Source organism: Rhinoraja longicauda, chromosome 8, assembly GCF_053455715.1.
Source record: "Rhinoraja longicauda isolate Sanriku21f chromosome 8, sRhiLon1.1, whole genome shotgun sequence".
Classification (NCBI taxonomy): Eukaryota; Metazoa; Chordata; class Chondrichthyes; order Rajiformes; family Arhynchobatidae; genus Rhinoraja; species Rhinoraja longicauda.
Window position 1 is genome coordinate 4405772 of NC_135960.1, and position 144179 is coordinate 4549950.

At 48.3% G+C, this 144179-nt stretch overlaps 3 protein-coding genes across 3 annotated transcripts; 1 reads left to right on the top strand and 2 right to left on the bottom strand.

The window, feature by feature from the left end:
• Positions 1-18711: 18711 nt before the first annotated feature.
• On the top strand, positions 18712-50994 carry cyp27c1 (cytochrome P450, family 27, subfamily C, polypeptide 1). Its single transcript, XM_078404368.1, has 9 exons — positions 18712-18993; positions 29299-29489; positions 32907-33100; positions 33843-34052; positions 36280-36443; positions 39623-39789; positions 43937-44015; positions 47731-47934; positions 50878-50994. Exons 1-9 carry the CDS (start codon positions 18712-18714, stop codon positions 50992-50994), a joined length of 1608 nt encoding a protein of 535 aa, XP_078260494.1.
• A 6330-nt stretch (positions 50995-57324) lies between these two features.
• On the bottom strand, positions 57325-95786 carry cyp27a3 (cytochrome P450 family 27 subfamily A member 3). The gene is made up of 9 exons (XM_078403281.1): positions 95302-95786; positions 81072-81262; positions 77213-77412; positions 70813-71010; positions 68857-69020; positions 67681-67847; positions 63578-63659; positions 61572-61772; positions 57325-58264 (listed from the first exon to the last, which is right to left on the bottom strand). The coding sequence occupies exons 1-9, from the start codon at positions 95557-95559 to the stop codon at positions 58148-58150; spliced, it is 1578 nt and encodes a 525-aa protein (XP_078259407.1). The 5' UTR covers positions 95560-95786; the 3' UTR covers positions 57325-58147.
• Positions 95787-112883: 17097 nt separating this feature from the next.
• On the bottom strand, positions 112884-139683 carry eaf2 (ELL associated factor 2). The gene is made up of 6 exons (XM_078404369.1): positions 139312-139683; positions 133529-133623; positions 131041-131177; positions 121547-121704; positions 117649-117888; positions 112884-113858 (listed from the first exon to the last, which is right to left on the bottom strand). Exons 1-6 carry the CDS (start codon positions 139412-139414, stop codon positions 113815-113817), a joined length of 777 nt encoding a protein of 258 aa, XP_078260495.1. The 5' UTR covers positions 139415-139683; the 3' UTR covers positions 112884-113814.
• Positions 139684-144179: the final 4496 nt, after the last annotated feature.

The following is a 144179-nucleotide window of genomic DNA, read 5'->3' on the forward strand; positions in this document are numbered from 1 at the left end:
TCTCTTTGCCATGTATTAATGGAGTCTATCACGGCAAGAACACGTTGTACTGTTTTTGAGAGAGGAACACTCCCAAGAGCGGACTTAACTGGGTACACATTGGAGAGAAAAGAAAAATTAATTTGGTTAGAAATTTATATCGCACTTTTCCCAGCTGAATTTCAACCCGAGCCACCACTCTCTCCTCTTCTCCCCTCTCCCACCAGGCAGTATGAAAACGTACACCTCCAGATTCAGGTTCAGGTTCAGTTTAGACAATAGACAATAGACAATAGGTGCAGGAGGAGGCCATTCGGCCCTTCGAGCCAGGACCGCCATTCAATGTGATCATGGCTGATCATTCTCAATCAGTACCCCGTTCCTGCCTTCTCCCCATACCCCCTGACTCCGCTATCCTTAAGAGCTCTATCTAGCTCTCTCTTGAATGCATTCAGAGAATTGCCCTCCACTGCCTTCTGAGGCAGAGAATTCCACAGATTCACAACTCTCTGACTGAAAAAGTTTTTCCTCATCTCCGTTCTAAATGGCCTACCCCTTATTCTTAAACTGTGGCCCCTTGTTCTGGACTCCCCCAAACATTGGGAACATGTTTCCTGCCTCTAACGTGTCCGACCCCTTAATAATCTTATACGTTTCGATTAGATCTCCTCTCATCCTTCTAAATTCCAGTGTATACAAGCCTAGTCGCTCCAGTCTTTCAACATATGGCAGTCCCGCCATTCCGGGAATTAACCTAGTATTCCGGGAATTAACCTAGTTTAGTTTTATTGTCACGTGTACCTAGGTACAGTGAAAAGCTTGGGAACAAACGGCAGATGCTGGGTTAAATCGAAGGTAGACACAAAAAGCTGGAGTAACTCAGCGGGTCAGGCAGCATCTCGGGAGAGAAGGAATGGGTGACATTTCGGGTTTGAAGAAGGGTCTCGAGCCGAAACGTCACCCATTCCTTCTCTCCTGAGATGCTGGCTGACCCGCTGAGTTATTCCAGCATTTTGTGTCTACAGTGAAAAGCTTTTTGTTGCGTCCTATCCAGTCAGCGGAAAGACCACTCAAGATTACAATCGAGCCGTCCACAGTGTACAGATACATGATAAGGGAAATAACGTTTAGTGCAAGGTAAAGCCAGCAAACTCCGATCAAAGATAGTCCGGGGGTCGCCAATGAGATAGATAGTAGCTCAACACTGCTCTCTGGTTGTGGTAGGATGGTTCAGTTGCCCGAAAACAGCTGGGAAGAAACTGTCCCTGTATCAGGAGCTGTTCGTTTTCACACCTTTCTGTACCTTTTGCCCGTGCGTAAACTCAGAGTGTGTAGGATGGAACTGCAGATGTTAGTTCATTGTCACGTGTACTGAGGTACAGTGAGAAGCTTTTGTTGCGTGCTAAGCAGTCAACATGATTACAATCGAGCCGTCCACAGTGTACGGGTACATGATAAAGGGAATAACGCTGAGTGCAAGATAAAGATAGTCCGAGGGTCTCCGATGAGGCAGATGGTAGTTCAGCACTGCTCTCTGGTTGTTGATGGGATGGTTCAGTTGCCTGATAACAACTGGGAATAGACAATAGACAATAGACAATAGACAATAGGTGCCATTCGGCCCTTCGAGCCAACACCGCCATTCAATGTGATCATGGCTGATCATTCTCAATCAGTACCCCGTTCCTGCCTTCTCCCCATACCCCCTGACTCCGCTATCCTTAAGAGCTCTATCTAGCTCTCTCTTGAATGCATTCAGAGAATTGGCCTCCACTGCCTTCTGAGGCAGTGAATTCCACAGATTCACAACTCTCTGACTGAAAAGGTTTTTCCTCATCTCTGTTCTAAATGGCCTACCCCTTATTCTTAAACTGTGGCCCCTGGTTCTGGACTCCCCCAACATTGGGAACATGTTTCCTGCCTCGAACGTGTCCGACCCCTTAATAATCTTATTCGTTTCGATAAGATCCCCTCTCATCCTTCTAAATTCCAGTGTATACAAGCCTAGTCGCTCCAGTCTTTCAACATAAGACAGTCCCGCCATTTTGGAAATTAACCCAGTAAACCTACGCTGCACGCCCTCAATAGCAAGAATATCCTTCCTCAAATTTGGAGACCAAAACTGCACACAGTACTCCAGGTGCGGTCTTACTAGGGCCCTGTACAACTGCAGAAGGGCTAGATGAGGAACCTTGGTGGGCATGGACAAGTTGGGCCGAAGGGCCTGATACCCTGCTGCATGGCTCCCAACAAAGTGTTACGTATCCATGCTCTCCAGCGTTGCTGCCTGACCTGTTGAGTTACTCCAGAGTTTTGTGTCTTTTGTTAATTCCTTGCACTTTTCCTCATCTACCTGTGCTGCCACCTTCAGGATTGAAATGGGATTTTATTGACAAACCAGCTTTGTGTCAAGTCAAGTTTATTTGTCACATACACATACAATAGACAATAGACAATAGGTGCAGGAGGAGGCCATTCGGCCCTTCGAGCCAGCACCACCATTCAATGTGATTATGGCTGATCATTCTCAATCAGTACCCCGTTCCTGCCTTCTCCCCATACCCCCTGACTCCGCTATCCTTAAGAGCTCTATCCAGCTCTCTCTTGAATGCATTCAGAGAATTGGCCTCCACTGCCTTCTGAGGCAGAGAATTCCACAGATTCACAACTCTCTGACTGAAAAAGTTTTTCCTCATCTCAGTTCTAAATGGCCTACCCCTTATTCTTAAACTGTGGCCCCTCGTTCTGGACTCCCCCAACATTGGGAACATGTTTCCTGCCTCTACACGATGTGCAGTGAAATGAAAGTGGCAACACCTGCGGATTGTGCTAAAAGAATTACAATTACAGCACATACATTAAAATTAATACAGAAAGAAAATTTAGTCTCTGGAGTTATAATAGTTAACAGACCTGATGGCCTGTGGGAAGAAACTCCGTCTCATCCTCTCCGTTTTCACAGCGTGACAGCGGAGGCGTTTGCCTGACGGTAGCAGCTGGAACAGTCCATTGCTGGGGTGGTAGGGGTCCCCCATAATGTTGCTTGCTCTGGATCTGCACCTCCTGATGTATAGGTCCTGCAGGGGGGCGAGTGTAGTTCCCATGGTGCGTTCTGCCGAACGCACTACTCTCTGCAAGGCCATCCTGTCCTGGGCAGAGCTGTTCCCAAACCAGACTGTGATGTTGCCGGACAGGATGCTCTCTACAGCCCCAGAGTAAAAGCAATGAAGGATCCTCAGAGACACTCTGAATTTCCTCAGCTGTCTGAGGTGGTAAAGGCGCTGCCTTGCCTTACTCACCAGTGCGGCAATGTGTGTTGTCCATGTCAGATCCTCTTTGATGTGGACTCCCAGGTATTTAAAGCTGCTCACCCTATCCACAGTAGACCCATCTCCACAGGTGGTAGAGTTACTTTAATTCGAGATTTAGTCATGGAGTTATTCCGCACGGAAACAAGGCCCTTCGGCCCAACCCTGACCGACATACAAATAAAATTGACTTGACTTGACCAAGATGCCCATTGAAGCTAGTCCCATTTGCCCGCATTTGGTCAGATTTTAGATTAGAGATGCAGCGCGGATACAGGCCCTTCGGCCCATCGAGTCCGCACCGACCAGCGAGTCCCGCACATTAACACGAGTCTCCTACACACACTAAGGGACAATTTACACTTATCCCGAGTAAACACACCCAAGCCAATTAACCTACAAACCTGCACGTCTTCGGAGTGTGGGAGGAAACGAAGATCCCAGAGAAAACACACGCAGGTCACGGGGAGAACGTACAAACTCCGTACAGACGGCGCCCCTAGGCGGGATCGAACCTGAGTCTCCGACGCTGCATTCGGTGTAAGGCAGCAACTCTACCGCTGCGCCACCGTGCCGCCGGTCCATAATCCACTAAAACTTTCCTATCCATGTAACAATCAAATTTTTTTTCATGCTTTAAATTTTTTTTTAATATGACCCCCTCAACTACCTCCTCTGGCAGCTCATTCCATACACCCACCACCGTTTGTGTTAAAAAAAAATGCCCCTCACATTCGTATTAAATCTTTCCCCTCTCACCGTAAACCTATGTCCTCTGGTTCTTGATTTCCCCCACCCTGGGTAAAAGACATAGACATTTAAACATAGTGTTCCGGCTTCCCCCCACACTCCAAAGACGTGCAGGTTATAAACTCAGAAAACATAGAAAACAAGTGCAAGAGGAGACCATTTGGCCCTTCGAGCCAGCACCGCCATTGATTGTGATCATGGCTGATCATCCACAATCAGTAACCTGTGCCTGCCTTCTCCCCATATCCCTTGGTTCCACTAGCCCCTAGAGCTCTATCTAACTCTCTTTTAAATTCATCCAGTGAATTGGCCTCCACTGCCTTCTGTGGCAAAGAATCCCACAAATTCACAACCCTCTGGGTGAAAAAGTTTTTGTCACCTCAGTTTTAAAAAGACTGCGTTCACCCTTTCTATTCCCCTCCTGGTTTTATAAGAGGCGACGAGCTCTATGAGACCACACTTCACCCTCCTGCATTCCAAGGAGTAAAGTCTAGTGTCACCAACCTCTCCCTATTGCTCAAGTCCTCGATTCGATACGTACATTTTAACTCACTTAAGTGCAAGTATTGGGCTTTCAATTGATAACTCCTATTTTCTATGTTTCTATCAAGAGAGGGTTAGTTTTAGCTCTTAGGGCTAAGGGAACCAAGAGATATGGGGGAAAAAGCAGGAACGGGGTACAGATTTTAGATGATCAGCCGTGATCATAATGAATGGCAGTGCTGGCTCGAAAGGCTGAAAGGCCTAGCCCTGCACCTATTTTCTATGTTTCTATGTTTCTATGTTTCTATCGAACTCAGAATCAACAAATTTTAGCTTTGGGGCGGCACGGTGGCGCAGCGGTAGAGTTGCTGCCTTACATCGCCAGAGACCCGGGTTCGATCCTGACGATGGGCGCTGTCTGTACCGGGTTTGTACATTCTCCTTGTGACCGCGTTGGTTTTCTCCGGGAACTCCAGTTTCCTTGCACTCTCGAAAGGCGTGCAGGTTTGTAGATCAATTGGCTTCTGTGAATTTTCCCTAATGCGTGTAGGATAGAACTAGTCTATGGGAGATCAACGGACAGCACAGACTCAGTGGCCCGAAGGGTGCGTTCTTCACGTGACCGAGTGGGTTTTCTCCAGGTGCTCTGATTTCCCCCCACACTCCAACGATGTACAGGTTTGTAGGTCAATTGGATTTGGTTAAATTATAAATTGTCCCTAGTGTGTAGGATAGTGTTAGTATACGGGGTGATTGCTGGTCGGCATGGACTCGGTGGGCCGAAAGGCCTGTTTCTGCACTGAATCTCTAAATTCTACAGTAAAAGGATGACTCTTTGACTCGATGACCCACTGAGTTTCACCAGCACCTTGGTGTTTAGGTCAAGATTCCAGTATCGGCAGTCTTTTGTGGCTTCAGCTATTTCCCCAGTGGCAATTTTTGTATGGTAACAATGCTGTGTCAAGTCGCGGGTTGATTTTATACGTTAAAGACGCCACATAAACACAAATAATGTGATGTGTTTTGGAACTGGGTCCTTTATTCTGTTAACGTGCCCATCTGGCTCCCCCTTGTGGAGTATACAAGAATCCTGAGTCCGGTGCAAATGATCACTAAATGATCCGTAGAAGGACCTCGACCCGAAACGTCACCGATTCCTTTTCTCCAGATATGCTGCCAGACCCGCTGAGTTACTCCTGCTTTTTGGTGTCAGTCTTCAGCTTAAACCAGCATCTGCAGTTCTTCCCGACACTTCACTCCTCCTGTCTCGAGGTACAGCTAAGAGCTTTTTTTTGCATGGTATCCAAACAGATCTAACCTCATCTATTGCATCCGCTGCTCTAGATGTCAACTTCTTTACATCGGCGAAACCAAACACAGGCTCGGCGATCGTTTCGCTCAACACCTTCGCTCAGTCCGCCTTAACCAACCTGATCTCCCGGTGGCTGAGCACTTCATCTCCCCCTCCCACTCCCAGTCTGACCTTTCTGTCATGGGCCTCCTCCAGTGCCATAGTGAGTGAGGCCCACCGGAAATTGGAGGAACAGCACCTCTTATTTCGCCTGGGCAGCTTGCAGCCCAGCGGTATGAACATTGACTTCTCCAACTTTAGATAGTTCCTCTGTCCCTCTCTTCCCCAATCCCTTCCCAGTTCTCCCTCTATCTTCCTGTCTCCACCTTTATCCTTCCTTTGTCCCGCCCCCCTGACATCAGTCTGAAGAAGGGTCTCGACCCGAAACGTCACCCTTTCCTTCTCTCCTGAGATGCTGCCTGACCTGCTGAGTTACTCCAGCATTTTGTGAATAAATATACCATACATAGATACAATCTGTTCAACTCAAGTACAATAGGTGGAGCAAAGGAGAAGATACAGAGTGCAGAATGTAGTTCTCAGCGTTGTGGCGCACCGTTTCCAGAGGCCACAATGTCCGCAATGGGGTAGAGGTGAATCGGACAGTACCCTGGCTTATGGAAGGACCGTTCAGAAGCCTGATAACAGAGGAGAAGAAGCTGTTCCTGAGTCTGGCCGTGCGCGGTCTCACACTTTAGTACCTTCTGCCAAACAGGAGCAGGGAGAAGGAGGAATGACCAGGGTGGGACAAGACTTAGTTTAGTTTAGTTTAGAGATATAGCGTGGAAACAGGCCCTTCGGCCCACCGGGACCCTGCCGACCAGTGATCCCCGCATATCAACACTATCCTACACCCACTAGGGACAATTTTTACATTTACCCAGCCAATTAACCTACAAAACCTGTACGTCTTTGGAGTGTGGGAGGAAGCCGAAGATCTCGGAGAAAACCCAGGCAGGTCACGGGGAGAACGTACAAACTCCGTACAGACGGCGCCATTAGTCCTTTATTCCTTGGAGCACAGGAGGCTGAGGGTTGATCTTATAGAGGTGTATAAAATCATGAGAGGAATAGATGGGGATGATGCACAGAGTCTTTTACTCAGGGCAGGGGAATGAAAAAAAACAGAGGTTTAAGGTGAGAGGGGAAAGATTTAATAGGAATCTGAGGGGCAACCTTTCCACACAGAGGGTGGTGGGCATTTGGAACGAACTGCCAAAGGAGGTAGTTGAGGCAGATACTATAACAACATTTGATAAATTTGGACATTTTCAAAGTCCAGTCTGCGCTCTAGGCGCAGCGGTAGAGTTGCTGCTTTACAGCGAATGCAGCGCCGGAGACTCAGGTTCGATCCTGACTACGGGTGCTGCACTGTAAGGAGTTTGTACGTTCTCCCCGTGACCTGCGTGGGTTTTCTCCGAGATCTTCGGTTTCCTCCCACACTCCAAAGACGTACAGGTATGTAGGTTAATTGGCTGGGTAAATGTAAAAATTGTCCCTAGTGGGTGTAGGATTGTGTTAATGTGCGGGGATCGCTGGGCGGCACGGACTTGGTGGGCCGAAAAGGCCTGTTTCCGGCTGTATATATATGATATGATATGATATGATAAGATGAGCATTGAGCGATCCAGGCAGGCCCCAGGCTGCTGCAGGTGTCCAGATATCGTCTTCCCTCGGATGAAGACATTCAGATAGATACATGGTTCAGATGGATATAGGCCAAATGTGGGCAGGTGGGACTAGTGTAGGTGGGTCATCTTTGCTGGCGAGGGCAAGTTAGGCTGAAGGGCCTGTTTCTATGCTGTATGACACACTGATTCTATGGAAATAGGCCAAACACGGGCAGCTGGGGCCAGCGTAGATAAATCTCTTGGTCAGTGTGAACGTGATGGGACAAAGGCTCTGTCTCCAGGACTCTATGACTCTGAGATGCAATATTTTTTTCACTCAGAGGGTCATGAGCCCGTTGGAACTCTCTTCCTCAAAGGGCATGCAATGTCTTTTCCAATAAATTCCTTTCTGTTTGCCATTACTACACAGGGAGTCGGGCTGATCTTTGACGCAAACCCGACAGAGAGATTTTCCAGACGTTTTTCCAGCTTAATTAGTTGTTTATTGAAGTAGTTATACAAACAAGACGGCGAACATACCAGGCTGTATTTATTTTGCATGCAAGTCGTAGCTCGCTGCTCTATTCATCCCCCACCCCCCACCCACCCCCACCCCCCCCCCCCCCCCCCCCCCCCCCACTGTCTGCTCACAGCTCTCGTTGCAGGTCCGGTAAGAACTGTATCCTCTGGCTGTTACCCCATGTCTAACTCCTCCCAGCCCCTGTGTCTCCAAATATACCACCTTGTGATGGCTCCTCCCAGCCCGTTAGGCCCATATCAATAGTCAATAGTCAATTTATTTGTCACATACACATAAATGTGCAGTGAAATGAAAGATTACCCACAGTCCAACAATAAGACCAAAAAAAGCAATAAAAATATGCAATATGCAAAAAGAAACATCCATCACAGTGAGTCTCCTCCAGTCCCCTCCTCACTGTGATGGAAGGCCAGAATGTCTTTTCTCTTCCCCTGCCGTTTTCTCCCGCGGTCAGGCTGTTGAACTTGCCACGTCGGGGCGGTCGGGGCTCCCGACATTGAAGGCCCCGCCGGGCGGAGAAAACCCCGCGGCCTATTATACGCCACGCCGGACGGTGAAAGGTCCGCGGCTGGCCGACCCAAGCCCCACGATTCGCCTAACGACAGCCCCCCAAGTGTCCAAAATGAAACGGCAAGATATATCTGGACAAAATAATATAATACGCTAAAGCCGCCAGCACAAACACAAATGGCTCATACTGGGCAGTCGGGGAAGTTGAGGGGTGAAGAGGAAGTGTCCGGGGTGAGACTCGTCCTTGATTATGCTGCTGGCCTTGCCGAGGCAGCGTGAGGTGTGGAAGTCAATGGAAGGGAGGTTGGTTTGTGCGACGGTCTGGGCTGTGTCCGCAATTCGCTGCAGTTTCTTGCGGTCTCGGACGGAGCTGTTCCCCAACCACGCTGTGATGCATCCCGATAAAATGCTTCCTCCGGCGCATCTGTGGAGGCCAGTGAGCATTAGTGGGGACGTGCCGAACGTCCTAAACCTTCTAAGGAAGTAGAGGCATTGGTGTGCTTGCTTAGTCGTTGCATCAATACGGGTGGTCCAGGAGAAGTTATCAGGTGTACCGAGGTACAGTGAAAGTGATCAGTCTGAAAAAGGGTCTCGACCCGGAACGTCACCCATTCCTTCTCTCCAGAGATGCTGCCTGACCCGCTGAGTTACTCCAGCATTTTGTGTCTACCTTCGAGGTACAGTGAAATACCTTCTTAGCGTACAGCTCAGCAAGACTATCACCATACATAAGCACCATAGATTACACAGATTACAATAGACAATAGACAATAGACAATAGGTGCAGGAGGAGGCCATTCGGCCCTTCGAGCCAGCACCGCCATTCAATGTGATCATGGCTGATTATTCTCAATCAGTACCCCGTTCCTGCCTTCTCCCCATACCCCCTTACTCCGCTATCCTTAAGAGCTCTATCTAGCTCTCTCTTGAATGCATTCAGAGAATTGGCCTCCACTGCCTTCTGAGGCAGAGAATTCCACAGATTCACAACTCTCTGACTGAAAAAGTTTTTCCTCATCTCAGTTCTAAATGGCCTACCCCTTATTCTTAAACTGTGGCCCCTGGTTCTGCAGGTACAGAGAAAGTGATCAGTCTGAAGAAGGGTCTCGACCCAAAATGTCACCCATTCCTTCTCTCCAGAGATACTGCCTGACCCGCTGAGTTACTCCAGCATTTTGTGAATAAATACCTTCGATTTGTACCAGCATCTGCAGTTATTTTCTTACACTATAATCTGCTCCTATGTCTTCTGGCCAACTATCTGGAGGTGTTCTCAGGCATTTGCAGTTTCTTGTGTTTCCAGGGTCTGTCATAGCAGTGATCACCAAGTGGAGAGAAAAGAGCAGTGGTAGAGTTGCTGCCTTACAGCTCCAGAGATCCGTGCTCAATTCTGACCACGGGTGCTTTTTGTATGGATCTCTAGGATGTTTCCACTAGTGGAAGAGTCTAGGGCCAGAGGTCATAGCCTCAGAATTAAAGGACGTTCGTTTCGGTAGGAGCTAAGAAGGAATTTCTTCAGTCAGAGGGTGGTGAATCTGTGGAATTCTTTGCCACCGAAGGCTGTGGAGGCCAAGTCAATGGATATAATTTTCAAGTAGAGGTAGATAGATTCTTAGTGTACGAAAATAACTGCAGATGCTGGTACAAATCGAAGGTATTTAGTCACAAAATGCTGGAGTAACTCAGCAGGTTAGTCTGAAGAAGGGTCTTGACCCGAAACGTCTCCCATTCCTTCTCTCCTGAGATGCTGCCTGATCTGCTGAGTTACTCCAGCATTTTGTGGATAGATAGATTCTTGATTAGTACGGGTGTCAGGGGTTACGGGGAGAAGGCAGGAGAACGGGTTCAGGAGGGAGAGATAGATCAGCCATGATTGAACGGCGGAGTAGACTTGATGGAGCACCTGGAGCACCTGTTCAGCCTACGCTGCCTCAGTAGAGCAGGCAAAATAATAAAAGATCCATCCCACCCCGGCCACCGTCTGTTTGTTCATCTGCCCTCTGGTCGACGTTTCAGGTCGATCAAATCCCGAACAAACAGACTTAAGAACAGTTTTTACCCCAGGGCCATACGAGAACTGAACACTACCTTGCACTAGGCAACACCGTTAAAAAATCGGTCATATAATTGTATTTAATTGTATTTATGTATTTATTTGTTTTTGCATTTATTGCATATATGTTTGTACGCACCGTCAGGATTGGCTATTTTTTAATTTCGTTGTACTCGTTGCAATGACAATAAATGAATATTATTATTATTATTATTACATTATTATTATTATTATTATTATTATATTATTATTATGGGCCGAATAGCCTAATTCTGCTCCTATCGCTTATGACCTTATGAGTTTGTACGTTCTCCCTGTGACCGCACGGGTTTTCTCCGGGTGCTCCGGTTTCCTCCCACACTCCAAAGACGTACAGATTTGTAGGTTAATTGGCTTCGGTAGGAATTGTAACTTGTCCGTGGTGTGCAGGGATAGTTCTGGTGTACGGGGTGATCACTGGTCGGCACGGACTCGGCGGAACAAAGGACCTGCTTTCCCACTGTATCTCTAAACTAAACTAAAGTACCCTCTTGCGTATGGACTCAGTGCTCTGTATAATGTACATTCATGCATGACCAGGGTGATGGACCAGTTAGATAGAGCTCTGGGGGCTGGTGGAATCAAGGGAATGGGGAGAAGTCGAGCACGGGTTACTGATTGTGGATGATCAGCCATGATCATAATGAATGGCGGTGCTGGCTAGAGGGGCCGAATGGCCTCCTCCTGCACCTATTTGCTATGTAATCTGTGTAATCTATGGTGCTTATGTATGGTGATAGTCTTGTTAACTGTACGCTAAGAAGGTATTTCACTGTACCTCGAAGGTAACTCCGCAGGTCAGGCAGCATCTCAGGAGAGAAGAAATGGGTGACGTTTCGGGTCGAGACCCTTCTTCAGACTGATGTCAGGGGGGCGGGGGGGGCGGGACAAAGGAAGGATATAGGTGGAGACAGGAAGATAGAGGGAGAGCTGGGAAGGGGGAGGGGAAGAGAGGGACAGAGGAACTATCTAAAGTTGGAGAAGTCGACGTTCATACCGCTGGGCTGCAAGCTGCCCAAGCGAAATATGAGGTGCTGTTCCTCCAATTTCCGATGGGCCTCACTATGGCACTGGAGGAGGCCCATGACAGAAAGGTCAGACTGGGAGTGGGAGGGGGAGTTGAAGTGCTCAGCCACCGGGAGATCAGGTTGGTTAAGGCGGACTGAGCGAAGGTGTTGAGCGAAATGATCGCCGAGCCTTCCATTCAGCCCATTGAGTCCACCCCGCCATTCAATCCTCAATGATCTATTTATCCCTCTCAACACCATTCCCCTTCCTTCTACCTGTAACCTTTGAGCCCAACCAAATCAGGAATGCAAACTCAATGCTAGTATTTATTTCAAGGGGGCTTGCAAACAAAAACAGGGATGTAATGCTGAGGGTCTATAAGGCACTGGTCAGGCCACATTTGGAATATTGTGAGCAATTCTGAGCACCGTATCTGAGGAAGGATGTGCTGACTCTGGAGAGGGTCCAGAGGAGGTTTACAGGAATGATCCCAGGAATGGGTAGGTTAACCTATGATGAGTGTTTGTCAGCACTGGGCCTGTACTCGCTGGAGTTTAGAAGAATGAGGGGGGGACCTCATTGAAACATACAGAATAATGAAAGGCCTGGTTCGAGAGGATGTGGAGAGGATGTTTCCACTGGTGGGAGAGTCTAGGACTAGAGGTCATAACCTCAGAATTAAAGGACGATCTTTTCGGAAGGAGATGAGGACTAAATTTATTTAGCCAGAGGGTGATGAACCTGTGCAAATCTTTGGCACAGTAGGCTGTGGAGGCCAAGTCAGTGGATGTTTTTAAGGCAGAGATAGATTCTTGATTAGTACAGAGGTTAAGAGAAGAAGGCAGGAGAATGGGGTTAGGAAAGAGAGATAAAGCATGATTGAATGGCGGAGTAGATTTGATGGGCCGAATGGCCTAATTCTGCTCCAAGAACCTATGACCGTACAAACCTATCAATCTCCACTTTGCTATCAACCATCAGGCACGTGTACCACACTGCACAACCCTAAACACAAGCCAACGATAGCACCAAACTTCGATGGACTTTAGACACAAAGTGCTGGAGTAACTCAGCGGGGCAGGCAGCATCTCTGGAGAACACGGACAGGTACAAAGTGCTGGAGTAACTCAGCGGGTCATGCAGCATCTCTGGAGAACACGGACAGGTACAAAGTGCTGGAGTAACTCAGCGGGTCAGGCAGCATCTCTGGAGAACACGGACAGGTACAAAGTGCTGGAGTAACTCAGCGGGTCATGCAGCATCTCTGGAGAACACGGACAGGTACAAAGTGCTGGAGTAACTCAGCGGGTCATGCAGCATCTCTGGAGAAAAAGGATGGGTGACGTTTTGGGTCGGGACCCTTCTTCAGACTGACTGAACAGACTATATCTTCGGTAAACAACACCTGTTTCGTTTAGTTTCGTTTAAAGATACAGATTGCCTGGAGCAGAGAAGGCTGAGAGGGGACATGATCGAGGTGTACAAGATCATGAGGGGCATAGATAAGGTAGATGGCGGGGAACTTCTTCCACTGGTGGAAGGTTCAACAACGAGGGGACATAGATACAGGGTAAGGGGAGGGAGGTTTCGGGGGGATGTGAGAAAGAACTTTTTCACCCAGAGGGTGGTTGGAGTCTGGAACTCACTGCCTGGGGTGGTGGTGGAGGCGGGAACACACACAACGTTTAAGAGGCATTTGGATGGGCACTTGAAATGCTACAACATTCAGGGCTGCGGTCCAAATGCGGGAAAATGGGATTAAAATTAGACTGTGTTTGGTAATGGGCGGCGCGGACACGATGGGCCAAAGGGCCTCTTTCTGTGCTGTAGGACTCTATGACTCTATGACTCTATGAGCGTGGAAACAGGCCCTTCGGCCCACTGGGTCCGCGCCGACCAGCGACCCCCGCACATTAATACTGTCCTACACCCACTGGGGACATTTGTTTTACATTTACCAAGCCAATTAACCTACAAACCTGCACGTCTTTGGAGTGTGGGAGGAAACCGAAGATCTCGGAGAAAACCCACGCAGGTCACGGGGAGAACGTACAAACTCCGTACAGACAGCACCCGTAGTCGGGATCGAACCCGGGTCTCTGGCGCTGTAAGGCAGCAACTCTACCGCTGCGCCACCGTGCCGCCCTTTCGCTTGGGCAGCTTACAACCAGCGGTATGAACGTTGATTTCTCTAACTTCAAATAGCCACTACATTCCCGATATCCCCCACCCCCCCTCTGGTCGTACTCTTGTACACCTTCGTAATCACCACTTCCTCAGCCAACAATGGACCATCATGGGCTCTACCCTTGCTTGGTTGTCTGTTGCCACCCCTGCTTTGATCTGGGCCTTTTCTTACCTCCAGTTCTCTCCCCTCTACTTTCAGTCCGAAAAAGGTTCCCCACCCGAAACGTCACCCACTCAGAGATGCTGCCTGACCCGCTGAGTTACTCCAGCATTTTGTGTTCCCTGCTTTCTTAGAAGGCTTAGGAGGTTTGGCCTGTTCCCAACAACTCTCACCAACAGAAGCGCCGGAGAAACGTTGAAATATAGAAGCATAGAAAATAGATGCAGGAGTGGGTCATTCGGCCCTTCGAGCCAGCACCGCCATTCAATGTGATCATGGCTGATCATCCAAAATCGGTACCCCGTTCCTGCTTTCTCCCCACATCCCTTGATTCCCTTAGCCCGAAGAGCTAAATCTAACTCTCCCTTGAAAACATCCAGTGAATTGGCCTCCACTGCATTCTGTGGCAGAGAACTCCACAGATTCACAACTCTCTGGGTGAAAATGTTTTACCGCATCTCAGTCCTAAATGGCCTCTGCTTTATTCTTAAATTGTGGCCCCTGGTTCTGGAGTTTATCAGGATGTATCACTACCCAGTTTGGGGTCAGCTCTATCCAAGACCACAAGACATTGCTGAGAATTACAACCCAGACCATCTCACAGACCAACCTCCCTTCCATTGACTCCGTCTACACCTCACGCTGCCTCGGCAAGGCCAGCAGCATAATCAAGGACAAGTCGCACCCCGGCCACTCCCTCTTCTACCCTCTCCCATCATGGCAAGAGGTACAGAAGTGTGAAAACGCACACCTCCAGATTCAGGGACAGTTTCTTCCCAGCTGTTATCAGGCAAAAAGAACCATCCTACCACAACCAGAGAGCAGTGCTGAACTACTATCAAGCTCATCGGTGACCCTCGGACTATCCTTGATCGGTCTTTACTGACTTTATCTTGCACTAAACTTTATTCCCTTATCATTAGAACAGAGATGAGGAAAAACAACCCAGGGAGTTGTGAATCTGTGGAATTCTCTGCCTCAGAAGGCAGTGGAGGCCAATTCTCTGGATGCTTTCAAGAGAGAGTTAGATAGCGCTCTTAATGATAGTGGAGTCAGGGGGTATGGGGAGAAGGCAGGAACGGGGTACTGATTGTGGGTGATCAGTCATGATCACATTGACAATAGATAATAGACAATAGGTGCAGGAGTAGGCCATTCGGCCCTTCGAGCCAGCACCACCATTCAATGTGATCATGGCTGATCATTCTCAATCAGTACCCGTTCCTGCCTTCTCCCCATACCCCCTGACTCCGCTATCCTTGGTGCTGGCCCGAAGGGCCGAATGGCCTACTCCTGCACCTATTGTCTATTGTTTATTGTCAATAGTCTATTGTATCTGTGCACTGTGGACGGCTCGATTGTAATCATGTATTGTCTTTCCACTGACTGAGTTGGCAAGCAGCGAAAGCTTTTCACTGTACCTCGGTACACTTGACAGTAAACCAAACTGAACTAAACTTCTGTCTTCTTCTTTCATGTCCATCATCCAAATGTTTCAAATGTTTCATCACTGTCATCGTCAGTCCTGAAAAGGTCGCATCTTCCGGCGACAATCAGTGGGAGCCATCACTTGTACGATAGACAATGGTGGTAGCAGAATTAGCTCAGGACACTTGCAGTTTCCAGCCCCGCGATGTGGACACTTCTGCTACGGGGCCACCGAACTTGTGTAGGAAGGAACTGCAGATGTTGGTTTTAAATGCAGAAGGCACGCAGCATCATCAAGGACCACAGGCACCCAGCACGCAGGCTGTTCTCCTTGTTACCGTCAGGCAGACGATACAGGAATATGGCTGCACGTACCACCAGACTCAAGAACAGTTTCTACCATCAGGCCATCAGGCTTCTGAACTCATAAACACATTTCAAATCACATAGTATAAGAAAATAACTGCAGATGCTGGTACAAATCGAAGGTATTTATTCACAAAATGCTGGAGTAACTCAGCAGGTCAGGCAGCATCTCGGGAGAGAAGGAATGGGTGACGTTTCGGGTCGAGACCCTTCTTCAGACTGATGTCAGGCGGGGCGGGACAAAGGAAGGATATAGGTGGAGACAGGAAGATAGAGGGAGATCTGGGAAGGAGGAGGGGAAGAGAGGGACAGAGGAACTATCTAAAGTTGGAGAAGTCGATGTTCATACCACTGGGCTGCAAGCTGCCCAGGCGAAATATGAGGTGCTGTTCCTCCAATTTCCGGTGGGCCTCACTCACTATGGCACTGGAGGAGGCCCATGACAGAAAGGTCAGACTGGGAGTGGGAGGGGGAGTTGAAGTGCTCGGCCACCGGGAGATCAGTTTGGCCAACGCGGACCGAGCGCAGGTGTTGAGCGAAGCGATCGCCGAGCCTGCGCTTGGTTTCGCCGATGTAAATAAATCATGTAAATTTCAAATCATATATATATATGTTGATTATTTTTAATATCGTCTTTTTACCTATTTTTAATATTGTCTTTTTACCTTATTAATGTCATTTTTTAAAATCTTATTTATCCTTGGAATATTACTGCTGAGGTGACCCATTGTCTTGTCAAATACATTTCATTGTACCGTTAACCCTGTGCCAACCCTACATATGACAAATAACATTTATTATTATTATATTATTATTATTATTAAACCGAAGATGGACACAAAAAGCTGGAGTAACTCAGCGGGTCAGGCAGCATCTCTGGAGAGGGGGAATAGCTCATGTTTCGGGTTGAGACCCTTCTTCAGACTGAGAGTCAGGGGAAAGGGAAATGGTAATATCAAGAGATGTGGAATAAATGAAAGAAGATATGCTGAACAGTAATGATGATGAAGGAAACAGGCCATTGTTAGTTGTGGTCTGGGTGAAAATGAGTTACAGACAATGAGACTCACCAGTACCACATTGGACAATAGACAATAGGTGCAGGAGGAGGCCATTCGGCCCTTCGAGCCAGCACCGCCATTCAATGTGATCATGGCTGATCATTCTCAATCAGTACCCCGTTCCCGCCTTCTCCCCATACCCCCTGACTCCGCTATCCTTAAGAGCTCTATCCAGCTCTCTCCTGAATGCATTCAGAGAATTGGCCTCCACTGCCTTCTGAGGCAGAGAATTCCACAGATTCACAACTCTCTGACTGAAAAGGTTTTTCCTCATCTCAGTTCTAAATGGCCTACCCCTTATTGCAGGGGTAGGCCATTTCACGAGATTGATCCCTGGGATGGCGGGACTGTCATATGAGGAAAGATTGGAAAGACTGGGCTTGTCTTCACTGGAGTTTAGAAGGGTGAGAGGGGATCTCTTATAGAGACATATAAAATTATAAAAGGACTGGACAAGCTAGATGCAGGAAAAATGTTCCCAATGTTGGGGGAGTCCAGAACCAGGGGCCACACAGTCTAAGAATAAAGGGGAGGCCATTTAAAACTGAGGTGAGAAGGAACTTTTTCACCCAGAGAGTTGTGAATTTTGTGGAATTCTCTGCCACGGAGGGCAGTGGAGGCCAAATCACTGGATGGATTTAAGAGAGAGTTAAATAGTGCTCTGGGGGCTAGTGGAATCAAGGGATGTGGGGAGAAGGCAGGCACGGGTTACTGATTGTGGATGATCAGCCATGATCACAATGAATGGCGGTGCTGGCTCGAAGGGCCGAATGGCCTCCTCCTGCACCTATTTTCTACGTTTCTATTGATACGAAGAGAGGCACAAGATGCTGGAGTAACTCAGCGGGTCAGGCAGCACCTCTGGTGAGAAGGAATGGGTGACGTTTCAAGTCGAGACCCTTGATCAGACTCAGAGCGCTGGGTGGGTGGGTTGTGAGCTCAGCTGCCCAAGAGAGACGTGTTCTCGCTACAAGGTTGTGCTCCGGGCTTGATCCCACGAACGACCAGGAGAGTGACCGGTTCCCAACACGTGGGCCCCGCTCTCTCTCTCTCTCTCTCCCTTTCTCTCTCTCCCTTTCTCTCTCTCTTTCTCTCTTTTTTCTCTCTATCCCTTTCTTTCTCCCTCTCTTTCTCTCTCTCTCTCTCTCCCTTTCTCTCTCTCTCTCTTTCTCTCTCTCCCTCTTTCTCTCTCTCACTATCTCTCTCTCTCTCTATCTCTCTTTCTTCTCTCTCCATCTCTCTCCCTCTCTTTCTTCCTCTCTCTCCCCTCATTTTTCTCTCTTTCTCTATTTCTCTCTCCCTCTTTCTCTCTCTCTCTCTCTCTCTATTTCTCTCTCTCTCCCTCCCTTTCTCCCTCTTTCTCTCTCTATTTCTCTCTCTCCCACTCTTTCTCTCTCTCTCTTTCGTTCCATCTTTTCCTCTCTCTCTCTCTATCTCTCTCTCTTTCTCTCTCTCTCTTTCTCTCCCTCTCCCTCCCTCTTTCCCACTCTCTCTTTCTCTATCTCTCTCTCTTTCTCTCTCTCTTTCTCTATCTCTCTCTCTTTCTCTCCCTCTCTTTCTGTCTCTGTCTCTCTTTCTCTCTCTCCCTCCCTCTCTCTTTCTTTCCCTCTTTCCCTCTCTCTCCCTCTCTCCCCCTCTTTCTCCTTCTCTCCCCCTTTCTCTCTCTCTCTCTCTCTCTCTCTCTCTCTCTCTCTCTCTCTTTCTCTCTCTCTCTTTCTCTCTTTCTCTCTCTATCTCTTTCTCCCTCCCTCTCTTTCTTTCTCTCTCCCCCCATTTTTCTCTCTATTTCTCTCTCTCTCTCTCTCTTTCTCTTTCTCTCTCTCTTTCAGAAAATAAAAGTAGGTAGGAGGGGTGGTTGCATTGAGAAGGGGGAGGTGATGTCTGGGGTGGGTGCGTGGTTGAGAGTGGGAGCAATGAAGGCGCTGGTTCGTGTCCCAGGAGCGGTGCCAATGCCCAGCAGGGACACAGCGGCCAGGCTGAGATGGACAAAGGACACAGAGATGTCCCGGGACAGGTCGCCACCGACCGCACCAACACCAACACCAACACCAACACCACGGGCGGCCAAGAGCCTGTCCGATATGCCCGGACCCAGCACGCTGAGTAACTTCGTGGAGTTCTTCTGGAGAGACGGGTTCAGCAGAATACACGACATACAAGTAAGTCTCAAAGTCACTGACCAAACGCGCGTGTGTGTGAGAGAGAGTGTAAGAGAGTGTGTGTGAGAGACAGTGTGTGTGAGAGCGTGTGTAACAGTGTGTGTAAGAGAGTGTGTGTGAGAGAGAGAGTGAGACAGTGTGTGTGAGAGAGTAAGAGTGTGTGTAAGAGAGAGTAACAGAGTGTGTGTGTGAGAGAGTGTGTGTGTGAGAGTGTGTGTGAGAGAGAGAGTAACAGTGTGTGTGAGTGTGTGTGAGAGAGAGTAGCAGTGTGTGTGACAGTGTGTGAGTAAGAGAGTGGGTGAGAGTGTGTGTGAGAGTGCAAGAGAGAGTGTGTGTGAGAGAGAGTAACAGAGTGTGAGAGTGCAAGAGATTGTGTGTGTGAGTGAGAGTGTAAGAGAGTGTGAGAGTGTGAGAGAGAGTGTAACAGAGTGTGTGTGAGAGACAGTGTGTGTGAGAGAGTGTAACAGAGTGTGTGTGAGAGACAGTGTGTGTGAATGTGTGATTGTGGGTGAGAGTGTGTGTGAGTGAGAGAGTGTGAGAGTGCAAGAGAGTGAGTGTGTGTGAGTGAGAGTGCAAGAGAGTGTGTGTCTGAGTGATTGTGAGAGAGTGAGCATGATTGTGTGTGTGAGAGTATGATTGTGTTTGAGTGAGTGATTGTGTGTGTGAGCGTGATAGTGATTGTGTGGGTGAGTGTGTGTGTGAGTGAGTGGTTGTGTGTGGTGTCAACTTTAGTTTAGTTTAGTTTTCTGTTTTACTTTAGTACTTGTGCACGCAAATGTGTTATTTAATCTGCTCAGTAGTCCAGAGAATTCAGTGGGAGAAGAAAATAACCGTCACCAACTTTAGTTTAATGTTAGTTTTGTACTTGTGTGTGCAAATGTGTTATTTAATCCACCGAGTTGTCTAGAAAATTCACCGGAGGGAAATATATTTGTGCGTACGTAGTATCTCCAATTTTGTACTGGCACACACACAATGTGATATTTCTAATTAGTCTAGAAAATTAACTGGGGAAAATATTTGTGTGTGTGTGGTGTTGTGAATTTTGCATTAGTCCACAGAATGTATAATTTAATCTACTAATCAGTCTAGAAAATTAACTGGGAGAAATCAATATTCTCGTGTGTGTGTGTGTGTGTGTGGTATCGCCAATTTTGTACTAGTGCACACACAATGTGTTATTTAATGTACTAACTTGTCTAGAAAATTAACTGGGAGAAATCAATATTCTCGCGTGTGTGTGTGTGTGTGTGTGTGTGTGTGTGTGTGTGTGATATCGCCAATTTTGTACTAATGCACAAAATTCTGTACTAATGCACTAAACAGTGTGTTTAATGTACTAACTTGTCTAGAAAATTAACTGGGAGAAAACAATATTCGCGTGCTTGGTATCGCCAATGTTGTACAAAGCCCACACATGGTATGTAATTTAATCTAGTAACTGGAAGAAAAATATATATTAGTGTGTGTGTGTGGTGTCACTAATGTTGCACTAGTACACGCACGCACAATGCGTTAGTTAATCTACTGAATGGTCTAGAAAATTAACTAGCAGGGGAACAAAAATGTGTGTGTGTGTGTGTGTTTTGAGTGATCCCTAACTGAGACAAAGACTCCATTGACTACATCAGTGTTTCCATATGTTCTGCGATGACTTATCCGTTCCCTCACATTGACTTGGGTTTTTTTTAGTACATAGGAAAAAGTTTAAGATTCATTTAAACTTTGTAAGACTGCCTCTTCACTTTCCGAGTGGGTGCGGAGGAGGCCATTTGGCCCTTCGAGCCAGCACCGCCATTCATTGTGATCTTGGCTGATCATCCACAATCAGTAACCCGTGCCTGTCTTCTCCCCGTATCCATTGATTCCGCTAGCCCCTAGAGCTCTATCTAACTCTCTTTTAAATTCATCCAGTGGATTGGCCTCTGCTGCCTTCTGTGGCAGAGAATTCCACAAATTCACAACTCTGGGTGTAAAAGTTCTTTCTCATCTCAGTTTTAAATGGTCTCGCCTTTATTCTTAGACTGTGGCACCTGGTTCTGGATTCCCCCCCAACATTGGGAACATTTTTCCTGCATCTAGCTTGTCCAGTCCTTTTATAATTTTACACGTTTCTATAAGATCCCCCTCTCATCCTTCTAAATTCCAGTGAATACAAGCCCAGTCTTTCCAATCCTTCCTCATATGACAGTCCCGCCATCCTGGGGATTAATCTCGTGAACCTACGCTGCACTGCCTCAATAGCAAGGACGTCCTTCCTCAAATTAGGTTCTGTTATTATTTTCATTTTTTGACCTTTCATTCCCCCTCCTCCTCCTCCCCTGACCTCCCCCCATCTTCCAAAAAAAAAGACACAAAGTGCTGGAGTAACTCAGCGGGACAGGCAGCATCCCTGGAGAGAAGGAATGGGTGACGTTTCAGGTGGAGATCTCAGGGGAGAGGGATATGGAAGGGATATGGAAGGGTAAGATGTGAAAACGACAGATCAAAGCAGATGCTGATAAGGATGAGGAAATAAGCTGATGAGGAAAAACTTTTTCAGTCAGAGAGTTGTGAATCTGTGGAATTCTCTGCCTCAGAAGGCAGTGGAGGCCAATTCTCTGAATGCATTCAAGAGAGAGCTAGATAGAGCTCTTAAGGATAGCGGAGTCAGGGGGTATGGGGAGAAGGCAGGAACAGGGTACTGATTGAGAATGGTCAGCCATGATCACATTGAATGGCGGTGCTGGCTCGAAGGGCCGAATGGCCTCCTCCTGCACCTATTGTCTGTTGTCTATTGAAATGTGGAATGGTTCATTGTTACCTTTCCCCCTCACTCTGTCCCTCCCCTATTCTAGTTCTCCAACTAGTTCTACTGTGCTCCTGATTAAACATCTGACTGTACGCCGTATTGTCACCTTCCCCTCAGCCAACAATGAACCATTCTACGTTTCCTGTTCGGCATCTGCTTTGATTTGGTGTTTTCACACCTTACCCTTCCATATCTCAAGGCTCCCTCTCCCCTGAGTCTGAAGAAACGTCTCGGCCCGAAACACCCTTGCCTGCGCCTCCGTCTTTAGAACGGAGATGAGGAAAAACTTTTCAGTCAGAGTTGTAAATCTGTGGAATTCTCTGCCTCAGAAGGCAGTGGAGGCCAATTCTCTGAATGCATTCAAGAGAGAGCTAGATAGAGCTCAGTTGTACAGGGCCCTAGTGAGACCGCACCTGGAGTACTATGTGCAGTTTTGGTCTCCAAATTTGAGGAAGGATATTCTTGCTATTGAGGGCGTGCAGCGTAGGTTTACTAGGTTAATTCCCGGAATGGTGGGACTGTCGTATGTTGAAAGACTGGAGCGACTATGCTTGTGTACACTGGAATTTAGAAGGATGAGAGGAGATCTTATCGTAATGTATAAGATTATTAAGGGGTTGGACACGTTAGAGGCAGGAAACGTGGTCCCAATGTTGGGGGAGTCCAGAACAAGGGGCCACAATTTAAGAATAAGGGGTAGGCCATTTAGAACTGAAATGAGGAAAAACTTTTTCAGTCAGAGAGTTGTGAATCTGTGGAATTCTCTGCCTCAGAAGGCAGTGGAGGCCAATTCTCTGAATGCATTCAAGAGAGAGCTAGATAGAGCTCTTAAGGATAGCGGAGTCAGGGGGTATGGGGAGAAGGCAGGAACGGGGTACTGATTGTGAATGATCAGCCATGATCACATTGAATGGCGGTGCTGGCTCGAAGGGCCGAATGGCCTCCACCTGCACCTATTGTCTATTGTCTATTGACCCACTTATGGGGGAGGCTGAATTAATGAATGAATGAATAAGTTTATTGGCCAAGTATGTACACATACAAGGAATGTGCCTTGGTGCTCCGCTCGCAAGTAACAACATGAACATACAATACAGTAAACAATTAAGAATAAAGCATAAAACATTAATACATTAAGAATACAACATTACGGTTTAAACACGCGAGTGAAATAAACCAGAACAAAAAAAAGGCGAGAGACTTTTTGTTGTTGAGTAGAGCTACTACTCACGGAAAAAAAATCTGTTTTTATGTCTGGCTGTGGCTGCTTTGAGAGTCCGGAGTCGCCTTCCAGAGGGAAGTGCTTCAAAGAGTTTGTGGCCAGGGTGAGAGGGGTCAGAGATGATCTTGCCCGCTCGCTTCCTGGCCCTTGCAGTGTACAGTTCGTCGATGGGGGCGGGGGGGGGGGAAGGTTGCAGCCAACAACCTTCTCAGTCAATCGGAAGATTTGAATAGGCTGGGACTCTATTCCCTGGAGCGCAGGAGGATGAGAGGTGATTTTGTAGAGCTGTATAAAATTACGAGAGGAATAGATCGGGTAGATGCACAGAGTCTCTTGCCCAGAGTAGGGGAATCGAGGACCAGAGGACGTACAATAGGTTTAAGGTAAAGGGGAAAAGATTTCATAGGAATCTGACTTAGTCACACAAAGGGTGGTGGGTGTATGGAACGAGCTGCCAGAGGAGGTAGTTGAGGCAGGGACTATCCCAACATTTAAGAAACAGTTAGACAGGTACGGTATATGGATAGGACACGTTTGGGGGGATATGGGGCAAACGCAGGCAGGTGGGACTAGTGTAGCTGACACACGTTGGGCTGTGTGGGCATGTTGGGCCGAAGGGCCTGTTTCCACACGGTATCACTCCTCGATGACACTCCATGACTCTTACGAGTTCCTCCAGCAGCCTGTGAGTTTTTTCCTTGCTGAAGAATCCTGCATCTGCAATCTCCAGACTATTCCCTCTTCTCCCCTCTCCCAACGGGCAAGAGATTGCAGAGAATTGTGGAAGTATCCCAGCCCATCACCGCAAACTAACCTCTATTTCCCTTCCATTGACTCCATCTGTACTTCATGCTGTCTCGGCAAGGCCAGCAACATCATCAAGGACGTGTCTCACCCCGGCCACCCCCTCTAGGCCCCTCTCCCATCAGGCAAGAGGTACAGAAGTGTGGAAATGCACACCTCCAGATTCAGAGACAGTTTCTTCCCAGCTGTTATCAGGCAATTGTACCATCCTATCACCAATTAAAGAGCGGTCCTGACCTCCCATCTACCTCTTTGGAGACCCTCGAACTACCTTTAATCGGAACTTTACTGGACTTGGAAACATAGAAAAATAGGTGCAGGAGTTGGCCATTCGGCCCTTCGAGCCACTCATGGCTGAAATCTAAATTCAGTACCCTGTTCCTGCTTTTACCCCACATCCCTTAATTCCTTTAGCCCTAAGAGCTAAATGTAACTCTCTTGCAAACATCAGTGAATTGACCTCCACTTCCTTCTGTGGTAAAGAATTCCACAGATTCACAACTCTGTGGGTGAAAAAGTATTTCCTCATCTCAAACCTTATTCTTAAACCTTGACCCCTGGTTCTGGACTCCCCCAACATCGGGAACATTTTGCCTGCATCCAGCCTGTCCAATCCCTTAAGAATTTTATATGTTTCTATAGTCAAGTCAAGTCAAGTCAATTTTATCTGTATAGCACATTTAAAAACAACCCACGTTGACCAAAGTGCTGTACATCTGATTTGGTACTAAGGAAAAAAAATGAAACAATTCACAGCGCCTCCTCAATGAGCCTCAAACGCTAGGGAGTAGAAATAGGTTTTGAGCCTGGACTTAAAGGAGTCGATGGAGGGGGCAGTTCTGATGGGGAGAGGGATGCTGTTCCACAGTCTAGTAGCTGCAACCGCAAAAGCGCGGTCACCCCTGAGCTTAAGCCTAGACCGCGGGATAGTGAGTAGCCCCAAGTCGGCCGACCTGAGGGACCTGGAGTTAGAGAGGGGGGTTAGAAGATTTTTGATGTGGGGGGGGAATGTCCATTTAGGGCTTTATACGTGAATAGGAGGAGCTTGAAGTTGATTCTGTACCGTACAGGGAGCCAGTGGAGAGAGGCCAGAATCGGGGTGATGTGGTCCCTTTTACGGGTACCCGTCAGGAGTCTCGCTGCGGCGTTTTGGACCAGTTGCAGGCGGGACAGGGTTGATTGGCTGATCCCAGTGTATAGGGAGTTGCAGTAGTCTAGGCGGGAGGAAATGAAAGCGTGAATGATTTTTTCTGTGTCGTCGAATTGGAGGAAAGGTTTGATTTTAGCTATGGTTCGAAGTTGGAAGAAGCTGGCTTTTACCACAGTGTTGACTTGCTTATCAAATTTTAATGCAGAGTCAAATATCATGCCGAGGTTTTTGACATGCGGTTTGACTAGGCAGGATAGACTTCCAAGACTGCCTGTTATCGATTTGATGGAGTCGGGGGGGGGCCGAATAGGATGACCTCAGACTTGCTCTCATTTAATTGGAGGAAGTTCTGTGCCATCCAACATTTTATGTCCTCAAGGCAGTGTAAGAGGCTGTTTAAATTTGACTGGTTGTTGGGTTTCAGGGGGAGGTAAAGCTGAGTGTCATCGGCATAGCAGTGGAAAGAAATGCCGTGCCTTTGAATGATTTGGCCAAGGGGGAGCATGTATAGAGAGAATTGCAGGATTGCACAGTCGCCGGTGTCGATGGCGAGATCCCCTCTCATCCTTCTAAATTCCAGTGACCAGTCAACCCATTCTTTCATCATACGTCAGTCCCGCCATTCCGGTAATTAACGTCGTGAACCTACGCTGCACTCCCTCAATAGCAATAATGTAAATAGCAATCAAATTAGGAGACCAAAGTTGCACACAATACTCCAGGTGCGGTCTCGCCAGGGCCCTGTACAACTGCAGTAGGACCTCCTTGCTCCTAAACTCAAATCCTCTCGCATTGAAGGCCAACATGCCATTAGCCATCTTCACTGCCTGCTGAACCTGCATGCATACTTTCAGTGACTGATGTACAAGCACACCCAGGTCTCGTTACACCTCCCCTCTTCCTAATCTGACACAATAGACAATAGACAATAGGTGCAGGAGTAGGCCATTCAGCCCTTCGAGCCAGCACCGCCATTCAATGCGATCATGGCTGATCACTCTCAATCAGTACCCCGTTCCTGCCTTCTCCCCATACCCCCTCACTCCGCTATCCTTAAGAGCTCTATCCAGCTCTCTCTTGAAAGCATCCAACGAACTGGCCTCCACTGCCTTCTGAGGCAGAGAATTCCACACCTTCACCACTCTCTGACTGAAAAAGTTCTTCCTCATCTCCGTTCTAAATGGCCTACCCCTTATTCTTAAATTGTGGCCCCTTGTTCTGGACTCCCCCAACATTGGGAACATGTTTCCTGCCTCTAATGTGTCCAATCCCCTAATTATCTTATATGTTTCAATAAGATCCCCCCTCATCCTTCTAAATTCCAGTGTATACAAGCCCAATCGCTCCAGCCTTTCAACATACGACAGTCCCGCCATTCCGGGAATTAACCATTCAGATAATAATCTGCCTTCCTGTTCTTGCCACCAAAGTGGATAACCTCACATTTATGCACATTATACTGCATCTGCCATGCATCTTCCCACTCACCCAACCTTTCCAAGTCACCCTGCAGCCTCATAGCATCCTCCTCGCAGTTCACACTGCCACCCAGCTTTGTGTCATCCGCAAACTTGGACATGCCACATTTAATTCCCTCGTCTAAATCGTTGATGTATATTGTAAATAACTGGGGTCCCAGCACCAAGCCTTGCGGCACCCCACTAGTCACTGCCTTCCATTCCGAAAAGGACCCGTTAATTCCTACTCTTTGCTTCCTGTCTGCCAACCAGTTCTCTATCCATGTCAATACCCTACCCCCAATACCATGTGCTCTAATTTTGCACACTAATCTCTTGTGTGGGACCTTGTCAAAGGCTTTTCGAGAGCCCTTGTCTTGACTTTGAAAGACAATAGACAATAGGTGCAGGAGTAGGCCATTCGGCCCCTCGAGCCAGCACCACCATTCAATGTGATCATGGCTGATCATCCATAATCAGTACCCCGTTCCTGCCTTCTCCCCATACCCCCTGACTCCGCTATCCTCAAGAGCTCTATCTAGCTCTCTCTTGAATGCAAGCCTTTGACTTTAGCTTGCACTAAGCAACATACCCTGTATCTGTACACTGTGGATGGTGTAGGAAAATAACTGCAGATGCTGGGTACAAAACTCAGCAGGTCAGGCAGCATCTCAGGAGAGAAGGAATGGGTGACTTTTCGGGGTCGAGACCCTTCTTCAGACAGCTCCTTCTGTACACTGTGGGTGGTTTGATGCTGCCTGACCCACTGAGTTACTCCAGCACTTTGCGTTTGGCTCAAGAGTTAAGTCTATTTCAATATACATACAATAATCTAACAAAAAATTAACAACTAATTCCGGATAACCATCGTAATGCAAAAATGCAAAGTTCTCATTGAGTGCATCTCTGTTTTTACCATGGAGAAAAAAACATGGACTGGGGAACTTGGACTATTAATAAAGACATGGCGCAGCGGTAGAGTTGCTGCCTCACAGCGTGGGAGACCCAGGTTCGATCCCAACTACAGATGCTGTCTGTACGGAGTTTGTACGTTCTCCCCGTGACCTGCGTAGGTTTTCTCTGAGATCTTCGGTTTCCACCCACACTCCAAAGACGTACAGGTATGTAGGTTAATTGGCTTGGTATGATTGTAAAATTGTCCACAGTGTGCGTAAGATAGTGCTAGTGTGCGGGGATCGCTGGTTGGCGCGGACCTGGTGGGCCGAAGGGCCTGTTTCCGCGCTGAATCTCTAAATTAAACTAGTCCAAAAATGCAAGACTTCGGACCCTTCTGACAATCTCATTAAAAAAAACATTACACTTCATAAGTTCATAGGTGATAGGAGTAGAATTAGGCCATTCGGCCCATCAAAGTTTATTCTGCCATTCAAATCATGGCTGATCTATCTTTCCTTCTTAACCCCATTCTCCTGCCTTCTCCCCACAACCCCTGACTTTATAGAGATACAGAGTAGAAACAGGCCCTTCGGCCCATCGAGTCTGCGCCGACCAGCGACCATCCCTGTCCTCCAACACTATCCTACACACTAAGGAACATTTACAATTTTACCGAAGCCAATTAATGGAGAGTGGGTGGGAACCAGAAAACCCACGCGGTGACACAAGGAGAACGTGTAAACGCCATACAGACGGCGGCCACAGTCGGGATGGAACCCGGGACTCTGGAGCTGCAAGGCAGCAACTCTACCGCCGCGCCACCGTGCCGCCTTCACGCAATCCGCGTGATGCTTTCTATGGTGTTTATTCACAAAATGCTGGAGTAACTCAGCAGGTCAGGCAGCATCTCAGGAGAGAAGGAATGGGCGACGTTTCGGGTCGAGACCCTTCTTCAGACTGATGTCAGGGGGGCGGGACAAAGGAAGGATATAGGTGGAGACAGGAAGATAGAGGGAGATCTGGGAAGGAGGAGGGGAAGAGAGGGACAGAGGAACTATCTAAAGTTGGAGAAGTCAATGTTCATACCACTGGGCTGCAAGCTGCCCAGGTGAAATATGAGGTGCTGTTCCTCCAATTTCCGGTGGGCCTCGCTATGGCACTGGAGGAGGCCCATGACAGAAAGGTCAGACTGGGAATGGGAGGGGGAGTTGAAGTGCTCGGCCACCGGGAGATCAGATTGGTTAACGCAGACCGAGCGCAGGTGTTGAACGAAACGATTGCCGAGCCTGCACTTGGTTTCGCCGATATAAATAAGTTGACATCTAGAGCAGCGGATGCAATAGATGAGGTTGGAGGAGGTGCAGGTGAGACCTCTGTCTCACCTGGAAAGACTGTTTGGGTCCTTGGATGGAGTCGAGGGGGGAGGTAAAGGGACAGGTGTTGCATCTCGTGCGGTTGCAGGGCAAAGTGCCCGGGGATGGGGTGGTTTGGGTAGGAAGGGACAAGTGGACCAGGGAGTTACGGAGGGAACGGTCTCTGCGGAACGCAGGGAGGGGAGGGGATGGGAAGATATGGCCAGTGGTGGGGTCCCGTTGTAGGTGACGGAAATGTTGGCGGATGATTTGTTGGATCCGCTGGCTGGTGGGGTGGAAGGTGAGAACGAGGGGGATTCTGTCCTTGTTGCGAGTGGGGGGAGGGGGAGCAAGAGCGGAGCTGCGGGATGTAGAAGAGACCCTAGTGAGAGCCTCATCTATAATGGAAGAGGGGAAGCCCCGTTTCCTGAAGAATGAGGACATCTCTGACGCCCTAGTGTGAAACACCTCATCCCGGGCGCAGATGCGGCGTAGACGGAGGAATTGGGAGTAGGGGATAGTCTTCTATGGTGCATCTGTTGATGCCCCATGCTGTCAGGCGGCAACTCTACCGCCGCGCCACCGTGCCGCGCCACCGTGCCGCCCCGACCTACCGCTTATTTGTCTTGCAGCTACAGCACGCGCAGCGGTACGGCAAGATCTTTAAGTCGCACTTCGGACCGCAGTTTGTGGTGTCCATCGCCGACCAGGACATGGTGGCACAGGTGCTGAGAGCTGAAGGCAGGTCACCCCAACGGGCCAACATGGAGTCGTGGCACGAGTACAGGCAACTACGTGGACGGGCCCTGGGGCTTATATCTGCGTAAGTAGAAGCCGGGGCAGGCATGGGCCGCTCATAGAGCCACAGAGACACAGAGCCACAGAGTCACAGAGCCACAGAGCCACAGAGACACGGAGTCACGGAGACACAGAGTCACAGAGACACAGAGTCACAGAGACACAGGGACACAGACACAGAGTCACACAGAGTCACACAGAGTCACACAGAGACACAGAGACACAGAGACACACAGACACAGAGACACAGGTCACAGAGACACAGAGTCACAGAGACACAGAGCCACATAGTCACAGAGACACAGTCACAGAGACACAGAGACACAGAGACACAGAGTCCCAGAGCCACAGAGACACAGAGACACAGAGACACACAGACACAGGTCAGAGACACAGAGACACAGAGACACATAGTCACATAGACACAGGACACAGAGACACAGAGACACAGAGACACAGAGACACAGAGACACAGAGACACAGAGACACAGTCACAGAGACACAGAGACACAGTCACAGAGACACAGAGACACAGAGACATAGAGCCACAGAGACACAGAGACACAGTCACAGAGACACAGAGCCACATAGTCACAGAGACACAGAGACACAGAGACACAGAGTCACAGAGACACAGAGTCATAGAGTCATAGAGCCACAGAGCCACAGAGCCACAGAGTCACAGAGTCCCGGAGACACAGGGTCACAGAGTCACAGAGACACAGAGCCACAGAGCCACAGAGACGCACAGACGCAGAGACATAGAGCCACAGAGCCACAGAGCCACAGAGCCACAGAGCCACAGAGACACAGAGACACAGAGACACAGAGTCACAGAGACACAGAGACATAGAGCTACAGAGTCCCAGAGCCACAGAATGTGGAAACAGGCCCTTCGGCCCAACTTACCCATGTCGGCCAACATGTCTCGACTACAACTAGTCCCACCTGCCCGCGATTGGTCCATATCCCCCCCAAACCTGTCCTATCCATGTACCTATCTAACTGTTTCTTAAATGTCGTGATAGTCCCAACCTCAACTACCTCCTCCGGCAGCTCGTTCCATACACCCACCACCCTTGGTGTGAAAAGGTTACCCCTCAGATTCCTATTAAATATTTTCCCTTTCACCTTAAACCATTGTCCTCGGGTCCTCGATTCCCTTACTCTGGGCAAAAGACTCTGTGCTTCTACCCGATCTATTCCTCTCATGATTTTATACACCTGGGTAAGATTACCCTTCACCCTCCTGCTTTGCAGGAGCCTACTCAACCTCTCTCTATAGCTCACACCCTCTAGTCCTGGCAATATCCTTGTCTGTAACCTTTCCAACTTGACAACATCTTTCCTTTAACATGGTGCCCAGAAGTGAACATCTCTAAATGCGGCCTCACCAACGTCTTGTACAACTGCAACATAATCTCCCAACCCCTATCCTCAGTACTCTGAATAATGAAGGCCAATGTGCCAAAAGCTTTTTTTGACCACATTATTCACCTTCAAGGAACTATGCACCTGCACGCCTAGATCCTTCTGCTCCACAACAGCCCCCAGAGCCCTACCATTTGCTATGTAGCTCCTGCCCATGTTAGACTTTCCAAAATGCAACACCTCACATTTCTCCATCTTAAATTCCATTAACCATTCCTCAGCCCAGCTGCTTCTACTCTGGGGCTGTAGAGAGCATCCTGTCCGGCAACATTACAGTCTGGTTTGGGAACAGCTCTGCCCAGGACAGGAAGGCCCTGTAGAGAGTAGTGCGTTCGGCAGAACGCACAATTGGAACTACACTCGTCCCCCTGCAGGACCTATACATCAGGAGGTGCAGATCCAGAGCCAGCAACATTATGGGGGACCCCTGCCACCCCAGCAACGGACTGTTCCAGCTGCTACGGTCAGGCAAACGCCTCCGCTGTCACGCTGTGAAAACAGAGAGGATGAGACAGAGTTTCTTCCCACAGGCCATCAGGACTGTTAACTTTTATAACTACAGGGACTAAATTTTGTCTTCTCTGTATTAACTTTAATTTATATGCTGTAACTGTAATTCTTTTTTGTTTTGCAAACTGTAATTTATTTTTTTTGCACAATCCGCAGGAGTTGCCACTTTCATTTCACTGCACATCGTGTATGTGTATGTGACAAATAAACTTCACTTGACTTACAGATCCTGCTGTAATCTTTGACAACCATCTTCTCTATCCGCAAAACCACCCACTTTTGTATCATCAGAAAACTTGCTAATCATGCCATGTACGTTCTGAACCAAATCATTGATATAGATGACAAACAGTAACGGACCCAGCAACAAACCCTGAGGCACACCCCCAGTCACAGGTCTCCAGTCCGAGAAGCAACCTTCCACCATCACCCTCTGCTTCCTTCCATGAAGGCAATTTTCTATCCATTCATCTGTCTCTCACATACGATTTAACAGGTGTCAGAGGTTATGGGGAGAAGGCAGGGGAATGGGGTTAGGAGGGAGAGATAGATCAGCCATGATTGAATGGCGGAGTAGACTTGATGGACTGAATGGCCTAATTCTACTCCTATCACTTATGATCTTCACCTTACAGAGCAGCCTACCATGCAGAACCTTGTCGAATGTTTTGCTGAAGTCCATATATACTACAGCTCTGCCCTCATCCACCGTTTTTGGTCACGTCTTCAAAAAACTCAATCAGATTTGTGAGGCACAACCTCCCATGTACAAAACCGCCCTAACTACCCTTAATCAGCCCATGCATGGATGCAGTGATGGCTGAACCGTGACTAGGGGTTGCCAACTTTCTCACTCCCAAATAAGGGACAAAAGGTAACGTCACCGCCCCGCGCCCCACGTGACCTCACCCAGCCAGCGGCCACATGCTCCCGCTCCACCAATGGCGGTCGCCCGTGCCGGGAGGCGGGTTGCTACGCAATCTCCACTAGGCGGCGCTGAGGCTTTTGGGCCTACACTGTCCGGACCTACAGCGGCCCCCAGGCCTACAGTGTCCGGGCCTACAGTGTCTGGACCTACAGCAGCCCTTGGGCCTACAGTGTCCGGGCCTACAGCGGCCCTCAGGTCTACAGTGTCCGGGCCTACAGTGTCCGGAACTACAGTGGCCCTCAGGCCTACAGTGTCCAGGGCTACAGTGTCCGGACCTACAGTGGCCCTCAGGCCTACAGTGTCCAGGCCTACAGTGTCCGGGCCTACAGTGTCCGGGCCTACAGCGGCCCTCAGGCCTACAGTGTCCGGCCCTACAGTGTCCGGGCCTACAGCGCCTCCCGGGCCTAATACGGGACAAGGGCACAAACTAATTTAGCCCAGTATACGGGATGTCCTGGCTAATATGGGACAGTTGGCAACCCTGACCGTGACTGAGCCACTGGCCCAGGTATTAACCTGGGATCCTCCTGGTCTCTCTGGCTCAGGTCACAGCGGTGCTGCTGTTCATTTCAGGGAGGGCGAGGAGTGGCTGAAGATGAGGAACGTGCTGAAGCAGCGCATCATGAAGCCCAGGGACGTGGCCGCGCTCTCGGACGGGATGACCGCGGTCGCCGGCGACCTGATCAAAAGGGTGCGGTGCATGAAAGACGGCAGCTCGCAGACCGTGGCCGACGTGAACAAATTGTTCTTCAAGTTCGCAATGGAAGGTGAGATGCTTCCTCAGAAAACAGCTCGGTGGCGCAGCGGTAGACAATAGACAATAGGTGCAGGAGGAGGCCATTCGGCCCTTCGAGCCAGCACCGCCATTCAATGTGATCATGGCTGATCATTCTCAATCAGTACCCCGTTCCTGCCTTCTCCCCACACCCCCTGACTCCGCTATCCTTAAGAGCTCTATCTAGCTCTCTCTTGAATGTATTCAGAGAATTGGCCTCCACTGCCTTCTGAGGTAGAGAATTCCACAGATTCACAACTCTCTGACTGAAAAGGTTTTTCCTCATCTCAGTTCTAAATGGCCTACCCCTTATTCTTAAACTGTGGCCCCTGGTTCTGGACTCCCCCAACATTGGGAACATGTTTCCTGCCTCTAACGTGTCCAACCCCTTAATAATCTTATACGTTTCGATAAGATCCCCTCTCATCCTTTTAAATTCCAGTGTATACAGGCCTAGCCGCTCCAGTCTTTCAACATATGACAGTCCTGCCATTCCGGGAATTAACCTAGTAAACCTACGCTGCACGCCTTCAATAGCAAGAGATCTTCGGTTTCCTCCAAAGGCAGGCAAGTTTGTAGGTTCATTGGCTTGGTATAAGCCCATCCTCTTGTGCTCCAGGGAAGAGAGAGTCCCAGCCTGCCCAGCCTCTCCGCGTAGCACAGGCCCCGTGTTCGCATCCTCGGCCTTCCCCGACCCCTACCTGATGACGGAGGTCTCCTCTCTCCACATGCAGGTGTTGCCACCGTCCTTTTCGAAGCCCGCCTGGGCTGCCTGGAGAAGGAGATCCGGCGGGAGACCAAGGAGTACATGGAAGCCCTGGAGCTGATGTTCAGCATGTTCAAGACCACCATGTACGCGGGAGCCATTCCCAAGTGGCTCCGGCCTTTCATTCCCAGGCCATGGGACGAGTTCTGCCGATCCTGGGACGGACTTTTCCGATTCAGTAAGCAATGGTCGCCTTGTCAGGGTCAGAGCGTCGTACAGCACGGAAACAGGCCCTTCGGCCCGACTCCTCCCTGCCAACCAAGATGCCCCATCCAAGCTAGTCCAACATGTCCTCTCCACACTAGTTCCATTTGAAACAGAAAATAGGTGCAGGAGGAGGCCATTCAGCCCTTCGAGCACATGATTTATTGTGATCATGGCTGTTCATCCACAATCAGTAACCCGTGCCTGCCTTCTCCCCATATCCCTTGATTCCACTAGCCCCTAGAGCTCTTATCTAACTCTCTTTTAAATTCATCCAGTGAATTAGCCTCCACTGCCTTCTGAGGCAGAGAATTCCACAAATTCACAACTCTCTGGGTGAAAAAGTTGTTCTCATCTCAGTTTTAAATGGCCTCCCCTTTACTCTTAGACTGTGGCCCCTGGTTCTGGACTCCCCCAACATTGGGAACATTTTTCCTGCATCTAGCTTGTCCAGTCCTTTTATAATTTTATACTTTTCTATAAGATCCCCTCTCGTCCTTCTAAACTCCAGTGAATACAAGCCCAGTTTTTCCAATCTTTCCTCATTTGACAGTCCCGCCATCCCGGGGATTAACCTCGTGAACCTACTCTGCACTGCCTCAATAGCAAGGACGTCCTTCCTCAAATTAGGAGACCAAAACTGCACACAGTACTCCAGATGTGGTCTCACCACGGTCCTGTACACATTTGGCCCAAGTCCCTTTATCCTCTCTGTGTAAATGGCTTAATAGAAATGTTTTTTCACACACAGCACTGAGGGTGGTGCAGCGGTAGAGTTGTTGCCTTACTGCGCCAGCGATCCGTGTTCGATCCTGATCACGGGTGCTGTCTGTACGGAGTTTGTACGTTCTCCCCGTGACCTGCGTGAGTTTTCTCTGGGTGCTCTGGTCTCCTCCCACACTCTAAAGATGTACAGGTTTGTGGGTTAATTGTTTAGTTCAGTTTAGAGATCCAGCGTGGAAACAGACCCTTTTGACCCACCGGGTCCGCGCCGACCAGCGATCCCCGCACATTAACACTATCCTACACCCACTAGGGACAATTTTTACATTTACCAAGCCAATTAACCTACTACATACCTGTACGTCTTTGGAGTGTGGGAGGAAACCGAAGATCTCGAAGAAAACCCACGCAGGTCACGGGGATAATGTACAAACTCCGTACAGGCGGCGCCCGTAGTCGGGATCGAACCCGGGTCTCCGGCGCTGCATTCGCTGTAAGGCGGCAACTCTACCGCTGCGCCACAGTGACCGCCCAAAATACACTGGAATTTAGAAGGATGAGAGGGGATCTTATCGAAACATATAAGATTATTAATGGGTTGGACACGTTAGAGGCAGGAAACATGTTCCCAATGTTGGGGGAGTCCAGAACAAGGGGCCACAGTTTACGAATAAGGGGTAGGCCATTTAAAACTACGATGAGGAAAAACCTTTTCAGTCAGAGAGTTGTGAATCTGTGGAATTCTCTGCCTCAGAAGGCAGTGGAGGCCAATTCTCTGAATGCATTCAAGAGAGAACTAGATAGAGCTCTTAAGGATAGCGGAGTCAGGGGGTATGGGGAGAAGGCAGGAACGGGGAACTGATTGAGAATGATCAGCCATGATCACATTGAATGGCGGTGCTGGCTCGAAGGGCCAAATGGCCTCCTCCTGCACCTATTGTCTATTGTCTAAATCGTCTTCTGAATGGGCACACGGATTTGCAAGAAGCGGAGGGATCTGGATCACATGAATCGGAGAAGATTGGCTTGCCTTCACATCATGTTCAGCGTGGACATTGTGGGCCAAGGGGCCTGTTCCTGTGCTGTTCTTTTCCACTGAAGTCAGAGGGTGGTGAATCTGTGGAATTCCTTGCCACAGACGGCTGTGGAGGCCAAGTCAATGGATATTTTGTACGGCAGAGATAAATACTGTAGATGATTAGTACAGGCGTCGGGGGTTATGGGGAGAAGGCAGGAGAGTGGTGTGAGGAGGGAGAGATAGATCAGCCATGATTGAATGGCGGAGTAGACTTGATGGGTCGATCTTCGGCTCAATTGTAATCGTGTGTTGCCTTTCCACTGACTGGGTAGCACACCATGAAAGCTTTTCGCAGGATGTTGGCGCAGGTGATAACAAAACAAGCTTTAAACTTTTCATTCGCTTTGCCAATTTTCTTGTCTCTTCCCCCCCCCCTTCACCCTCGCCCTTCGACGACCAGGCGAGGTCCACGTGAACAGGAAGGTGGCTCAGTTGAAGCAGCAGTCGGAGCGCGGAGAAGAGGTCCGCGGTGGATTGTTGACCCATCTCCTGGTCAGTCAGGAGATGACCCTGGAGGAGATCTACGCCAACATGACCGAGCTGCTGCTGGCTGGGGTCGATACGGTAACTGACGCGCGTTTGACGGCACTGGGCCTGTAGTTTAGTTTAGTTTCGAGATTCACCACGGAAACGGGACCTGTCGGCCCACCGGGTCCGCGCCGACCAGCGATCCCTGCACGCTTACACTATCCTACACCCACTGGGGACAATTTTTACATTTACACCAAGCCAATTAACCTACATGCCTGTACGTCATTGGAGTGTGAGAGGAAACCGAAGATCTTGGCGAAAACTGGCGCAGGTCACGGGGAGAACGGTCAAACTCCGTACAGACAGCACCGGTAATCGGGATCGAACCCGGGGCTCCGGCGCTGCATTCGCTGTAAGGCGGCAACTCTATCGCTGCGCCACCGTGCCGCCCTGCACTTGCTGGAGTTTAGAAGGAGGAGGGGGGGATCTCATTGAAACATACAGAATAGTGAACATGTTGCCTGCCTCTAGCGTGTCCAATCCCTTAATAATCTTATATGTTTCGATAAGATCCCCTCTCATCCCTCTAAATTCCAGTGTATACAAGCCCAGTCGCTCCAGTCTTTCAACATATGACAGTCCCACCATTCCGGGAATTAACCTAGTGAACCTACGCTGCACTCCCTCAATAGCAAGAATGTCCTTCCTCAAATTTGGAGACCAAAATTGCACACAGTACTCCAGGTGCGGTCTCACTTGGGCCCTGTGCAACTGCAGAAGGACCTCTTTGCTTCTAGACTCAACTCCTCTTGTCATGAAGGCCAACATGCAATTAGCTTTCTTCACTGCCAGCTGTACCTGCATGCTTCCTTTCAGATAAAGGATTCCCTTTATCCTGTATCTGAACTCTGTGAACGGCTTGAATGTAATCATGCAGAGTCTTTCCACTGACCGGTTAGCATGCAGCAAAAGCTTTCACTGGATTAGTTTTAGTTTAGTTTAGAGATATAGGGCAAAAACAGGTCCTTCGGCCCACCGAATCCGCACCGACCAGCGATCCCCACTCACTAACACTATCCTACACACACTGGGGACAATTTCACATTTATATCAAGCCACCTAGCCGACAGACCTGTACGTGGTTGGCACGGTGGCGCAGAGGTAGAGTTGCTGCCTTGTACCACCAGAGACCCAGGTTCGATCCCGACTACGGGTGCTGTCTGTACAGAGTTTGTACGTATAAGAAAATAACTGCAGATGCTGGTACAAATCGATTTATTCACAAAATGCTGGAGTAACTCAGCAGGTCAGGCAGCATCTCGGGAGAGAAGGAATGGGTGACGTTTCGGGTCGAGACCCTTCTTCAGGAACGCGTGGGGTTTCTCCAAGACCCTCGGTTTCCTCCCACACTCCAAAGACGTGCAGGTTTGAGGGTTAATTGACTGGGTGTAAGTGTAAATTGTCCCTAGTGTGTGTAGGATAGTGTTAGCCAGTTCAGTTTAGTTTAGTGTCACGTGTACCGAGGTACAGTGAAAAGCTTTTGTTGCGTGCTGACCAGTCAGCGGAAAGCAACACACGATTACAATCGATCCATTTACAGTGTATAGATACAAGACAATGGAATAACGTTTAGTGCAAGGTAAAGTCCAGTGATGCAAGATAGACCCAAGAGGCTGGAGTAACTCAGCGGGACAGGCAGCATCTCTGGAGAGAAGGAATGGGTGACGTTTCGGTCGATGCCCTTATCTGCAGTGTTTTTTCCCCTTCCCCTCTCTACTTTTCACAGTCAAGCTGCAACTAGAGTAAACCTATAACATTTATTTTTCAGTTCGACTCTGCCAAAGTTGCTTATTTCAAACTACATTCCCTGTCTCTCCACCATCACCGTCCGTCTTCATCTCTCGTTTCCCCTCTCCTCTTGACTCCAGTCTGAAGAAGGGTCTCGGCACAAAACGTCACCCGTTCCTTCTCTCCGGAGATGCTACCCTGTCCCGCTGAGTTACTCCAGCATTTTTGTGTCTACTACCTTCTTCAGGTTGGTTAGGGATGTCCAAGAGTCACCAAAAAGGTAGATAGTAGTTCAGCACTGCTCTCTGGTTGTGGTAGGATGATTCAGTTGCCTGACAACAGCTGGGAAGAAACTGTCCCTGAATCTGGAACTGTGCGTGTTCACACTTCCATACCTTTAGCCTGACGGGGGGGGGGGGGGTCAAGGAAAGGGGGGGGGGGCGGGGGGGGTCAAGGAAAGAGCGTGAGGCATAAATGGAGTCAATGGAAGAAAGGTCGCTTTGAGCGATGGTCTGGGCTGCGTCCACAATTCGCTGCAATCTCTTGCGGTCTTGGATGGAGCTGTTCCCGAATGTGCAAGGCCTGTTTCCGCACAAGGACGAGAGGGGATCTCATTAGAAACGTATACAATTATAAAAGGACTGGACAAGCTAGATGCAGGAAAAAATGTTCCCAATGTTGGGGGGATTCCAGAACCAGGAGCCACACACAGTCTAAGAATAAAGGGGAGGCCATTTAAAACTGAGGTGAGAAGATAGGTGCAGGAGGAGGCCATTCGGCCCTTCGAGCCAGCACCGCCATTCATTGTGATCATGGCTGTTCATTCTCAATCAGTACCCCGTTCCTGCCTTCTCCCCATATCCTTTGATTCCGCTATCCCCTAGAGCTCTATCCAACTCTCTTTTAAATTCATCCAGTGATTTGACCTCCACTGCCCTCTGTGGCAAAGAATTCCACAAATTCACAACTCTCTGGGTGAAAAAGTTTTTTCTCATCTCAGTTATAAATAGACTCCCTTTTATTCTTAGACTGTGGCCCCAAAAGACATATAAAATTATAAAAGGACTGGACAGGCTAGATGCAGGAAAAAATGTTCCCAATGTTGGGGGGAGTCCAGAACCAGGGGCCACACAGTCTAAGAATAAAGGGGAGGCCATTTAAAACTGAAGTGGGAAGAAACTCTTTCACCCAGAGAGTTGTGACTTTGTGGAATTCTCCGCCACAGAGGGCAGTGGAGGCCGATTCACTGGATGAATTTAAAAGAGTTGGATAGAACTCTGGGGGCCAGTGGAATCAAGGGATATGGGGAGAAGGCAGGCATGGGTTACTGACTGTGGATGATCAGCCATGATCACAATGAATGGCGGTGCTGGCTCGAAGGGCCAAATGGCCTCCTCCTGCACCTACCTGCTATGTTTCTATCTGCCCCTAAACCAAAACCCGAATAGCTGACTGACCGACTGAGGTGCGCTTGGTTTCCACAGACCTCGTTCACGTTGTCCTGGAGCACGTACCTGTTGGCCAGGTACCCTGAGGTCCAGAGGACTGTGTATGAGGAGATCCTGCAGAACCTGGGGCAAGATGCTACACCCACGGCTCAGGACCTGCACAAACTGCCCCAGCTCCGCTGTGTCCTCAAGGAAACACTGAGGTAAACTCCATCTGTAACATCGTTACCTTCTTCTACGAAATCTGGACAAAATCCTGCACAGAAATGGTCAAACGTCCAAGATGGCGCCCAACTAGGGGTTGCCAACTGTCCCGTATTAGTCGGGACATCCCGCACATTGGGCTAAGTTGGTTTGTCCCGTACGGGACCGCCCTTGTCCCGTATTGGGCCTGTCGGCCGGGACAGTGTAGGCTTACGGAGTGCGTTCGGGGAGCGGGGCCGAGTGTGATCGCCTAACGGAGGTTGCATAGCAACCCGCCTCCCGGCCCCGGGAGCGGGAGCACGTGGTCGCTGGCTGGGTGAGGTCACACGGGGCGCGGGGCGGTGACGTCACCTTGTCCCGTATTTGGGAGTGAGGTAGTTGGCAACCCTAGGTGTAGATGGAGTCTAAGGAAGGGAGGGTGGTTTTGCCTGATGGTCTGGGCAGCGTCCACAACTCTGCAATTTCCTGCATTACTGTGTTACTTAAATCATCCAATCTTAGCTGCTTGTTCGCCAATTGCCAGCGTTGTGTCTAACGCCCACACTTACCTCTCTGTCATGCACTTAGATTTAGCTCTCGGGGCTAACGGAATCAAGGGGTATGGGGAGAAAACAGGAACGGGGTACTGATTCTAGATGATCAGCCATGACCATATTGAATGGCGGTGCAGGCTCGAAGGGCCGAATGGCCTTCTCCTGCACCTATTTTCTATGTTTCCATGTCTGTCTTTTCAAACCTGACTCTCTACCCCACCTGTGAGTCCACCAGGAAGCAACTCCAACTTAAAGACCCTTAGTATGATCACAGTTCCTCGTGTCAAACTTAATTTTGTTTTACCTTACCTTGCCTGAGCAGTTTGTAACCCAATAAAGTTATCCCTCTTCTTTGATAGATTGTTCCTCATTCCTTTCCACACTTAATTTAGTTTAGGTCAGTTTTGAGTTGCAGGCCCTTCAGCCCAGCGAGTCAATAGACAATAAACAATAGGTGCAGGAGGAGGCCATTCGGCCCTTCGAGCCATCACCGCCATTCAACGTGATCATGGCTGATCATTCTCAATCAGTACACCGTTCCTGCCTTCCCCCTAGGAGTCCACGCCGAGCAGCGCACGAACACTACCCTGCATATTGAAGAAGGGTCTGAAGAAGGGTCTCGACCCGAAACGTCGCCCATTCCTTCCCTCCCGAGATGCTGCCTGACCCGCTGAGTTACTCCAGCATTTTGTGTCAACCTTCGATTTAAACCAGCGTCTGCAGTTTTCTTTACTACCCTGCACACGCTAGGGACGATTAAAAAAAAATTCCAAACCAATTAGCCTACAAACCTGCACGTCTTTGGAGCGTTGGAGAAAACCCACGCAGGTCACAGGGGTCACAGGGGCGGTCACGGTGGCGCAGCGGTAGAGTTGCTGCCTTACAGCGAATGCAGCGCCGGAGACTCAGGTTCGATCCAGACTACGGGCGCCGTCTGTACGGAGTTTGTACGTTCTCCCCGTGACCTGCATGGGTTTTCTCCAACATCTTCGGTTTCCTCCCACACTCCAAAGACGTACAGGTATGTAGGTTAATTGACTGGGTAAAATGTAAAAATTGTCCCTAGTGTGTGTAGGATAGTGTTAGTGTGCGGGGATCGCTGGGCGGCGCGGACTCGGTGGGCCGAAGGGCCTGTTTCCGCGCTGTATCTCTAAAAAAATAAATAAATACAACGTTCAAACTCCCTACAGACAGCACCCGTAGTCGGGATCGAACCTACCACTCTGGCGCAGCAAGGGTTGCAAGGCAGCAACTCTAACCTCGGCGCCACCGTGCCAACCACGTACAGGTTTGTAGGTTAGGTGGCTTGGTATGAATGTAAAATTGCCCCTGGTGTGTGTAGGATAGTGTTAGTGTGTGGGGATCGTCCATCGGTGCGGACTCGATGGGCCGAAGGGCCTGTTTTCGCACTGTGTCTCTAAACTGAACTGAAACTAATCTAGTGAAAGCTTCTGCTGCGTGCTAACCAGCCAGTGCCGCCCTTCTTCAGACACATGTCCATTTAACTGTTCCACTGGGAAATCTCCTCAAAGTACAATGAAGGGTCCCGAACAAAACTTGGCCCATCCTTTCCCTCCACAGATGCTGCCTTGCACTCTGAGTTAATCCAGCACTTCATGAATTTCTGCAAAAACGTTGAAGTTATCCATTTCCATAGATGCTGCCTGACCTGCTGGTTGTTTCAGGCAGTTTCTGATCCCAGTTAATAGCCTCTTTCCACCTTTGCGTCGGTTTACTTTGAGCAGAGGCTTTCAGTTCCCGTTGGCATTTGGAAAGAAATCAAACAGCGCTGATGTGGAGATGGATGAAAGCTTCATGTTTCTAGGAATTAATATCACCAGCAACCTGTCCTGGACCTCCCATATCGAAGCAATGGCCATAAGACCTCACCAACGCCACCCCTTCCCTTAGAAGGCATAGGAGGTTCAGCACGTCCCCTACAATAGACAATAGGTGCAGGAGGAGGCCATTCGGCCCTTCGAGCCAGCACCACCATTCAATGTGATCATGGCTGATCATTCTCAATCAGTACCCCGTTCCTGCCTTCTCCCCATACCCCCTGACTGCTATCCTTAAGAGCTCTATCTAGCTCTCTCTTGAATGCATTCAAAGAATTGGCCTCCACTGCTTTCTGAGGCAGTGAATTCCACAGATTCACAACTCACTGACTGAAAACGTTTTTCCTCATCTCCGTTCTAAATGGCCTACCCCTTATTCTTAAACTGTGGCCCCTTGTTCTGGACTCGCCCAATATTGGGAACATGTTTCCTGCCTCTAACGTGTCCAACCCCTTAATAATCTTATACGTTTCGATAAGATCTCCTCTCATCCTTCTAAATTCCAGTGATACCTACTGATACAGATGGGCCGTAGAAAGCATTTTATCGGGACGTATCACAGCGTGGTTTGGGAACAGCTCCATCCAAGACCACAAGAAATTGCAGAGAGTTGTGGACGCAGCCCAGACCATCACACACAAACCAACCTCACTTCCACCGACTCCATCTACACCTCACGCTGCCTCAGCAAGGCCAGCAGCATAATCAAGGACCAGTCTCACCCCCGGTCACTCCCTCTTCTCCCCTCTCCCATCAGGCAAGAGGTACAGAAGTGTGAAAACGCACACCTCCAGATTCAGGGACAGTTTCTTCCCGGCTGTTATCAGGCAACTGAACCGTCTTATCACCAACTAGTGAGTGGCCCTGACCTCCCATCTACCTGATTGGAAACCTTCGGACTATCTTTAATCAGACTTCACTGGACTTTATCTTGCATTAAACATTATTCCTTTTGTCCTGCATCTACGCTGTGGACAGCTTGATTGTAATAATGTATAGTCATTCCACTGACTGGATAGCACGCAACAAAAAAATCTTTTCCCTGTACTTCAGTGCACGTGACTATAGTCAGAGGGTGGTGAATCTGTGGAATTCATTGACCACGGAAGGCTGTGGAGGCCAAGTCAATGGGTATATTTAAGGCAGAGATAGATAATAGACAATAGACAATAGGTGCAGGAGGAGGCCATTCGGCCCTTCGAGCCAGCACTGCCATTCAATGTGATCATGGCTGATCATTCTCAATCAGTACCCCGTTCCTGCCTTCTCCCCACACCCCCTGACTCCGCTATCCTTAAATTCCTGATTAGTACCTGATTCCTGGCCCTTGTGGCTAAAGGGATCAGGGGGTATGGAGAGAAGGCAGGTACAGGATACTGAGTTGGATGATCAGCCATGATCATATTGAATGGCGGTGCAGGCTCGAAGGGCCGAATGGCCTACTCCTAAACCTATTTTCTATGTTTCTTTGTTTCTAAGTACGGGTGTCAGAGGTTATGAGGCGAAGGCGGGAGAATGGGGTTAGGAGGGAGGGAATAGATCAGCCATGATTGAATGGTGGTGTAGACTTGATGGGCCGAATGGCCTCATTCTGCTCCTATCACTTATGAATGTGACAATAAACTAAACTAGATACAGCCAGTCATTGTTCAAGGATCTGGTGATGACCAGTTCCCCTTACCGAAGAAGTTATCCAACTTTTATATCAGCTTGGAATTGAAACGGGGAAACCACCAGACCTTAAACAAGGAATTCCCTCTCTCTGTTCCTCACAGGATGTTTCCTGTTCTTCCCGGGAATGGGCGAATCACTCAAGAAGACATGGTTGTCGGAGGATATTTCATCCCAAGCGGGGTGAGATGATCGTTTAATTTTTCCGAATTGATTTTAATAATGCAGCTGTTACCAAATATTCATATCACTGCCTTTAACAAGCATCTTACAAACATCTTAAACCTTTGTCGGTAAGAACAAGGTGGGGGTGTGTATTACGCAAAACTGTGCCTTGTGTTGTAAGTCCCTGGTGGTGCAATGTGTATGTACATAGTCACATTTCAAGCTCCACCTATTCACATACAAAGCCCTAAACGGGCTTGCCCCCCCCATATCAAAAATCTTCTAACCCACCACTCTATCTCCAGGTCCCTCAGGTCGGCCGACTTGGGGCTACTGACTATCCCGCGGTCTAGGCTTAAGATCAGGGGTGACAGGATTGTTCCGAGTCAGCATGGATTTACGAAGAGGAAATCATGCTTGACTAATCTTCTGGAATTCTTTGAGGTTGTAACTAGGAAAATTGACAGGGGAGAGCCAGTGGATGTGGTGTACCTTGACTTTCAGAAAGCCTTTGACAAGGTCCCACATAGGAGATTAGTGGGCAAAATTAGAGCACAAGGTATTGGAGGTAGGGTACTGACATGGATAGAAAATTGGTTGACAGACAGAAAGCAAAGAGTGGGGATAAATGGGTCCCTATCAGAATGGCAGGCAGTAACTAGTGGGGTACCGCAAGGCTCGGTGCTGGGACCGCAGCTATTTACAATATACATTAATGACTTGGATGAAGGGATTAAAAGTACCATTAGCAAATTTGCGGATGATACTAAGCTGGGTGGGGGCAGTGTGAACTGTGAGAAAGATGCTATGAGGTTGCAGGGTGACTTGGACAGGTTGTGTTAGTGGGCGGATGCATGGCAGATGCAGTTTAATGTGGATAAGTGTGAGGTTATCCACTTTGGTGGTAAGAATAGGAAGGCAGAGTATTATCTGAATGGTGTCAAGTTAGGAACAGGGAACGTACAACGAGATCTGGGTGTCCTAGTGCATCAGTAACTGAAAGGAAGCATGCAGGTACAGCAGGCAGTGAAGAAAGCCAATGGAATGTTGGCCTTCATAACAAGAGGAGTTGAGTATAGGAGCAAAGAGGTCCTTCTGCAGTTGTACAGGGCCCTCGTGAGACCGCACCTGGAGTACTATGTGCAGTTTTGGTCTCCAAATTTGAGGAAGGATATTCTTGCTATTGAGGGTGTGCAGCGTAGGTTTACTAGGTTAATTCCCGGAATGGCGGGACTATCATATGTTGAAAAACTGGTGCGACTAGGCTTGTATACACTGGAATTTAGAAGGATGAGAGGAGATCTTATCGAAACGTATATGATTATTAAGGGGTTGGACACGTTAGAGGCAGGAAACATGTTCCCAATGTTGGGGGAGTCCATAACAAGGGGCCATAGTTTAAGAATAATGGATAGGCCATTTAGAACTGAGATGAGGAAAAACTTTTTCGGTCAGAGAGTTGTAAATCTGTGCAATTCTCTGCCTCAGAAGGCAGTAGAGGCCAATTCTCTGAATGCATTCAAGAGAGAGCTAGATAGAGCTCTTAAGGATAGCGGAGTCAGGGAGTATGGGGAGAAGGCAGGAACGGGGTACTGATTGAGAATGATCAGCCATGATCACATTGAATGGCGGTGCTGGCTCAAAGGGCCGAATGGCCTCCTCCTGCACCGATTGTCTATTGTGACCGTGCTTTTGCGGTTGCAGCTCCTAGACTGTGGAACAGCATCCCTCTCCCCATCAGAACTGCCCCCTCCATCGACTCCTTTAAGTCCAGGCTCAAAACCTATTTCTACTCCCTAGTGTTTGAGGCCCTCTGAGGGGGGCGCTGTGAACTGTTTATTGTATGTGCTGTTATGTTTGTGTGCCATTGTATGTTCGTTTCTTAGTACCCGAACTGATGTACAGCACTTTGGTCAACGTGGGTTGTTTTTAAATGTGCTGTACAAATAAAATTGACTTGACTTGACATGACTTGACACAGCGTAGAAACAGGACATTCGGCCCAACTTGCCCACACCGACCAGCATGTCCTATTTACACTAGTCAGACTGAAGAAGGGTCTCAACCCAAAACGTCACCCATTCCTTCTCTCCCGAGATGCTGCATGACCCGTTGAGTTACTCCAGCATTGTGTGTCTACCTTCGATTGTAACTGGCACCTGCAGGTTTTTTTCCTACACAAGTTACCCCTCAGGTTCCTAATAAATCTTTTCCCCCCTCACCTCAAACCTACATATGTCCTCGGTTTTTGATTCTCCAACTCTGGGTAAAAAAAGCTGTGCATTTATCCGATCTCTTTTTCCTCTGAAGATCCTTTACGGCTCTATAAGATCACCCATCATCCTCCTGTGCTGCAAGGAATGCATGGAGTTTTCACGTTCTCCCCCGTAGATTTTCTCCGGGTGCTCCGGTTTCCTCCCACACTCCAAAGACGTACAGGTTCGTAGGCTGATTGGCTTCTGTAAATTGTAAATTGTCCCGAGTGTGTGGGCTAGCGGTAGTGTGCGGGGATCGCTGGTCGGTGCGGACTCGGTGGGCCACAGGGCATGTTTCAGCGCTGTATCTCTGAAGTCTAAAATGCCGGGAGAACGTGCAAACTTCACCCAGCCACGGGACTGTTCAACTGTACTCGTGAGTAGTTTCTCATTACAAGGTTCTAACATTTGGAATCAATGGCCAAATGTGGGTAATGAGAGGTGCAGGGGTGAGATGAGAGCCCAGACTCGATGGGCCGAAGGGCCTGTCTCCATGCTGCATCTCTAAACTCTAAAGAATAAAATCCTGGCCTGCTCCACCTGTCCTATCCATGTACCTGTCCAAATGTTTCTTAAATGCTGTAATACTACCTGCCTTAACTACGTCCTCTGGCAACTCGTTCGATACACCCACCACCTTTTGTGTAAAAGAAAAGTTGCCCTTCAGGTTCATATTAAATCTTTGTTCCCCCCCCCCCCTCACCTTAAACCAATGTCCTCTGGCGCTCGAATCCCCTGTGATTGGGTAAAGGGAGCAATTACCCGATCTATTCCTCTCATGATCAATAAGGTCAATCCTCATCCTCCTGCGCTCCGAGAACTGTACAGAGTTTGTACGTTCTCCCTGTGACCTGCGTGGGTTTTCTCCGGGCGCTCCGGTTTCCTCCCACACTCCAAAGACGTGCGGGTTTGTAGGTTAATTGGCTTCTGTGAGAGGTAAACCCACGCAGGTCACAGTGTGTGTGTGGGACAGTGCTAGTGCACGGGATGATCGCTGGTCAGCCGGGACGAGATCTACACAGTCTAAAGAATAAAGTCCCAGCCCACCCAACCTCTCCCTGTAGCTCAGGCCCTCGAGTCCTGGCAACATCCTCATAAATCCTTTACCGCATCCTTTCCAGCTTGACAACAGGCCGACCAAAACAGAGGAGATACTGCGTGGAAAGAGGCCCTTCGGCCCACCGGGTCCGCGCCAACCAGCGATCATCCCGTACACTAGCACTACCCTCCCCTCCTTTGTTCATGCCTGATCCGCTGAGTTACCCCCAGCACTCTGTGCCTTCTTTTGTAAGCCGGCATCTGCAGTTCCTTGCCTCAGCATTCCACTTCCACCCTCTCCAAAGGCTCCCAATTTGGGACGACCAGAACTGCACTCAATACTCCAAATGAACGGCCGTCCAAAGTGGGCAGTCTAACCGTGGGACACTCTGACCGTGGCCTGACCTTTGTTCCTCCGTCCCCGTCCCCCCCCCCGCCAGACGCAGCTCGCCCTCTGCCACTACACCACGTCGCACGACGCCACCGTGTTCGACAGGCCGGGGGAGTTCCAGCCCCGTCGCTGGCTGCGGCGGGCGGCCTCCGAGCGGGTGGACAACTTCGCCGCCATCCCCTTCGGCCACGGGGTCCGCAGCTGCGTCGGCCGGAGGATCGCCGAGCTGGAGATCTACCTGGCCCTCGTGCAGGTAAGGCTTCGCCCATTACCGCGGGCAGACGCGATGGCTTCAGGCTCAGTTAGGGTTAGGTTGGGTTGGGTCAGGTAGGCCTCGCCCATTACTGCGGGCAGACGCGATGCCTCCAGGCTCAGCTAGGGTTGGGTTGGGTCAGGTAGGCCTCGCCCATTACCGCAGGCAGACGCGATGACTCCAGGCTCAGTTAGGGTTGGGTTGGGTCAGGTAGGCCTCACCAATTACCGCGGGCAGACGCGATGACTCCAGGCTCAGTTAGGGTTGGGTTGGGTCAGGTGGGCCTCGCCGATTACCGTGGGCAGACGTGATGGCTCCAGGCCCAGCTAGGGTTGGGTTGGGTTGGGTTGGCTTCAGTTCATAGAAACATAGAAACTGTAGACAATAGGTGCAGGAGGAGGCCATTTGGCCCTTCGAGCCAGCACCGCCATTCAATGTGATCATGGCCGATCATCCACAATCAGTAACCCATGCCTACCTTCTCCCCACATCCCTTGATTCCACTAGCCCCCAGAGCTCTATCTGACTCTCTTTTAAATCCATCCAGTGATTTGGCCTCCACTGCCCTCTGTGGCAGAGAATTCCACAAATTCACAACTCTCTGGGTGAAAAAGTTCTTTTTCATCTCAGTTTTAAATAGACTCCCTTTTATTCTTAGACTGTGTGGCATCCTGGTTCTGGACTCGCCCAACATTGGGCAAAAGTTTTTTCTCACCTCAGTACGTAAACAGAGTTTACGTCTGTTGAATTTAAGTTTAGTCTAGTTCAGTCTTGTTTAGTTCAGTTTAGTTTAGTTTACTATCATGGTCCTGCTGACCAGTCAGTGGAAAGACAATACATGATTACAATCGATCCATTTACAGTGTACATTAGATACATGTTAAGAGCGTACCGTTTAACGCAAGGTAAAGCCAGTAAAATCCGACCAAGGATAGTCCGAGGGTCACCAATGAGGTAGATAATTGTTCAACATTGCTCTCTGGTTGGTGGTAGGATGGTCCAGTTGCCTGATAACAGCTGGGAAGAAACTGTCCCTGAATCTGTAGGATTAGACAATAACTGCAGATGCTGGTACAAATCGAAGGGTATTTATTCACAAAATGCTGGAGTAACTCAGCAGGTCAGGCAGCATCTCAGGAGAGAAGGAATGGGTGACGTTTCGGGTCGAGACCCTTCTTCAGTCTGAAGAAGGGTCTCGACCCGAAACGTCACCCATTCCTTCTCTCCTGAGATGCTGCCTGACCTGCTGAGTTACCTGCTGAGACCCTTCAGTCTGAAGAAGGGTCTCGACCCGAAACGTCACCCATTCCTTCTCTCCTGAGATGCTGCCTGACCCGCTGAGTTACTCCAGCATTTTGTGAATAAATACTGAATCTGTAGGTGTGCGTTTTCACACTTTTGCCTGATGGGAGGTTTAGTTCAGTTTACATTGGTTTAGTTTTGTTTAGTTCAATTTAGTTTAGTTTTGTTCAATATAGTTCAGTTCAGTTTAGTCCAATTTAGGTTAGTTCAATCTAAGTTAGTTCAGTTCAGTTTAGTTCAATTTAAGTTAGTTCAGTTTAGGTTAGTTTAGTTTATTATCATATGTACTGAGGTACAGTGAAAAGCTTTCTTGTTGTGTGCTATCCAGTCAGTGGAAAGACAATACATGATTACAATCAAGCCATCCACAGAGTACACAGGGTGGCACGGTGGCTCAGCGGTAGAGTTGCTGCCTTGTAGCGCCAGAGACCTGGGTTCGATCCTGACAATGGTTGCTGTCTGTACAGAGTTTGTACGTTCTCCCCGTGACCCACGTGGGTTTTCTCCGGGTGCTCCGGTTTCCTCCCACACTCCAAAGACGTACAGGTTTCTGGATTAATTGGCTCCGGTAGTGTGTGCAGGATATTGGTATGTGGGAATCACTGTGGGTCTTCTCCGGGTGCTCCGGTTTCCTCCCACATTCCAAAGACGTGCAGGTTTGTAAGGTTATTGGCCTCTGTAAAAAAAATAATGCCAAGTGTGTAGGATAGTGTGTTGGTGTGTGGGTGATGACTGGTCAGTGTGGATTTGGGGGGCTGAAAGGCCTCTTTCCACACTATCTCCAAAGTATAAAGTATCAACAATAGAAACATATAAGATTATTAAGGGTTTGGACACGTTAGAGGCAGGAAACGTGTTCCCAATGTTGGGGGAGTCCAGAACCAGGGGCCACAGTTTAAGAATAAGGGATAGGCCATTTAGAATGGAGACGAGGAAAAACTTTTTCACACAGAGAGTTGTAAATCTGTGGAATTCTCTGCCTCAGAGGGCAGTGGAGGCCAAGTCTCTGAATGCATTCAAGAGAGAGCTAGATAGAGCTCAAGGATAGCGGAGTCGGGGGGTATGGGGAGAAGGCAGGAACGGGGTTCTGATTGTGAATGATCAGCCATGATCACATTGACTGGTGGTGCTGGCTCGAAGGGCCGAATGGCCTCCTGCACCTATTGTCTATTGTCTATAGTTCAAAGGTTGCTGAGCTGAGATTGACTCCATGGGTTGGGGCACTGTGTGGGATTCAGGAAGTCAAGGTACAGCTTTATATAACTTTGGACAGGCAGCGTTTGGAGTATTGAGTGCAGTTCTGATCGTCCGAATTACAGGAAGGATTAGGAGCCTTTGGAGAGGGTGCAGTGGAAGTTCACCGGAACGCTGAGACAAGGAACTGCAGATGCCAGCTTACAAAAGAAGGCACAGAGTGCTAGGGTAACTCAGCGGATCAGGCAGCATCTCAGGAGAGAAGGAATTGGTAGGATAGTGGCTAGTGTACGGGGTGATCGTTGGTTGGCACGGACTCGGTGGGCCGAAGGGCCTGTTTCCACGCGGTATCTCGTTTTATTTTTAAAAGACAAATTGTAGGGTGATATGTTGGGGTTTTTTTGTGTAACCACTTCATCGTTGTCCATTGGAATGTTTCCTTTGCAGCTCCTGCAAGCGTTTGAGATCCGGTTGCCCCCGGAGACGGGGACTATACCCGCCAGGACGCGCGGCCTACTAGGACCTGGAAAACCCATTGACCTGATGTTTGTGGACAGGAAGTAATGCCCCCTGGCAAAGGTCGAAGGCCAGCGTGGCATTCAACGGACGCCATGGAAACCACGCGGGACTAATTCGGGCCCCGACCCGAAACGTCGCCTATCCCTTCTCTCCAGAGATGCTGCCTGACCCGCTGAGTTACTCCAGCATTTTGTATCTACCTTCGGTACCTTCGATATGTTTAGTTTAGAGACACAGAGCGGAAACGGGCCCTTCGGCCCGCCGAGTCCACGCCGACCAACAATCATCCCATGCGCTAGTCCTATGCGACAAAGCCTGGACTGTTTACAGAAGCTAATTAACCTACAATCCCGCACCTTTTTCGGAATTGTGGGAGGGGACTGGAGCAGCCGGAGAAATCCCGCGCGGTTATACGAAGAGCGTGCAAACTCCGCACAGACAGCACCCGTAGTCAGGACCGCACCCGGGCCTCCGGCGCTGTCGGGCAGCAACTCCACCGCCGCGCCGCCCGTATGCTGCGGATGCATTTGCCTCGTGTTACACGAACCTCGTGAGGCAGCTCGTCCACTTGAAGTGCGGTGAGGGATGTTATTCAGCTGAAAATTTCAGCCAGTGAACGTATTTTAAACCAATTTAATCCAGTTTCATTGATCAGCGATAAACCAGTGATACAGTTCACGGTCAGACTGAAGACTGGTCCCGACCCAATACATCACCTATCAACGTTCTCCAGAGATGCTGCTGGACTGAGTTACTCCAGTACATTGTGCCTTATTTTTTCACATTCTGATGTTGGCGGAGCTGAGAATTCTTTTAACCCCTTGAAGGGGGGGGGGGGGTCATGGAGTAAAATGTAATCTTTGTTACTGACTCTGAAAGTGTGTGTGTGTGTGTGTGTGTGAGTGGGTATAATTTATCAGCTACAATCAGCTTTCTTTTGGTACCATAAACTCTTGTCAATACAGCCTGCTACTCCATGTTCTCCAGAGAGGCTGCCTGAACTGCTGAGTTAGTCCAGCCTTTTGTGTCTACCTCAGATATACCTCTTACAGAGATACAATACCAGGGGCCACAGTTTAACAATAAGGGGTAGGCAATTTAGAACGAAGATGAGGAAAAGCTTTTTCACCCAGAGAGTTATGAATCTGTGGAATTCTCTGCCTCAGAAGGCAGTGGAGGCCAATTCTCTGGATGCTTTCAAGAGAGAGTTAGATAGACAATAGACAATAGGTGCAGGAGGAGGCCATTTGGCCCTTCGAGCCAGCACCGCCATTCAATGTGATCATGGCTGATCATTCTCAATCAGTATAATCCCTTCATACCGTTCCTGCCTTCTCCCCATACCCCCTGACTCCGCTATCCTTAAGAGCTCTATCTAGCTCTCTCTTAAATGCATTCAGAGAATTGGCCTCCACTGCCTTCTGAGGCAGAGAATTCCACAGATTCACAACTCTCTGACTGAAAAAGTTTTTCCTCATCTCCGTTCTAAATGGCCTACCCCTTATTCTTAAACTGTGGCCCCTTGTTCTGGACTCCCCCAACATTGGGAACTCAAAGATAGCAGAGTCATGGTATATGGGGAGAAGGCAGGAACGGGGTACTGATTGAGGATGATCAGCCATGATCACATTGGAAAGGCGGTGCTGGCGCGAAGGGCCGAATGGCCTCCTCCTGCACCTATTGTCTAATCAAGTCAAAAGGGTGGTGAATCTGTGGAATTCATTGCCACAGAAGGCTGTGGAAGCCAAGTCAATGGATATTTTTAAGGCAGAGATTGATAGATTCTTGATTAGTACGGGTGTCAGGGTGTTTTACGGGGAGAAGGCAGGAGAACGGGTTCAGGAGGGAGAGATAGATCAGCCACGATTGAATGGCGAAGTAGACTTGATGGGCCGAATGGTCTAATTCTGCTCCGATCGCTTACGAACTCAGTGCAATGGGCAGAGCAAAGGGGAAGATGCTGAGTGCAGAATATAGTTCTCAGCATCGTAGCGCACCAGTTCCAGAGACAACGTTCCGTGTCTGCAACAGGGTAGAGGTGAATCGGACAGTGCCCAACTTACGGAAGAATCGTTCATTTGTTTAAAGCCAGAGGGGAAGAAGCTGTTGGGGGGGGGAAAAAACTGCGGATGCTGGTTTAAATCGAAGGTAGACACAAAAATGCAGGAGTAACTCAGCGGGTCAGGCAGCATCTCGGGAGAGAAGGGATGGGTGATGTTTCGGGTTGAGACCCTTCTTCAGACTGGTGAAGGGTCTCGACCCAAAACGTCACCCATTCACTCTCTCCCGAGATGCTGCCTGACCCGCTGAGTTACTCCAGCATTTTGTGTCGCCCTTGGAAGGAGCTGTTCCCGAGTCTGGTGGTGCGCGCTTTCAAGCTTCTGTACCTTCTGCCGGATCTGAGCAGGGAGAGGGAGGAATGACCCCGGGTAGGACAAGTATTTGACGTTTACACGTGGCACTATTTAACCAAAACCTCAAGTTCCTCCAGCACTATTATTTTTTGCTCGGTCTTTTGGTGCTTGCAATAGAACGGATAACTGCTAGGTGGCAGAAGAGTCTAATACCTGGTGTGAGACGTGCTAATTCAAGCCGATGAAATCACCATCTCCTGCCCTCCGTCTATATATCTCCATATATCTGGCTATATCTCTCTATAGTTCCCCCTCTACCCTGACTCTCAGTCCGAAGAACGGTCTCGACCTGAAACGTCACCTATTCCTTTTCTCCAGAGATGCTGTCTGACCCGCTGAGTTACTCCAGTTTTTTTGTGTCAGTCGAAAAGAGCAGTGTTCCATCAGTTTTTACTTTAGTTTAGATTGGAGACACATCGTGGAAACAGGCCCATTGGCCCTCTGAGTCCACACCGACCAGCGATCCATGTGCACTAGCACTATCCCATACACAAGGGGCCATTTACAATCTTCACCAGAAACCAATTAACCTACAAACCAGTATGTCTTTGGGAGTGTGGGAGGAAACCGGAGCACCCGGAGAAAACCCACCCACGCAGGTCACGGGGGAAAGTGTACAAACTCCATACAGACAGCACCTGTGGTCAGGATTGAACCCGGGTCTCTGGCGCTGTGAGGCAGCAATTCTACCGCTGTGCCTACCCATGGTGAAGGACACCACAAATATCTCAGATAATGGGTTAGGCAGCATCCGTGGAGAGAAAGCGGAGGCAGCATTTCAAGTCAGGACCTTCAGACTCTGGGAGAGTGGGGGAGAAAGAGACTTCAGGCTAGGGCGGCACGGTAGCGCAGCGGTAGAGTTGCTGCTTTACAGCGAATGCAGCGCCGGAGACTCAGGTTCGATCCTGACTACGGGTGCTGCACTGTAAGGAGTTTGTACTTTCTCCCCGTGACCTGCGTGGGTTTTCTCCGAGATCTTCGGTTTCCCCCCACACTCCAAAGACGTACAGGTATGCAGGTTAATTGGCTGGGTAAATGTAAAAATTGTCCCTAGTGGGTGTAGGATAGTGTTAATGTACGGGGATCGCTGGGCGGCACGGACTTGGTGGGCCGAAAAGGCCTGTTTCCGGCTGTATATATATGATATGATATGATAGATAACTGACCAACTCATCCATCTGATGATTGAGTATAGCAGTTGGGAGGTCATGTTGCAGTTGTACGAGGCCACATTCAGAATATTGGGCTCAGTTTTGGTCACCATGTCATAGGAAATATGTTATCAAACTGGAAAGGGTGCAGAGATTTACGAGAAAGTTCCCAGGACTTGAGGGCCTGTGCTGTATGGAGAGGTTGACCAGGCTAGGACTTTATTCCTTCGAGCGCAGGAGGATGAGGGATGATTTTTTGGGGGTCTTTTACCCAGAGTAGGGGAATCAAGAACCAGAGGACATGGGTTTAAGGCGAGGGGAGTAAGATTTAATAGGAACTTGAAGGGTGACTTTATTGCACAAATGGTGGTGGGTGTACGGAATGAGCTGCCAGAGGAAATAGTTGAGGTTGGGACTATCGCAACGTTTAAGAAACATTTAGACAGGTGCATGGATGGGATATGTTTAGGGGGACATGAGCAAAATGTAGGCAGGTGGGAGTGGTGTAGATGGGACATGTTGGTCGGTGTGGGCAGGTTGGGCCGAAGGGCCTGTTTCCACGCTGTATCACTCTATGATCCACTGGAAGATATAGTGTTGGAATGGTATTTATTCACAAAATGCTGAAGTAACTCAGCAGGTCAGGCAGCATCTCAGGAGAGAAGGAATGGGCGACGTTTCGGGTCGAGAACCTTCTTCAGACTGATGTCAGGGGGGCGGGACAAAGGAAGGATATAGGTGGAGACAGGAAGATAGAGGGAGAACTGGGAAGGGGGAGGGGAAGAGAGGGGCAGAGGAACTATCTAAGGTCGGAGAAGTCGATGTTCATACCGCTGGGCTGCAAGCTGCCCAGGCGAAATATGAGGTGCTGTTCCTCCAATTTCCGGTGGGCCTCACTATGGCACTGGAGGAGGCCCATGACAGAAAGGTCAGACTGGGAGGGGGAGTTGAAGTGCTCAGCCACCGGGAGATCAGGTTGGTTAAGGCGGACCGAGCGAAGGTGTTGATCGAAACGATCGCCGAGCCACACTAGTATTGGAATGGAATCAACTCTGTCATTACCTCAATGGTCGGAGACTCACACAGTCAAAGACTTCAGTCTGAAGAAAGATCCCGACCCGAAATCTCTGGAGAAAAGGCAGCATCTCTGGAGAAAAGGAACGGGTGACGTTTTGGGTCGAGTCCCTTCTTCAGACTTGAGTGTTAGGGGAGGGGGGAAACTGGAGACGTGGAAGGGTGTAAAGTGAATATAAGGTGTGAAAACGACTGATCAAAGCAGACAGTGTTCAATGAAATGCAGAGTGGTTCATTGTTGGATGAGGGGGAGGTGACAACAAGGCAGACAGACAGTGAAATTAATCAGGGGGACAGTGAAACTAGTCAGAGAACTAGGGTGGGGGAGGGACAAGGAGAGAGAGAGGGAAAGCAAGGGTTACTTAGATCAAGGCATTGGATAATCTAAAACAGACAAATTGCCTCTCTCTCCATCCCTCCCCCTTCCCATTTCTCTGACCAGTCTTACTGTCTCTGACTACATTTTATCTTTACATTTTGCTTTCTCTGGTTGTTACCTTCTCTTTGTTACTTAAAGACTGGGCTTGTATTCACTGGAGTTTAGAAGGATGAGAGGGGATCTTATAGAGACAAATAAAATTATAAAAGGACTGAACAAGCTAGATGCAGGAAAAATATTCCCAATGTTTGGGGAGTCCAGAACCAGGGGACGCAGTCTTAGAATAAAGGCGAGGCCATTTAAAACTGAGGTGAGAAGGAACTTTTTCACCCAGAGGGTTGTGAATTTGTGGAATTCTCTGCCACAGAGGGCAGTGGAGGCCAAATCACTGGATGAATTTAACAGAGTGGCAGATAGAGCTCTAGGGACTAGTGGAATCAAGGGATATGGGGAGAAGGCAGGCATGGGTTACTGATTGTGGATGATCAGCCATAGTCACAATGAATGGCGGTGCTGGCTCGAAGGGCCAAATGGCCTCCTCCTGAACCTATTTTCAATGTTTCTTCCAGCTAACAATGATAAATTCCACATTGTCCTTGATCTCCATTCCCTTTGCCCTGTTTTCACACCTTCACATTTCCTTATCTATCTATGACCCTCCCCCCCTGACATCAGTTTGAAGGGTCTCTTCCGACTGAGATGAGGGAAAACGTTTTCACCCAGAGAGTTGTGAATCTGTGGAATTCTCTGCCACGGAAGGCGGTGGAGGCCAATTCACTGGATGTATTCAAGAGAGAGTTAAGGGCCTGTCCCACTTAGGCGATTTTAAGGCGACTGCCGGCGACTAGGCTGCCGCCGAACGTTTGCCGGAGTGTCGCGTGCGTGATCGTGAGGCGTCTTCAATGAATCGTAGCGGGACTACGGGCGCCGTCTGTACGGAGTTTGTACGTTCTCCCCATGACCTGCGTGGGTTTTCTCCGAGATCTTCGGTTTCCTCCCACACTCCAAAGACGTACAGGTATGTAGGTTAATTGACTGGGTAATATGTAAAAATTGTCCCTAGTGGGTGTAGGGCAGTGTTAATGTGCGGGGATCGCTGGGCGGCGCGGACTCGGTGGGCCGAAGGGCCTGTTTCCGAGCTGTATCTCTAAATCTAAATCTAAAAAATCTCGGCGGCGCAAAAAAAAATTCCAGATAGAAATTTCTCGGCGACAGCTGGCTTGTCGCCAGGTATCGTAGCTTATTGCGGGCGCTGTCGCACGCTGTCCCCAGGTTTGCTAGGTTGTCACAGATGCATTTAGAAGCACGTGATATTAAATTAAGGAAAAGCATTTGAAAATACCAGAAGATAGTTTTGTTTAACCAATTTATTCACCGTCGGGACATTTGACGGGTAGATTGGAGGCAACAGTTTGACGGTCAGGTAAGCGTGGGGATTTCGCGGTGTTTCCGAAGACGGTGTAATCTCTTAGACAGGTGCTAGTTTCACAATAAAAAGTCACTTGCATCGACCTGATTCGGCATTGTCGTGGTCATTGTCGTAGGGTAAAATAAAATTTTGGCGATCTGCTACGACTTTGACAGTCGCCGGCAGTCGCCTTAAAAATCACGTAACTGGGACAGGCCCTTTAGATTTAGCTCTTAGGACTAAAACAATCAAGGGATCGAGCGGCACGGTGGCGCAGCGGTAGAGTTGCTGCCTTACAGCGAATGCAGCGCCGGAGACTCAGGTTCGATCCTGACTACGGGCGCCGTCTGTACGGAGTTTGTACGTTCTCCCCGTGACCTGCGTTGGTTTTCTCCGAGATCTTCGGTTTCCTCCCACACTCCAAAGACGTACAGGTATGTAGGTTAATTGACTGGGTAAATGTTTTTTTAAAAATTGTCCCTAGTGTGTGTAAGGTAGTGTTAATGTGCGGGGATCGCTGGGCGGCGCGGACTCGGTGGGCCGAAGGGCCTGTTTCCACGCTGCGTCTCTAAATCTAAAAAAAAGCAGGAACGTGGTAGTGATTTTGGATGATCAGCCACATTCATATTGAATTGCAGGGCCGAATGGCCTGTTCCTACACCTATTTTCTATGTTACTCCAGCACTTTGTGCCATTATGTTTTCCCCAAGTAATTAACTGTGGAATTGGGGAGGAGGTGAATTGCGGGGAGTGAGGGTGGGTCTGAAGTCATTCACACCCTGTCGATGAACTGCAGGTTAATGGAACTTCCAGGGTAGAGCAGAGTCCTGGTCTTGGCCATCACCACTTTCCCCTCTGGGTCAGGTCGGACTTCAAAGTGCTTGATCAGCTAAGGGAAACAACGAGAAGAACGGAAGTCAGACCCGGGCACCGAAAGCAAAAGCCACACAAGTGTGAAAATGAACAACACCAGATTCAGGGACAGTTTCTTCCCAGCTGTTTGCACCTCACGCTGCCTCGGCAAGGCCAGCAGCATAATCAAGGACCAGTCACACCCTGGCCTCTTCTTCCCTCTCCCATCGGGCAATAGGTGCAGAAGTGTGAAAACGCACACCTCCAGATTCAGGGACATTTTCTTCCCAGCTGTTATCAGGCAACTGGACCATCCTACCACAACCAGAGAGCGGTGCTGAACTACTAACTAGTATAAGAAAATAACTGCAGATGCTGGTACAAATCGAAGGTATTTATTCACAAAATGCTGGAGTAACTCAGCGGGTCAGGCAGCATCTCGGGAGAGAAGGAATGGGCGACGTTTCGGGTCGAGACCCTTCTTCAGACTGATGTCAGGGGGGGGGGGGGGGGGGGGCGGGACAAAGGAAGGATATAGGTGGAGACAGGAAGATAGAGGGAGATCTCGGAAGGGGGAGGGGAAGAGAGGGACAGAGGAACTATCTAAAGTTGGAGAAGTCGGTGTTCATACCGCTGGGCTGCAAGCTGCCCAGGCAAAATATGAGGTGCTGTTCCTCCAATTTCCGGTGGGCCTCACTATGGTACTGGAGGAGGCCCATGACAGAAAGGTCAGACTGGGAATGGGAGGGGGAGTTGAAGTGCTCAGCCACCGGGAGATCAGCTTGGCCAACGCGGACCGAGCGCAGGTGTTCGAAGCGAAGAGTAGCGCAGAGCCCAACTACTAACTACCTCATTGGTGACCCTCGGACTATCCTTGATCGGACTTTACTGGCTTTACCTTGCACTAAACGCCATAGTGAGTCCCAACGGAAATTGGAGGAACAGCACCTCATATTTCGCCTGGGCAGCATGCAGCCCAGTGGTATGAACATTGACTTCTCCAACTTTAGATAGTTCCTCTGTCCCTCTCTTCCCCTCCCCCTTCCCAGATCTCCCTCTATCTCCCTGTCTCCACCTATATCCTTCCTTTGTCCCGCCCCCCTGACATCAGTCTGAAGAAGGGTCTCGACCCGAAACGTCGCCCATTCCTTCTCTCCTGAGATGCTGCCTGACCCGCTGAGTTACTCCAACATTTTGTGAATAAATACCTTTGATTTGTACCAGCATCTGCAGTTATTTTCTGACATTCCCTTATCACGTATCTATACACTGCAAGTGGCTCGATTGTAATCACGTCTTGTTTTTCCGCTGACTTGATAGCACGCAACAAAAGCTTTTCACTGTACCCCGGTACACGTGACAATAAACTAAGCTAAAACTAAGTTTCAGGTAGACACAAAATGCTGGAGGATCTCGTGACAGGCAGCATCTCTGGGGAAACGGAATAAATAACGTTTTGGGTCAAGAAGAGACCCTTCTTCAGACCGAGAGCTAGGGGGAGAGGGGAGACCAGAGATATGGAGGGGTGAGGTGTGTAAAGGACAGATCAAAGCAGAAGGTGATAAGGAGATGTAGAATTGTTAGCTGAGGGGAAGGTGACAAGGAGGCATATAAGGAGGCCATTTTCACACCCCTTACCCTTCCATTTCTCTCGACTCCCTCTCCCCCGACTCTCAATCTGAAGAAGGGTCTCAACCTGAAACGTTACCCATTCCTTCTCTCCAGAGATGCTACCTGACCCGCTGAGTTACTCCAGCATTTTGTGTCTGTCTTCGGTGTAAACCAGCATCTGCAGTTCCTTCCTGCCCAGGAATGGGGAGGGGGGGGGAGAACATATGATGAACGTGTGTCAGCACTGGGCCTGTACTCGCGGGAGTTTAGAAGAACGAGAGGGACTTTATAGAAACTTACCGAATAGTGAAAGGCCTGGATAGAGTGGATGTGGAGAGGATGTTTCCACTACTGGGAGAGTCTAGGACCAGAGGGCACAGCCTCAGAATTAAAGGATGTTCCTTTAGACAATAGACAACAGACAATAGACAATAGGTGCAGGAGTAGGCCATTCAGCCCTTCGAGCCAGCGCTGCCATTCAATGTGATCATGGCTGATCATTGTCAATCAGTACCCCGTTCCTGCCTTCTCCCCATACCCCCTGACTCCGCTATCCTTAAGAGCTCTATCCACCTCTCTCTTGAATGCATTCAGAGAATTGGCCTCCACTGCCTTCTGGGGCAGAGAATTCCACAGATTCACAACTCTCTGACTGAAAAGGTTTTTCCTCATCTCAATTCTAAATGGCCTACCCCTTATTCTTAAACGGTGGCCCCTGGTTCTGGACTCCCCTTAGGAAGGAGATGAGGAATTTCTTTAGTTAGAGGGTGGTGAATCTGTGGAATTCATTGCCACAGAAGGCTGTGGAGGCCTAGTCAGTGGATATTTTTAAGGCAGAGATTGATAGATTCTTGATTAGTACGGGTGTCAGGGGTTATGGGGAGAAGGCAGGAGAATGGGGTTGAGAGGGAGAGATAGATTGGCCATGATTGAATGGCGGAATAGACTCGATGGGCCGAATTCTGCTGCTATCACTTATGAACTTTATGAGTCAGTTTAGTTTACTGTCACCTGTACTGAGGTTCATTGAAAAGCTTTTGTTGCGTGCTAACTAGTCAGCAGAATGACAATACATGATTACAATCAAACCACACAGTGTAGTTACACTGTATTACAATGCATTTACAGTAAAGCACAAGGGAATAACGTTTAGTGCGAGGTAAAGCCAGCAAAGTCCGATCAAGGAAACTCCCAAGAGTCACCAAAGTGGCAGACAGCAGTTCAGGTAACTAGGCTTGAGTTTAGACGGTAACTGCACCCTGTCAACCCAGAGTTTGGGAGGTTTAGTCTTTAGTTTAGTTTGGAGAAACAGCGCGGAAACAGGCCCTTCGGCCCACCGGGTCCGCGCCGACAAGCGATCCCCGCACAGTAACACTATCCTGCACCCACCAGGGACAATTTTTACATTTAGCAAGCCAATTAACCTACAAACCTGTACGTCATCGAAGTGCGGGAGGAAACCGAAGATCTCGGAGAAACATCACGGGGAGAACGTACAAACTCCATACAGCGTCCGTTCTAAATGGCCTACCCCTTATTTTTAAACTGTGGCCCCTGGTTCTGGAGTCCCGTAGTCGGGATCGAACCCGGGTCTCCGACGCTGCATTCGCTGTAAGGCGGCAACTCCGCCGCTGCGCCACCGTGACCCCCCCCCCCCAGGAGGGGAGGCGACACGACCCTCGCGCCCGTCCGCACGCACGCACGCACGGCCGCCCTCGCCAGTCGCCGCTTACCCGTGAGACCACGCTGTATATCTCCAGCTCCGCCACCCGCTTGCCCAGGCAGGTGCGGGTGCCGAACCCGAAGGGGATGGAGGCGAAGGGGTGCGGCTTGTCCTCGGCCCCCCTGCCCCGGAGCCATCGCTCGGGCTGGAAGCGCTGCGGGTCGGCGAAGGCTTCCTGGGACACAGCGTAGTGACACAGGTGGAAGAGAGTCTGTGGAGAAAGGGAGGGAGGTGAGGCTCAATACATCAATGACTTGGATGAAGGGATTAAAAGTACCATTAGCAAATTTGCAGATGATACAAAGCTGGGTGGCAGTGTGAACTGTGAGGAAGATGCTATGAGGTTGCAGGGTGACTTGGACAGGTTGTGTGAGTGGGCGGATGCATGGCAGATGCAGTTTAATGTGGATAAGTGTGAGGTTATCCACTTCGGTGGTAAGAATAGGAAGGCAGAGTATTATCTGAATGGTGTCAAGTTAGGAACAGGGGACGTACAACGAGATCCGGGTGTCCCAGTGCATCAGTCACTGAAAGGAAGCATGCAGGTACAGCAGGCAGTGAAGAAAGCCAATGGAATGTTGGCCTTCATAACAAGAGGAGTTGAGTATAGGAGCAAAGAGGTCCTTCTACAGTTGTACAGGGCCCTAGTGAGACCGCACCTGGAGTACTGTGTGCAGTTTTGGTCTCCAAATTTGAGGAAGGATATTCTTGCTATTGAGGGCGTGCAGCGTAGGTTCACCAGGTTAATTCCCGGAATGGCGGGACTGTCGTATGTTGAAAGACTGGAACGACTGGGCTTCTATACACTGGAATTTAGAAGGATGAGAGGGGATCTTATCGAAACATATAAGATTATTAAGGGGTTGGACACGTTAGAGGCAGGAAACATGCTCCCAATATTGGGGGAGTCCAGTACCAGGGGCCACAGTTTAACAATAAGGGGTAGGCCATTTAGAACGGAGATGAGGAAAAACTTTTTCAGTCAGAGAGTTGTGAATCTGTGGAATTCCCTGCCTCAGAAGGCAGTGGAGGCCAATTCTCTGAATGCATTCAAGAGAGAGCTAGATAGAACTCTTAAAGATAGTGGAGTCAGGGGGTATGGGGAGAGGGCAGGAACGGAGTACTGATTGTGGATGATCAGCCATGATCACAGTGAATGGCGGTGCTGGCTCATAGGGCCGAATGGCCTACTCCTGCACCTATTGTCTCTTGAAACGCAGGCAGGTGGGATGAGCGTAGATGGGGCATGTTGGCCGGTGTGGACAAGATTTTTTCTTTTCAGATTTTTTTAGATTTAGAGATACAGTGCGGAGACAGGCCCTTCGGCCCACCGGGTCCGCGCCGCCCAGCAATCCCCACAATATCCTACACACACTAGGGACAATTTTTACATTTTTAATTAACCCAGCCAATTAACCTACATACCTGTACGTCTTTGGAGTGTGGGAGGAAACCGAAGATCTCGGAGAAAACCCACGCAGGTCGCGGGGAGAACGTACAAACTCCGTACAGACGGCGCCCGTAGTCAGGATCGAACCCGGGTCTCCGGCGCTGCATTCGCTGTAAGGCAGCAACTCTACCGCTGCGCCACCGTGACGCCCTAAGCTGGACCAAAGGGCCTGTTTCCGTGCTGTGTGACTCCATGACTTCAATAATAATTCACTTGGGACATTTTGACCTTACAATAGACAATAGACAATAGGTGCAGGAAGAGGCCATTCGGCCCTTCGAGCCAGCACCGCCATTCAATGTGATCATGGCTGATCATTCTCAATCAGTACCCCGTTCCTGCCTTCTCCCCATACCCCCTGACTCCGCTATCCTTAAGAGCTCTCTCCAGCTCTCTTTTGAATGCATTCAGAGAATTGGCCTCCACTGCCTTCTGAGACAGAGAATTCCACAGATTCACAACTCTCTGACTGAAAAAGTTTTTCCTCATCTCCGTTATTACATGAGAGAGCAAGCTTTGCCCTTCCACGGTAATGTCCTCGGGTTTCTGCTTTATCTCGTACTCACATTTTTCGGAAAGTGATATCCTCCAGCCACAATATCCTTGTCCACAGTGACGCGGGCATTGCCTGGCACCACAGGATACATCCTAGCAAAAGCAAAGGGCACAGGTTAGTTTAACTTGGGTTACTCGGGCAGCTTAGTTTTAGTTTTTGGGATACATCACGTAAGCAGGCCCTTCGGCCCACCGGGTCCGCGCCGACCAGCGATCCCCGCACACTAACACCATCCTACGCACACGAGGGACGATTTCCACATACACCAAGCCAATTAACCTACAAACCTGTACGTCTTTGGAGTGTCGGAGGAAACCGAAGATCTCGGAGAAAGCCCACGCAGGTCACGGCGGGGAAAGTACAGACAAGCGCCCAAAGTCAGGATTGAACCCGGGTCTCCGGCGCTGCATTCGCTGTAGAGCAGCAATACTACCGCTGCGCCACCGTGCCGCACACCTTACAGCCCAGTGGTATGGATATTGATTTCTCTCACTTCAGGTAGCCCTCGCATTCCCCCCCCCCGCCCCCTCTCTCTATCCCTCCCCCACCCAAGTCACACTAGCTTCTCATTTTCACCCTGCAAACAGTTTACCATGGCATGTTTCCTTTATCATCGTTACCTTTTTGCATAACTTGCATTCATTGCTCTTTACCTCTCCACATCCCTTTTTTGTGTCTATCTTCAGTTTATTATTGTTCAGTTCAGTTTACTTTATCTGATTGTCACGTGAAAAGCTTTTGTTATCGAAACGTATATGATTATTAAGGGGTTGGACACGTTAGAGGCAGGAAACATGTTCCCAATGTTGGGGGAGTCCAGAACAAGGGGCCACGGTTTAAGAATAAGGGGTAGGCCATTTAGAACGGAGAGGAGGAAAAACCTTTTCAGTCAGAGAGTTGTGAATCTGTGGAATTCTCTGCCTCAGAAGGCAGTGGAGGCCAATTCTCTGAATGCATTCAAGAGAGAGCTAGATAGAGCTCTTAAGGATAGCGGAGTCAGGGGGTATGGGGAGAAGGCAGGAACGGGGTACTGATTGAGAATGATCAGCCATGATCACATTGAATGGCGGTGCTGACTTGAAGGGCCGAATGGCCTCCTCCTGCACCTATTGTCTATTGTCTATTGTCGTGTGCTGTTGTGTGCTAAGGGCGGCACAGCGGTAGAGTTGCTGCCTTACAATGCTTGCCGCACCAGAGACCCAGGTATGATCCTGACTAGGGGTGCTGTCTGTATGGAGTTTGTACGTTCTCCCTGTGAACACGTGGGTTTTCTCAGGGGCGTGGCTGTGTTCTGCAGCTGCGGCTCACCGGCAGTCTCTCCGTTTTTTTTGGTGTTTTTTTGTCATTGTCGATGTTAAATGTACGTTTTGTTTTATTTTTAATTCTGTGTATGTAGGGGGTGGTGGGGGGGTTGGGGGAAACCTTTTTTTAAATCTCCTCCTCAACGGAGATGCGACTTTTACCGTGTCGTATCTCCGTTCGCGCAACGGCCTAACAACGTGGAGTCGGCGGCCTCCAGCTGGGATCGACCTCGAAGACTCCGGTCGCAGGGCCTGGACTTACCATCTCGGAGGCTTCGGCCGTGGGCCCTGCAGACCGCAACATCGGGAGCTCGCAGGACCCTGGCTGGCGACCGGCTTTTGGGAGCTCCAGCCGTAGCAGCTTCAACCGCCCCGAAGCACGAGGCACGATCAACCCGCCCGCAGGCCCTTCATCACCCTGCGTGGCCCGGCCGCAGCACTTTCCATCGCCCGGTGGGGGCTCAGGACTCTCATCGCCCTGCGTGGCTCGGCCGCGGCATTTTCCATCGCCCGGTGGGGGCTCAGGACTTTCATCGGCCTGCTCGGCTCGACCCTGGGACTTTCCATCGCCCGGTGGGGGCTTCAAGGGGTTGGGAGCCTCGATCGCCTCGTGGCGCCACGGGAGAAGAACGAGGAGGAGATAAGACTTTGCCTTCCATCACAGTGAGGGTATGCCTAGAGCAATCACTGTGATGGCTGTTTTGTGTAAAAAATTGTATCTGTGTGTCTTGTGTTCTTTAATGTCTACTGCCGGACCCTGACGTGAGAGGACGCTGGCGTTGAGTATTCGCCGCTTTTCCGTCAGGATAGTTTGTCTGTTTGTCTGTTTGTTTCTATGTTAATTGTATTTGTAAAGCGCTTTGTGCATGTGTTAAGGCGCTATATAAAATAAATATATTATTATTATTATTATTATTATCTTCGGTTTTCTCCCACACTCCAAAGACGTACAAGTATGTAGGCGGGAAAGAACTGCAGATACTGGTTTAAATCAAGGATAGACACAAAATGCTGAAGGGTCTCGACCCGAAACGTCACCCATTCCTTCACTCCAGAGATGCTGCCTGTCCCGCTGAGTTACTCCAGCATTTTGTGTCTGTCAGGTATGTAGGTAAATTGGCTTGGTAAATGTAAAAAATTATCTTGCATTAAAAACTTATGAGGCAAAACCTTTTCAGTCAGAGAGTATGAGGAAAAACGTTGTCAGTCAGAGAGTTGTGAATCTGTGGAATTCTCTGCCTCGGAAGGCAGTGGAGGCCAATTCTCTGAATGCATTCAAGAGAGAGCTAGATAGAGCTCTTAAGGATAGCGGAGTCAGGGGGTATGGGGAGAAGGCAGGAACGGGGTACTGATTGAGAATGATCAGCCATGATCACATTGAACGGCGGTGCTGGCTCGAAGGGCCGAATGGCCTCCTCCTGCACCTATTGTCTATTGTCTATAAACATTATTCCCTTTATCCTTATATTAGTTATTCAACTCGGTGTTCCTGTTCTTTCGGATGGTTCCTTGCACTGTTTCAGTAAAGGGCTGTAACCATGGTTGTGGACGGCTCGATTGTAACCATGCATTGTCTTTCCGCTGACTGATTTAGCACAAGCAACAACACTGAAAGCTTTTCACTGTTTCTCGGCACAAGTGACAATAAACTAAACCCAAACTCAAGCAAGGAGAAAGAAGGAGTGGGTGCAGAATGTTCGCAAGTTATAGGAGTAGAATTAGGCCATTCGGCCCATCGAGTCTACTCCGCCATTCAATCTGCCTCCTAATCCCACTTTCCTGCCTTCACCCCATAACCCTTGACACCCGTCCTCATCGAGAATTTGTCTATCTCTGCCTTAAAAATATCCACTGACTTGGCCTCCACAGCCCGCTGTGGCAATGAGTTCCACAGATTAATGACCCTCTTGAATAAAGAAGTTCCTCCTCACCTCCTTTCCAAAAAGAGAGCCCTTTAATTCTGAGGCAGTGACCTCCGGTCCTAGACTCTCCCACCAGTGGAAACATCCTCTCCACATCCACTCCATCTAAGCCTTTCATTGTTCTGTAAGTTTCAATGACAATAGACAATAGGGGCAGGAGTAGGCCATTCGGCCCTTCGAGCCAGCACCGCCATTCAATGTGATCATGGCTGATCATTCTCAATCAGTACCCCGTTCCTGCCTTCTCCCCATACCCCCTGACTCTGCTATCCTTAAGAGCTCTATCTAGCTCTCTCTTGAATGCATTCAGAGAATTGGCCTCCACTGCCTTCTGAGGCAGCGAATTCCACAGATTCCACAGCTCTCACAACTCTCCACAGATTTAGATTTTTGATTTTTTTAGATTTTGAGATACAGCGCGGAAACAGGCCCTTCCGCCCACCGAGACCGCGCCGCCCAGCGATCCCCGTACATTAACACTATCCTACACCCCACTAGGGACAATTTTTACATTTTACCCAGACAATTAACCTACATACCTGTACGTCTTTGGAGTGTGGGAGGAAAGCGAAGATCTCTGAGAAAACCCACGCAGGTCACGGGGAGAACGTACAAACTCCGTACAGACGGCGCCCGTAGTCAGGATCGAACCTGAGTCTCCGGCGCTGCATTCGCTGTAAGGCGGCAACTCTACCGCTGCGCCACCGTGCCGCCCTCTCTGACTGAAAAAGGTTTTGAGGCCCCCCCCCCCCCCCCCACCCCTCAAACTTCTAAACTCCAGCGAGTACAGGCCCAGTGTGGTCAAACGCTCATCACAAGCTAACCCACTCATTCCTGGGATCAATTCTTGTGAACCTCCTCTGGACCCTCTCCATGTGCTGATATGTTACCGGAGGGTCTCTCTGACCACAGCTTTCAAAAGGGGCATGTGGCCAAAGTCCTTTGCAACTGGGAGCTGGTCTCCTGGGCAAACACCGTTCACTTCTTCATACAGCTGCTGCTGAATGGATGGCTCCTTGGCCAGATTGTACAGGATCCAAGAAGTTGTGTTTGACGTCTGAAAGGAAAGACAAATGTCGTCACTGGAGTTCGTGGCGTGTCCTCACGCAACAGAGTCATTTGGTTTAGTAACGTTTATAGACACAGCGCGGAAACAGGCCCTTCGGCCCACCGAGTCCGTGCCTGCCAGCGATCCCCGCACCTTAACACTATCCTACTCTAGGGACAATTTTACATTTATACCAAGCCAATGGACCTGCAAACCCGCACCCGTCTTTGGAGTGTGGGAGGAAACCGAAGGACTTGGAGACAAACCACACAGGGTAGGTACAAACTCGGTAGAGACAGCACCCATAGTCAGGATCGATCCCGGGTCTCTGGTGCTGTAAGGCAGCAACTCTACTGCTCAGCACTATACCACCACCCAACGTACTCATGAGTCGGCAGGTTTTGGTGCTGCCTGTACGATGTTTGCACGCTCTCCCCGTGACCGGCGAGGGTTTTCTCCGGGTGCCCCGGTTTCCTCCCACACTCCGAAGATGGCACGGTGACGCGGCGGTAGAGTTGCTGCCTTACAGCGAATGCAGCGCCGGAGATTCAGGTTCGATCCTGACTACGGGCGCCGTCTGTGCGGAGTTTGCACGTTCACCCCGTGACCTGCGTGGGTTTTCTCCGAGATCTTCGGCTTCCTCCCGCACTCCAAAGACGTGCACGTTTATAAGTTAATTGGCTGGGCAAATGTAAAAATTGTCCCTAGTGGGTGTAGGATAGTGTTAGTGTGCGGGGATCGCTGGGCAGCGCGGACCCGGTGGGCCGAAGGGCCTGTTTCTGCGCTGCATCTCTAAATCTAAAAAAATCTAAAAGATGTGCAGTATTGCAGGTTAATTGGCTTCTGTAAAAATAATGAACTGTCCCTGGTGAGCAGGGCTGTGCTTGTGTACGGGGTGATCGCTGGACAGTGCCGCCCCGATGGGCCGAAGGGCCTGTTTCCACACTGCATCTCTAATGTCTAAAGGGGTGACTTGCATTTGATTCGATCATTATTTTTAAAAACTTGTTGCCCTTACTGTGTCCACTGCAGCCAACAGCACCTCAGAAAGACTGCCGTAGATGTCCACGGGCGTCATTGTGGTGTTGGTTAGCAGATAAGTGAGATATTCCCCATTCACCTCCTTCCCATTCGCCATGTTCGCCTGGATCTCTTTCATCTTCTTGTTCACGAGCTTCTCGGCTAAAGACAGAAGAGACTAATTGGCTTCTGTGGAATTGTCGCTCGTGTACAGGATAGCGTTGTTGTGCGGGGCGATCGCTGGTCGGCGTGGACTCAGTGGGCCGAAGGGCCTGTTTACACGCTGAATCACTAAACTAAGCCGTCACAGGAGGGTTCAGTGCACAGCGCAGGAACAGGCCCTTCGGCCCACAATGTCCGTACTGAACGTGTCCGGAGTCTGGAACCAGGGGCCACAGTCTTAGAATAGACAATAGACAATAGACAATAGGTGCAGGAGGAGGCCATTCGGCCCTTCGAGCCAGCACCGCCATTCAATGTGATCATGGCTGATCAATCTCAATCAGTACCCCGTTCCTGCCTTCTCCCCATTCCCCCTAACTCCCCTATCCTTAAGAGCTCTATCTAGCTCTCTCTTGAATGCATTCAGAGAATTGGCCTCCACTGCCTTCTGAGGCAGAGAATTCCACAGATTCACAACTCTCTGACTGAAAATGTTTTTCCTCATCTCAGCTCTAAATGGCCTACCCCTTATTCTTAAACTGTGGCCCCTTGTTGGGAACATTAGCCACTCTTGTCTTTCAAAATACGACAGTCCCGCCATTCCGGGAATTAACCTAGTGAACCTACGCTGCACGCCCTCAATAGCAAGAATATCCTTCCTCAAATTTGGAGACCAAAACTGCACACAGTACTCCAGGTGCGGTCTCACTAGGGCCCTGTACAACTGCAGAAGGACCTCTTTGCTCCTATACTCAACTCCTCTTGTTATGAAGGCCAACATTCCATTGGCTTTCTTCACTGCCTGCTGTACCTGCATGCTTCCTTTCAGTGACTGATGCACTAGGACACCCAGATCTCATTGTACGTCCCCTGTTCCTAACTTGACACCATTCAGATAATACTCTGCATTCCTATTCTTACCACCAAAGTGGATAACCTCACACTTATCCACATTAAACTGCATCTGCCATGCATCCGCCCACTCACACAACCTGTCCAAGTCACCCTGCAACCTCATAGCATCTTCCTCACAGTTGACACTACCACCCAGCTTTCTATCATCTGCAAATTTGCTAATGGTAGCAAATTTAAAAGGAGGCCATTTAAAACTGAGGTGAGAAGGAACTTTTTCACCCAGAGAGTTGTGAATTTGTGGAGGCCAAATCACTGGATGAATTCAATATAGATAGAGCTCTAGGGGGTAGCGAAATCAAGGGATATGGGGAGAAGGCAGGCACGGGTTACTGATTGTGGATGATCAGCCATGATCACAATGAAGGGCGGCCGGCGCTGGCTCGAAGGGCCGAATGGCCTCCTCCTGCACCTCTTTTCTATGTTTCTATGTTTCTATGAACATGTTGTCAAGTTAAACTAATCTGCTTTGCCTGCAGGTAATCCATATCCATCCACTCCCTGCATATCCACTTGCAGGTCTGCAGACAATAGACAAGAGAAGCATTGTAAGGCAGCAACTCTACCGCTGCGCCACCCTTAGCACACAACAGCACACAACAATAGACAATAGACAATAGGAGCAGGAGGAGGCCATTCGGCCCTTCGAGCCAGCACCGCCATTCAATGTGATCATGGCTGATCATTCTCAATCAGTACCCCGTTCCTGCCTTCTCCCCATACCCCCTGACTCCGCTATCCTTAAGAGCTCTATCTAGCTCTCTCTTGAATGCATTCAGAGAATTGGCCTCCACTGCCTTCTGAGGCAGAGAATTCCACTTCCCGCAGGGACAGGTCTATAAAGCTGCACTGTAACGCACTGCATCTGATCTCATCTTACTGATATAAAAGATGTAGTCCCAGGCAGCCACAAACTTTTTCCAGTGGGAGATGTACGGCCACAACACTTTTGGGAAAAAGACCACGATGGCAGAGCAATGGAACATCTCAAAGACGGCCTCGATGAACTTCTGTGTCTCCTCGGGGATCTTGTCTTCCAGACATCCCATCCTGGTTTCGAAGAGGATGGTGCAGATTCCTAGCAGAGACAAGAGTGGAAAAACAGCCTGGTCAGCATTTACAGGGCAACCGTGCTTGCTTGAAACCTCATTGCAACTCACCGAATAGCGGAAGGCCATAGACAGAGTGGATGTGTAGAGGATGCTTTCACTGGTGGCAGTGTCTAAGTCCAGTGGCCATAGCCTCAGAATAAAAGGACGTCCCTTTCAATAGACGATAGACAACAGACAATAGGTGCAGGAGTAGGCCATTCGGCCCTTCGAGCCAGCACCGTCATTCAATGTGATCATGGCTGATCATTCTCAATCAGTACCCCGTTCCTGCCCTCTCCCCATACCCCCTGACTTCGCTATCCTTAAGAGCTCTATCTAGCTCTCTCTTGAATGCATTCAGAGAATTGACCTCCACTGCCTTCTGAGGCAGAGAATTCCACAGATTCACAACTCTCTGACTGAAAAAGGTTTTCCTCGTCTCCGTTCTAAATGGCCTACCCCTTATTCTTAAACTGTGGCCCCTTGTTCTGGACTCCCCCAACATTGGGAACACGTTTCCTGCCTCTAATGTGTCCAACCCCTTAATAATCTTATACGTTTCAATAAGATCCCCACTCATCCTTCTAAATTCCAGTGTATACAAGCCTAGTCGCTCCAGTCTTTCAACATATGGTCTTTCGGAAGGAGATGAGAAGGGTCCAGAGGATGTTTACAAGAATGATCCCAGGAATGAGCAGGTTAACCTCTGATGAGCGTTTGTCGGCACTGGGCCTTGTATTCACTAGAATACAGAGGAGACTGAAGAAGGGTCTCGACCCGAAACGCCACTCATTCCTTCTTTCCAGAGATGCAGCCTGTCCCGCTGAGTTACTCCAGCATTTTGTGTCTACCTTCGGTTTAATCCCGCATCTGCAGTTCCTTCCTACACCATTCTTTGAAGTGAATTTTAAGTGGACCCGCCTCTGGCATGTCCTCTGGCATGTCCTCTGGCATGTCCTCTGCAGTCCGTCCAATATACGCACCACCCTCTGTGCGAGAAAGTTGCCCTCAGGTCCCTTTTATCTCTCTCACCCCTCGCCTAAAGTCTATGCCCTCTTTTTATAGATTAACCTACCTGGGGGAAAGACTTTGGCCTGTCAGTTTACCTAAGCCTCTTATCTATCTATCTATTCTATCTATATACTAAAACTCTCGTCCATATGTTTGTTTGTTTGTTTGTTCCTGAACTACAACCAAAACGGTACACGATAGCGCGACAATTTTAGGCCCACCTTACTCACCGTCGTCCCTTTGGTGCTAATGGAAGAGGTTTCATTGAAATCGGTGTCAGATCAACGGGCCCCAACTGCGCGAGCGCGGACCCGTTTGTTCTGCGCACGTTCGGATCCGGCGGCCATCTTAGGTAAGTATCTACTGATTGAGAATGATCAGCCATGATCGCATTGGATGGCAGTGCTGGCTCGAAGGGCCGGATGGCCTCCTCCTGCACCTATTGTCTATTGTCTATCAGACCAACGGGCGCCAACTGCGCAGGCGTGAGGCCGTTGGGTTCCCATGGCTGGTCATCCAAAGTTAGTACCCCGTTCCTGCTCTCTGCCCATATCCCTTGATTCAGTTAGCCCTTAGAGCTAAATGTGACTCTCTCTTGACTGCATCCAGTGAATTGGCCCCCACTGCCTTCTGCGGTTATGGAGATTTATATCATCACTGAATGGGCGTGGGCCCCCTGGGCCCAAATCTCTCCTGTGGGCCTGGCAAGCCCCCCCCCCTCCCTTAAAACTCCCCGGGGCGGGCTAGGGAGGGAGAGGAAAGGGGAGAGGGAGCCACTGACCATGGCCCCTATCGACAATCACTGCGGCCAGCTGCATGACAGCTCTCGTCAGAGGACAAAGGTCTAAAGGGAGCCATCGCTGCCCTCACAGCTGCGGCTTGCCTGCAGTCCGTTTGTCTTTTGTATTTTTTGTTGTTTTTGTCTTAATTGTCGTTTAAATATGATGTAGTGTTTGTGGTTGTGCGTTATGTGGGGGGGGGGGGGGGGACTGTAACATTGTCTCTCCCGAACGGAGACGCGACCTTTGTTTTCTGTGTATTGTCTCCGTTCCCGCTGCGGCCTACCACCGGCCATGCACCTGGAGCTGACGGGCTCCGGCTGGGACCACCTGGGGCTCTGGTTCGCAGAGCCCGCGGCCCGGACTCACCACCTGCGGCGCTGGCTGCCTTCGGATGCTGCGGGAGCGGCTGCGACTCGTCTCCGGAGGCATCGGCGCGGGCCGCGTGGACGTCGGAAGCCCGCAGGCCCCTGGGTGGGGGCCGACATCGGGAGCTCCGGCAGCGGCAGCGTCTTCGCCCGCCCCGAATCGCGGGGCTTGGGTCGGCCCACCGTGGACCGTCTCTGGAATAGGCCGCGGGATTTTCTCCACCCGGCGGGAGCTTCAATGTCGGGAGCCACGACCGCGGGAGAAGACGGCCGGGGAAGAGAGAAAGACATTCTGGCCTTCCATCACAGTGAGGAGGGACTGGAGGAGACTCACTGTGATGGATGTTTCTTTTGTTTGGTGTTAGTTTATGATTGTATGTGTTATTGCATATTTATTGATTATTCTTATTGGTCTTATTGTTGAACTGCGGGTCATTTTTCATTTCACTACACATGTGACAAATAAACGACTATTGACTATTGACTCCCCCCTCATTGGCCGCCACTCCCGCACACTGGGCCGGGTGCCGCCCCCCCACTCCCCCTCCCCCACCCCCTCCACCCCCCCCCCCCCCACCCCACCCCCTCCAAGCGGCAGTGGGATGGAGACACAAGAGACTTGGTGCAAAGGTCTAAAGATCGACAAGTTGTGAAATACTGAGGGCGAGCTAATTATTAAGAGAGATTTGGCTTTTAACTTCCATATCAAGTCCCAATCAGCTACTGGGAGAGGGAAACTAGAAAAGGCATCAGGTGGCACGCGCACTTCTCAAAGTGTGACACTAGTCTTTATGTTTTATTTCAGTCAATGATTTTACCAGCAACGCAAGCATTAGTCGTCCATGGCTAATCATTGAGGGGCGGCACAGTATTATTATCTCTATGTTACCAAGAAACTTTCCCCTGACTCTCAGCCTGAAGACGGGTCTCGACCCGAAACGTCAGCTGTTCTTTTTCTCCAGAGATGCTACCCGACCTGCTGAGTTACTCAATAGACAATGGACAATAGGTTCAGGAGGAGGCCATTCGGCCCTTCGAGCCAGCACCACCATTCAATGTGATCATGGCTGATCATTCTCAATCAGTACCCCGTTCCTGCCTTCTCCCCGTACCCCCTGACTCCGCTATCCTTAAGAGCTCTATCTAGCTCTCTCTTGAATGCATTCAGAGACTTGGCCTCCACTGCCTTCTGAGGCAGAGAATTCCACAGATTCACAACTCTCTGACTGAAAAGTTTTTCCTCATCTCCGTTCTAAATGGCCTACCCCTTATTCAAACTGTGGCCCCTTGCCTTTTTGTGACGTTTTGGGTCGTGACCTTTCTTCAGACTGGACTGGACAGATATGTGAACATCGTTCGACACAAAGTGGCTGGAGTAACTCAGTGGGTCAGCCAGCATCTGTGGAGAAAAAGGATGGGTGATGATTCGGGTCGGGTCTGTCACCCATCCTTTTCCTCTACAGATGCTGGCTGACCCACTGAGTTACTCCAGCCACTTTGTTACTGTCCTCCAGAGGAGGCATTTGAGGCTGGGACTAGCCCACCTTTTAAGAAACAGTTAGACAGGTACATGGATAGGACAGGTTTGGAGGGAAGTAGACCTAACACAGGCAGGTGGGACTTGTGTAACTTGGACATGTTGGTCGGTGTGGGCAGGTTGGGCCAAAGAGCCTGTTTCCACATTGTATCACTCTATGATTGTCTATTACCCTAACGGTATACTTGAGTATAAGAGTCAGGAAGTGCTGATGCAGCAAGAGGTACAGAAGTGTGAAAAAGCACACCTGCAGATTCAGGGACAGTTTCTTCCCAGCTGTTATCGGGCAACTGAACTGTCCTACCACAACCAGAGAGCAGTGCTGAACTACCATCTACCTCATTGAAGACCCTGGGACTTTCTTTAATTGGACTTTAAAGGACTTTATCTTGCACTTATCGTTATTCCCTATACGATACGATAGAACTTTATTTATCCCAGGAGGGAAATTGATCTGCCAACAGTCGTAAAAACACAAAATACATGAAAGATGAAATTAAAGTGACGAGTGGAGAGGGTTAGGAGATGTGCAAAGATTGAGGAGGTGGGGGGGGGGAAGTCAGTCTCAGTCTGCCGGGTAACTTTCTCACACAAATGGGAGTACAGAGAAGGTTCACCAGATTGATTGGTGAAGAAAGACTGGATAGACTCGGCTTGTACTCGCTGGAATTTAGAAGATTGAGGGGGGATCTTATAGAAACTTACAAAATTCTTAAGGGGTTGGACAGGCTAGATGCAGGAAGATTGTTCCCGATGTTGGAGAAGTCCAGAACAAGGGGTCACAGTTTAAAGATAAGGGGGAAGTCTTTTAGGACCGAGATGAGAACGTTTTTATTCACACAGAGTGGTGAATCTGTGGAATTCTCTGCCACAGAAGGTCGTTGAGGCCAGTTCATTGGCTATATTTAAGAGGGAGTTAGATGTGGCCCTTGTGGCTAAAGGGATCAGGGGGTATGGAGAGAAGGCAGGTACGGGATACTGAGTTGGATGATCAGCCATGATCATATTGAATGGCGGTGCAGGCTCGAAGGGCCGAATGGCCTAATCCTGCACCTATTTTCTATGTTTCTATGTCTATGTTTTTATGCCCCACGACAGAAGGGGGGGGGAGTTGTCCGGTTTGATAGCCACATGGAAGGAGGTTCTCCTGTGGCATTCTGGGCTGCACCTTGGTGGATAACGGTCTGTTACTGAAGGTGCTCCTCAGGTTGACCAGTGTGTCACGGAGGGGGGTGAGCTCTATTGTCCAGGATGCTCCGCAGTTTGAGGAGCACCCTCCCCTCCAAGACCACCTCCCACGAATCCAACTCTGCCCCCAGGGACGGAGCCAACCTTCCCGATGAGTTTGTTGATCCTATTGAAGTCCGCGGCCTTCGCCCTGCTGTGTCTGTACACTGCGGACGGCTCCATTGTACTCACGTTTAGACTTTCCGCTGACTGGATAGCACGCAACGAAAAGCTTTTTGCGGTATCTCGGCACACGTGACAATAAACAAAACCAAACTGAAATGTAGACCTTGAACGCTGGATTAATAAAACCCTTCGGGACTGAGATTGATAGAGTTAAATCAGAAGGGTCTGAGTAAGGTTGAACATTGGCAACCACAAAGTTGGAAAGCAAAGATATCTGATCTACTTGTTGGAGGAGTCCAGAACAAGGGGCCACAGTTTAAGAATAAGGGGTAGGCCATTTAGAACTGAGATGAAGAAAAACTTTTTCAGTCAGAGAGTTGTGAATCTGTGGAATTCTCTGCCTCAGAAGGCAGTGGAGGCCAATTCTCTGTATGCATTCAAGAGAGAGCTAGATAGAGCTCTTAAGGATAGCGGAGTCAGGGGGTATGGGGAGAAGGCAGGAACGGGGTACTGATTGAGAATGATCAGCCATGATCACATTGAATGGCGGTGCTGGCTCGAAGGGCCGAATGGCCTCCTCCTGCACCTATTGTCTATTGTTTATCAAACTTCTGCATGGCATATATTCTGCAAAATCATGAATTGGATGTTTTTCCTCTTTACCCTGTATCTGTACACTGTGGACGGCTCGATTGCATTCAAGTATAGTCTTTCCGCTGACTGGTTAGCAAGCAACAAAAGGATTTTCGCAGTACCTCGGTACACGTGACAATGAACTAAACGTTTGGCACGGCGTCACGGTGGCGCAGCGGTAGAGTTGCTGCCTCACAGCGCCAGAGACCCGGGTTCGATCCCGACGACGGCTGCTGTCCGCACGGAGTTCGCACGTTCTCCCCGTGACCTGCGTTCTCCGAGATCTTCGGTTTCCTCCCACACTCCAAAGACGTGCAGGTTTTGTGGGTGAATTGGCTTGGCTTAAGAGTAAATTGTCCCCGGTGTGTGTAGGATAGTGTTAGTGTGCGGGGACCGCTGGTCGGCGCGGACTCGGTGGGCCGAAGGGCCCGTTTCCGCGCTGTATCTCTAAACGAAACTGAGCTAAACTTTAATGAACTAGATATCACAAAAAACATCCTTCAAATACCTTCAAATGCAAACTTGTAGAGTTCGTTGGAGATGTCGTGCACCATCACTCCCCCTCCATGGGTCGCCCTCGCCCACCGGATCCGCTTCACAAAGTCTGTCACCACTTCGCTGATCGCTGGGGAGTAATTGGCCACCTCCTTGGGCTTCAACATCTTGGGGTTCAGCATACTGCGGATGTGAAACCACTCTTTCCCGTACCTGCGGCGTAGAAAGAAAGATCATTCTGCTGCCTTCCATTCCAAACCCCAGGAACAAAGGACATAAAACACAAGGCCCTTCTGCAGTTGTACGGGGCCCTAGTGAGACCGCACCTGGAGTACTGTGTGCAGTTTTGGTCTCCAAATTTGAGGAAGGATATTCTTGCTATTGAGGGCGTGCAGCGTAGGTTTACTAGGTTAATTCCCGGAATGTTGAAAGACTGGAGCGGCTAGGCTTGTATACACTGGAATTTAGAAGGATGAGAGGAGATCTTATCGAAACGTATAAGATTATTAGGGGGTTGGACACGTTAGAGGCAGGAAACATGTTCCCAATGTTGGGGGGAGTCCAGAACAAGGGGCCACCGTTTAAGAATAAGGGGTAGGCCATTTAGAACTGAGATGAGAAAAAACCTTTTCAGTCAGAGAGTTGTGAATCTGTGGAATTCTCTGCCTCAGAAGGCAGTGGAGGCCAATTCTCTGAATGCATTCAAGAGAGAGCTAGATAGAGCTCTTAAGGATAGCAGAGTCAGGGGGTATGGGGAGAAGGCAGGAACGGGGTACTGATTGAGAATGATTAGCCATGATCACATTGAATGGCGGTGCTGGCTCGAAGGGCAGAATGGCCTCCTCCTGCACCTATTGTCTATTGTCTATAAGAGGATGCAGTGCAGGAAGGAAGTGCAGGTGCGGGTTTAAACCGAAGGTGGACACAAAATGCTGGAGTAATTCAGCGGGACATGTAGCAACTCTGGAGAGAAGGAATGGGTGACGTTTCAGGTCGGGACCCTCCTTCCGGTCGAGTCTGACGACCCCGAAACGTCACCCATTCCTCCTCTCCAGAGGTGCTGCCTGTCCCGCTGAGTTACTCCAGCATTTTGTGTCTATCAAAAGAAGATACAGCACAGGGAAAAGGCCCTTCAGCCCACGATGTTTGTTTCAGCTCCAGTTTAGTTTATTGTCACGTGTACCGAGGTACGGTGAAAAGCTTTTTGTTGCGTGCTAACCAGTCAGCGGAAAGACAATACACGATTACAATCGTGCCATTTACAGTGAAAAGAGATTTAAGAGTGTGGAGCGATTGTAATATGTGTTTGTTGATCTGCTTCTGTGGCTGGCACGCAAATAGCCACCTGGGTTGGGCAGAGTTGTGAATCTGTGGAATTCAATGCCTCAGAAGGCAGTGGAGGCCAATTCTCTGAACGCATTAAAGAGAGAGCTAGGTAGGGCTCTTAAAGATAGCGGAGTCAGGGGGTATAGGGAGAAAGCAGGAACGGGGTACTGATTGTGAATGGTCAGCCATGATCACATTGAATGGCGGTGCTGGCTCAAAGGGCCGAATGGCCTACTCCTGCACCTATTGCGGAAGTGGCATCGCCTAACGGCTGCGGCTCGCTAGCAGTCTGTTCGTCTTTTTTCCTCTTTTTTTTTGTTGTGTGTCAGTGTTGGGATGGTTTTTGGTTTTTTTTGGTTGTGTATGTGTGGGGGGTGGTGGTGTGGGTGGGGGGGGTGGTGGTGCGGGTGGGGGTGGGGAAACTTTTCTCTTTTAGGTCTCTTCCTCACGGCACGGGGTGCGGCTCGGCCGCGGGGCCTTCCATCGCCCGGCGCGGCTCGGCCGCTGGACTTAACATCGCCCGGTGCGGCTCGGCCGCTGGACTTAACAGTGCCCGGTGCGGCTTGGTCGCGGGGCCTTCCATCGCCCGGTGCGGCACGGCCGCGGGGCCTAACATCGCCCGGCGCGGCTCGGCCGCGGGACTTAGCTGCGCACGGCTTGGTCGCGGGGCCTTCAATCGTCCGGCTCGGCCGCGAGACGTTTCAGCGCCTGGTGCGACTCGGCCGCGGGGACTTCCATCCCCTTACGGGGACTGTGCGGGTCGGTCGGGGACGAGCTGCCTGTCCGTGGGCGTGGGGAAGAGAGTGGAAGTTTTGTTGCCTCCATCACAGTGAGGGGGTGTTTGGAGTCACTGTGATGGACGTTTGTGTTGGGGTCATGTGTCTTGTGTTCTTTTTTGTGTGTGACTGCTATGTAGTTTCGTTCGGTACCTTGGTACCGAATGACAAATAAAGCTCTGTTGAACTGTTGAATTGTCTATTGTCTAATATACATTTATACCAAACCCAATTAACCTACAAAGCTGTACGTCTTTGGAGTGTGGGAGGAAACCGAATGTCTCAGGGAAAACCCACGCAGGTCACGGGGAGAACGTACAAACTCCGTACAGACAGCAGCCGTAGTCAGCTGTAGTCAGATTTAGAGATACAGTGCAGAAACAGGCCCTTCGGCCCACCGGGTCCTCGCCGCCCGGGTCTCTGACGCTGTAAGGCAGCATCTCTACCACCGCGCCACCGTGGGGAGCCCCAGCAGAGCGCATTGTCCACGTCCGATATTGAGGCTCTGAGTTACTGGGCCTGTACTCGCTGGAGCTTAGAAGGATGAGGGGGGACCTCATCGAAACTTACTGAACAGTGAAAGGCCTGGATAGAGTGGACGTGGAGAGGATGTTTCCATTGGTGGAAGAGTCGAGGACCAGAGGCCACAGCCTCAGGATAAAAGGACATTCCTTTGGGAAGGAGATGAGGGGGAATTTCTTTAGTCAGAGGGTGGTGAATCTGTGGAATTCACTGGCACAGAAGGCTGTGGAGGCCGAGTCAGTGGATATTTTTAAGACTGAGGTAGATAGATTCTTGATGTATTTCAAGAGAGAGTTAGATTTAGCTCTCAGGGCTAACGGAATCAAGGGATATGGGAAGAAGGCAGGAGCGGGGTACTGATTTCTGGATGGTTAGTGATGATCATATTGAATGGTGGTGCTGTCATGAAGGGCCCATGGCCTCCACCTGCACGTATTTTCTATGTTTCGATGTTTAGTACGGGTGTCAGGCTTTATGGGGAAAAGGCAGGAGAATGGAGTTGGCAGGGAGGGATAGGTCAGCCTTGATTGGATGGAGTAGATTTGAAGGGCCGAATGGCCTAATTCTACTCCTATCATTGATGAACTTATGAAAGGCATAGAAGCATAGAAACATAGAAAAATAGGTGCAGGTGGTGTAGGCCATTCGGCCCTTCGAGCCAGCACCGCCATACAATGTGATCATGGCTGATCATCTCAAATCAGTACCCCGTTCTTGCTTTTCCCCCCATATCCCTTCATTCCGTTAAATCTAACCTCTCTTGAAAACATCCAGTAAAATGGCCTCCACTACCTTCAGTGGCAGAGGGAGGATAAGAGGGGTTGAGGGGGATGGAGTGGGGGAGGAGGGGAAGGGGAGGGGGTGGAGGGAGGGGGGCAGGGGAGGAGGGGGGAGGAGGGGTAAGGGGAGGTGAGGGGAGGGGAGGAGGGGGAGGGGAGGAGGGAGATGAAGGGGTGAAGAGAAGGGGGAGGGAGAGGGAGAGGAGGGGGGAGGGAGGGAGAGGTGGGGAGGAGGGAAGAGTGGACGAGGGGAGGAGAGTGGGAGGGGGAGGCGAAGGGGGGAAGAGGAGAAAGAGGGAGGGGAGGGGGAGGGTTGGTGGGGGAGGAGGGAGGGAGAAGGGGGGAGGAGAGGGGAGGGGGGGAGTGGGGGAGGAGAGGGTGCTGCACCATTGCAGGAGAGGTTTGGGCCCAACAGGTCCACTTGGTCAAGTAAGTTTCTATAAGTCTCCATAAGACCGCTGATACTTACTCACAGAGGGGCCCGTAAGCATGGCCCCTCAACTCCCGGTACTCCCGCCAGTGGGGCATGTAGGCTCGGATGGGGTACTTGCCCTCTTGACGGAGAATGGCCTCAATCAGGTCAGCGCTGGCCATGTTGATGACCGAGATGGGTCCAAACTTGGACGTCCAAATGGGACCAAACTTCTTCTTCTGTACAACCTGCAAATCAGACCCAAAATGCACAAAGTTACATTACATTGTATTACGTATTCCCGAGAGAGTTAGATACACCGATGAGCCAAAACATTATGACCACTGACCGGCGAAGTGAATAACATTGATTATCTCGTATCCACAATGGCACCTGTCAAGGGGTGGGATATATAAGGCAGCAAGTGTGGAAGGACATCCTTGTAACTGAGGCAGTGCAGCGTAGGTTCACGAGATTGATCCCTGGGATGGCGGGACTGTCATATGAGGAAAGATTGAAAAGGCTCAGAGAGTTGTTCCCAATGTTGGGGGAGTCCAGAACCAGGGGCCACAGTTTAAGAATAAGGGGTAGGCCATTTAGAACTGAGATGAGGAAAAACTTTTTCAGTCAGAGAGTTGTGAATCCGTGGAATTCTCTGCCACAGAAGGCAGTGGAGGCCAATTCTCTGAATGCATTCAAGAGAGAGCTAGATAGAGCTCTTAAGGATAGCGGAGTCAGGGGATATGGGGAGAAGGCAGGAACGGGGTACTGATTGTGAATGATCAGCCATGATCACATTGAATGGTGGTGCTGGCTCGAAGGGCCGAATGGCCTACTCCCGCACCTATTACCTATTGTCTATTGACCACTGACAGGTGAAGTGAATAACATTGATTATCTTGTTACAATGGCACCTATCAAGGGGTGGGATATATTAGGCAGCAAGTGAACAGTCAGTTCTTGAAGTTGATGTGTTGGATGCAGGAGAAATGGGCAGGAGTAAAGACCTGAGCCACTTTGACAAGGGCCAAATGGTTACAGCCAGACGACTGGGTCAGAGCATCTCTGAAACGGCAAGGCTTGTGGGGTGCTCCCGGTCAGCAGTGGTGAGTACCTACCGACAGTGGTCCGAGGAGGGACAAACCACAAACTGGCGACAGGGTATTGGGTGCCCAAGGCTCATCGATGCGCGAGGGCAACGAAGGCTATCCCGTCTGGTCCGAACCGACAGAAGGTCGACTGTGGCACAAGTCGCAGAAAATTTTAACGGAGGTCACGGGAGGAATGTGTCACAATGCACAGTGCATCGCACCCTGCTGCGTATGGGGCTGCACACGGAGGACCAACAGCATATTAGGCAGGTGGTCATAATGTTTTGGCTCATCAGGTCATAATGTTTTGGCTCACAGGTGTATAGCTAACGGAATCAAGGGGTTTGGGGAGAAAGCAGGAACGGGCTACTGATTTTGGATGATCAGCCATGATCATATTGAATGGCTCGAAGGGCCGAATGGCCTACCCCTGCACCTATTTTCTGTGTTTCTAAGTGATCTACCCTGACATTAATGCTTTTATTGTTGGACTGTGTTTTGGGGGTTTTTTGGGGTTGTGTAATTTTAATGCTTATTTAATGCTTTTATTGTTGGACTGTGGGTGACTGAATTTCGTCCAATATTGGATGACAAATAAAGCTATCTTGAATCTTGAATCTTGAATCTTGGAACAGGTCAGACAGCATCTCTGGAGAACTTCGATTGGTGACGTTTCGGATCGGGAACCTTCTGCAGACTGAAAGTGGAGGGTAGGAAAAGGCCAGAACAAATCAGGGGCGGCAACAGGTGACCAAAGAGGGGTGGAGCCCACAATGGTCCATTGTTGGCTGGGGAAGAGGTGATAAGGAAGGGATACAGGGATGCTGACAGTGGAACTGGTAGGATGACTAGGTTGGAGAAGGGGGAAGAGAGGGAATGCAGGGGTTACCTGAAATTAGAGAAATCAATTTTCATATCACTTCTGACCCGAAATTTCACCTATTCCACTTCCCCGGAGATGCTGCCTGACCCGCTGTGTAACTCCAGTACTTTGTGTCCAGTACTTCAGTATAAACTCGCATCGACGGTTCCTACCTACAAATTTTGTCCCAGAGTCACACAGCGCAGAAACAGGCTCTGCAACCCAACTGGTCCATGTCATCATATCATATATCATATCATATATATACAGCCGGAAACAGGCCTTTTCGGCTCACCAAGTCCGTGCCGCCCAGCGATCCCCGTACATTAACACTATCCTACACCCACTAGGGACAATTTTTACATTTACCCAGCCAATTAACCTACATACCTGTACGTCTTTGGAGTGTGGGAGGAAACCGAAGATCTCGGAGAAAACCCACGCAGGTCACGGGGAGAACGTACAAACTCCGTACAGACGGCGCCCGTAGTCAGGATCGAACCTGAGTCTCCGGCGCTGCATTCGCTGTAAAGCAGCAACTCTACCGCTGCGCTACCGTGCCGCCCATACCGTACCGTCAATCAAGATGTCCAATCTACGCTAGTTCCCTCTGCCTTCATTTGGTCCACATCCCTCTAAACATCAACTAGAGAGCAGGGTAGGAAGGAACTGCAGATGCTGGTTTAGCACCGAAGATAGCCACAAAGTGCCGGAGTAACTCAGCGGGACAGGCAGCATCTCTGGAAAGCAGGAATGGGTGACGTTTTGGGTCGAGAGGAAAGGTCTCAACCCGAAACATCCTCCATTCCTTCTATCCCTCTAAACCTCTCCTATTTATGTACCTGTCCAAATGTCTTTCAAATGCCGTCACAATACCTGCCTCAACAGTACCGGCGGCACGGTGGCGCAGCGGTAGAGTTGCCGCCTTACAGCGAATGCAGCGCCGGAGACTCAGGTTCGATCCTGACTACGGGCGCCGTCTGTACGGAGTTTGTACGTTCTCCCCGTGACCTGCGTGGGTTTTCTCCGAGATCTTCGGTTTCCTCCCACACTCCAAGGACGTACAGGTACGTAGGTTAATTGACTGGGTAAATGTAAAAATTGTCCCTAGTGTGTGTGTAGGATAGTGTTAATGTGCGGGGATCGCTGGGCGGCGCGGACTCGGTGGGCCGAAGGGCCTGTTTCCGCGCTGTGTCTCTAAATCTAAAAAAAATTCTGTGTCTCTAAATCTAAAACTACCTCCTCTGGCAGATTGTTTTCAAGCGAGAGACTTAGCTCTTAGGGCCAACGGAATTAAGGGGAAATGGGGCACTGATTTTGGATGATCAGCCAAGATCATATTGAATGGCGGTGCTGGCTCGAAGGGCCGAATAGCCTCCTCCTGCACATGTTTTCTATGTTTCTATACCCACCACCCTCTGCATGGGACCTATCAACGTTTTGGGTGCAAGGAAGAACTGCAGATGCTGGTTTACACCGAAGATTGCCACAAAATGCTGGAGTGACCCAGGGGGTCAGGCAGCATTTCTGGAGAAAAGGAATAGGTGACATCTCGGGTCGAGATGAAGGGTCTTGACCCGGAATGCCACCTATTCCTAGGGCAAGGCTGTGGATGTTGTCTATATGGACTTCAGTAAGGCATTTGACAAGGTTCCACATGGAAGGTTGATTAAGAAGGTTAAATCGTTGGGTATTAATAGTGAGGTTGCAAGATGGATTCAACAATGGCTGAATGGGAGATACCAGAGGGTAACGGTTGACAATTGTATGTCAGGTTGGAGGCCAGTGTCTAGTGGAGTGGGAGGCCAGTGTCTAGTGGAGTGCCCCAAGGATCTGTGTTGGGTCCACTGTTGTTTGTCATTTACATTAATGATCTGGATGATGGTGTGGCAAATTGGATTAGTAAATATGCAGATGATACTAAGATAGGTGGAGTAGTTGATAGTGAGGTAGATTTTCAAAGTCTACAGAGAGACTTGGGCCTTTTGGAAGGGTGGGCTGAAAGATGGCAGATGGAGTTTAATGCTGATAAGTGTGAGGTGCTGCATTTTGGTAGGACAAATCAAAATAGGACGTACAGGGTAAATGGTAGGGAATTGAGGAATGCAGTGGAACAGAGGGATCTGGGAATAACTGTGCATTGTTCCCTGAAGGTGGAATCTCATGTGGATAGGGTGGTGAAGAAGGCGTTTGGTATGCTTGCCTTTATAAATCAGAGCATCGAGTATAGAAGTTGGGATGTAATGTTGAAATTGTACAGGGCATTGGTGAGGCCGAATCTGGAGTATGGTGTGCAGTTCTGGTCGCCAAATTATAGGAAGGATGTCGACAAAATGGAGAGGGTACAGAGGAGATTTACTAGAATGTTGCCTGGGTTTCAGCACTTAGGCTACAGAGAGAGGTTGAACAGGTTGGGTCTTTATTCTTTGGAGCGTAGAAGGTTGAGGGGGGACTTGATAGAGGTTTTTAAAATTTTGAGAGGGACGGACAGAGTTGACGTGGGTAGGCTTTTCCCTTTGAGAGTGGGGAAGATTCCAACAAGGGGACATAGCTTCAGAATTGAGGGACAAAGGTTTAGGGGTAACATGAGGGGGAACTTCTTTACTCAGAGGGTTGTGGCTGTATGGAATGGGCTTCCGGTGGAAGTGGTGGAGGCTGGCTCGATTTTATTATTTAAGAGTAAATTGGATAGGTATATGGATAGGAGGGGATTGGAGGGTTATGGTCTGAGTGCAGGTAGATGAGACTAGGTCAGGGAGAATGGTCGGCGTGGACTGGTAGGGCCGGACAGGCCTGTTTCCATGCTGTAGTTGTTATATGTTATATATGTTATTCCAATCAATCTTTTATCCCCTCTCTTTTCCCGCTGCCTCACCTGGATACGCACCCATGACCCCTGCTATGCCGTTTACCCCTCTCCGCATTCCCCGTCCCCTTTCACCCTTCTCTGGCATCATATTTCGCTCCTCTTCTCTCCTTACCTCAGAGTCTTTTGTCTTTTCTTCATCTCTGGCCTTTGTCCACCCATCTGCCAATCAACCCCCCAACCCCCTCCTCACTGGTATCCACCTATCACCTACCGAGCTTTGTCCCACCCCCATCTCTCTTCCAGCTTTCTCCCCCCCCCCCCTTTACAATCGGTCTAAAGAAGGGTTCCCAACCCAAAATGCCACCTATCCATGTTCCAGGCGGAGATGCTGCCTGAGTCGCCCAGTTACTCCAGCATTCGGTCTTTCTTTTTTTTTTAAACCAGCACCTGCAGTTCCTTGCATCTATCAACCTGCATGTCTTGTGAGGTGGGAGCATCCAGGGGAAATCCCATACAGTCGCAGAAGGAATATGCAAACTCCACATAGACAGCGCCATGGACAATTGCAGTTCAGCTGAACGCACCATGGGAACTACACTCGCCCCCCTGCAGGACCTATACATCAGGAGGTCCAGATCCAGAGCCAGCAACATTACGGGGGACCCCTGCCACCCCAGCAACGGACTGTTCCAGCTGGTACGGTCAGGCAAACGCCTCCGCTGTCACGCTGTGAAAACAGAGAGGATGAGACGGAGTTTCTTCCCACAGGCCATCAGGACTGTTAACTCTCATATCACTAGGGACTAATTTAATTTACTATATTAATTTATTTTTTGTGTTAACATTTTAGTTTTCTATTCTGTTTTGTAGTTTAGCACAATCCGCAGGCGTTGCCACTTTCATTTCACAAGACATCTTGTATATGTATGTGACAAATAAACTTGACCTGACTTGAGATAAAATTGGCAGCGTATTGCAAAATATTGTATGCCCAGACCAGTCCTTCCTCATCGAAACCAGCAGCACATTCTCTCTCTCAGTCCTCCAAGTTTGAAAGCTGGCAGGAGTGAAGAAACGGGTTTAGGAGAATGTTGCCAGGACTCAAAGGGCCTAAGCTATCGGGAGAGGTTGAGCAAGATAAGGCTTTAGTCCTTGGAGCGCAGGAGGTCGAGGGGTGATCTTATAGAGGTGCATAAGACCACGAGAGGAATAGATAAGAGTAAAAGCACAGTCTTTTACCCAGAGTAGAAGAATCAAGAACCAGAGGACATAGGTTTAAGGTGAGGAGGGCAAGATTTAAATAGCAACCGAGGGGCAACTTTTGTTTTTAACGCAAAGCGTGGTGGATGTATGGAACAAGCTGACAGGGGAGGTAGTTAAGGCAGGTACTATAGCAACCTTAAAGAAAAAAAGATTTGGACAGGTACATGGATAGGATAAGTTGAGAAGGGTGTGGGCCAAATGCGGGCAGGTGAAACTAGTGTAGAAGGGTCAAGTTGCTCAGCATGGGCAAGTTGAGCCAAAGGACCTGTTTCGCCGCTGTATGCCCACTGTGATACCAAGTAGGTAAGGCAACAGTTAATAAGTGCTGGATGTGCCTGGGACAAACAGCCGAGTTCAAATCCACAGTGGGGAGAGAGAGAACTTAAGCTCAATGAACTGAATAAACCAGGAATTAAAGCCGCTTTGTCGTTCTTAAAGGCACACGGTTCACTTGCGTACTTTTAAGGGAGAAATCTGCAAAACTTACCCAGTTGGAATCATATTTGCTCACACAAGGTTTTTGTTGCTGTACATCGATAAACGAATGAACCATTCTACCGACAACTGGAGAGCGGTCCGGAGCTAACACCTACCCCACTGGAGACCCTCGCACTGTCTTTAATCGGTCTTCACCTTGCACCATGTGTACACTGAAGACGGCTAGGTTGTACACGTGCAGAGACTTTCCGCTGGACAAAAGCCTTTCACTGTACCTCGGTACACGTGACAATAAACTCAACCAAACAATGACTTGGATGAAGGGATTAAAAGTACCATTAGCAAATTTGCAGATGATACAAAGCTGGGTGGCAGTGTGAACTGTGAGGAAGATGCTATGAGGTTGCAGGGTGACTTGGACAGGCTGTGTGAGTGGGGCGGATGCATGGCAGATGCAGTTTAATGTGGATAAGTGTGAGGTTATCCACTTTGGTGGTAAGAATAGGAAGGCAGATTATTATCTGAATGGTGTCAAGTTTAGGAAAAGGGGACGTACAACGAGATCTGGGTGTCCTCGTGCATCAGTCACTGAAAGGAAGCATGCAGGTACAGCAGGCAGTGAAGAAAGCCAATGGAATGTTGGCCTTCATAACAAGAAGAGTTGAGTATAGGAGCAAAGAGGTCCTTCTGCAGTTGTACAGGGCCCTAGCGAGACCGCACCTGGAGTACTGTGTGCAGTTTTGGTCTCGAAATTTGAGGAAGGATATTCTTCCTATTGAGGGTGTGCAGCGTAGGTTTACTAGGTTAATTCCCGGAATGGCGGGACTGTCGTATGTTGAAAGACTGGAGCGACTAGGCTTGTATACACTGGAATTTAGAAGGATGAGAGGAGATCTTATCGAAACGTATAAGATTATTAAGGGGTTGGACACGTTAGAGGCAGGAAACATGTTCCCAATGTTGGGGGAGTCCAGAACCAAGGGCCACAGTTTAAGAATAAGGGGTAGGCCATTTAGAACGGAGGTGAGGAAATATTTTTTCAGTCAGAGAGTTATAAATCTGTGGAATTCTCTGCCTCAGAAGGCAGTGGAGGCCAGTTCTCTGAATGCATTCAAGAGAGAGCTAGATAGAGCTCTTAAGGATAGCGGAGTCAGGGGGTATGGGGAGAAGGCAGGAACGGGGTACTGATTGAGAATGATCAGCCACGATCACATTGAATGGTGGAGCTGGCTCGAAGGGCCGAATGGCCTCCTCCTGGCACCTATTGTCCATTGTCTAATGCCAATAATATGCTTGATTCTGAAAAGGCACAGCATGTGACCAGGGTTCACGGCCGATTAAGGTCGGGGCAATAAATGTCCTCACCAGCGGCCAACAATAAATAAATAAACTAAGCCATTTTGGAGGACTGGGAGCACCACAGTGAAGTATTAGATAATAATAGTAATAGTAATATATTCCTTTATTCGTCCCACACCGGGGAAATTTACAGTGCTACAGGAGCAAAGTGGATAGGACAATAGACAATAGACAATAGGTGCAGGAGGAGGCCATTCGGCCCTTCGAGCCAGCACCGCCATTCAATGCGATCATGGCTGATCACTCTCAATCAGTACCCCGTTCCTGCCTTCTCCCCATACCCCCTCACTCCGCTATCCTTAAGAGCTCTATCCAGCTCTCTCTTGAAAGCATCCAACGAACTGGCCTCCACTGCCTTCTGAGGCAGAGAATTCCGCACCTTCACCACTCTCTGACTGAAAAAGTTCTTCCTCATCTCCGTTCTAAATGGCCTACCCTTTATTCTTAAACTGTGGCCCCTTGTTCTGGACTCCCCCAACATTGGGAACATGTTTCCTGCCTCTAATGCGTCCAATCCCCTAATTATCTTATATGTTTCAATAAGATCCCCCCCTCATCCTTCTAAGTTCCAGTGTATGCAAGCCTAATTGCTCCAGCCTTTCAACATACGACAGTCCCGCCATTCCAGGAATTAACCTAGTGAACCTACACTGCATGCCCTCAATAGCAAGAATATCCTTCCTCAAATTTGGAGACCAAAACTGCACACAGTACTCCAGGTGCGGTCTCACCAGGGCCCGGTACAACTGTAGAAGGACCTCTTTGCTCCTATACTCAACTCCTCTTGTTATGAAGGCCAACATTCCATTGGCTTTCTTCACTGCCTGCTGTACCTGCATGCTTCCTTTCAGTGACTGATGCACTAGGACACCCAGATCTCGTTGACGAGATCATTCATTATAAATAAAAGTAAAGACAAGGATAAATTGTCATCAGTTTACTGTGTATTCCTTAACTGTTACTGTTGACTCATCTGCTGGGAGCCCCTTCCCAGTTCTCCCTCTATCTTCCTGTCTCCACCTACATCCTTCCTTTGTCCCGCCCCCCCTGCCATCAGTCTGAAGAAGGGTCTCGACCCGAAACGTCATCCATTCCTTCTCTCCTGAGCTGCTGCCTGACCTGCTGAGTTACTCCAGCATTTTGTGAAATAAATTCCTTTGATTTGTACCAGCATCTGCAGTTATTTTCTTACATCTGCTGGGAGCAGTCAGTGCTGGTTGTGCAGTCTCACAGCAGCGGGAAGGAAGGACCTCCTATATCTCCCCTCCACGCACTTGGGGTGAAGGAGTCTGTCACTGAATGAGCTACTCAGTGCAGTGACAGTTTCCTGCATGGGGTGGGAGTCGTTGTCCAGCAGCGATGTTAGCTTTGCCATCACCCTCCTCTCTCCCACTGCCTGCACTGAGTCGAGATGGCAACCCAGGACAGAGCTGGCCTTCCTGACCAGCTTGTTGAGTCTCTTCCCCTCCGCTGCTGAGATGCTGCTGCTCCAGCAGACCACTCCATGGAAGATGGCCGATGCAACCATCAACCATGTTGTAGAAGGTCCTTAGGAGTGCCCCCCTGCACTCCAAATGTAGCTATTTTTGAAGACCTTGGTTTAATCAGACCTCCTGTGGAGACCATTTTTAGTGTAGTTTAGAAAAGCAGTGCGGAAACAGGCCCTTCGGACCACCGAGACCACGCCGACCACCGACCCCCCCCCGCACACTAACACTATCCTACACACACGCTAGGGACAATTTACAATTTTACTAATCGGTATAAACTTAAAATCTTTGGAGCGTGGGAGGAAACCGGGACACCCGGGGAGAACCCACGCAGGTCACGGGGAGAGAACGTACAAACTCCGTACAGACGGCACCCGCCCATCAGGATCGGAACCGGGTCTCCGGCGCTGTGAGGCAGCAACTCTACCGCCGCGCCACCGTGCCATCTTAATTGGGTCCTTCTGAAGCGGAGATTGACACGCTCCGAAATAGTAAGAGTGTCGAAGGTTGCGGGAAGAAGGCAGGAGTGTGGGGTTAGGAGGGGGAAGATAGATCAGCCGTGATTGAAGGGCTGAGCAGACGATGGGCCCGAATGGCCTAACCATATAACCATATAACCATATAACAACTACAGCATGGAAACAGGCCTGTCCGGCCCTACCAGTCCACGCCGACCATTTCTCCCTGACCTAGTCCTCATCTACCTGCACTCAGACCATAACCCTCTAATCCCCTCCTATCTATATACCTATCCAATTTACTCTTAAATAATAAAATCGAGCCAGCCTCCACCACTTCCACCGGAAGCCCATTCCATACAGCCACCACCCTCTGAGTAAAGAAGTTCCCCCTCCCTCTCCCTCTCCCTCCCTCTCCTCCCTCTCCCTCCCCTCTCCCTCCCTCTCCCTCCCTCTCCCTCCCTCTCTCCTCCCTCTCCCTCTCTCTCTCTCTCTCTCTCTCTCTCTCTCTCTCTCTCTCTCTCTCTTCTCTCTCTCTCTCTCTCTCTCTCTCTCTCTCTCTCTCTCTCCCCCTCATGTTACCCCTAAACCTTTGTCCCTCAATTCTGAAGCTATGTCCCCTTGTTGGAATCTTCCCCATTCTCAAAGGGAAAAGCCTACCCACGTCAACTCTGTCCGTCCCTCTCAAAATTTTAAAAACCTCTATCAACCTTCTACGCTCCAAAGAATAAAGACCCAACCTGTTCAACCTCTCTCTGTAGCCTAAGTGCTGAAACCCAGGCAACATTCTAGTAAATCTCCTCTGTACCCTCTCCATTTTGTCGACATCCTTCCTATAATTTCCTAACTCTGGTCCTATGACTTAAAAAACCTTGAACAATACAACACAGGAACAGACCCATCAGCCCACAATGTCTAACACGCCGAACATCCTGATAAGACCAACCATTATTTACCTGCATATATTTACCTGCATATACTGTACCGAGGTACAGTAAACAGTTTTTATGTGTTATCCAGTCAAAGAAAAGATTTTACATGTTTACAAACAAGCCATCCACAGGGCACGGGTAAATAAAGGGTGTAACAATTAGTGCATGATACCCTCCATTCCCTGCATAACCTTGTGCTTATCCAAAAGTCTTAAACGCCATAGTTGTGGCAACAGAGTGGAGTTGCTGCCTTACAGCACCAGAGACCCGGGTTCGATCCCGACTATGGGAACTCTCTGTACGGAGATTGTAGGTTCTCCCCGTGACCACGTGGGTTTCAATAGACAATAGACAACAGGTGCAGGAGGAGGCCATTCGGCCCTTCGAGCCAGCACCGCCATTCAATGTGATCATGGCTGATCATTCCCAATCAGTACCCCGTTCCTGCCTTCTCCCCGTACCCCCTGACTCCGCTATCCTTAAGAGCTCTATCTAGCTCTCTCTTGAATGCATTCAGAGAATTGGCCTCCACTGCCTTCTGAGGCAGAGAATTCCACAGATTCACAACTCTCTGACTGAAAATGTTTTTCCTCATCTCAGTTCTAAATGGCCTACCCCTTATTCTTCAACTGTGGCCCCTGGTTCTGGACTCCCCCAACATTGGGAACATGTTTCCTGCCTCTAATGTGTCCAACCCCTTAATAATCTTATACGTTCCGATAAGATCCCCTCTCATCCTTCTAAATTCCAGTGTATACAAGCCTAGTCGCTCCAGTCTTTCAACATATGACAGTCCCGCCATTCCGGGAATTAACCTAGTAAACCTACGCTGCACGCCCTCAATAGCAAGAATATCCTTCCTCAAATTTGGAGACCAAAACTGCACACAGTACTCCAGGTGCGGTCTCACTAGGGCCCTGTACAACTGCAGAAGGACCTCTTTGCTCCTATACTCAACTCCCCTTGTTAAGAAGGCCAACATTCCAGTGGCTTTCTTCACTGCCTGCTGTACCTGCATGCTTCCTTTCAGTGACTGATGCACTAGGACACCCAGATCCCCTTGTACGTCCCCTTTTCCTAACTTGACACCATTCAGATAATACTCTGCCTTCCAATTCTTATTTGCCTCCTATTTCCTCCGGGTGCCTCTGTTTCCTCCCACACTCCAAAGGTAAATTGGCTTGGTAAAATTGTAAATTGTCCCTAGTGTGTGTCGGATAGTGCTAGTGTACTGGGTGACCGTTGATCGGCATGGACTTGGTGGGCAGAACAGGGCCTGTTTCCACGCTGCATCTCTAAAGTCTAAAGTAAAGTCTAGTGTGTACCAGGTGATTGAAGATCAGAGCGGACTCAATGGGCCAAAGGGCCTGTTTTCATGCTAAACTGACGTTGAGGGGGAAAGCACGTAATTTGAATTGAAACTCTGGGCATGAACGTATTGAATGCTAGCACAGACTTGATGGGCCGAGTGGCCTAAATCCTGCTTCTATTTTCTGGTGTTACTTGTGCTCTAAGACCCGGCATGGACTCGGCTGGCCGAATGGCCTCTCTTTTTTTTGTGCCAAGATTGACTTCTTTCTACCTGTCACTTCAACCCTCTTTCAAATCCTCCCACTAATTAATTCCTCCCCAGGAATCCTTTGCAATCAGTGAGATTGGTATCAAAAGTACTGACCATTCTGTCCTGGACCTCCTCCATTGTCAGAGTGAGACCACACGCAGACTGGCAGAAGGCCACATCGTATTATAAGGTCCTAAGGAACAGGAGTAGAATTAAGCCATTCGGCCCATCAAGTCTATTCCACCAATCAATCATGGCTGAACTACCTTTCGCTTCTAAACCCATTCTCCTGCATTCTCCCCATAACCTCTGACACCTGCTTGGGTAGCTTCCAGCCCAGTGGTTTGAAGGTTGAACTCTCCAAATTTAAGCAGCTTCTTCCTACACTACCCACCCCTCCCCTCCACCCTTCGCCCCCTCCCTGCACCCAAGTCGTTTGCCCAACTTGCCCATGCAGTTTACTACATTGTATCCCACTTGTGATCACACCTTCCCAAGTTGACAATGGGCCCACCAGGGGCACCATCTTACGTGAGGTCATTTGTTTACTGGCCCTGATCTTTTCTTACCTCCAACTCTTTCCCCCCACCGAAGTACATGGGCACAAAATACTGGAGTAACTCAGCGGGACAGGCGGCATATCTGGGGAGATGGAATGGGTGACCTTTCTGAAGAATGGTCTCCACCTGAAACGTCACCCATTCCTACTATCCAGAGATGCTGCCTGTCTCGCTGAGTTACTCCAGCATTTTGTGTCTATCTCCATCTGCAGTTCCTTCCTACTCTCCCCCCCCCCACCCCCCCCCCCCCCCCACCCCCACCCCCTACCCTCCACTTTGTCTGAAGAAGGGTCCCAGACCCAAAACCTCCACCTGTACTTTCTTCTCCAGAGATGCAGCCTGACCCGCTAAGTTACTCCAGTACTTTTGCGTCTAGGCTTGTATACACTGGAATTTAGAAGGATGAGAGGAGATCTTATCGAAACGTATAAGATTATTAAGGGGTTGGACACGTTAGAGGCAGGAAACATGTTCCCAATGTTGGGGGAGTCCAGAACCAGGGGCCACAGTTTAAGAATAAGGGGTAGGCCATTTAGAACTGAGATGAGGAAAAACGTTTTCAGTCAGAGAGTTGTGAATCTGTGGAATTCTCTGCCTCAGAAGGCAGTGGAGGCCAATTCTCTGAATGCATTCAAGAGAGAGCTAGATAGAGCTCTTAAGGATAGCGGAGTCAGGGGGTATGGGGAGAAGGTAGGAACGGGGTACTGATTGAGAATGATCAGCCATGATCACATCGAATGGTGGTGCTGGCTCGAAGGGCCGAATGGCCTCCTCCTGCACCTATTGTCTATTGTCAATTTGAGATTTCTCTCCGTGGTACGGACGGCTTGGCCAGAGGGGAAAAGTTTGTGTCAGAAGGAACTGCAGATAGTGGTTTAATGCTCCGAAGACAGGCACAAAATGCTGGAGTAACTCAGCGGGACATAGAAACATAGAAAATAGGTGCAGGAGTAGGCCATTCGGCCCTTCGAGCCTGCACCGCCATTCAATATGATCATGGCTGATCATCCAACTCAGTATCCTGTACCTGCCTTCTCTCCATACCCCCTGATCTCTTTAGCCACAAGGGCCACATCTAACTCACTCTTAAATATAGCCAATGAACTGGCCTCAACTACCTTCTGTGGCAGAGAATTCCACAGATTCACCACTCTCTGTGTGAAAAAAAACGTTCTCATCTCGGTCCTAAAAGACTTCCCCCTTATCCTTAAACTGTGACCCCTTGTTCTGGACTTCACCCAACATCGGGAACAATCTTCCTGCATCTAGCCTCTCCAACCCCTTAAGAATTTTATAAGAAGATAACTGCAGATGCTGGTACAAATCGAAGGTCTTTATTCACAAAATGCTGGAGTAACTCAGCGGGACAGGCAGCATCTCTGGAGAGAAGGGCATAGGTGACGTTTGGGGTCGAGACCCTTCTTTCCTTCTCCAGAGGTGTTGTCTGTAGCTCTTGACTTGTACCTGGAGCTCGTGTGTTTTCTCGTAGTAGCCCTTGACGAAATACCAGTAGATGTTCCAGAGGAGCCCGCAGCCGGGAATGTCCTGGGTGGTCTTCATGGCCGCGGGGGGCTGTTGCTGCTGCTGCTGCTGCTGCTGCTGTCTGGTGTCGATGCCCAGATCCACTGCCGACCTGGAGTCCGACTTGGACCGGGACAAGGTGTAGCAAGCCCGGACAGCGGGCAGCAGCCGGCTCCGGACAGGGACGGTGCACAGGGACATGTTGGACAGGAGGGTGGGTGGGGTGGTGTAGGGGGAGGGAGAGAGGCGATCACTCCAACTGCACACAGCTCGGTCTACAAACACACAAACGCACAAACAAACAAACAAACACACACACACACACAGCTCGGTCTCCAAACAAACACACACACACACACACAGCGAGGCAACAGCACAGAACCAGCAAATGGCCAACCAGTCAACAGGACGCACCAGGGAGATTCCAAACTCTCCACCCCCTTTTAGCCTCGGAAGGGTTCCTCCTCGTTCCCTTCGCACCGTTTCAAGCCCGGCCAGAACTCCAGCAGGAGGTCAGAATTAGCGATAGGAGCAGAATTGGGCCATTCGGCCCGTAGGGTCCATCCCCCATTCACTCGTGGCTGATCCATCTCTCCCTCCTAACCCACATTCCCCTGCCATCTCCCCCTACACCCCTGACACCGGTACTAGACAATAGACAATAGACAATAGACAATAGACAATAGACAGTAGACAATAGACAATATACAATACACAATATACAATATACAATAGACAATATACAATATACAATATACAATAGACAATATACAATAGACAATATACAATAGACAATAGACAATAGACAATATACAATAGACAATATACAATAGACAATATACAATATACAATATACAATATACAATAGACAATATACAATATACAATATACAATATACAATAGACAATATACAATAGACAATATACAATATACAATATACAATAGACAATATACAATATACAATATACAATAGACAATATACAATATACAATATACAATATACAATAGACAATATACAATATACAATATACAATATACAATAGACAATATACAATAGACAATATACAATATACAATAGACAATATAAAATATACAATATACAATATACAATAGACAATATACAATATACAATATACAATGGACAATATACAATAGACAATATACAATAGACAATATACAATATACAATATACAATATACAATATACAATAGACAATATACAATAGACAATAGACAATAGACAATAGGTGCAGGAGTAGGCCAGCTAGACCAAACCCACCCTCGTCAACTTCCAGTATTGTCCCTGGCGGATTCTTCGGAGGAGATAGACAATAGACAATAGACAATAGGTGCAGGAGGAGGCCATTCGGCCCTTTGAGCCTGCTCCGCCATTCAATATAATCATGGCTGATCATCCAACTCAGTATCCCGTACCTGCCTTCTCTCCATAACCCCTGATCCCTTTAGCCACAAGGACCACATCTAACTCCCTCTTAAATATAGCCAATGAACTGGCCTCAACTACCTTCTGTGGCAGAGAATTCCACAGGTTCACCACTCTCTGTGTGAAAAAAAACATTTCTCATCTCGGTCCTAAAAGACTTCCCCCTTATCCTTAAACTGTGACCCCTTGTTCTGGACTTCCCCAGCATCGGGAACAATCTTCCTGCATCTAGCCAGTCCAACCCCTTAAGAATTTTGTAAGTTTCTATAAGATCCCCCCTCAATCTTCTAAATTCCAGCGAGTACAAGCCGAGTCTATCCAATCTTATGATTCGCTCATGGCTGATCCATCTCTCCCTCCTAACCCCCATTCCCCTGCCTTCTCCCCCTACACCCCTGACACCGGTACTAGACAATAGACGATATACAATAGACAATATACAATATACAATATACAATATACAATAGACAATATACAATATACAATAGACAATATACAATAGACAATATACAATATACAATAGACAATATACAATATACAATAGACAATATACAATAGACAATATACAATATACAATATACAATATACAATAGACAATATACAATATACAATAGACAATAGACAATATACAATATACAATAGACAATAGACAATAGACAATAGACAATATACAATATACAATAGACAATAGACAATAGACAATAGACAATAGGTGCAGGAGTAGGCTAGCTAGACCAAACCCACCCTCGTTAACTTCCAGTATTGTCCCTGGCGGACTCTTCGGAGGAGATAGACAATAGACAATAGACAATAGGTGCAGGAGGAGGCCATTCGGCCCTTCGAGCCAGCACCGCCATTCCATGTGATCATGGCTGATCATTCTCAATCAGTACCCCTTTCCTGCCTTCTCCCCATACCCCCTGACTCCGCTATCCTTAAGAGCCCCATCTAGCTCTCTCTTGAATACATTCAGAGAATTGGCCTCAACTGCCTTCCGAGGCAAAGAATTCCACAGATTCACAACTCTCTGACTGAAAAAGTTTTTCCTCATCTCCGTTCTAAATGGCCTACCCCTTATTCTTAAACTGTGGCCCCTTGTTCTGGACTCCCCCAACATTGGGAACATGTTTCCTGCCTCTAACGTGTCCAACCCCTTAATAATCTTATACGTTTCGATAAGATCCCCTCTCATCCTTCTAAATTCCAGTGTATACAAGCCTAGTCGCTCCAGTCTTTCAACATACGACAGTCCCGCCATTCCGGGAATCAACCTAGTAAACCTACGCTGCACGCCCTCAATAGCAAGAATATCCTTCCTCAAATTTGGAGACCATAAACTGGATTGAGTCGTGGAATCGACTAATCAGGATTGAGTCGTAGAAGGCAGACACAAAATGTTGGAGAGACTCAGCGAGACAGGCAGCATCTCTGGAGAGAAGCAATGGGTAACGACGCTTGGAGGTTGAGACCCTTCTTCGGACTGAGAGTCAGGGGAGAGGGCTGGCACAGAGATGAGGAAGGGCCAGGTGTGAAAACGAGGCATCAAAGGTGAGTAGGGGTTCCAGGAAAATGTAGAGTAGATCAACGTTAGCTGGAAGAAGGTGGCAACGAAGCATACAATAGACAATAGACAACAGACAATAGGTGCAGGAGGAGGCCATTCGGCCCTTCGAGCCAGCACCACCATTCAATGTGATCATGGCTGATCATTCTCAATCAGTACCCCGTTCCTGCCTTCTCCCCATACCCTCTGACTCCGCTATCCTTAAAAGCTCTATCTAGCTCTCTCTTGAATGCATTTAGAGACTTGGCCAGAGATAACATTTAATCAGGGGGACAGTCAGACTGGTTGGAGAACTAGGATGGGGGAGGGATGCAGAGATTTAGAGATACAGCGCAGAAACAGGCCCTTCGGCCCACCGGGTCCGCGCCGCCCAGCGATTCCCGCACACTAACACTGTCCTACACACACTAGGGACAATTTTAACTTTTGCCCAGCCAATTAACCTACATACCTGTACGTCTTTGGAGTGTGTAGAAAACCCACGCAGGTCACGGGGAGAACGTACAAACTCCGTACAGACGGCGCCCGTCGTCAGGGTCGAACCTGAGTCTCCGGCGCTGCATTCGCTGTAAGGCAGCAACTCTACCGCTGCGCCACCGTGCCTTCTCCCCATAACTCCTGGCGCCCGTACTAATGAAGAATCTATCTGTCCCTGCGTAAACGATGTCCATTGACTTGGCCTCCACAGCCTACTGCGCCAATGAATTCTACAGATTCACCACCCTCTCGCTGAAATCCCTCCTTATCTCCTTCCTCAAGGAACGTCCTTCAATTCTGAGGCTGTGACCTCTGGTCCTAGACTCTCCCACTCTAGTGGAAACATCCTCTCCACATCCACCCTATCCAGGTCTAATATGTTGAACTAATATTGCAAATCTTTCAACACTTCCCAGAGCCACTTCTCACCAAAACATCCCCCCCCCCAACCCCCCCCCCCCCCCCGCCCCCTGCCGATTCCCAGCCTGACCCCATTCCACTGCAATCTCACTTACCCATGGCACCTCCCTCCCAGAAAGCACAATTTTAAAACAAAATATTCCCCTTTTAGGAGAGAACTCAGATGCTGGGAGTTTCTGAATTCAGCATCACAACAGAGACCATAACAACATTTAAAAGACATTCGGACAGGTACATAGATAGGAAAGAAGGAATTTCTTTAGTTTAGTTTAGAGATACAGGGCGGAAACAGGCCCTTCGGCCCACCGGGTCCATGCTGACCAGCGATACCCGCACATTAACACTATCTTACACGCACTAGGGACATTTTTTTTTAACATTTACCAAGCCAATTAACCTACAAACCTCTACGTCTTTGGAGTGTGGGAGGAAACCGAAGATCTCACAGAAAACCCACGCAGGTCACGGGGAGAACGTACAAACTCCGTACAGACAGCACCCGTAGTCGGGATCGAACCCGGGTGTCCGGCGTTGCGTTCGCTGTAAGGCAGCAACTCTACCACTTAGAGGTAGAGTCAGAGGGTAGAGGGAGAGCCGGTGGATGTGGTGTACCTTGACATTCAGAAAGCCTTTGACAAGGTTCCACATAGGAGATTAGTGGGCAAAATTAGAGCACATGGTATTGGAGGTAGGGTACTGGCATGGATAGAAAATTGGTTGACAGACAGAAAGCAAAGAGTGGGGATAAATGGGTCCCTTTCAGAATGGCAGGCAGTAACTAGTGGGGTACCGCAAGGCTCGGTGCTGGGACCGCCACTATTTACAATATACATTAATGACTTGGATGAAGGGATTAAAGGTACCATTAGCAAATTTGCAGATGATACAAAGCTGGGTGGTAGTGTGAACTGTGAGGAAGATGCTATGAGGTTGCAGGGTGACTTGGACAGGTTGTGTGAGTGGGCGGATGCATGGCAGATGCAGTTTAATGTGGATAAGTGTGAGGTTATCCACTTTGGTGGTAAGAATAGGAAGGCAGATTATTATCTGAATGGTGTCAAGTTAGGAAGAGGGGACGTACAACAAGATTTGGGTGTCCTAGTGCATCAGTCACTGAAAGGAAGCATGCAGGTACAGCAGGCAGTGAAGAAAGCCAATGGAATGTTGGCCTTCATAACAAGAGGAGTTGAGTATAGGAGCAAAGAGGTCCTTCTGCAGTTGTACAGGGCCCTAGTGAGACCGCACCTGCAGTACTGTGTGCAGTTTTGGTCTCCAAATTTGAGGAAGGATATTCTTACTATTGAGGGCGTTTACCAGGTTAATTCCCGGAATGTCGGAACGGTCATATGTTGAAAGACTGGAGCGACTAGTCTTGTATACACTGGAATTTAGAAGGATGAGAGTTGGGCTGAATGGCCCATTTGTATGCTGCATAACTCTGACTCAGTGCATGATCCAGGAAGCTCTGTCTTCCTGATGCTTTGGCAGTGTTTCCTGGTGGCCCTTCGAGCTCAAACATTGAGATCAAGTGCAAGCAGATTGGACACTCCATACTCTCTCCTTAGGATATGGAATACACCCAGAGTTTCCATTGGCATAGGAAATGCAGGCGGAAATTCTCAGCTGCTCATTTTCTATCTGCGGGGTAAACGTTTATTCCAGAACCTTTGTCACTCAAGTATATTTAATCAATGCCTCCAGATCTTTACCGTGATTTAACACCAGTTCAAAAGACAAATTGCTAATCACCTCCCTGCCTTGGACAATAGACAATAGACAATAGACAATAGGTGCAGGAGTAGGCCATTCAGCCCTTCGAGCCAGCACCGCCATTCAATGCGATCATGGCTGATCACTATCAATCAGTACCCCGTTCCTGCCTTCTCCCCATACCCCCTCACTCCGCTATCCTTAAGAGCTCTATCCAGCTCTCTCTTGAAAGCATCCAACGAACTGGCCTCCACTGCCTTCTGAGGCAGAGAATTCCACACCTTCACCACCCTCTGACTGAAAAAGTTCTTCCTCATCTCCGTTCTAAATGGCCTACCCCTTATTCTCAAACTGTGGCCCCTTGTTCTGGACTCCCCCAACATTGGGAACATGTTATCTGCCTCTAATGGGTGGTCAAAAGCTAGTAACTTCTGCCCCCTGGTTTCGTGGTCTCTGATTTGCCCTTTTATACAGCATTTAAATTTCATTGTGTGTTTGTGTGTTTACTTACATTCTTTCATGGTCTAATTATAATCAAATTATTTGCCACTTACAGCATTTTGTTTCTCAAGATTCCGGCAAGGGTCATGACTCAGTGTCGTCTCTCCATTCCCTCCACAGATTCCGCCTGATCCGTTGTGCCTTCAGCACTTTATGTTTTTGCTCAAGCTTCCAGCATCTGCACTTCCTTGCCTTTCAATCTTTTAAGCGATTTGTTGCAGTGTTTTTTATTCATCTATCGTCGGATGGTTATTTAAACCAAATTTCTAACTCGCATCCAGATCTCACAAATTTCTAACTCCAGACTGAGGGAAAACTATAACACTGACCAGCTAATAGCCTCATGACCTTCCAGTGTGGCTACTGAACTCTTGTTCACTCATTCATTGCCAGTTGCAGCTTGACAATGCAAATGAATGAATGAATAAGACGGGACCGTCATATGTTGACAGACTGGAGCGACTAGGCTTGTATACGCTGGAATTTAGAAGGATGAGAGGGGATCTTATTGAAACGTATAAGATTATTAAGGGTTTGGACACGTTAGAGGCAGGAAACATGTTCTCAATGTTTGGGGGAGTCCAGAACAAGGGGCCACAGTTTAAGAATAAGGGGTAGGCCATTTAGAACTGAGATGAGGAAAAACTTTTTCAGTCAGAGAGTTGTGAATCTGTGGAATTCTCGAGACAACGTGCTGGAGTAACCCAGCGGGTCCGGCATCATCTCTGGAGAACATGGATAGCTGAGCTAGGAACATGGAGAGTCTGTAGAAGGGTCTCCACCCAAAACATAATCTAACCATGTTCTCAGTTTGGTTTATTGTCACGTGTACTGAGGTACAGTGAAAAGCTTTTGTTGCGTGCTAACCAGTCAGCGGAAAGACCGGAACATGATTACAATCGACCCGTTTACAGTGTATAGATACACGATGAAGGAATAACAGTTAGTGCAAGGTAAAGCCAGTAGGGTTCCATCAAAGATTGTCCAAGGGTCACCAATGAGGTAGATCGTAGTTCAGGACTGCTCGCTAGTTGTGGTAGGATGTAGCGAGGTGGGACCTAGGTACCTGTAGGTAGCGAGCGGGCAAGATCATCTCTGACCCCTCTCACCCTGGCCACAAACTCTTTGAAGTGCTTCCCTCTGGAAGGCGACTCCGGACTGTCAAAGCAGCCACAGCCGGACATAAAAACAGCTTTTTTTCCCACGAGTGATAGCTCTACTCAATAACCAAAGTCTGTAGTCTCTTTTTTGCTCTGGTTTATTTTCACCCACATGTTTAGACCGTAATGTTGTATCCTTATTGTTTTGATGTGGTTATGCCTTTATTCTTAATTGTTAACTGTATGTTTGTGTTGTCATTTGTGAGCAGAGCACCAAGGCACATTCCTTGTATATGCACATACTTGGCCAATAAACGTATTCATTCATTCATTCATTCATGCTGGATAGAGCTCTTAAGGATAGCGGAGTCAGGGGGTACGGGGAGAAGGCAGGAACGGGGTACTGATTGAGAATGATCAGCCATGATCACATTGAATGGCGGTGCTGGCTCGAAGGGCCGAATGTCCTCCTCCTGCACCTATTGTCTATTGTCTATTGTTCTCCAGTGATGCTGCCTGACCCACCGAGTTACTCCAGCACGTTGTGCATTACCTTGAAATAAATGTTTTTTTTGGGTTTTTTAAAGGCACAAAGTGCTGGAGTAACTGAGTGGCTCAGGCAGCATCTCTGGAGAACATGGATAGGTAACGTTCTGGGTCAGGACCCTTCTTCAGACTCAATTCCCGACCTGAAACGTCACCCATCCATGTTTCCCAGAGATGCTGCCTGACCCGCTGGGTTACCGCAACACTTTGTGGGGTTTTTTTTTTGTTGTAAACCAGCACCTGCGGTTCCTAGGTTCTACACTTGTTTATTATGTTACTTTTTCCATGTAAACTCTACGAGTAAATTTTATTCGATTACTGTATCTTTGGGAGGCGAGATGAGTTGTGAGTTACGCATGGGTGAGTTTCCGTTCCCACTAACACTGGGTCACCTGTACTGTGATCTTCAGCTCCCCGATGCTGGCTCGCCCATTTGACCTCTCCTACAGGGATAGGTAAGGTTTAGCGGGACATGGGCAGAAAGGGGGCAAATTCTCTGCCTCAGAAGGCAGTGGAGGCCAATTCTCTGAATGCATTCAAGAGAGAGCTAGATAGAGCTCTTAAGGCTAGCGGAGTCAGGGGGTATGGGGAGAAGGCAGGAACGGGGTACTGATTGAGAATGATCAGCCATGATCACATTGAATGGCTGGCTCGAAGGGCCGAATGGCCTCCACCTGCACCTATTGTCTATTGTCGAAATGGGACAGCAAATGGGGCATCTCGGTCGGCACGGACGAAGGGCCTGTTTCCCTCCTGTATGACACCACCATGTACACCCCACGATATCGGCACGGTGGCGCAGCGATAGAGTTGCTGCCTTACAGCGAATGCAGCGCCGGAGACTCGGGTTCGATCCTGACTACGGGCGCCGTCTGTACGGAGTTTGTACGTTCTCCCCGTGACCTGCGTGGGTTTTCTCCGAGATCTTCGGTTTCCTCCCACACTCCAAAGACGTGCAGGTACGTAGGTTAATTGACTGGGTAAATGTAAAAAAAATGTCCCTAGTGTGTGTGTAGGATAGTGTTAATGTGCGGGGATCGCTGGGCGGCGCGGACTCGGTGGGCCGAAGGGCCTGTTTCCGCGCTGTATCTCTAAATCTAAATCTAAATCTAAAACACAAACCACTGGAGGAACGCAGCAGCTCAGGCAGCATCGGTGGAGGGAATATACAGGCGACATTCCGAGTCAGGACCTTTTGTGGAAAGGCATTCATGCTTAAAATGACCTGCTCGTCTGTAGAAGGGTCCCCACCCGAAGCATTGTCTATTCATTCCCTCCACACAATGTCCACTGACCTGGCCTCTGCTGAGGAATAGATTGGGTAGATGCACAGAGTCTCTTGCCCCAGAGTAGGGGAATTGAGGACCAGAGGACATAGGCTTAAGGTGAAGGGGAAAAGATTTAATTGGAATCTGAGAGGCAACTTTTGCACACAAAGGGTGGTGAGTGTATGGAACGAGCTGCCAGAGGAGGTCGTTGAGGCAGGGACTAATCCAACAGTTAGACAGGTGCATGGAAAGGACAGGTTTGGAGGGACATGCTCCAAACGCAGGCAGGTGGGACTAATGTAGCTGGGACATGTTGGGCTGAAGAGCCTGTTTCACGTTGGATGACTGTATGACTATATATTTCCTCTCAACCCCATTCTCCTGCCATCTCCCCATGACCATTGACACCCTTACCAATCAAGTATCTATCAATATCCACCTTAAAAATACCGAATGATGGCCTCCTCGACTGGATAGACTAGGCTTGTACTCGCTGGAATTTAGAAGACTGAGGGGGGATCTTATAGAAACATATCAAATTCTTAAGGGGTTGGAGAGGCTAGATGCGGGAAGATTGTTCCCGATGTTGGGGGAGTCCAGAACCAGGGGTCACAGCTTAAGGATAAGGGGGAAGTCTTTTAGGACCGAGATGAGAAAACATTTCTTCACACAGAGAGTGGTGAGTCTGTGGAATTCTCTGCCACAGAAGGTAGTTGAGGCCAGTTCATTGGCTATATTTAAGAGGGAGTTAGATGTGGCCCTTGTGGCTAAAGGGATCAGGAGGTATGGAGAGAAGGCAGGTACAGGTTACTGAGCTGGATGATCAGCCATGATCATATTGAATGGTGGTGCAGGCTCGAAGGGCCGAATGGCCTACTCCTGCACCTATTTTCTATGTTTCTACAGCTGTCTGTGGCAACGAATTCTGCAGGTTCACCACCCTTTGCCTAGAGATTTCTCCTCATCTCCTTCCTAAAGGTATGTTTTTATTCTGAGGCAGTGCCCTCTGGTCTTGGACCGCTAGTGGAAACATCCTCTTCGCATCCTGTCCCGCTACGTTCCACCGTACTTTGTGTCTATATTTGATAAAAGTTTCCAGCATCTAGAAACATAGAAACATAGAAAATAGGTGCAGGAGTAGGCCATTTGGCCCTTCAAGCCTGCACCGCCATTCAATATGATCATGGCTGATCATCCAGCTCAGTAGCCTGTACCTGCCTTCTCTCCATACCCCCTGATCCCTTTAGCAAAAAGGGCCACATCTAACTCCCTCTTAAATATAGCCAATGAACTGGCCTCAACTACCTTCTGTGGCAGAGAATTCCACAGACTCACCACTCTCTGTGTGAAGAAATGTTTTCTCATCTCGGTCCTAAAAGACTTCCCCCTTATCCTTAAGCTGTGACCCCTGATTCTGGACTCCCCCAACATCGGGAACAATCTTCCCGCATCTAGCCTCTCCAACCCCTTAAGAATTTTATATGTTTCTATAAGATCCCCCCTCAGTCTTCTAAATTCCAGCGAGTACAAGCCCAGTCTATCCAGTCTTTCCTCATATGCAAGTCCCGCCATCCCAGGGATTAATCTGGTGAACCTACTTTGTACTCCCTCCAAGGCAAGAACGTCTTTCCTCAGGTTAGGAGACCAAAACTGCACACAATACTCCAGGTGCGGTCTCACCAAGGCCCTGTACAACTGCAGCCGAACCTCCCTGCTCCTAAACTCAAATCCTCTTGCTATGAATGCCAACATACCATTTGCTTTCTTCACTGCCTGCTGCACCTGCATGCTTGCTTTCAATGACTGGTGCACCATGACACCCAGGTCACGTTGCATCTCCCCTTCTCCCAATCGGTCACCATTCCGGTAATACTCTGCTTTCCTGTTCTTGCCGCCAAAGTGGATAACCTCACATTTATCCACATTATATTGCATCTGCCATGCATTTGCCCACTCGCCTAATCTTTCCAAGTCACTCTGCAGCCTCCTAGCATCCTCCTCGCAGCTAACACTGCCACCCAGCTTCGTGTCATCCGCAAACTTAGAGATGTTGCATTCAATTCCCTCGTCCAAATCATTAATATACACTGTAAATAACTGGGGTCCCAGCACTGAGCCTTGCGGTACCCCACTAGTCACTGCCTGCCATTCCGAAAAGGGCCCGTTTATTCCTACTCTTTGCTTCCTGTCCACCAACCAATTTTCTATCCACCTCAAAACTGAACTCCTCAATACCGTGTGCTTTAAGTTTGTACACCAATCTCCTATGTGGGACCTTGTCGAAGGCCTTCTGAAAGTCCAGATATAACACATCGACTGGTTCTCCCTTATCCACTCCACTAGTTACATCCTCGAAAAATTCTATAAGATTCGTCAGACATGATTTGCCTTTGGTAAATCCATGCTGACTTTGTCCGATGATTTCACCACTTTCCAAATGTGATGCTATCACATCTTTAATAACTGACTCTAGCATTTTCCCCACTACCGATGTTAGGCTAACTGGTCTATAATTCCCCTTTTTCTCTCTCCCTCCCTTTTTAAAAAGTGGGGTTACATTAGCTACCCTCCAATCCTCAGGAACTACTCCAGAATCTAAAGAGTTTTGAAAAATTATCACTAATGCATCCACTATTTCTGAGGCTACTTCCTCTGAAGCTTCTTGTGTCCAGGAAGGAACTGTAGATGCTGGTTTAAACTGAAGATAGGTACAAAATGCAGGAGTAACTCAGCGGGGCAGGCAGCATCTCTGGAGAGAAGGAACGGGTGACGTTTTGGGTCGAGACCCTTCTTCCAGTCTGAAGAGTTTCTCATCCACTTCCCGCACACTAAGAGCAATTTTCATAAGCCAATTAACCTGCAAACCTGCACGCCGTTGGGATGTGGGAAGAATCCGGAGCACCCGGTGGAAACCAACCTGGTCACAGGGAGATAAGACTCAAAATGCTGGAGAACGTGCAAACTCCATACAGACAGCACCCAAGGTCAGGATTGAACCCGGGTCATTGGCGCTGTGAGGCAGCAGCTCTACCAGAGACGTCACTGTGCCGCCTTTAGAATCAAATGAATTTAAAACCAAATTTCTATCCCCCATCCTGACCACTTGGGGCCTGGCAGTGAGAAAGTCCACGACCCAGGCACACAGAGGGGTGCTAAGCAATCAATTCAATCAAATACAATCAATTCAAACTCTAATGCTCGCGATGTAAAGCTGGCCATTCCAGAACCAGGGGCCACAGTTTAAGAATAAGGGGTAGGCCATTTAGAACGGAGATGAGAAAAAACTTTTTCAGTCAGAGAGTTGTAAATCTGTGGAATTCACTGCCTCAGAAGGCAGTGGAGGCCAATTCTCTGGATGCTTTCAAGCGAGAGTTAGATAGAGCTCGTAAAGATAGCGGAGTCAGGGGGTATGGGGAGAAGGCAGGAACGGGTGACTGATTGAGAATGATCAGCCATGATCACATTGAATGGCGGTGCTGGCTCAAAGGGCCAAATGGCCTAATCCTGCACCTATTGTCTATTGTCAGCATCTAGTGATCTGTTTTTTTTTAAAAAACAAACATAAATGTAATCAAATACGGTGCCTTCCGTAATGTTTGGGGTCAAAGACCCTTCATCTTGACCACCCTATCTGCCTGTGATGCCACTTTCAAGGAACTATGTACCTGCTCGATTTATTCACAAAATGCTGGAGTAACTCAGCAGGTCAGGCAGCATCTCGGGAGAGAAGGAATGGGTGACGTTTCGGGTCGAGACCCTTCTTCAGACCCGAAACGTCACCCATTCCTTCTCTCCCGAGATGCTGCCTGACCTGCTGAGTTACTCCAGCATTTTGTGAATAAATCGATTTGTACCAGCATCTGCAGTTATTTTCTTAAACTATGTACCTGCGCTCCTAGATGATCCCTCAGGTCCACAACACTCCTCAGAGCTCTACCGTGAAGCTCCTGTATTGGTTTGCCTTTCAAAAATGCAACACCTCACACTTCGTGCCCTCCATAATGTTTGGGACAAAGACCCATCATTTATTTATTTGCCTCTGTACGCCACAATTTGAGATTTGTAATAGAGAAAAAAAAATCACAGGTGGTTAAAGTGCACATTGTCAGATTTTAATAAAGGCCATTTATATACATTTTGGTTTCAGCATGTAGAAATTACAGCAGTGTTTATACATAGTCCCCCCCCATTTCTGGGCACCATAATGTTTGGGACACAGCAATGTCATGTAAATGAAAGTAGTCATGTTTAGTATTTTGTTGCATATCCTTTGCATGCAATGACGGCTTGAAGCCTGCGATTCATGGACATCACCAGTTGCTGGGGGTCTTCTCTGGTGATGATCTGCCAGGCCTGTATTGCAGCCACCTTTAGCTTATGCTTGTTTTGGGGGCTAGTCCCCTTCAGTATTCTCTTCAGCATATAAAGGTATGCTCAATTGGGTTCAGATCGGGTGATTGACTTGGACACTCAAGAATGAATCATTTTTTAGCTCTGAAAAACTCCTTTGTTGCTTTAGCAGTATGTTTGGGATCACTGTCTTGCTGTAGAATGAACCGCTGGCCAATGAGTTTTGAGGCATTTGTTTGAATTTGAGCAGATAGGATGTGCCTAAACACTTCAGAATTCATTATGCTACAACCATCAGCAGTTGTATCATCAATGAAGATAAGTGAGCCAGTACCTTCAGCAGCCATACATGCCCAGGCCATAACACAGCGTTTCACAGATGAGGTGGTATGCTTTGGATCTTGGGCAGTTCCTTCTCTCCTCCATACTTTGCTCTTGCCATAACTCTGATACAAGTTAATCTTTGTCTCATCTGTCCACAAGAACTTTTTTTCCAGAACTGTGGTTGCTCTTTTAAGTACTTGTTGGAAAACTGTAACCTGGCCATCCTATTTTTGCGGCTAACCAGTGGTTTGTATCTTGCAGTGTAGCCTCTGTATTTCTGTTCATAAAGTCTTCTGCGGACAGTGGTCATTGACAAATCAACACCTGACTCCTGAAGAGTGTTTCTGTTCTGTCGGACAGGTGTTTGGGGATTTTCCTTTAATATAGAGAGAATTCTTCTGTCATCAGCTGTGGAGATCTTCCTTGGCCTGCCAGTCCCTTTGCGATTAGTAAGCTCACCAGTGCTTTCTTTCTTCTTTATGGCCAAATCACTGGTTGAATTTAAGAGAGAATTAGATAGAGCTCGGGGGGGGCTAGTGGAATCAAGGGATATGGGGAGAAGTTGGTCACAGGTTACTGATTGTGGATGATCAGCCATGATCACAATGAATGGCGGTGCTGGCTCGAAGGGCCTCCCCCTGCACCTATTTTCTATGTTTCTATGATGCTCCAAACAGTTGATTTTGGCAAGTCTAAGGTTTGGTTGATGTCTCTAACAGTTTTATTCTTGTTTCTCATAATGGCTTCTTTGACTTTCATTGACACAACTTTGGTCCTCATGTTGATAAACAACAAAAAAAGTTTCCAAAGGTGATGGAAAGACTGGAGGAAAGACTAGGTGCTGAGAGCTCTCTTATACCTGCATTAAGGAGGCATTTAAACACACCTGAGCAATTACAAACACCTGTGAAGCCATGTGTCCCATTACGGTGCCCTGAAATGGGGAGACTGTGTATAAATTCAACTGTAATTTTTACATGGTGAAACCAAAATGTGTAAAAATACCCTTTAATAATGTCCGACAATGTGCACTTTAACCACATGTGATTTTTTTCTATTACAAATCTCAAATTGTGGAGTACAGAGGCAAATAAATAACTGATGGGTCTTTGTCCCAAACATTATGGAAGGCACTGTATTTACGATAATATATACAATACAAAACAATACAAACAAACCCACCACCATAGCACGTGAAGCAAATATTCTTGAATTAACTATTTCTCTTTCCTTACTAAGGAAGCATTCCACCCCCCACGGTGCCCAGCGGACCTGTAAATCCCATAGGTTGCCCGTGGACAGCACGTAGTCTCCTCTCTAATACCACCTGGACGCGGATGCAACTCCAGAAAAGGGGCAGGCAGCCGGCTTGGGCTCTAGTGGTCTTCGTGGTGGTGAAATGACCTGCCTTATTGAACTGCTGCAGTCATCCTTTAGTTTAAAGACTGGAGCGACTAGGCTTGTATACCCTGGAATTTAGAAGGATGAGAGGAGATCTTATCCAAACGTATAAGATTATTAAGGGGTTTGACACGTTAGAGGCAGGAAACATGTTCCCAATGTCGGGGGAGTCCAGAACAAGGGGCCACAGTTTAAGAATAAGGGGTAGGCCATTTAGAACTGAGATGAGGAAAAACTTTTTCAGTCAGAGAGTTGTAAATCTGTGGAATTCTCTGCCTCAGAAGGCAGTGGAGGCCAATTCTCTGAATGCATTCAAGAGAGAGCTGGATAGAGCTCTTAAGGATAGCGGAGTCAGGGGGTATGGGGAGAAGGCAGGAACGGGGTGCTGATTGAGAATGATCAGCCATGATCACATTGAATGGCGGTGCTGGCTCGAAGGGCCGAATGGCCTCCTCCTGCACCTATTATCTATTGTTTAGAAACAGGCCCTTCGGTCCACCGAGTCTGCGCCGACCAGCGATTCCCACATACCAATATCCTACACACACTACCGGAGCCAATTAATCCAGAAACCTGTACGTCTTTGGAGTGTGGGAGGAAACCGGAGCACCCAGAGAAAAGCCACGCAGGTCACGGGAAGAACATACAAACTCCGTACAGACAGCACCCGTAGTCAGGATAGAACCGGGGTCTCTGGCGCTGTAAGGAAGCAACTCTACCGCTGCGCCACCGTGCCACCTGGTGAATGTACATCCACAATGTTGTGAAACAGGGAGCTCCAGGATTTAGATTCACAACCAATACATTACCAATAAAACTGGCTCAAAGGTGTTTCCCTGTGGCATGCTCTTCATTAGCTGCATAGAAATCTATTAGTCGTGCAAGCACAAACCTTAAGCAAATTCAGAAGCTGCAAGAAAAAACTAAATCTACATATCTTTAGGCAAAAGAATTTTAGTTCAGTCACAAACTACATTCTCAAAATTCAAGTACTGCAGGTACCGCTGCACCATAGAGAGCATCCTAACACATGGCATCCCTGTGTGATACCTCAGCTGCACGGAGGCAGAGAGGAAAGCTCTTCAGCAGGTAGTCCATAGAGCTCAGAGGACCATCGGAACACAGCTACCAGCCTTGGAGGGCATCTACAACACACAATGTCTCAGAAAAGTCACCAGCATCCACAAAGACTCTTCACACCCCTGCAAAAGTCTGTTCGAACTTCTACCATCGGGCAGATGATACAAGGCCTTCTACACCCGCACCTCCAGACTCAGGAAGAGCTTCATCCCCAGGACCATAGCTGCTATGAACTGGTCCTGCTGAGCCGGATGGTCACATCGCACAGTGAACCGGCACAGATCTACTTGCACTTTATTCTGTTTTAAAACTGTTACAATTTGTTTCATTGGGTTGTTTAAATTAATACTGACTAGCTAATTAAATTATTGCATCATATGGGAGGCGCATTCCCTATCTCGTTGTTCCCCTGTACAATGACAATAAAGATATATTGTGTTGTATTGTATTGTATTGTAAGCAAGTCTGGTTTAGAGATGACAATGGCTGTGAAAACATACAGAATCAGTCTGTGTAGAAAGGAACTGCAGATGCTGGTTTACACTGTAGATATAGGCCCTGGAGCAATTCAACGGGTCAGGCTCTGGAGAAAAAGAAGGGGTGACATTCCTGGGTAGATGTAGGAAAAGGCCAGAACAAAGCAAGGCTGGCAACAGATGACCAAGGTAGGCCGAAGCTCATAATGACCCATCAATGGCTGGGGAAGAGGTGATAACAAAAGGATACAAGGATGCGAACAGTGGAACTAGTAGGATAACTAGGATGGGGGGGAAGGGAGTGCTTGAGTGCAGGGATTACTTGATAACTTAACATTCATACTTCTGGGTTGTCAGCTGTCCAAGTGAAATACGAGGTGCTGTTCCTCCAATTTACATCTGGCCTCACATCCTTGTATCTCTTCGTTATCACCTCATTGGGGGACCTCATTGAAACTTACCGAACAGTGAAAGGCCTAGACAGAGTGGATGTGGAGAGGACGTTTCCACTAGCGGGGGAGTCTAGGACCAGAGGCCATAGCCTTACAATAAAAGGACGTACCTGAAGAAAGATGCAGAGGAATTTCTTCAGTCAGAGGGTGGTGAATCTGCAGAGTGCATTGCCACAGAAGGCTGTGGAAGCCAAGTCAATAAATATTTTTAAAGCAGAGATATAGATTCTTCATTAGTATGGGTGTCAGGTGTTATTGGGCGAAGGCAGGATACTGGGGTTATATGGGAAAGATAGATCAGCCTTGATTGAATGGCAGAGCGCTATTGATGGGCCGAATGGCCTAATTCTGTTCCTACAACTTACGAACGGCCACTCAGCAGAGCAAATTACACGATATTCTGCACAGAAAGTAACAGCACTTTATTAAATATTTCACAAAATAAACTTTACATACAATTGATCACACCTGGTGTAAACATGCAGTTAGCTGTACGAGCTGCCTTGCATGGATCAAGAAGGGACCAATATTCTTACATGGTCCATCTCCTATGAATTAGGTTAGACAAGAGTGATAGCGGGCCCACTTGTTGGGTTTTAAGTGTTTTTCATTTTTTTTAAATCAGATTTTTTAATTTTTAATCTGTAAAATGAACATTTGTAAATTCCATGGCCTGATTACTGCAAGATATGGTGCTTAGTTTCGTTTTGCAATACAGAGTGGAAACAGGCTCTCCGGCCCACCGAGTCCACGCCAACTGTCGATCGCCTGTTCACACTAGTTCTATGTTATCCCACTTTCGCTTCCAACACACTAGGGGCAATTTACAGAAGCCAATTAACCTACAAACCTGTGCGTCTTCGAATGTGGGAGGGAATCCAGAGAACACCCATGTGGTCATGGGGGAACGTGCAAACTCCACACAGACAACGCCTGCAGTCAGTATCGAATCTGGGTTTCTGGCATTGTGGGGCAACAGCTCTACCGCTGTGCCACCACTACTTTAGTTAAACTACTTTCCCTCCAAATGTTTAGTTCGGCTGAGGCAATTATTTCTCAACAGATCATTGAAGCAGAGAATTGGAAACAGGACTGATGGGCTATCATTTGATAAACTTATTTGGACATTCTCGCACTCACCAATTATACAGCCTCAGTCCGGCAGAAAGTAGTTCCTTACTGCAAAAAGGTTTATTAAAATATATTTATCTGAACCAACATGCACATGTGTGCACACACACACACACACACACCATTTTCTTCTTCTTTTTAAGGCAGGTTCCCAAATGGCTTTGCAGAGACAAACTTCTGCTAAATGTTTTTGATGCAACAAAGTCCTTCCACTCAATCGCTGTCACTTCCGGAGTCACTTAGTTGCAGATCGCTTCCTGAAGATTTAAGATTAAAACAAAATCAAAGATCTTTTCAGCTTCGTTTGGGCTTAACCCTGGACCCATGAGTGAATGGTCCAGTAAAAATCGCACACATATGTTTCAACACTTCCTCGAGCTACACATTCAATAATACCAGTTTCTCCCCATTGACAAGTATCACGATAAACAGAGAGATATTCCAGCAGCTTCAATCCTCAAGCAGATGTTTGCAGTACAACCATGTCTCACATCTCAGTGTGCTCCATCTCAATGCTTCCTGCAAGATCTCCTGGCTGCATTCGTACCCCTTGGCAAGGCCACCAGCACAATCAAGGACGAATTTCACCCCGGAAACTTCCTCTCTTCCCCTCTCCCATCAGGGGAACTTTTATTAATAGCTAGGTAAATATTGTCATTTGATTTTAACTTGTTAATAGTTATAACGGCCTTACAAGCCATTAAGTGGCTAAATGGATCAGGATTCAAGATTACAGGCATTAAATTGTAAGGAGGGGTTATAGAAACTAGGGTTGTAGTCTCTAGAATTTAAAACATAATGGACAATTTGAACGAAGCTATCAAGATGCTAATGCTAACCCATAGATGGGACAAATCTATTTCCACAGATTGAAAATTCTCATCTTAGGATAATATTAAAAGGCCATTCCAGGGATTAAACTAGAAAACTACACACGGAAAAGTTGAAATCACCATAACCCTCTGTAGTAGAGCATTGAAACAGGCCATTCGGCCCATGTAGATCAACATGCCCCATCCGCACCAGTCCCACCTGCCTGCATTTTGCCCATATTCGTCTAAACCTATCCTATCCAAATGTTTAAACATTGTGATAGTACCTGCCTCAATTTCCTCTCGCAGCTCATTCTGTACACCCACCACATTTTGTGTAAAAGAAGTTACCCCTCAGGTTCCTATTAAATCTTTTCCTCCTCACCTTAAACCTATGCCTTCTAGTTCTGGATTCCCCTACTCTGGATAAAAGACTGCATTTACCCTATCTATTACTCTCGTGTTCTTATACACCTCTAAGATCACCCCTCATCCTCCGACGATCCAAGGAATAAAGTCCTAGCCTGTTCAATCTCTCCCTATTACTCAGACCCTCGAGTCCTGACAACATCCTTGTAAATCTTTTCTACACCCTTTCCAGCTTGTTTGAACACTTCAATAGTTAACATTAGATCCGAGATTGAAAATATTTTTATTAATAAGTGATATGGGGCAATAACAAACAGATGTTTAGAATTGTGTCCCCACTGTTCATGCAAGCCGTGTTCTGCGGACGAAATGGCCTATGCCCATCCTTTTAAGTCTGAAGAAGAGTCTCAATCCAAAACGTCACCCATTCCTTCTCTCCAGAGATGTTGCCTGTCCCACTGAGTTACTCCAGCCTTTTGTGTCTATCTCCCATCTTTTTAACTATACTTATAACTAATTTTAGTGGGCAGCACAGTGGTAGAATTGCTGCCATACACCACCAGAGACCCGGGTTTGATCCTGACTACGGGTGTTGTCTGTACCGTTTGTACGTTCTCCCTGTGACCGCGTGGGTTTTCTGCAGGTACTCCAGTTTCCTCCCACACTCCAAAGACGTACTGGTTTGTCGTTTTCACACCTTACCTTTGTATTCCTCTAGACTTCCTCTCCCCTGACTCGCAGTCTCAACCCAAAATGTCACCCATTCCTTCTCTCCAGAGATGCTGCATATCCCAGCATTTTACTCCAGCATTTTGTGTCCGTCTCAGGATTGTAGGTTAATTGACTTCTGTAAATTTGGCCCTAATGTTTAGGATTGAACTGGTGTATGGGGTGATCGCTGGTACCGGTGCAGACTCAGTGGGCTGAAGGGCATTTCCCACACTGTATCCTTAAAATCTAAACTCCACTGTCATACAGCTGACTGTGGGTTATGCCACTGACTAATCACTTGCAGGTACAAAGTATGACCATCGATGATTATGCACATGACAGAACCAAAGTACAGACAACCTGGCAGACACATCGCAGAGGCAACTATTTTTCTCACTTGCCAACAGTGGAAAGGCAAGGCACTGTCGCCTGGTCACCATCAGTAGTTGCCTCCTGCCCCCCAGTGGAATTAGCAGTGAGAATATTGGGACAACCATAGAAATATGGCTTGGACTATCTTTTCTTCGACAAAATAAAGCGTCGATAAGAACCAGCCACTTGGCTCTCCTTGCCTGGTCCACCATTCTATAAGAGCTAGATCCACCATTGCCTGGTCCACCATTCACAGAGCTAGATAGACCTCTTAAGGATAGCAGAGTCAGGGGGTATGGGGAGAAGGCAGGAACGGGGTACTGATTGAGAATGATCAGCCATGATCACATTGAATGGCGGTGCTGGCTCGAAGGGCCGAATGGCCTCCTCCTGTACCTATTGTCTATTGTCTATAAGATGACAACTGATTAGATTAAAAATCACCACAATCCAGTGTTTCTCAACTTCTGCTTTCTCTCCATCGTGATAGCATTGCTCATCGAGAAACAAATTACTTTGGCCTTAAAAATATCGATCGTCCTTTTAGGAAGAGGTCTAAAGGCTCACGCTCAGGGTAGAAACAAGGAACTACAGATACTGCTTTGCACAAAGGGATACAAATGCTGGAGTAACTCAACAGGTCAGGCAGCATCTCTGGACAACATGGATAGTTGACTTTTTGGATCAGTCCCCGTCTTCAGACTGAAGGCGGCTGACAATGAGAAACGTCACCTGTCTTATGTTCTTCAGAGATGCTCCCTGCTAAGCTCAGTTGCAATTTAACTCCTCGCCATCTTAACTGGGTGACCAGCTAGGTTATATGATGGTTCCCTTGTGCTAGATTCACCAGGAGGAAATCTCTGCCTGTCAAGATTCCTCAGAATTTTACATGTTTCTGGACATAGCGAAGCATCATCCACTCCTCAGGGCATTAATCAGACAGATGACCTCTTCAATAAATTTGGTTTTAGTTTGAGATACAGCGTAATAACAGGCCCTTCAGCCCACCAAGTCCATGCCAACCAATGATCACCAGTACACACAAGTGGCAATTTTACCAAAAGCAAACAAACCTGTACGTCTGTAGAGTGGGAGGAAACTGGAGCACCCGGAGAAAACAAGGAAAACGTACAAACTCCGTGCAGACAGCATCCGTAGTCAGGATTGACCCCAGGTCTCTGGCGCTGTAAGGCAGCAACTCTACTGCTGCTCCACTGTGCCACGTCCAATAAAATCAAGTTCACAGTAAGCAAGTTATATTCGGCTCGGGTGAGTTTCTTTTGATTTGAAGATATAGTTCCTGTGTGTCAAAATCTGAGAGATGTCACCAGAATTTGAGGAAACCAATTAACTTACTAGCAACTTTGCATATTTGGAATGTGGGAGGAAACGGGAGCATCCGAATGCGCAAACTCCGCATTGGAAGTGGTGATTGAACCCGAACCACAGGAGCAGAGATGCAACAGTACTACTACCTGCGACACCACTGCGCCATGCGGGTGATGGGTGCTTGGAACGTACTGCCAGCGAGGCAAATGTGATGGTTTAAGTGGCTTCGAGATAGGCTCATGGATATGCTGAGAATGGCAAGGTATGAATCGTGTGTGGACAGATGGTTAGTTTGGCACAGGTTTTGTGGGTGAATGGGGTGTTCCTGTGCTGTACTTGTCTAGCAAATGTTTTGGGACATTTCTCACCATGGAAACCTAGTTAATGAGCCAAATCATCTGATGACATTTTACAATATTATTATTTGGTTAAAGTAGAAAAGCAGGTTACTTACGTAATGTGTTAAGAGTTTCTTCAGGTTTGTTGACAGCCTCCTGAGGTAGTGGCGTTGATATTAATGGCATAGAGGCATGAGAGGAAGGCAATGTGTTGGGAGGTAGAGGTTGAGCTGGCTTGTGTGCCTCGTCTTCAGAATCACTAGAGCTTTCACTGCTCGAGGAGGAGCCGCCCTTGGAGTCTGACGAACTATCCGATGAACTCATCTGGTCCATAGCGCCAACCTCTGCCATCAGCTCTACAACACAGAATAACATAGAAGATGGATAGAAAAGTGCTTGAGGGTCAGGGAGCATCTCTGGAGAGAAAAAGATGAGTAACATTTCTGGTCGGGGCCCTTCTTCAGATTAAAGAAGGGTCCCAAACCAAAACGTCAGAGCCATACAGTACAGAAACAGATCCTTTGACCCAACTTGCCATACCGACCAACACTAGTTTACACTAGTACCAACATGCCCAATTTACACTAGTCACACCTGTCTGCGTTTGGTCCAAATCCCTCTAAACCCGTCATATCCATGTACCCGTCAAAATGTTTTTTTTAAAATGTTGTCGTAGTACTGAGATACATTGAAAAACCTGCGTTTTACACATTAACCAGGCAGGTTATACCGTAAACGAGAATACATTTAAAGAGAAAGGAAAATGCAGAATGTTGTGTAAATGCAAGGAACAATAGATGCTGATTTACAAAATAAACAAAGTAACTCAGTGGGTTAGGTGGTACCTTTGGAGGAGATGGATTCATGGAGAATAGAATATAGTGTTTCAACTACAGAGAAAGTGTGAGTAAAATGCAAGGGGATCAAGAGTTAGATTAGAAGATCTGGAAATTTATCCCCAGCTTAAGCGTCTGATAACAGCAGAGAAGAAGTTGTTCCTGAATCTGATAGTACATGCTTTCAATTTTTGTATCTTCTGCCCAAAAGGAGAAGGGAGAAGAGAATTACCAGGCAATACATGATCCCGATAATGATGGCAGCTTTCCCAAGATGGTGTGAAGTGCTTAGGTAGAGATGGAGTCAATGTGACAGACTGAAGTTTTGGTTATGAAAATGGAGGGAATGGGGTTGAGATGACCAAATTGGGTTGCAGTGTGAAGAAAAGGCCGGGACAATCGTTATATTTCAGGATAATTCTCAAATAATGAACACCTGCAGCAGTCATAAGTGTAGGCTGATGGTGCTACCCCCCCCCCCCCCCCCCCCCGTTGATGAACTGTACACTGCAAGGGCCAGGAGGCGAGCGGGCAAGATCATCTCTGACCCCTCTCACCCTGGCCACAAACTCTTTGAAACACTTCCCTCTGGAAGGCGACACCGGACGGTCAAAGCAGCCACAGCCAGACATAAAAACAGTTTTTTTTCCCGCGAGTAGCAGCTCTACTCAATAACCATAAGTCTGTAGTCTCTTTTTGCTCTGGTTTATTTCACTCACATGTTTAAACCGTAATGATGTATTCTTAATGTTTTATGCTTATTCTTAATTGTTTACTGTATGTTCGTGTTGCTACTTGCGAGCGGAGCACCTAGGCACATTCCTTGTATGTGTACATACCTGGCAAATAAACTTACTATAGACAATAGATGCAGGAGGCGGCCATTCGGCCCTTCGAGCCAGCACCACCATTCAATGTGATCATGGCTGATCATTCTCAATCAGTACCCCGTTCCTGCCTTCTCCCCATACCCCCTGACTCCGCTATCCTTAAGAGCTCTATCCAGCTCTCTCTTGACTGCATTCAGAGAATTGGCCTCCACTGCCTTCCGAGGCAGAGAATTCCACAGATTTACAACTCTCTGATTGAAATGGCCTACCCATGTCCGTTCTAAATGGCCTACCCCTTATTCGTAAACTGTGGCCCCTGGTTCTGGACTCCCCCAACATTGAGAACATGTTTCCTGCCTCTAATGTGTCCAACCCCTTAATAATCTTATATGTTTCAATAAGATCCCCTCTCATCCTTCTAAATTCCAGCGTATACAAGCCTAGTCGCTCCAGTCTGTCAACATATGACGGTCCCGTCTTATTCATTCATTCATTTGCATTGTCAAGCTGCAACTGGCAATGAATGAGTGAACGAGAGGGGCAACAAGAGTTCAGTAGCCACACTGGAAGGTTGTGAGGCTATTAGCTGGTCAGTGTCATAGTTTTCCCTCAGTCTGGAGTTAGAAATTTGTGAGATCTTGATGCGAGTTAGAAATTTGGTTTAAATAACCATCCGACGATAGATGAATAAAAAACACTGCAACAAATCGCTTAAAAGATTGAAAGGCAAGGAAGTGCAGATGCTGGAAGCTTGAGCAAAAACATAAAGTGCTGAAGGCACAACGGATCAGGCGGAATCTGTGGAGGGAATGGAGAGATGACACTGAGTCATGACCCTTGCCATCTACCTTTAAACCTGGGAAATTTACTGTGACCATCCACCTTTGAGTCATACAGCATGGAAACAGGTCTTTCAGCCTAAATCATCCATGCCGACCAAAATGCTCCATCTAAGCTAGTCTCATTTGCCTGTGTATGGACATATATCCCTCTAAATCTTTCCTATCCAGGTACCTGTCCAAATGTCTTTTACATGCTGTTATAGATCCTGCCTCAACTACCTCCCCTAGCAGCTTGCTCCATATGCCCATCACCCTTTGAGTGAAAATGTTGCCATTAGGTTACTATGGCCATAAGGTTAACCTCGGGCTAACGGAATCAAGGGATATGGGGAGAAGGCAGGAATATGATACTGATTCTGGATGATCAGCCATGATCATATTGAATGGCGGTGCGGGTTCGCAGGGCCAATTGGCCTACTCCTGCTATTTTCTATTAAATCTTGCCCCTCTCTCCCTAAACATCGTCTTTAATTCCCCTGGGTAAAAGACTGTGCATAATTGGGAGGGGAAAGGAAGAAAATGTTCCCAATGTTGGGGGAGTCCAGAACCAGGGGCCACAGTTTAAGAATAAGGGGTAGGCCATTTAGAACAGAGATGAGGAAAAACTTTTTTAGTCAGAGAGTTGTGAATCTGTGGAATTCTCTGCCTCAGAGGGCAGTGGATGCCAATTCTCTGAATACATTCAAGAGAGAGCTAGATAGAGCTCTTAAGGATAGTGGAGTCAGGGGGTATGGGGAGAGAAGAGGAACGGGGTACTGATTGAGAATGATCAGCCATGATCACATTGAATGGCGGTGCTGGCTCGAAGGGCCGAATGGCCTACTCCTGCACCTATTGTCTATTGTCTAAAAGGCTTAAAGGAGTAAGAGTACTGGACAGCACAAGTGAAGGGAGTTTCTGAGAGTAGACAAAGTAGGCCCTCGAGTCATACAGAGAAAAGATCCGTGTAAAAAGTACAATAAATTTAGTATCATATGTTTGCACACTGTGGATGACTCGGTGGTAATCATGTATTGCCCTTCTGCTGACTGCTAAACACTCAAAAGCTTTTTATTGTACAGTACACGTGACAATAAACTAAACTGACTAAAGATGTTTGTGCAAGAAGGAACTGCAGATAGACACAAAATGCTGGAGTAAGTAACTCAGCGGGCCAGGCAGCATATCTGGAGGGAAGGAATGGGCGACGTTTCGGGTCGAGACCCTTCTTCAGACTAAAGAGGTTGTTCCTCGAAGGATGATATTCAGCAAAAAAAGGGCAATTGAGGAATGAGATGAGGATTAATTTATTCTCTAAGGGTTGTGAACATTTTAAATATTCTGCTCCATAGTTCTGTGGATGCTCACTCATTCAGTAGATTTAAAACGGATTTGGGCATTATTGGCAATAAGGAATATTTGGATAGTGGTGGGAGGTTGCAATGGATATGGAAGGTAAACTATCTTACTGAATGCTGGAACAGACCACATGGCCAAACCTTGCATCGTTGTATCACCCCTACATACCTCGTTCAATGTCATCCATGTGAGAGGTCGGTGACAGTTTTTCCTTTGGAGGTGAGCTCTTTGGTACAAAGGCAGCCTTGGCATTGAGGCGCATTTGCTGCCCCAGGCGATTGGTCTGCTGATCAAGGCGAGATTGGATTTTGCTGCTTCCTTCCGCCCTGTAGGGAATAGAAAGATTTTAGTTTTGTTTGCTGCATGGAAACGGGCTCTTCGGGCCACCGACCAGCGATCCCCGCACACCGATACTATTATACATACACACGGGTCAGTTTACAGTTTTACCAAAGTCAATTAACCAACAAACCTGTACGAATGAGGGAGGACACCAGACCACCCGGAGAAAACCCACGCAGGTCACGGGGGAGAACGTACAAACTCTGTACAGACAGCACCCGTGGTCAGGATGTCTGGTGCTGTAAGGCAGCAGCTCCATAGCTGCGCTACCATGCTGCCCGTTAAAGCACAGTAATAGCTCACTGCGTCAACAAGGTCCCTTCCTTTGTGCCTGCATACCTCCACATAAGTCACCACACAGTAGACCATACGGAGCAGCGGTAGAGCTGCTGCCTTACAGCCGTATGTACCCGGGTTTGATCTTGCCCTCGGGTGCTGTCTGTACAGAGTTTTCACTTTCTCGTCTACGATCACGTGAGTTTCCTCCCACATCCCAGGGAACTGCAGACCTTGTAGGTTAATTGGCCTTTAAATTGCCGCTAGTGTGCAGGGAGTGGATATGAATGAGGGATAACAGCTGGTTGCTCACTAGTTGTTATCAGGCAACTGAACCATCCCACCACATCCAGAGAGTAGTCCTGAACTACCATCTACCTCATCAGGGGCCCATGGATTATTTGATTGGACTTTACTGGCTTTACCTTGCACTAAACGTTATTGCCATCATGTATCTGTACACTGTGAATAGCTCGATTGTAATCAATAGACAATAGACAATAGGTGCAGGAGTAGGCCCTTCAGCCCTTCGAGCCAGCACCACCATTCAATGTGATCATAGCTGATCATTCTCAATCAGTACCCCGTTCCTGCCTTCTCCCCATACCCCCTGACTCCACTATCCTTAAGAGCTCTATCTAGCTCTCTCTTGAATGCATTCAGAGAATTGCCCTCCATTGCCTTCTGAGGCAGAGAATTCCACAGATTCACAACTCTCTGACTGAAAAAGGTTTTCCTCATCTCTGTTCTAAATGGCCTACCCCTTATTCTTAAACTGTGGCCCCTTGTTCTGGACTCCCCCAACATTGGGAACATGTTTCCTGCCTCTAACATGTCCAACCCCTTAATAATCTTATACGTTTCGATAAGATCCCCTCTCATCCTTCTAAATTCCAGTGTATACAAGCCTAGTCGCTCCAGTCTTTCAACATGACAGTCCCGCCATTCCGGGAATTAACCTAGTAAACCTACGCTGCACGCCCTCAATAGCAAGAATATCCTTCCTCAAATTTGGAGACCAAAACTGCACACAGTACTCCAGGTGCGGTCTCACTAGGGCCCTGTACAACTGCAGAAGGACCCCTCTGCACCTATACTCAACTCCTCTTGTCTTTCCACTGGCTGGTTAGCACGCAACAAAGGCTTTTCTCTGTACCTTGGTACACATGACAATAAACGAAAACGAGCTAAACTATCGTGAACGAGTGATCAATGGTCAGTGGGTACTCAAGAAGAGCACGTTTCCATGCTGTACCTCCAAATTAAACTTAACCTAACCCTATTCATAATAAGCTTTCCCTCGTGTGTAGGAAGTGGATATGAAAGTGGAATAACATAGAACTAGCGTGAATGAGTGAATATTCATCAGTGGGGACTCGAGAAGAGCCATTTGCTGTACCTCCAAATTAAAGTCTAACCCTATTCATAATGAGCTTTAAAATTCCTATTTACAAGTAATCATCTAATTCTCCCTATTAAAAGAACTTACAGGATAAACAATACGGATGAAAATATTGCAAAATATTTGGTAGGTCAATTGGCCGCTGTAAATTGACACCTGTGTGTAAGTGAGTCGCAGAACCTTGTGGTAACTAATGACAAAATGGAGAAAATAAACTGGATTAGTTAGTATAGAATTAGTGTGAACGGGTCAGTGCAATGAAGGCCCTGTTTCTGCGCTGTACCTCTAAAGCCACAAAAATGATATGTTCTTTCCTTCCTGTGTTCACATTCACTGTCTTTTCTTTCCCGAGGGCGTTGAATTTGTGGGACATGGATCCTAGAATGATCAGAGGCTATCCAAGAGACAATCAGACAGGGAGCACAGTGACACAGCTGCTGCCTCACAGCGCCAGAGATCCGTGTACAATCCTGGCTTCTAGTGCATCTGTTGGAGTTTGCACATTCTCCTCGGCGACCGCTTGAGTTTCCTCCGGTTTCTCCCACATCCCAACGACATGCGGATTTGTAGATTAATTGGCTGCTGTAAATCGCCCCTAGCGTGTAGGGAGGGTTTAAACTAGATTGGCAGGGGGTTGGGATCTCGTGCAGGACAGAGGCACAGGAGAGGCTAGAAGTTGGTATGAGGGGTGATGTGGGGAAGGTTAATGGACAGAATAGGCAAAAAGCCGGAGAGCGAGGAAGGAGGGTGGGCTTAAACTGCAGGTATTTTAATGCAAGGGACTCGAGGGGTAAGGCAGATGAGCTTCGGGCATGGATAGGTACGAGCGACTGGGACGTTGTAGCCATGACTGAAACCTGGTTAAGGTAGGGGCAGGACTGGCAGCTCAATGTTGCGGGGTACAGGAGCTTCAGGAGAGACAGCGGTGAGGGAAAAAGGAGGGAAAGTTGCGTTGTTGGTTAAGGAGGATGTCACGGCTGTGTTCAGAGGTGACATTATGGACGGTTTGTCTAGTGAGGATACATGGGTGGAGCTGAGGAACAAGAAAGGGACGATCACCTTGTTGGGGGTGTACTACAGACCCCCAAATAGTCAACGGGAATTAGAAGAGCAAATGTGCTGGGAGATTGCAGACAGCTGCGGGTCAAATAAGGTCGTTGTAGTAGGGGATTTAAACTTTCCCAATATAGACTGGGAAAATCATAGCGATAAGGGTTCAGATGGGGTGCAATTCCTCAAAAGTGTTCAGGAGAGTTTTCTTAAACAGCATGTGGAGGCCCCGACACGTGAGAGGCCAACGCTGGATCTAGTATTGGGAAATTGGGAAGTGTGTGTGGAGGAGCCTTTTGGGACAAGTGACCACAGTTCGATTAGGTTTAAGATAGTTATGGAAAGGGACGGAGAGGGTCCACGTGTTAAAATGCTCAACTGGGGTAAGGCCAACTTTGAGGGTAAGAGAGAAGATCTCGCTCAGGTTAACTGGAGCAGGTTATTTGAGGGGAAAGGAACATCGGCCAAGGGGGATGTTTTTAAAAGTGTACTGAAGAGAGCTCGGGTTGTGTACGTCCCCGTTAGAGTGAAAGGCAAAGCAGGCAAACGTAAGGAAGCTTGGCTGATGAGGGAAATTGAGATGTTAGTCAAAAACAAGAAGGATGCATGGGACAGGTACAGGCAGCTGGGATCAAGTGCATCCCTGGAGGAGTTTCGGGAACTAAGGAGCAAACTAAAAAAAAGAGATCAGAAGAGCAAAAAGGGGCCAGGAGATAGGCGGGTAGCATAAAAGACAATCCCAAAAGATTTTATAAATATATAAGGGGGAAAAGGGTAACTAGAGAGAGAGAGAGAGAGAGAGAGAGAGAGAGAGAGAGAGAGAGAGAGAGTAGGACCTCTTAGGAATAAAAGCGGTCACCCCTGTGTGGAGCCACAGGAGATGGGCAAGGTCCTCAATGAGTATTTCTCCTCTGTATTTACCGAGAAGAAAGACAGTAGGGAGGAGAAAATTGGAGCAGTCACTGGAAGTGTCATGAGAGCAGGCAGGGTTACCGTCAAAGAAGTACTGAAGGTACTGTCGTGTATGAAGGTGGACAAATCTCCAGGGCCTGATCAGATATATCCGAGGACATTGCGGGAAACTAGAGAGGAAATTGCGGGAGCCCTGGTTGAAATTTATGAGTCGTCCTTAAACGCAGAAGAGGTGCCAGAGGATTGGAGGGTGGCAAATGTTCTGCCTCCTTTCAAGAAGGGCTGCAGGGAAAATGCTGGGAACTATAGGCCGGTGAGCTTAACATCTGTAGTTGGTAGGTTACTGGAGAGTATTCTGACGGATAGGATATACAGCATTTGGATGGGCAAGGGCTGATAAGGAAAAGTCAGCATGGTTTTGTATGTGGGAGGTCGTGTCTCACAAATCTGATTGATTTTTTTTGAAGATGTGAGCAAAAAAGTTGATGAGGGCAGAGCTGTTGATTTGTGTATATGGACTTTAGTAAGGCATTCGACACGGTGCCGCATGGTAGGCTGCTCTGGAAGGTTAGATCTCATGGGATCCAAGGAGAGATAGCTGAATGGATAGCAAATTGACTGCATGGAAGGAAGCAGAGGGTGATGGCGCAAGGTTGCTTCTCAAAATGGAGGCCTTTGACTAGTGGTGTGCCACAGGGTTCGGTGCTGGGCCCGTTACTGTTTGTCGTCTACATCAATGATTTGGATGAGAACATACAGGGCAAGATTTGCAAGTTTTCTGATGACACAAAAGTTAGTGGTTTTGCAGATAGTGAAGATGGCTGTGAACGATTGCAGCAGGATCTGAATCGATTGGCCAGGTGGGCAGAGGAATGGTTGATGGAATTTAATACAGAGAAGTGTGAGGTGTTGCATTTTGGGATGTCAAACAAGGGCAGGGCCTACACAGTAAATGGTAGGCCTCTGGGTAGTGTGGCAGGGGGATCTAGGAGTACAAGTGCATGGTTCCTTGAAGGTTGAGTCGCAGGTAGATAAGGTGGTCAAAAAGGCTTTTGGCACTTTGGCCTTCATCAGTCAGAGTATTGAGTATAGAAGTTGGGAAGTCATGTTGCAGTAGTGTAAGATGTTGGTGAGACCGCATTTAGAATATTGTGTTTAGTTCTGGGCACCGTGTTATAGGAAAGATATTGTGAAGCTTGAAAGGGTTCAGAAAAGATTTACGAGGATGTTGCCAGGACTAGAGGGTGTGTGCTATAGGGAGAGGTTGAGTAGGCTGTGTCTCTATTCCATGGAGTGTAGGAGGATGAGGGGAGATCTTATAGAGGTGTACATAATCATGAGAGGAATAGATCGGGTAGATGCACAGAGTCTTTTATCCAGAGTAGGGGAATCAAGGACCAGAGGACATAGGTTCAAGGTGAAGGGGAAAAGATTTCATAGGAATCCAAGCAGTAACCTTTTCACACAGAGGGTGGTGGGTGTATGGAACAAGCTGCCAGAGGAGGTAGTTGAGGCTGGGACTATCCCATTGTTTAAGAAACAGTTGGACAGGTACATGGATAGGATAGGTTTGGAGGTTATGGACCAAGTGCAGGCAAGTGGGACTAGGGTAGCTGGGACATTGTTGGCCAGTGTGGGCGGGTTCGGCCAAAGGGCCTGTATCCACACTTTATGACTCTATGATGGGAAAGTGGAACATGGAACTAATGTGAATGGGTGATCGATTGGACTTGGTGGGCTAAAGGCACGGTTTCCATGCTGTTATCTCTAAACTATGTATGGACAGGAGACATTCACAGATGTGACTGGGAGGTGACAGCCTCTTTCACTTGACATATATGACTGAACAGTTAAGGAAATAGAGTAGAAAATGTTGGAGGAACTCAGCGGGTCAGGCAGCATCTGTGGAGACAGGTGACCTTTTGGATGGGAACCCTTCTTCAGACTGGTAGAGAGCGACGAGGGAAAGTGTGGGGAAAGAACTAGTGGACCAAGGTGAGGAGGGTGTTATCGGCAGATGGGTTAAGTAGGGGAAAGATAGGTGGAGATAGTAACTAAACCACTGAAGGTGATGTGGAGAAGACAAAAGGGCATATATGGTGGAATCTAATAAGGAAGATGGAGTGAAATGTAGAACCAAAGGGTGGAATGGAAGGTGGAAGGGAACAGAGAGGGGGGGAAATAGGGGATCCGTAGAAAGGATGAAAGATGATAAAGAGGAAGGAAAAGGAAATAGGTAAGGGAGGGGCGAGTGGAGAGAAAAATGCATCGGGCAGTTGAATAAATAGGTAGATGGGAGGGGGGGGGGGGGGTGTAAATGGGCTGGAGTTTAGAAATTGGGGATTTTCATCACGGCTATACATGCTGTTGGTGGGTTCACACCTGGAGTACTAAATAAGAGTTTTGGGTCCAGTTTAATGAGGAGTCCCGACCCAAAAGGTCATCTCTCCACATCCTCCAAAGATGCTGCCTGACCTGCCAAGTTACTGCAGTTCTGTGCTTTTTACCCCAGGTTCCAGTATCTGCAGTATGTGGTGTTCCCTTCGAGAAACTCCCACCAGGTTCCGACCAACCGTGGATAACCTGGCGCAGTCTCAACAGACTGCAGACAGGCATGGGGAAGAGCAAATCGAACATGCTGAAGTGGGGATGTACTGAAGATGTGGCAGACTGCGAGTGTGGACTATGGAACATCCCCAGACTATGGAACATCTCCTGAGCTGTGACATGGTGCATGGCACATGCACTATAAAGGATCTTGCAGAGGCCAACGACGTGGCACTAAAATTTGCTTGCTATTGGCAAACAGCTGTGTGATGACACAAATTTTTTTTTAAAGTATCTGCAGTTGCTTGTGTCAACAAGAGTTTTGGTCCTCTTAAAAAAAGAATGCAGTGGCATCGGAGGCAGCCCAAAGGAGATTCACCGGGCTAACTCCCAAGATGACAATTCTGTCTAGAGGACAACCAGTAACATAGCAGGTAGTTGCCTCACAGCGCCAGAGACCCGAGATCCATCCTGACCTTGGTGGCGGTCAGTGTGGAGCTTGGACCTTCTCCCGTGCGGTGACCACGTGGGTTTCCTCCGGAACATTCAGTTTCCTCCCACATCTCAAAGACGTGCAAATTTGTAGGTTAATCGGCTGTTGTAAATTGCCCCGAGTGTGCAGGGGAGTCCATGTGAAAATGGGAGAGAGCTATTGTAAACGGGTGATCAATTATTGGTGCGGACACAGTGGGCCCCCTTCCCATGAAGTGTCTCTAAATTGTTTAAAGGCTGGGTCTGTATTCTTTGGAAGAATGAGAGTCGATCTTATCATGAGCAGATATGGTAGTGTTCTCGGTAGTAGGAGTATCTCAAACATTGGGAAATAGTTTGAAAACAGGTTCACAAGTTCATACATAATAGGAGCAGTATTAGGCCATTCTGCCATCAATCTACTCCGCCATTGAATCATGGCTGATCTATTTATCCCCTCAATCCCATTCTCCTGCCTTCTCCCCATAACGCCCGTACTAATCAAGAATCTATCTATCTTTGCCTTAAAAATATTCATTGACGGCCTCCACAGCCGTCAGTGGCAATGAATTCCACAGATTCACTAGCCTCTGACTAAATAAATTTCTCCTCACCTCCTTCCTAAAAGAACATCCTTTAATTCTGAGGCTATGACCTCTGGTCCTAGACTCCAGAATACAGGGGCCATTTGCTCAAAACAAAGTTATGCAGAAATGTCTGGAATTCTCTACACCAGATGTTTGTGGAGATGAGATCGTTAGAAGTAATCAAAGTAGACACATTTTATATTAAACATTGGGGATTGATGGTTATGGGGATCGAGCAGAGAGACGTAGTTCTCTCTGGCAGCACGGAGGCACAGCGGTAGAGTTGCTGCCTTACAGCGAATGCAGCGCCAGAGACCCGGGTTCCATCCCGACTGCGGGTGCTGTCTGTACGGAGTTTGTACGTTCTCCCCGTGACCCGCGTGGGTTTTCTCTGAGATCTTTGTTTTCCTCCCACACTCCAAAGATTTGCAGGTATGTAGGTTAATTAGCTTGGTAAATGTAAAAATTGTCCCTAGCATGTGAAGGACAGTGTTAATGTGCGGGGATCGCTGCGTCGGCACGAACCCGGGAGGCCAAAAGGGCCTGTTTCCGCGCTATATCTCTAAACTAAAAACTAAATCTGTATCTCTAAACTAGTTGAGGTCTGGGGTAGATCAGCCATAATCACATTGAATAGCTGGGCTGGCTTGAATGGTCAGATAACCTACTTTTGCTCCCATTTCCTAGTGATTTATTGAGCTCGTTTCCAGCTCACTTGGGTTGCAGAGAAAGTACAGCCCTTCAAAGAGGTCAGAATCAAACAAAACTTCCTGGCGGTTAGGTGACATGTCAGGATGGGACCTCATTTTGTGTCACCATTAACTTTATATTTTCCCCTTACCTTTGACCTCCCAAAATGCAACACCTCACTTTCCCGGATTACACTCCATCTGCCATTTCTCCAAGTGATCGACATCTTGCAAACATTAACCACAAGGCCGCAAGAAATTGCAGAGAATTGTGGAAGCAGGCCAGACCACCACACAAACTGACCTCCCTTCTATTGACATAATTTATACCTCACGCTGCCTCGGCGATGCCACCAGCATAGTCAAAGACCAGTCTCACCCCGGCCACTCCGTCGTCTCCCCTCTCCCATCGGGCAAAAGGTAAAGAATTTCCGGAATTCTCTACACCAGACATTGTGTTAGGCTCTATGTGCTATGTCACATCTAAATTAACAATTCTGCTTCACTACATTACTGATTATAGCCCGTGACATTAAAAAAATCCTTTGTTTTCTTGTAATAATTTTTGTGGCTGTGATTATAAGTTCACCTTTATCAACAAAGGTTGCATAAACAAAAGAATCAGTATCTCCACACATCCCTCGTATTATTTTAGTTCATCCCCTCTAATAATGGAAACAAGACCTTTGGCCCACAGAGTTCACGCCCGTTCATACCAATCCCACATTCGCATCCAATACCCCACACACTATAAACAGAAGGCAGTTTTTGACCAATGTTTTCCCGAAGGGGGGGTGCTGCACAATGTGACGTGATTCGGTCATTTTTGGGGCCCACATCAGAGGACGGATGTGGAGACACTGGGAGAGGGTCAAGAGGAGGTTTACGAGAATGATCCCAGGAATGATTGGGTTAACATATGATGAGCGTTTGACAGCACTGGGCCTGTACTCGCTGGTGTTTAAAAGGATGAGGCCTCATTGAAACTTACTGAATGGTGAAAGGCCTGGATGTGGAGAATATGCTTCCACTAGGGGGAGAGTCTAGCACCAGAGGTCATACCCTCAGAATAAAAAGACATACCATTACAAAGGAGATGGAGAAATTTCTTTAGTCAGAGGGTTGTGAAACTGTGGAATTAATTGGCACAGACAGCTGTGGAGGCCGTCAATGGATATTTTTAAGGCGGAGATTGACAGATTCTCAATTAGCACGGGTGTCAGGTGTTATGGGAAGATGGCAGGAGAAGGGGTCGAGAGGGAAAGATAGATCAGCCACGATTGAATGACTGACTTGATGGGCCGAATGGCCTAATTCTGTTCATGTAACTTATGAACTTAGCCCTTCATGTATCACATCAACACACACTGTGCATTTAACACCCACCTGGTTTTCTTCACCGTTATGTTGCTGCTGAGCTTTTCGAGCCGATATTCCCCAGTGTCGTGATTAACTATGAGAATACATTCTTTTAAGTATGGTCTCTTTGAGCCTTTAAACACTGACATGGGTGGTGTTGATCCCTGTCCAAGTAAAACCAGAAAGTCTAGTTTGAAACGCAAGTTAGGACCAATGTTGATATGCGATACGATCACGATTTTGCACCGTGGAAAGACAATGGCAGGTGATTCAGCAAAAACTTTTGTTAAAAGGATAGAACATTTAGCATAGGAACCAGCCCACAATATCTGTGCCGAACTTGATGCCAGTTAAACCAATCTCCTGTGTGCACTTGATTTATATCCCTCCATTCCCCAGTCTGATGACATGTCGACCAGAAACATCACCTATTTTTTTTCTATATAGAGGGCTGCCTAACCCGCTGAATTACTCCAGCATTTTGTCCCTCCCACCATTCCACATGCCTATCTTAGACCCTACTATCCTAAATGCCCCCACCACCACCTCTGGCAGCGAGTACCAGGCACCCACCACCCTCAAAACAAAATCTAGGTTTACTAGGTTAATTCCCGGAATGGCGGGACTATCATATGTTGAAAGACTGGAACGACTAGGCTTGTATACACTGGAATTTAGAAGGACGAGAGGAGATCTTATCAAAACGTATAAGATTATTAAGGGGTTGGACACGTTAGAGGCAGGAAACATGTTCCCAATGTTGGGGGAGTCCAGAACAAGGGGCCACAGTTTAAGAATAAGGGGTAGGCCATTTAGAACGGAGATGAGGAAAAACTTTTTCAGTCAGAGAGTTGTGAATCTGTGGAATTCCCTGCCTCAGAAGGCAATGGAGGCCAATTCTCTGAATGCATTCAAGAGAGAGCTAGATAGAGCTCTTAAGGATAGCGGAGTCAAGGGGTATGGGGAGAAGGCAGGAACGGGGTACTGATTGAGAATGATCAGCCATGATCACATTGAATGGCGGTGCTGGCTCGAAGGGCCGAATGGCCTCCTCCTTCACCTATTGTCTATCTTGCCGTGCACATCTCCTTTAAACTTTGCCCCCCCCCCCCCCCCCCCTCATCTTGAATAGGGCCTGGATAGAGTGGATGCAGAGAGGATGTTTCCACTAGAGGGCGTGTCTAGGACTAGAGGCCATAGCCTCAGAATAAAAGATCGTACCTTTAGAAAAGGGATGTGGATTTAGTCAGAGGGAGGTGAATCTATGGAATTCATTACCACAGTTGGCTGTGGAGGCCATCACTGGGCATTTTTAAGGCGGAAATTGAGATTCTTGATTAGTAAGGGGGTCAAATGTTATGGGGAGAGTGTGAGAATAGGGTTGACAGGGAAAGATAGATCAGCCACGATGGAATAGATTCGATGGGGCAAATGCCCTGATTCTGCTGCTATGGCTTATGAACTTGTGAACGGAGCTATGCCCTCCAGTCTTTGACATTTCTATCCTGGGGAAAAGGGAACTGAACTACGTAATTGGGGACGCAAGAGACTGCAGACGCTCTAATCTGAAGCAAACACAAATTGTTAAAGAAACTCGGACAGACAGGCAGCATCTGTGAAGGTAGAAAAATATCTAAGTTTCGGGTTTCAAGTTTTGATTGTTCAGCTGCAGGGTTACATTTTATTTATATCACAGACAGAGAGCCAGAGTAGACCAATTCAGCTTCTGGTTTAATCCAGTTCTCCCATTCAACACAGGATTATGTTGCAGGCTCACGACCTAAAAATGTCGAGACGTGGAAAGGATGTTTCCAGTAATGGGAGAGTCTAGAACGAAAGAGCACAGCCACAGAATAAAAGGAAGTACTTCAAATGAGATGAGGAAGAACTTCTTTAGCCAGAGGGCACTCGATCCATGCAATTCATTGCCACAGACGACTGTAGAGGCCAAATCAATGGGTATTTTTAAGGCATCGATTGATAGGTTCTTGATTAGGAAAGATGTCAATGGTTATGCGGAGAAGACAGGAGAATGGGGTTGAGAGGGAAAAATAAATCAGTCACGATTGAATGGCGGAGTAAACTCTGAATGGTCGAATTCTGCTCCTATGTCTATGTTTTATGTCAACAATCCTTCTGTCTCCACACATGCTGCCTGACCCACTTAGTCCCCCCCCCCCAAGGAGTGTGTTTCTTTGCTCTGAACTATATACTTATACAAAACAATTGCACGATTACATGAAAATGTAGTGAGATTCATTTGACAACTTGTTTAAAAAACAAATAGACATAAATGACTTTCTTCAAAGCATTCAGTCAGCTTGATCATAAAGTTCCCACAAACGTCACAAATATCTTGTCCATAATCTACATACAGCGTGGAAAACAGGCCCTTCAGCCCAACTTGACCATGCAGATCAACATGTCCCATCTACACTAGTCCCACCTGCCTGCTTTTGGCCCATAATATACCCTGCTAAGTGATGAACTTAATAGGATCCAATCAAATCCTTACCTCTATGTTTGGTAAGCTGATTGTGATTTGTTCCCCTTTGCCCACTTCAAGATCTCCTTCGCTTGCAGTGTCAATGGATGCGGGCTTGAAATCATCTGCAACACAAAACAGGACCTCTTGCATAATCATGAAAGATCCTATCAAAATTATACAGTCTGGACATCAATCTTTACTTTAGGCTTTTGAGATACCACGCAGAAACAGCCCCTTCGGCCCGAGTGCTCGCCAACCAGCGATCAACCCCATACATTAGCACTACCCTACACACTAGGGCCAATTTACAATTTTTCTGAATTAGCTTACAAACTTGCACGCATTTGGAGGGTGAGGGGAAACCAGAGCACCTGGAGAAAATCCACATCGGTCACAGGGAGAACGTATAAAACTCTGCACCGACAGCAGCCATAGTCTCGGGCACTGCTCCACTGTGTGGCCCAGCACAATGGTGGAAGGCATTGACTTCCTGATTGTAAACAAAGCTTTGTAACCTGCCAAGAACTCGTGCCTGATGCCATATCCATACATCAAAGAGTTGGCCAACCTCAAGAGCCAAGATAGCTGGGCTCCTTGGGATGAAACACAAAAAGAATAAACATAAATAGAAATGCTGTGGTGCAACAGCCTATCATAATTTTGTCTATGCTAGGAGATGCACCTGTGGACTGATGTTACATAAACATGTCCTTTGGCGCACGGAATCCATGCCAACCATCAAACACCCATTTAATATTAATTCCTCCTTTAATCCCATTTTATTTTCCCCACATTCCTCTCGATGTCTCCCAGATAGAGCCAAACAGTGTGGAAACAGGCCCTTCAGCCCTACTTGCCCACACCCACCAACTCAGACTCTCTCAGACTAGCAACAGGAGGTCCAAGTGATTTCCTCTTTCATCAAGAAGTGATCAGGTTAGTAACTGCTTGCTCCTCTACACTGCACCCCACCCAGTCAGCACAGACTCAGGTTTACAACAAAGTACCAGTCATCCTTTACACTCTTTGAAAAATCACCCCACAAACAGGAGAATCAAAACACTGTTGCTAAAAACATCAGTGGCAGCCTGATAAAATTTTGCAAGTGGCCAGATGGAGTTTTGTTTTCAACTGTTCCAACACTAGGTGGCATAAACTCTGTATCTAGGGTACCAGCACTAAACGACTGTGTACTAATCATTCAGGAGAACCAGACTGCATAGCCAAACCTGAAGCATCCAACTAAAGCCCGAGAGCCAAGGAATACACACTTGAATATTATTTTAAACCTTTAATATTAAATAGTATAACTGGTAACTTATTCAACACTAAGAGGGCTGGAGAGTATAAAACATCAAATCCTGATCTCCTTTGCTAAAAACTGTTCATAACACATAACACCAAGGAGCTGATTGTTGACTTTAGAAAAGGGCGAGGATCCATAAAACAGTCTTCAGTCGGTGGTGAAGAGAGTCAACAACGTCAAGTTCATGGGCATGCATATCTTTGAAGATCTGTCCTGGACCCAGCACATTATCAGCAATTATTTTAAAAAGTCCATCAAGCCTCTACTTTCTTAGAAGGTTGAGGAGATTTTGTATGCTGACAAATACTCTTGAATCTCCACAGGTGTACCGTAGAGAGCATATGGTCTGATTGCATCATGGCCAAGTTCAGTAACTCAAAACGCCCACGAACAAAAGAGATTACAAACAAAGTGGTGGACAGTGCTCGATCCACCACGGGGATTGACCTCCCGACCATCGGAAGGCCCCTATAGGTGGCTTTAAAAAGCCAGCCAGCATCATTAAGGACTCTAATCACCCTGGCAATGCTCTCATTGCACTCCTGTCATCGAGAAGGTGGTACAGGAGTCTGAAAACTGTGACCTCCAGATTCAGAAACAGGTTATTTCCAACAATCATCAAGATCCTGAACACTGAATTAAAATTTGAACTACGATCTGTCTTGGTTGCACTAGGTACTTTGGGCTTTCATGTTGCTTCACACGATATTGGAGTTTTTTTTTAAATGGTTTTCTTTATGTAATCTATTGATGACTATTGACAAACCTGTTGGGTATGCAAGTAAGAATTTCATTGTTCTGTTGTAGTATATATGACAATTAAACACTGCTGACTCTAGAACGCTCACATGCTATAAATTAGTAAATATGCTGCCAAGAAAACCTCTCAGTAAACAGGGAGAGTAAATGCAAAATTCACACCCTGCAAGACACACTTCAATGTTTACTTTCCAAATATAAAAATCAAAAAAAGACAAAGTGCTGTAGTAACTCAGCATATCAGGCAATATCTCTGGAGAACATACGGGAAAAAAAACTGCAGATGCTGGTTTAAATCGAAGGTAGACACAAAATGCTGGAGTAACTCAGCGGGTCAGGCAGTATCTTGGGATGGGTGAATGGGTGACGTTTTGGGTCGAGACCCTTCTTCAGTCTGAAGAAGGGTCTCAACCCGAAAAGTCACCCACTCCTTCTCTCCCGAGATGCTTCTCTGGAGAACATTTCACTTCAAAACGTCATCTATCCATGGTCTCCAGAGACGCTGCCCAACCCGCTGAATTACTCTGGCATTTTGTGTCCTGTGTAACTTAGTATCTGCAGTTCCATGTTTCTATATTAAAAAAACAGCTGTTTTAAATGATAGGACACAAAGTTTCCTGCATTCAGCTAAAATTGGTGAAATGCAAATAAAACCTAGGGTAAAGGTACTGTGGGGACAGCGAAACTAACTGCCAGTTTGACAAACCCAGTGCATTGTTGTACTTTTGAGAGTGAAACTTAGGTCTTCACCCAGTTGATTCTATTTGGGACATGAGATCAAAGCTGCAGAATGATGTCAGCTATATGATCAGGAGATTGCCTACTGTAACACATTCACCAGTGCCTTTCTCCACCCCATTCTCAGAGTCTGAAGAAGGGTCTCGAGCCGAAATGTCACTTATTCCTATTCTTCAGACCTGCTGTCTAACCCGTTGAGTTACTCCAGGCTTTTGTGTCTATCTTCGGTGTAAACCAGCATCTGCAGTTCCTACCTACTCAAATAACGTTTCATTGCCTGGTCCATCAACAAAGTTGATGTACATTTCTAGTCATTCAGTCATAAAGCACAGAAACGTACTCTTTAGCCCATCGAGTGCAAGCGTACACTAATCACAAAGTGCTGAAAAAGCTCAGTAGGTCAGGCAGCAAAGTTACTCCAGCACTTTGTGTTTTACTCCAGATTCCAACATCCGAGTTTTTTTGCATCTCCTACAATAATCCCATTTCGTTCCACAATCCCATTAGCTCTCCTCCCTTCAATTTTCTCACTGACACGCACAACAAGTCCAAGTTAGATTTGATTTAGATTTAGATCTGCAATTGGGTGGCCAATTTGCCTACCTTTGGAAGCAGGGATAATATAATTCATTTTGCAGTGCATTGAATGCACTTTATTAATTAAAAGCCAGGAATACCCAAGACTGCAAAATGCAAGGTCAACTCCAATGCCACCAAGAACCACTACAATGCCACAATAACCATCACAGCCAGCAAGCGGTGAAGATAAAGCTCGAAACCACCCCGTATATTGGTTAGTTATATCATATAGGTCTTAACACATAATCCTTCATTTTAAATGCTCAACGAATATTTAAACCAAACAAAATTTAACAAACCTCCATAGCATACGAGTCAGAACAACCCCAAACCTGCTTATTCCACACCATCTATTTATTCCACACCATCTGCTTTTCCCCTCAAACCTACTTTCTCCTCCCACAAACCCCAATACCCTGATCCCCTCATCCTGCTTCCCCACCACCACCTGATTACCCCCCAACATCCTTCCCCCACACCACCACTAACTGATTCCCCACAAAATGCTTCCTCCACTCCATCTGCTTTCCCCCAAACCCCAAAACCCTGATCCCCAAACCTGCTCCCACATCACCACCAACACCTGCTCCCCCCCCCTCCACACCACCACCACCATCTGATTCCCCTAAACCTGCTTCCTCCACACCACCATCCGTTTTGCCACCTCCTTCCGCAAACAATCCCACCATCTGTTTCCCCCACAAACTGGCTTCCCTCCCCCAAACCCTAGAACTTGGGGGCCATGTTGGCACAGCGGTAGAGTTGCTGCCTTACAACGCCGGAGACCCGAGTTCGATCCCGACTATGGGTGCTGTCTATACGGAGTTTGTACATTCTCCCCGCGACCACGTGGTTTTTCGCCGAGATCTTCGGTTCCCTCCCAGACTACAAACCCGTACAGATATGAAGGTTAATTGGCTTGGTGCATGCGTAAATTGTCCCTAGTGTATGAAGGGTAGTGTTAATACAATACAGTATATCTTTATTGTCATTGTACAGGAATGTGCCGGGATCGCTGTTTGGTGTGAACTCGGTGGGCCGAAGGGCCTGTTTCCACACTGAATCTCTAAACTAAAAGACCCATCCTCCCAAGTTGCTTCCCCACCACCACCTGCTTCCCCCTCAGCTTCCCCACCATCACCACCTGATTACCCCCACAAACCTGCTTTCATCCCCAAACCCTAATCCCCCACCTGCTTCATTACCACACAATTCCCCACACACCACCACCACCTGATTACCCCCACAAACCTGCTCTCACCCCCAAACCCTAATCCCCCCCAACCTACTTCACTACCACCACTGATTCCCCCCCTACACCACCACCATCATCTGATCCCAGTCAAACCTGCTTAACCACCACCACCTGATTACCCCCCACATCACCATCTGATCCCACCCAAACCTGTTTCCCCACCACCACCCCATCCCCCCCACACCACCATCTGATATCCCCCCAAACCTGCTTCACCACCACAACCTGATTTCCCTCCCGACACCACCATCATCATCATCTAATCCCCCCAAACCAGCTTCACCACCACCATGACATGATTCCCCCCCACACTGCCACCAAATTCATCTGATCCTCCCAAATAACTTCCCCTCCATCTGCTACCCTACCACCACCTGCTTCACCACCACCGCCCCAGATTCCCCCCACACCACCACCATAATCTGATCCTCCCCAACCAGCATCCCCACCATCACCACCACCAGCTTCCCCATCACCACCACCAGCTTCCCCATCACCAGCTTCCCCACCACCACCAGCTGCTTCCCCACCATCACCACCACCTGCTACCCTACCACCACCACCGCCCCAGATTCACCACCACCATAATCTGATCCTCCCCAACCAGCATCCCCACCACCACCAGCTTCCTCACCACCAGTATCCCCCCCACCAGCTTCCCCACCACCAGCTTCCTCACCACCAGTATCTCCACCACCACCTTCCCCCCACCACCACCACAACCTGCTTCCCCACCACCACCACCACCTTCACCACCACCTTCCCCCCACCACCACAACAACCTGCTTCCCCACCAACCACCACCTGCTTCCCCACCAACCACCACCTGCCAGTATCCCCCCCACCACCAGTATCCCCCCACCACCACCAGTATCCCCCCACCACCACCAGTATCCCCCCACCACCACCACCAGTATTCCCCCACCACCACCACCAGTATCCCCCCACCACCACCAGTATCCCCCCACCACCACCAGTATCCCCCCACCACCACCAGTATCCCCCCACCACCACCAGTATACCACCACCAGTATCCCCCCAGTATCCCACCACCACCAGTATCCCCCCACCAGTATACCACCACCAGTATCCCCCCGCCACCACCTGCTCCCCCACCACCATCTCATCCCTCCCACGTCTGGGGGGGGGGGGGGGGGGGGTCGGCAAACTCACATCGGATGGTGTGGAAGCCGCACTGGGGTCGTTTGTCGAAACTGTCGCCCAACTTCAAAACGTGCTCCTTGCGGTCGAAGTGCGGGTGAGCTCCTCCATTCATCCTCGGAGCTGCTATTCCTTTCCCCCTCAACCAGCCACCACGTCTCACGGCGTCCAGCCGACACTCTCCTGACACTCTCTCTCTCTCTCTCTCTCCCCCCTTCTCTCCTCTCTCACACTCACTCCACTTCTCTCTCACTCCTCTGCTCTTCTCTCTCACTCCCCTTCTCTCTTTCACTCTCTCTCTCCTCTCTTCTCTCTCACACACACACTTCTCTCACTCCTCTTCTCTCACTCCCCTCCCTTCTCTCTCTCTCTCTCTCTCTCTCTCCCCTCCCTTCTCTCTCTCGCTCTCTCTCTCTCTCACTCCCCTCCCTTCTCTCTCTCTCCTCTCCCCTCCCTTCTCTCTCTCCCCTCCCTTCTCTCTCTCCCCTCCCTTCTCTCTCTCCCCTCCCTTCTCTCTCTCCCCTCCCTTTTCTCTCTCTCTCCCCTCCCTTTTCTCTCTCTCCCCTCCCTTCTCCTTCTCCCTGCTCTCACTGACACTGTCCCTTTAACTGCTCGGGCGGCCGCCGCCGCTCAACCGCCGTCAGGGCGCGCGGGGAGGGGCGGAGACAATCACGCCAGGATCCCGCCCACCGACCACCCTCACACACTTCCGCCGCGCTGTGATTGGTCCACCCCGCCGTCCATCATCGCATGAACGTCTGCACGCGTATGCAGATTTGCCATTGACGTCACGAGGGGGAGGTGCCCCCATCCCCCCACGCAAACGGGACACGCCCCCTTACTCAAGGCCCCCCCAGTCGTGGCAATCTTCATGATTTCAAGGAGCAGAATCAGAGAAACCTAGAATCTTGTATCTTGTAGTCATGCAGGTACAGCAGGCAGTGAGGAAAGCCAATGGAATGATGGCCTTCATAACAAGAGGAGTTGAGTATAGGAGCAAAGAGGTCCTTCTGCAGTTGTACAGGGCCCTAGTGAGACCGCACCTGGAGTACTGTGTGCAGTTTTGGTCTCCAAATTTGAGGAAGGATATTCTTGCTATTGAGGGCGTGCAGTGTAAGTTTACTAGGTTAATTCCCGGAATGGCGGGACTGTCATAGGTTGAGAGACGAGAGCGGCTAGGCTTGTATACACTGGAATTTAGAAAAATGGGAGGGGATCTTATCGAAACATATAAGATTATTAAGGGGTTGGACACGTTAGAGGCAGGAAACATATTTCCAATGTTGGGGGAGTCCAGAACCAGGGGCCACAGTTTAAGAATATGGGGTAGGCCATTTAGAACGGAGATGAGGAAAATCTTTTGTCAGTCAGAGAGTTGTAAATCTGTGGAATTCACTGCTTCAGAAGGCAGGGGACTCTGAATGCATTCAAGAGAGAGCTAGATAGAGCTCTTAAGGATAGCGGAGTCAGGTGGTATGGGGAGAGGGCAGGAACGGGGTACTGATTGAGAATGATCAGCCATGATCACATTGAATGGTGGTGCTGGCTCGAAGGGCCAAATGGCCTACTCCTGCACCTATTGTCTATCACCTCCGAAGAGTCCGCCAGGGACAATACTGGAAGTTGACGAGGGTGAGTTTGGTCTAGCTGGGGCATGGCCATCTGTGGGCCTGGATGGAGGTCTTGAAGGTTGCGTAGGTGGGCATGTCAACAGAGGATTATGGGAGGGCATTCCAGAGGGAAATTGCTTCAGGGAAAAAAGACTGGATGTAGGGAGTTAGATGTGTGTTGAACTACGAGTTGCTTGTTGTGGCTTCTCCTGGATCTTGTTATTTTCTCTTTGACGCATAAGTCAGCGTCGAGGTCGATGTCCTTGTTGATGATCTTGTGAAGGGTAGTTAATCTGGGCATCTGACGTCTGGTTTCAAGGGAGTCCCAGTTTAAGTCGGTGAGCAATGTGGTTACACTGGATTGTTGTCTGAAATCGCCGTACACAAACCGGGCTTCTCTTCGTTGAACATTTTGAAGAACATCTTTATTTTTCTTAGTACTGAAGTTCCAAGCAGTGGAAGCATACATAGAAAATAGGTGCAGGAGTACGCCATTCGGCCCTTCGAGCCAGCACCGCCATTCAATGTGATCATGGTTGATCATCCAAAATCAGTACCCCGTTCCAGTTTTCTCCCCCATATCCCTTGATTCCCTTCACCCTGAGCTAAATCTAACTCTCTCTTGAAAACATTCAGTGAATTGGCCACCACTGCCTTCTGTGGCAAAGAATTCCACAGATTCTTGCTGTACCTGCATGCTTAGTTTCGGTGACTGATGTACAAGCACACCCAGGTCTCGTTGCACCTCCCCTTCTCCTAATCTGACACCATTCAGATAATTATTCATAAAATGCTGGAGTAACTCAGCAGGTCAGGCAGCATCTCAGGAGAGAAGGAATGGGTGACGTTTCGGGTCGAGACCCTTCCTCAGACTGATGTCAGAGGGGCGGGACAAAGGAAGGATATAGGTGGAGACAGGAAGATAGAGGGAGATCTGGGAAGGGGGAGGGGGAAAGTTGGAGAAGTCAATGTTCATACCACTGGGCTGCAAGCTGCCCAGGCGAAATATGAGGTGCTGTTCCTCCAATTTCCGATGGGCCTCACTATGGCACTGGAGGAGGCCCACGACAGAAAGGTCAGACTGGGAATGGGAGGGGGAGTTAAAGTGCTCGGCCACCGGGAGATCAGATTGGTTAACGCGGACCGAGCGCAGGTGTTGAGCGAAGCGATCGCGGAGCCTGCGTTTGGTTTCGCCGATGTAAATAAGTTGACATCTGGAGCAGCGGATGCAATAGATGAGGTTGGAGGAGGTGCAGGTGAACCTCTGTTTGGAAAGACTGTTTGGGTCCTTGGATGGAGTTGAGGGGGGAGGTAAAGGGACAGGTGTTGCATCTCGTGCGGTTGCAGGGGAAAGTGCCCGGGGATGGGGTGGTTTGGGTAGGAAGGGATGAGTGGACCAGGGAGGTACGGAGGGAACGGTTTCTGCGGAACGCAGAATGGGGAGGGGATGGTTTCCTTAATAATCTGTCTTCCTGTTCTTGCCGCCAAAGTGGATTACCTCAAAGGCCATTTGGCTCATCGTCCACTCCGCCATTCAACCAAGTCTCTCCCTCTCAACCCCATTCTCCTGTCTCCTCCCCATAACCCCTGACACCCGTATTGATCAAGAATCTAGAGAGAAGAATTGGTTGCCCTTCTACAGATGAAACGTCATCCATTCCTTTGATCCAGAGATGCTGCTTGTCCCGCTGAGTTACTCCAGTTACTATCTTCTACTAGTTAAGTGGGTGAGTTAAGGACATAGAACATAGAACAGTACAGCACAGGAACAGGCCCTTCAGCCCACCATATCTATGCTTCTGAGTTAAGCCAATCTCCTCGCCTACACGTGATCCATATCCCTCCATCCCTACATATTCATCTACCTATCTAAAAGCCTCTTAAATGCCACTATTGCATCCTTAGTTCAGCAATGGGACTGCCATGCACCATTTCATGTACAGTATCTTGAAATGTATTGCCAAATGACCTAATTCTGCTGCTAGAACATAGGGTAGTTTAGTTTAGAGATGCAGCACGAAAATAGGCCCTTCGGCCCACTGAGTCCACTCCGACCAGCGATCCCCGCATATTAACACTCTGCTACACACGTAGTAGGGAAAATTTACATTTTCATACAATGCCAATTAACCTACAAACCTTATGTATTTAGAGTGTGGGAGGAAACCGAAGATCTCGGACAAATTCCACGCATCCGTAGTCAGGATCGAACCCAGGTCTCTAGCGCCACAAGCGCAGCAACTCAACCGCTGCACCACCGTGGAATTTGTGGAATTCATTGCCGCAGAAAGATGCTTCGGATATTTTTAAGGCAGAGATAGATAGATTCTTTATTGGTTGTAGGAAGGAACTGCAGATGCTGGTTTTACCCGGAGGTAGACACAAAATGCTGGAGTAACTCAGCGGGTCAGGCAGCATCTCTGGAGAGAAGGAATAGGTGGCGTTTCAGATCGAGAACCTTTTCGAACCGAAACAGCACCTATTCCTTTTCTCCGGAGATGCTGCCTGACCTACTGTTACTCAAGCATTTTGTATATATCTTCACATCTTCACATTCCTCACCCTGAATAACCAGTGACTCTGTAGTTACACAGTGACCCTGAATAAATGGCGACTTTTCATGTTCATAAGTAATAGGAGCAGAATTAGATCATTCTGCCCCATCGTCTACTCTGCCATTCAATCATAACTGATCTATCTTTCCCTCTCAACCCCACTCTCCTACCTTCTCCCCGGAACTTTTAACATCCGTACCAATTAAGAATCTGTCAATTTCCACCTTAAAATATACATTAGACCATAGGTTTAAGGTGAGGAGGGGAAGATTTACTAGGAACCTGAAGGGCAACATTTTTTTACACAAAGGATGGTGGGTGTATGGAATGAGCTGCCGGAGGAGGTAGTACTATTGCAACTTTTAAGAAACATTTAGGCAGGAAATATTTAAATATGGATATTGTAATATGGAACTTCAGATGCTGGTTTATATCGAGGATAGACACAAAATCATGGAGTAGCTCATCGGGTCAGGCAGCATCTCTGGAGAAAAGGAAAGGTACATGGAAAGGAAAGGTTTAGAGTGATCTGGGCCAAATGCAGGAAGGTGGGACTCGTGTAGATGGGACATGTTGGTCAGTGTGTGCAAGTTGGGCCGAGTGTACACTGTAAGACTCTATGACTCTGGACAGAAGAGTAAGTCAAGAGTGTTTTTTATTGTCATATGTCCCGAAACGGCACAATGAAATTCTTGGACGGCCAACTCTGCCCTCT

Coding starts and splice junctions, on each gene's coding strand:
- cyp27c1 (XM_078404368.1), top strand. CDS start 18,712: ATGTCTGGGGTGGGTGCGTGGTTGAGAGTGGGAGCAATGAAGGCGCTG. Junction 44,016..47,730: donor GATATTTCATCCCAAGCGGG/GTGAGATGATCG, acceptor CCCCCCCGCCAG/ACGCAGCTCGCCCTCTGCCA. Junction 47,935..50,877: donor TCTACCTGGCCCTCGTGCAG/GTAAGGCTTCGC, acceptor TTTCCTTTGCAG/CTCCTGCAAGCGTTTGAGAT.
- cyp27a3 (XM_078403281.1), bottom strand. CDS start 95,559: ATGTCCCTGTGCACCGTCCCTGTCCGGAGCCGGCTGCTGCCCGCTGTC. Junction 77,413..81,071: donor GCTTACGGGCCCCTCTGTGA/GTAAGTATCAGC, acceptor TCTACGCCGCAG/GTACGGGAAAGAGTGGTTTC. Junction 67,848..68,856: donor TGTTGGCTGCAGTGGACACA/GTAAGGGCAACA, acceptor CTTTCCTTTCAG/ACGTCAAACACAACTTCTTG.
- eaf2 (XM_078404369.1), bottom strand. CDS start 139,414: ATGAATGGAGGAGCTCACCCGCACTTCGACCGCAAGGAGCACGTTTTG. Junction 121,705..131,040: donor ATAACGGTGAAGAAAACCAG/GTGGGTGTTAAA, acceptor TATTCCCTACAG/GGCGGAAGGAAGCAGCAAAA. Junction 113,859..117,648: donor AGAAACTCTTAACACATTAC/GTAAGTAACCTG, acceptor TTAAATCTTCAG/GAAGCGATCTGCAACTAAGT.